Source organism: Mytilus edulis, chromosome 1 (genome assembly GCF_963676685.1).
Source record: "Mytilus edulis chromosome 1, xbMytEdul2.2, whole genome shotgun sequence".
NCBI lineage: Eukaryota > Metazoa > Mollusca > Bivalvia > Mytilida > Mytilidae > Mytilus > Mytilus edulis.
In genome coordinates this window covers 77,474,280-77,618,458 of record NC_092344.1, presented here as the reverse complement: position 1 = coordinate 77,618,458, position 144,179 = coordinate 77,474,280, and the positions used below count along the sequence as shown (strand labels likewise).

Below are 144,179 nucleotides of genomic sequence, written 5' to 3'. Positions count from 1 at the left end.
CTATGCATTCTAACCCTGAGTTTTGTTTTCTATCTGTTACATGCCAAGAAATCCTCGCTAAAAATTCCGGTCGACCTCCTACGTCACCCATTAGTAGTTAAAGATTTGATTTCATCCAACAAATTAATTTATGACCTTCATGTACGTGTCGCTTAGAACACAGCCATATACCAAATGGTCAATATGAATCATCCTTGTAATTTGCTCTATGGGGTGTTTGCAGAATTTCAACGGAGGCAATTTCTTGGCATGTACACAGTTCAGGACTATTATTACTGAATTCTTGGGTACTAGCTCTTTCGACGTGGTTTCATCCATATTAAAGTTTGAAATATTTCGTATGTTAAATCATTCCATTGTTAGTTTTTTCTGCTTATCTAAAGTAAATGGTACTTATTCAGTAATTAAAAGGGGGAAAACCATTTTAGATTAAACTTTATCGATATACTCGAAACTTAACCTAAGATAACCAAAGAAATATAAAAAAAGATCGGAAAAACATATATAAACATTGGTAATGTAAGATCACAAATGACGGGTGGTTCAAATAAGTTTTTAAACGGTTATACATCTGGGAGTATCAAAGTTTTTTCGATAATTTTTCATTGTCAGTGTCATAGCTCTTGCAATGGTTACTTGGCAAACAGTTCTATGGTATGCTAGAGAATAACCCTCCACAAGTGGTTTCGATTCATTGTCAGCGTTCGACATCGTGCTGCTAGATGTATCCACTCTCGTCTGTCCGCCATAATCTGTATCATCCCTACGGTCATAGTATCGAAACTTTTCTGTGCAGAAACCGTAACTGGTGGTGAATTTTAAGTCAGAAAATTATCCTGCAACGCTACAAACTCAATACATATTCCCTTTTCTCTGTAAAGAAGCGTAGCATTATGTCCCCACTGTTTAGGAGTTCGGCAACATTGGTGACTACTCATTGTCGTGTATCTATACAGAGCGCGTGACCGTCTCCGTGTTACCCTATGCGAATATAAAGAACAGATAATCAGTGTAATAAAATATGATCATAATAGAAACCGTGACTTGTGAATACCTATGCCTCGACTATACACGACAATTGTATTATTTTGACTTGTTACATATTTGATAAATAGTTAAATGATAACTTTTAAAGAAATTCTTTAATCAGTATTTATTTTAAATTGAGGTTTTGCCAGGAGACTAATGATTAGAATAACTATGTGTACATATAGTAAAGTAAAGAGGAGGAATAGAAGTTTGGGATTATCTTTATTAATGAATATGACATAATCTTATAACAGCTAAAATATGGCGAAATACTATCAAATTATAATTCATTGTATTTTGTATCTAGTTTTAATTATTGAGACTGATTTATCACTTGGAGTAAAATTAGATCCAGACGTTGTGAAAAATACTTGGATTCCCAATTTTTCAAAGACTCTGATGACATTCTCTAATGATGTTCTATCACCACAAATGATACAACGGGACATTTCAAATCATAGACGGACCAAGGTTAGCAAAACTCTGGCGAAAGACATACAAAATGAAGTTTTTCAGGACATGTGTCAAAAAATTGGAGAAAGATTTTTCCAAGTGAAAACAGCTGTATTTAAAATCAAAACTTCAGCTGAGACAAAAACAAAACTAAATCAAGGAATTAAAATTGCAAGGTGTTGTAAAAGCGGGCCTGTTCCTGGAATGTTATACGAAGGACGGCTCCGACAAGACGTTAACAAAAATTTATTATGTATTGGTTCCAGAAATTCAACTTCAATATCACAAATTGATAGTGAAAAGTTATTTCCAGTATTCAAGGTTAGTTTAAATTGATGTAATTTGTCAAATCTTAGTATTATTTGTCAAGTAGAATGAAAATGTTATGTAATGCGTTAATTTTTTTTCAAATAAGTAAACTGTTGATTGACAACAAATATAATTGTCAGCAATACGCAGTACTATTCCATGTATACAAACTACTCTACTCATTTGTTGAGTGTCTTATGTACATGTGATACCATCTAAACAGTAATATAGAACATGAACAAAATTTCATAGTTTTCTGTTTACTTTTTCTTATTGGTTGCAATCTGTCATTAAATTACGTTCTGTTTCCATCTCCCCTTCCCCTGGTTTTCCCTATATCACAAAACCAAGAAAACAGCTTGAGTCCCATTAATGAATAGTACAGCAGTCAACAAAAACACCAATTCCTAATACAGCAGTCAACATAAGTTTAAATGAATAGTTCAACAGTCAACATACATATTGATGTTTCGTACAGCACTTAAAACATCTTTGACTAACATTAACACCAATGATAATCAATGTTTATTGCAAAAGTCAAACATACACACAATTGTCTAGAAAAAAAGAACAGCAGGAACATAAATGTTTAGTACAACATTAACATCAATATTTTAAGTTAGTTCAACAGTCAACACACACAGAAATATCTAACAGAACAGTCAGCAAACACATCTATGTTCAAACCAAACACTTATGCCTAGAACAAGAGTCAGCATAGACATTGGTGTTTAGTTTAACAGCCAACAGAAACGTCGATGTTCAAAACAAATGTCAACAGTAACACTAAGGTCTAGACGAGGATTAATTAGTTCATCAGGATGTTTAGTTCAACAGCCAACATTAAAAATGATGCATAATACAACAGCCAACATTAACATTGATGCATAATACAACAATCAACATAAACATTGATATTTAGTATTTAGTGCAGCAGTTAACATTAACATTAATATTAAGTACAGCAGACTTCAACAGTCAAAATAAAAAAAAATAAATGTCAATAACAACAGTCAAGACAAATATCAATGTATAATATAAAAGTAAACATTAACGTTAATATCTAGCATAGACATTGATGTTTATTTTAACAGCCAACAGAAACATTGATGAATAGTACAACAATCAACTTAAACATTAATGTTAAGTACAACAGGCAATATAAACATGAATGTGAAAATTGCCAATGAGACATCTGTCCACCATAGTCAACATTTTGTGTATAAAGGCACATATATATTCCCGTACGAAATTCAACAATAAACAGACCCCATACTATATAGTCAGCAATAATAGGCCCGGCATGCCAAAATTGAAACATTTGCAAAGATCACAAAAACTAAGAAAGAATAGGAGGAAATCTAATCATGTTTGAACCGAATTGAAAATCGTCCATCCCAGAATATCTATCAAATAATACATGAGGGTATGTAATGGGCTTACAGGATAGAGTAAAATGAACAAAAAGAACAGAATAAAGGGCCAAACAAAATAAAAAGAAATAATGGAGTTCTCAAATATAAAGAATAGAGAATAGTGGGGTTCTAAATCATAAAGATAGAGAAAAATGGGGTTCTAAATCATAAAGAATAGGGAAAAATGGGGTCGTATAAAATAATGAAAAATGGTATAAGAAAATAAAGAATAGAGAAACGAAGGATCCCTCTTTTTCAATCCAGACACTTATATATACATCATGGACGGTAAAGATAGTAATAGTAAAGGAATTTCCTCATGACAATGGAATTTGGTTTCATTTGAAACACAGGTTTAATATCAATTCTTGTTTAATCAAGTCGATCAGCAGAATTAGTGTTAACAAAAGCTTGGCAATTCCAATGGTCAAAACTTTACGTAGGAAAAACATTTTAAAATCACGATGATCAATTAGTACATAAGATGTTGGACTTAAAGGCGACACATACACTTATCTTGATTCTTTCTGGTTGTATATCATGCTTAAAGCGTTGAAAGTCGAAGTTTTTATAGTATGTGTATTAACAGGGATCTATTTGCGATAACGGCTATTGTTCAGGGGCTTCTAAGGTTAAACTTCACATCACAGTAACATATTTAGGAGAAGACTGGTGTACAATGTTGATTTTTACATCAATAAACACGAACACAAATATTTTTAGCATGACTATATGATTCAGCTGACTACTTTACAAAATGTTTCTTGTATTAACGAAAGGCATATCTTCTTTCAACGCTATTTTTAAACGCTTTATAATTTTACTGTAATTCTGCGGTGAACAATTTTTTTTTCGCCATTCAGTTATTTTAATGAAGTAAGAAACAAAATTTCAATTGAAAGATATTTCATGATGTTGATCGTATACATGTATCCGATATCCACGTTTTTATAGGAAATTGCGGTTATTGCAACATATGCCGACATTACAAATATTTGAAACATTGAACACTTGTAATCATTTCAAAACTTTTATTACCATCCAGTATTGCCCATCACTGTAATCCAGTTTTAGACAAACTGCTATACAGATAATTTCTAAACAATATTGATATATACACTAGCTACTGTTATACATTGAGAATAATATTCAAATTTTAAAATATTCTTAAAGTATATGCATACTGAACCCCGTATGTTTTTTTTTTTTTAGTTAAGTGTTTACATTTTGTGCTAGGTTTATAAATATAGAACTGCTGACTGACAAACATGCATCTGCAGCATGTAATAAATGATGTATATGGCTCTCCGCTTGCTGATATAAATGACCTTGAATGTGATAATCACAAACGTATAAATACTGAGGAAATTTCGAGATTTTAAAAGTTGAAATTATGAGATTTTAAAGTTGAAATTTCGACTTTTCTTAAACTACAAATTTCGAGTTTTCTCAAACTCTGAATTTCAACATTAAGTCGAAATTTTAAGATTTTAGGAAGTAAAAATTTTGAGATTTGATCTTTTTTTAGTCTAAAGTCGAAATTTCGACTATTTATAAAAACGAAATTTCGAGTGTTTAAAAGTAAAAAGTTAGATTTTTTTAAAAGTCGAAATTTGAAGATTTTAGAAAATTAAAATTTTAAGATTTAAAAAAATTAAAATTTTTAGTTTAAGTAAAAATTTCGAGATTTGAAAAAGTTAGAATTTCGAGTTGAAGACGAAATTTTAAGATTTGAAATGTTAAATTTTCAACTTTGAAAACAAAGTTCACTGCCAATTTTATTTTACTATGTCCTCAATACGCTTCCGTATTAATCAGGTGCACTTGTTTAACAATATTGTATTTGTTTCGCAAGAAGGGTATTTTATCAAAATTTAGCCGATATTTTAATAGAATTCATGTATAATAACATATGTGTAAAACGAGGGTAAACTTTTGAAAACATTATCAATGTCACATTTCTTGGCATTAAATCAGTTTATAAATGCTTCTTAATGGCTAAAAACACCCTAGTTTTGATCTATTAGGTAATACATGACTGTTATTAATTTAAGTTCTACTTGTTTTCATTAAAGTTTTACGACCTTGTCTCTGTAAGAGAAATAAATAACATGGGAAGTGACCCTTTTTTAGATAAATATTCAAAATGCCTGCACATTTTGTGAAGTTTATTTGATAATGCTTTGAATGATTTATATTAAAATGTATTTAGATTTGCAGTATTTTCATTTACAATACCTACGTCCGGTTCAAATTAAATAAAAACAATGATTGCCAATGACACAACTTATCATAAAGACTAATGACAATAATGTGAACAATAACAGGAACCGTAAGGCCTTCAACAATGACCAAAACCCACATAGCAAACACTATGGATGATGAACTGTCACTAAATAGATTGATGTTATAGTTTATGCATGCATGTTGGCAAGAGGTTATTTCTTCTATTATCACCCTAGGTAGTCGAATTCATCGAATGGAAACCTTAGAATTGTCAACATCTTGTAATTTTATTTAAACCAAACAAACACATTCTTTAATAAACCTTTTATAACTACAGAACAAAATAATGTGCATCATGGCAAGGAATAGCGGCTGGTCGAAATCTCTGAAAATTTTGTTTTACTGATTTTTAGGATAACTACCAAACAGTACCCAGTGTACTATGGCAGTACTATGCTGATCTAGATGGAGATTTTGTTGAATATCCTGACAGTAACAGTCATCAATGTGACAAGAATGGAAATATTATCAGTCCATTAACAGAGTAAGTATAATCGCAGTATTTTTGTTCCAAATGTCTGTTGGTCGACTCAAGTTAAAACGGTTTTAATAGTGATTTGAACCAGGAGTACCATTTGGAAGGTCTGTTTTGATTATGATTAATACAAATCAAAATTTGTTCTTATTAGGTAATCAAAAACATAATAAAAGTGTCAATTTTGAAAACTGTTTTTTGATATTTTTATTACTTTTATTTAAAAGCAATCATTAGTTATATTATCCGAAAAATAATACGTTAGAAAACAGCCATTTTGTAAAATGTTTTAAAACTTAAAGCAGTGCAATTGCGGAAATGAATGTAAGAACACTGTGTCGTTCTTGGTATATATTTATAACTAAGACAAACTTTGCTATTTATTAATTGTGATACAATCATGGGAAATCTAGAAGTATTACACATCGCTTAAATACTTTGGTTAAAAATAAAACCAAGAAAGACAAGAATGAAATGTTGAATCAAACTACTGATGTTTATTTCAGAGACTGGTTTGCTGTAAAACATCTTAAAACAGAAAAAAACCTTGTTGTTGTATACGATGTAGGATCAAACACAGAAAGAACTGTCGATAGTCAGGGGAGAAAATTTAGTGAAATTGTTATAGAAGCTGTCAAAGAAACTTTACATACGCTAACACCTAATGATAAGGTACGTAAGATAAGAAAAATCACACAAAATATATTTTAAAACGTACTGTTTTTAATATATTAATATGCAAATACTAGTATTTTGAAACTATATAAGATTATTAGAATGCATTCATTCACGTTTAAGTTCATTCATTCGTCCATTTTATGTTATGTTTACGAAATGCAATGACTTAAAAGATGAAACCAAATTGTTGACTGGAGTGTACTTAAATTATGCTATTGTATCACATTATTAGCCTTTCAATGTATATAACTTCAGTCGACCTTACAGCATATATATACACAATTGTTACGAAAACATTGGGGTTGAGTTTTTTGATTGCTAGATGGTACATGGCACAAAAATTACCTTTATTCAACAATTAATAACTGTCCATACAGCTGATGATCAACTGATTTATTGGCTAAAAGACGAATTATTTGAATTTGTCATATGCTTTCAATTTCTATCTAAAACAAATAACCCAAGTCGTATGAAAGCATTACAAGATATTAGAATTATGAGGTCCACCAAACAAAGTAATCAACACTATTGGTGTCTCATTGTGTTCGTGTTCCTTATTCGTGCAAACTGTTATGCTCTTTATCTATATATCAATAACGTTAATTTTTATATAGTTATTGCTAAAATGTTTTTGACATTAACACTTTCAGTTTATCAGCCTTTCTTTTTTCTCATTTGCCAAACCATTTTGCAGGTTAACATTATTGCTTTCAATGAAACAGCTCAGATGACAAAAGTTTGTAATAATAAGTTATTCATCGCTAATCAAAGAAATAAAGATATCCTATCTGAATTTGTAACAACTATGGGAAAATCTGGAGGTAAATATTGATATGTATATAAATCTTTCTCAGAGAATGCACAATTTGTTTGTCGGATATTATAAAGACCGACTGAGATTACACAATACTCCTTTAGAATTTAAAGTATTTTTTTCTCATTTCAATATTCATGCTTTACTGTTGATAATTAACCGCAATACATAAAACGCAATGGAGCAAAAATTCCGAGCTCCAAGGGAAATTCAAAACGGAAAGTCTTTTACAAAATGCCAAAATCATAAGCCCAAACACATCTAACGAATGGAAATTGAAATAACTTTCATATTCCTTACTTGGTACATGCATTTCCTTATGTAGACAATGTGGATTTAACCTGGTTTTTATAGCTAGATAAACCTCTCGCTTGCGTGTATGTTGGAATTTACAATATTTTACGTTTGCGTAATGATTTTTGCGCGAATATGTAATGAATCTTGTAATTCATCTGTTTTTATAATACCGGCAATGTTTATCTTTTATATCATTTTTATAAATTTAAGTTGTAATTTTTATTCAGGAGTCTCAGATTACAGCGTTGGATTGGAAGCTGCATACAAATTATTAGAAAGAGAGAACTTGGACAAACAGGTAGTCAATGTAATGAGAATTTTTTGGTCAATAAGCATATGTGATTTTTTACTACATTTTCAATGTTCGTAAATAATTTTAAAATGCCTTTGACTTTTCTTCAACGATTTTTTGTTGTGACCTTGTCTCTCCTTTGTAAATATATTGTAAGGGGTTTTTCTTTCAAAACCAGTTCTAACAAAACAAAAATCAGCCAAAATTTCGACCAAAGTAGACAAAACCAATCGGTAGCTTATTCGTGATCTTAGTTAATTGACATTGTATCAACGTTAATACGAACAATTTATCCTGAATTAATATAAAGAAAATGATAATAAACAGAAATGACATGCATGGTTAGAGCTAATGTTAACAGTCGTTGACCCACCGCCTTATTTTAGTATTAATCTAGGTTATGCAATTTTCACATTTTTGTCAATTTCAGAATAATCCCACATCTGTATCAGACATAGTTATATTAATTACCGATGGCAAAACACCGACAGTTAACACAACAAAACTGTTTACAATGATAGAAAATCACCAGAAAGCTGTTGGTAGGAGCATTTCACATGTTGTGTTTTCACTTGAGCCCAGTACTGAACAAGTAAAACATATTCTCACGAACATTGCAGAACAGCATGTACCAAACTGGCCTGTAGTAAGTTTTTTTGCATTTTTATCAAGAAAGTGAGTTGATGAGCAAAATGCAGTTTTGAAATTCAACGTAGATAATGATTTACGTCACAAATTTATATCAAACGTATTGCTTTCATGTTTAGGTACTTTCTGGTCATATAGATCTTCAACTGATTTGGTAATTATACATCATTGACTTTCAAATATTTGATTGTGATCCTTCCTGATGACGTTTAATCTAGAGAAACACTTCTGACGCACGAAATTTACAATGTGTTGTACTTTTTTATTTGATTCATTTTTTTTTTCGTAAATGTTCTATATTATTTCTTATATCCATAACTCATTGTCAGTGGTTTTAAAATTACAAAAGCAAGTAGATATGGAAATAACCATAATTCATGGTAACGTGCTACCAGATATTTGAAAAAAATGTTAGCTAACGTTGATTTTAAAATGCTGTAGATTAGTATTCAATAAAATACAATATTTTTTAACTTGCAGGGCTTGAATATATCAATAAGACCAACAGGAGTCAGTAATCAAAATGGAATAGTTCATTTCTTTCCTGATTTAAAAGGTTTTCCTACAGGTGTTGCAAGAGAGTTCACATCGAGTTTACCAGTCACTACAAACACTGACAAAGAATATTCAGTCATAGCTCCTGTTATTGAAGACAACTTAGGTATAAACGTAAACACCATATCAAGTCCAAAATTAATGTAAAACGAACGTTTTAATGCAAAATTATTGTAGTTCATTATAAAATAATGTATAAAGGAAATAGCAAAAACACCGAACTCCAGGGAAAATTCAAAACGGAAAGTCCTTAAACAAATGACAAAATTAAAAGCTTATACACACCACACGAATTGTTTACCATAGTTACTTATTTACAGATCGATAACCCAAGTGAATGCATTTGATTTGGTTTGCAGAATCAAACACGATTAATCATGAAAAATTGAGGAATATTGGGTTCTTTTACAAAACTGACGTAAAACAACATTGCCTCTTTTGTTTAGACACATTTGTATTTAATGCTTTTTGTGAATTGTCCATTTGACGTCTTCAACTTTTAATCTATATTTTATATTATGAGGGTTACTTCAAAGACACATTTCAAATTTTGAAATCGAACTATTAGATGATATTTATATAAAGCATTATGATTGATCTACAACATCAATATTAAATTGGTATGAGTTATTTCCATGTTTGTACTGAATTACTGATGCGAATGCAACTTCTTTTGTAGGTCTGAAAATGACAATAAGTGTACCTGTGATTGATAAATCATCAAATAATTCAGTAACTGGAACTGCTGCCATAGATGTTTCCATGGAAACAATGTTTACAGAAATAGAAGATTTTGTGCTTGGTGTTCACAGCTATGCATTTTTATTGGAGAAAAGACATGGTCAGATTTGTTTGTGCCATCAATTCATATATCCCCCCCCCCCCAAAAAAAAAAAGCCAACCCGACATGATTATAGATCTATAAAGAACATTTTTTGTAGATCCAACAAGATTTTTTTTTTCATAAAGATAAAGATGAAAAAAAAAATAAAGATACCAAATTAGAATAGATAGATAAACCAATACATTCTGTTCTAGGGAATCTAATATAAAATAGACTTTGATAAGGTGATGAGATAAGGTCAGTTTCTCATAGACCAATTTCACACCAAAGCAACTATTGAAAGTTCTTTAATCTTCCCAATTCGATAGATTCATATGTGTACACTTGATTTTTAACATATTGCTATTTTCTGACTAGCTAGTTAGATTTGGAAAAACAAGGATTACTTATCCCAAAATTATTCATAAGAAGGACGTTATCAACCAAAGCTAAAATTCTAAAGTAATTTATTTTATATATTTTCTTTCACAATACACATTTATTCAATTCATTTAATGATGTTAATCGATGCAATTTCCCCTAAACATGCAATCCCTAGCAAAATTTTACACTACAGCACTATGTTGCACTGAAAAAAACATTGTAATCCTTTAAAACTATGTAAAATCTGTTATATAGGCTTTGTAATATTCGAATTCCAGTTGGTTTTAAAAACTTTATAACTTTGACCATATGTATTATTCATAGTGAGTTTGTGTTTATTTTTCACAGGGCATGTTTTACTTCACCCGAAACTGAAAGATCCAGCTAACACTAAACATGTTAAAGAAGATGATAACATCTTCCCATCAATTCAAACACTGGAACCAAATTTAAGTCAAGAACAAATTAAGAAGATTACAAATGAAGGACATATCGGATCTTTTCCTGCTAAGGTAGCTAATAAATTGTACTTTTATTTAAAGCTTGGTTAAGAGTGTTATATCGCTTTGAAAATAAACCAAGAAGAAAATTTATTTCAAACTGAATAGCACATCCAAATTGTTACGGGGATGCTGTTTATAGAGACAATCCGGGTAAACTTACCATTCCTTTGAATAAGCTTATTCTGAAAGGTTACCAATTCAATTCTGTAACTAGATCTTTGAATATTGTTTTTATTGGTATAAATAAAGATTGTGTTATAAGTAAATTAAAACCATACTATTTATTATTGTTATACACATATACATATGCACGTTTACGAGTTTGTTATATGTCGATACCTGTAATTTGGCATTGCACAATGTCATGTTTTCTCTGAATGGTAATGACATCTGTATTCCAAAATCCATCGACATCGAATGTTGTCTGTGTACTGATTGATATTTTAGTTTAAGATACAGTAACTTTTTTGGATGGCTCTGTACTTTAAGGTCTATACTTTGTGTCTTTTTTATTGTGAGTGATGTTTACCCTATTACATCCGGTCTATGTTGTGGTTTTGCATTGTGTCGATCGGATGACTTGAGCTCAGAAGATGTGGTCTGATTGACAATGACACAAATCTCCACAAGTTTGTTCTTATACTGTACTGTTACACCACTGTCTAAGGTTTGGAGGAGAATTTGCACCTTCAAAAATATTTTACCCTGCCACATACTAAAACCAAATCTATATCATAACCAAGGTCAATGATACCTTTTAACGATTTTTCAATTTCAAATTCGATTTTTGATTCAATTTTGAAAAGAAACTACAAAAAAAACCACAAAAAGCACGTATTATTATCTAGAGTCAAAGAATGTAGTGCTTTATTCTATTTAAAGTATACTCAAAGACTTTGTATTAAAAGATATACTAAAAATCAATGATGTACTGGATTACTACAGAAACAACAGTAAAACATATTTCGAATTTTGATCAAATATATTATTGCAGACAAAACCTGGAAGGAGTACGTTTATGAGTAATTTAGACATGCCACTCCAAGATTCAACTATTATGTATCAACATCTAGATGGTACACAGTTTGTTATGGTCATGGTTATGTTTCATTCAGATAGTGAAATTCCAAAACTGATGCCAATCCCACCGGTAATGATAATACACTGTTACCTATACACCATTCAGATAAATCTGGATTTTGACTTTTAAAGTGGTTGAGCTCTATTTAGGAATTCTTTAAAGTTTTTTTTGCTTAATTGAGATTTTTGGTAAACTATTTTTTTTATGTACATGTATATGCTTATGTCAGTTAATAATTATGATGTATTTACACTTAAGGTGTTATAACTTAAAATAGATAGAATCTTGTCAAATTAGGTTTCCCCAATTTTATAGTTTTATTGTTATAAATTTGTGAGTAAAATTCATACCAATTTTTATCTTCAAAAGTGTATCAATGGGGAAAGATGATGGATATGAACATGCGGTTGTTTTATACAGAAAGTGTATACGTTTAAACTGTTTACGAATAAAAAAAAACCAAACTTATACACAACATAAACAGATTTAGATCATCTTTTCTATGGTGCACAATGGTAGTACAGAATGCCGTTTATAAGTTCCAGAACTAGAACACTTTTGTATTCAATTGTCATTTCTATATTTACAAAGACGTTTACATGATCATTTTTCATTTTTCATTTAAGGGTATCGATATAAAAAACGCACCATACCATAGATTAGATATCAGTCACAGCTTTCCAGTATGTTCTATAGATGGTCACATTGTGACAACAGCTGCTACAACAGTTAAGGTAACAGTAATTATACTAACAGATTAACTAGGGTTGACGTCAGTGTATAACGTAGCCTTACTATTCAGAATATATGTGAAGTTAATATAAAACAGTATGGTTGTGTTTCTGCTTTTTAAATTACGATAGTTGATTTAGCCCCGATATTTATTTTCTGTTGTCTCTTTCAGTATAATAAAACACTTACTGACTGGATATTTGTGGAGAAATAAGTTTATTGTTCCCTCGGATATAACTATTTCCCTCGGCTACCCCTCAGGGCAATAGTTGCACCTCGGGAACAATAAGCTTACTATTCCACTCATACCCAGTCAGTAAGTATACAATAGTACCTAATGGGATGAAAGATGTAAAATGAAAGACGAGATAAGCCCGATGACGCTACACATTTGTAGACGGAACGCGCATCTGGCGTATATATAAAGTTTAGTCCTGGTATCTATGATGAGTTGATTTATTTACTGTTATCTTTGTTTTGTTTATTTTCATGCATACATGTGCATATTACCAACCATTACAGCTTGATGATATTGATGACTTTAATTTAATTTCAGCTTTCGCCATCTGTATTTGTTGATTCAGAAGTATATAAGTTTACAGAGGAAACCCAATCTAAAATCGGAACCATATCGAATTTTTTGTCTGGTAGAAATAATACAAGCATTATTAAAGAAGGTAATTTACTCTCACATTGAATTGGAAATTTATAGAAATCTATGAGAATTGTGTTATGATTTCAATTCTCATTCTTTAAGTCAGCAACAAGAAAACTATCACTAACGGTTCTAAATGGTAAGTTGAAGTCATTCCTGTGAGATTTACGAACGGAATTATCATTTAGTTGACTATATAAAACCTGTGTCACAGTTGACCATGGATATGTACTAATACCTCCGTATGCGGGATTTTCTCGCTGTGTTGAAGACTTATTGGTGGCCTTGGACTATTTTCTGCTCTAAGGTCGGTTACTTTTCTCTTTGACAAATTTCACGTTTCTATTCTTAATTTTACTTGAAGTGACCCCAACCCCGTCTTCCTTTTTGATTGAGACTTTACCAAGTGCGACTTATCACTTTTTTATTTTTAATTCCAATTAGTATGTTGACGGTGTAAATATTGGAACAGAACCTACTTCCCTTTCAGAATCACCTGAGTTTGTTTTTGACGTAGTTCATGTTGTCCAATCGTTAGTTTGTGTGAAGTAATCATATGTTTGATTATGTCATGGTTTTTTTTAATCTTTTATCTCTCTTTTAGACATTGTTTTTTTTTTCTATATAGAAGATACTCTTTTCAACATTGTTGTCATTCAAGTGACAGTGAATGTGAAGACAAAAACTTGTACATGTTATAAATAAACAATTGTCACAATGTTATCCAGAATCGCCAAGCTTAGTCAATGTTTATAAACATCGAAAACAATGAATTTGTCAACAAAAGTAGTTTATAGGTGTTTAAATCGCGTAAAACCAGTAAAAATATACAAATGAAGATAGAAGCCAAATTCTCAGGGAAACGATTCGAAAATGAATGTGACAAATAAGAAATGTTTCCTATCAACTGATGTACGTCATACGCGCGATTCTACGTCAGAATAAAAAAGCAATGAATGAGGTTGTTAAATTTGATATATGCCTTTTTGTGCTTCTTTGCTACATACTTGATGGTTTTAATAGGGATAAAGTTTATAACACAATTTTGACTGTTGTATCCCTATTTTTGACATTTTTACCTATTATGTCTCTGTTTTGTTCACGCATCGTTGTCAATATAATGGAATTTGATGCGACTGTCATACAAGTGAGAGGTTTAGCTAGCTATACAATCAGGTTCAACCCACCATTTTCTACATACATTCATTCGTTTGATATCTTTGAGCTTTTGATTTTGCCATTTGATAAGAGGTTTTCCGTTTTGTTTTTTCCTCGAAGTTCAGTATTTTTGTGATTTACCTTTTACCCACTATATGAATTCCCACGCTGTCAAATTAAAAAAAGAAATCTAAGAACGCGAAAAACGTCAATTGTGAGTTATGAAACAAAAACGCGTATAACGTTTTAATTGATACATGTGAACGCCATAAAATGGGACTAAACATCACCGCCTTCATTTGTTAGATTTCATTTTGTTCAACGTAATCTGTACGATGTTTTACGTTTGAAGTTAGATTCAAAACAAACTGGACATAGCTATATAATATAGTTAATTGCTACCTTAGTTTGCTATTAATAAGTATTGAAATGTGCATTGATATTAAATGTTATATCAGTATTTAGTTCACATATAATCTTAAATCAATCATAATTCTATCTTATTCATTCAAATGTGACGTCATTTTTAATTTTTTGATGATCTGTTTTACAAATTCAAATGTGATGTCATTTTTTTGGTCATTTTTTACAATTTCAAATATGACGTCACTTGGCGTTGAGGTTTTAACTTATTCGGATGTGTCTATTTTGTCGGGTTATGTAATGTATTTCGGTTGTTTCCTGTAATTAGTTAATACTTCAGTTTTATCAAATATCTTTTGTATAGTCATTTTATAAAATTTACTGTTCGCAAAAGTATAAATTCTTCTAAATAATAGGGATGTTCTGGTACCTAACAGAAAACTCTGGCCGTTTTTGGCACAACTTTTTTGAACTTTTGGTCTTCGATGCTGTTCAACTTTGTACTTGTTTCGGCTTTCAAACTTTTGTATCTGGGCGTCACTAGTAAGTCTTGTGTGGACAAAATGCACTTCTGGCGTATTAAAATTTTAAACTTGTTGCCTTTTGTTAGCTATTATTCGTGTGTTTCTTTGTCAATTGTGTTCTCCTATTTATTTATATTGTAGTCCTGTAATGTTGTGTTGTCATTTTAATTTTATATTTCACATGGCCATAAAAGAGGAAGGTTTGGCATGCCACAAAACCAGGTTCAACCCACCATTTTTTCCTTTAAAAATGTCCTGTACCAAGTCAGGAATAGGGCCATTGTTATATTATAGTTCGTTTCTGTGTGTGTTACATTTTACCGTTGTGTTTCCGTTGTGTCGTTTGTTTTCTCTTATTTTTGAGTGTGAATTCACATTACTATAAGACGTGTCAAGGTAAAATGTACTTATCTATCCCAAATTCATGTATTTGGTTTTGATGTTATATTTATTATTCTCATAGGATTTTGTCTAATGCTTAGTCCGTTTCTGTGTGTGCTACATTTTAATGTTGTGTCGTTGTTCTCCTCTTATATTTAATGCGTTTCCTTCAGTTTTAGTTTGTTACGTCGATTTTGTTTTTTATCCATGGATTTATAAGTTTTGAACAACGGTATACTACTGTTGCTTTTATTGATACTCAAAATGGGATAGCTAAAATCAACATGCATTTGTAGTCGTTATTCTGTGTTGATATAAAAAAAAAGATCCAAATAAAAATCATACTTTGTAGTTTCATAATTTCAAGTATATCTGGATATCCTAGATGCAAGTCTCCACTTAAAGATTGACTATTTGGTAACAGGATACCATTCCTATATCGAAAAAAGGAATTAGAAAATTCGCAAAGATGTCTTTTCTTTTTGTCATTGATACGATTGTGTATGAATAATTCTGTTTTATATGAGTTACTGAAGTGTGGTGCTCAAATAGTTGTATGTTGAAATATTAATCTGATACAATTTCAACAATTCAAGGATGTTTTATTATTATATCTCCGATGTATCAGACGTTTGAATTAGTGTAACTCTTCACAAAGTAAGATTTTTGCGATCTGAAACAAAAATAGGACTTCTGATTGCGAAAACCTTTTTACAATATTTAAAAACCCAATTAATTTTACCATTGAAAGACCGGTATTAAGAATTTAAAATGAAATGTTCTGTTGACAATTGAAAACGCTAGCTATATATAAATATGAACAATGGCTCCTCGCTAAACTATGATAGCAAGTATTGAGACAGCAAAGTGAGATAAACGATTATGAAAGGAGGCAGATGATACCTCAAAGGTATTCAGAACTTTGAGTCGTAGATGCCATTTAAAAGTACAAAATTCGACGAAAAGACAAACAAATCCAGAAATCACTAAATAGAAAACTATAGACGACCATTATCACTGTACTTATATTTTTTCACTAAACAAGGACCATATATCTAACACCAAATCACCACAAACTCTACAAAACTTTTTCCTTATTTATTTGATAGGGCTTAAAAAAGAGATATGGCATTCCTTGATTGAAACTCAAAGTTTGACAGACTACTGGAGAAATTCTAAAAATAAAGTTATAGAAAGGTAAATATCAGAAAAAAAACTATTGTATGTACATCAAAAGCAGCAGATTCTTAACGAATTACTTGAGTTTTCTGTCATTGGGTGTCGGTTTATTATTAGTGTCAGAGGACCTAATCACTTATATGATGATTTCAGCTGTCCAATTGTTAACTTTCGATTTCTAAGTAGCAACATTCCAGCAGCATCTGCATACGGTGTATATATCTCCCAATTGATACTCCCGTGCTTGCATTTCCTATTATGATTTTCTTGATAGAGGGTTGATTCCCACAAGGACGCTATTAAATCAAGATGGTGAAGTTGAAATCATCTCTTCGTAAATTTTACGGACGCCATCACGAGTTGGTTGACCGTTACGGAATAACCGTTTCACAAATGATATCGTATATGTTCCTTACGTCGTAACTACAATCTCCTTCCCTTTTATAAATGTGACCTACCGAATTAGACTATTTACCGGATTTTTAATCTCATAAGCAACACGACGGGTGTCACATGTAGAGCAGGATCTGCTTACTCTTCCGGAGCACCTAAGGTCACCCCTAGTTTTTGTTGGGGTTCGTGTTGTTTATTCTTTAGTTTTCTATGTTGTGTCATTTTTACTATTGTTTGTCTATTTGTCCTTATCATTTTTATCCATGGCGTTGTCAGTTTATTTTCGATTTATGAGTTTGACTGTCCCTCTGGTATCTTTCTTCCCTCTTTTATATGTCGCGGTTTTAAATCAACAATGTTGTATGACATATATTTTAAAACATTTTCAGCAATGAGTGTTCAAATAAGTTTGCAATTGTCCTTTGGATTTTCAGTAGAAAGATTTCACAATGGCCATCATACCACATTTCTTTAGAACAAAATGGTTATTTTCTCAGCAAAATCAACCTCTGACAGTAGGGTCTACCAATTCAAAGTCCCTATACTTTGAAAACAATATTTAATATGTGTTTAGTTCATGGTCGTTCTGATTCATTCGACAGCGAGCGTTCGCTTTGAAGTTTCGGTGATACAGATCTTCGACATAGACTATTTATAAGGTTGTTTTTTTACGTTAATTTATTGAATTTTGCAAATACCTATTGAATTGCTACTTTTTGTCACAATTTTTTTTCTTGAAATTTGAAATCCGACTTAGCTTTTTATCCCCTCACATTATATATTGTAACATTATACTTTTCAGATTTTTTGGCTCACCATCTGGAGTCTTCAGAATGTATCCAGGGGTAGCCTTAAGCAACACATTTGACCACATTCAGTACACATGGTAATCATTCATTCAGATATTGAAAATTTTATAAACGGCCATAAGGGATTTTTTAAATTTAATTTAACTGGTAAAGATTGCATTACCGCCTTTTGACTACGGAGAATATAATTTTTCGACATGTTGCCTACTCTGTGGTAGGACATTCTGGTACTCGGTCAAGTAAGAGCAGTTAAAAAAGTAGATTTAAGCTTACGATGGTTGCAATTTAAAGGAAAATACACTGCTTTCCGATGATTAAGTCGAGTATAAAAAAACTAAACCAGATTAAACAGTTATTTTCCCTCCAAATTGCACCGATTGTTAGCCTTATTTAACTTCTCTTAGTATGTCTTACTTGTCCGACTACCAGAATTTCCTACCACAAAAGGTAACCTGTCAAAAAATTATAAACTCGGGATTTTAATGTATGTAATATGAATATAGTCTATTGAACAATCATAGTCACTGGCTTATTAGTTGTATTTCTGTCATCTTTGATTTAATTTAAATATACATTTATTAACGAATTCAGAAATATCTTGAAAAAATAATATTTCACGGAACCGAAACGTTCATTTGTTTAAATCAACAGAAGATACATGGTAGAAGTATAGCAAATGATATATCAACCAAAACATAAACAAAATTCACAACTGAGTTTAAAACAAAATAATTATTTGATAAAAATGAAATTGTAGTGATTGTAGAACAAATATGATTCTATCTAGCTTACATTATAGAATTCAACGTATACTTTTCTTTCGTCAGATACATATATATAAAAAATTATATGCGAACGAAATATATTTTCAGGTACAAGAAAAGTGTAGCAAGATTTCAAGACATTGTGTTTACATCTGGAAAAATCAGTGAATTTACTACAAAAGATGTTATGATATTAAGCAGAGCTCTCTCTGAAAATATGTAAGACTATAAATGACAAGTGTTTGGGTATAGGCTTTCTTCTTCAAAGGTTCCTATGCAGATACAAATTACTATTGCTAAAAGGATGCACCAAGTATGTTTAAAGTATAGTGGCAAGTTAAATGCAAATTCAGGGTGATAATATAACGTTAATTAATATGGATATTCACCCTACAACAAGACACGACGATGAACTGGATTTTAGTTTGGCAATTTACAAAATAATAGTTCTTAGGTAAACATGTCAACCTAACCAGACACACTTTGCTAACTCGAGTCGATCAGTCCCTGGTCTCTGTTAATAATGCGGCGTGGTTTGCGGTGAAGAAGCAAACACCACTGTTCAAGTCTTTGGACTGACGAGGTCGGTGATAAAACATACGAATTCCCAAAATTGAGACAACTAAGCTACAACGATATTATCACGACTGTTAATATTGTTAGATAAACTTATCATTTTATTTTTCTATTCTGGCAAGTTGCAACAAGTGGAAATATAAATGATAGTGCTGTAGTTTTTGAATGAATAGTAATATGATTTGTCTGTGGTAGGAGGGGTGTTAAAGACTTTCGAATTTGAACTCAAATAACACGTTCCAATATTTTATCTCTAATTCTCATTCTCAAGTTGGTGTATTGTCAGTAAATGTTACATTTGTTTCAGTGATAGAAAAGACACAGGTGCTGCTTCATCATTACAGGGAGTTGTTGGAGCTACTTTAACACATAGTCAACTAACAGCTATGTTAATAAATAACGTATGTATGTATAGGGAAACGTATGGCATTTTATAGAGAAATTTATCGAATCTTTACCCATAGCAATATGATTTGTTATTAGGATATATATATATAGTTTCTTAACATTTCATTTTCTATGCCAATAAAGACAACATTGGTGACACATCAGTATTAGCAGTATAATCTATAACATACTTATATAAAAATATTATTAAAATGTCAGTAAAAAGTATCGATGTTTTTTGGACATTTGCCTTTAATATTTTTGTAGGTAGAAGATTGTACAATGAAAGGTTTAGAGTGTCATATTATGGATAACAATGGGTAAATAAACAATATCATTTTAGAAAAGTGAAGTATATTAATAAGTTTCCTTTATTCAAACCTACAATAAAAATCGTGGTTACCCTTCTATCGATAAGTGTCATGCCAAAAAATGACTTACGTGTCCCCGTCTTTCCACCAACAATACAGTAAGGTCCACATTTAATGGTCGCACATTTTCTCTAAATTTTGAAACTGATATTACTTGAAAAACAAACAGTATTATTTATTTACTCACATGAAACAAACCGGGATGCGGTATTCAGTACGTAGGTGAAACTGGGCGATATTTATCTAAACGCACGCAAGAACACCTGTATCGTTTTAAAAGACCCAATAAATTCAAAAGTATCATTTATCAACATCTTAAGAAGCACAGTCATCCTATTAAATATTTAACAGTTCAACCTTTAGAAGTAGTAAATAAGCAGCCTGGTGAATCTCATTCCAAGTTTGTACGATCACGAAAAATAAATGAATTAAATTGGATTAAAAAATTACAGACAGTCTACCCTCTCGGTCTTAATGATAATATCATGGGAATTGGCAATATATCAAGAACCGATTCTGTTAACATTTTGGATATAGTTTCTAAAACTGTTCGTAAAAATCGTTCTCATGGACGCAGAAAAAATCGCAATCAAAGAAAATTTCGGACCAACCATACAAATATTTCGGACCTAATTTCCATTTCAAAAAACAACGGCAGACATTATCTGTTAACCAAGCTTTGTTCTTTACCTATAAATAAATTAAATAAAATTTTAGAGGATTGCAACACAATTTCATATTACAGTCCTAAGTATGAAATTGTCCAAATTATAATGGCATATTGTTATTCTAAACTGTTTCCTAAAATTGATCGCCCTGAAGATCATAAAAAACATTTTATTAAAATAAAGTATGTCAATAAAGGTTTTGATTTTGTAAATATTGCCGGTATTTTTAACGACCATTCTGTTAAAGACCAAATTCCTGGATATTTTGATAATACTGAACTCCCTCTCATTTGTTATATTTACAAGAAATCTACCCGAAAATATGTGTTTAATTATAGCCAATTGTGTAAAGATGTAAATATCACTGAAAATACACCTATGTCGTGTAATTGCAGTAATTCAGAATACACCTATGGACCAATTTCCCATGTTATAACAGGAGACCTTAACATCGTTCGCGACCGAGAATTAAAATCATTCCTCAGTAAAGGACCTAAATATCGTCCCCCGTCAACTGTTAACTGGAATGAGTGTCGTAATATCATCAACGACTCACTCCGCGCCTACTGTTTGAAATGGGTAAAACGGGAAAAAGCTGACAAAAAATCTTTGGACTCTTTTTTTAATTCAGTAATGAAGATAGTTGATATTCGAATACAACATTTTAAAGAACATTTTACCCTCAACAAAAACTATAAAAACCCTATTTCGCGTATCAAAAATAAACTAACAGAACTAGCCAAGGAATTTGTTTTTGTCCCGGCTGATAAAGCTGCTAATAATATCATTATTGTTTGACGTAAATTTTATATAGAGGTTCTGCAAAAGGAAATCACGAATTCACCAACATTCCAACTGACTTCATTTTCAGAAAACGACATCTGTAACAAACATAAACTTTTAGCTACTTCTTTACAAGCAGAACCAAACACAATGAAAGTCCCAACTATGTACTGGCTTCCGAAGCTGCACAAAAAACCTTACAAATATAGATTTATTTCATCTTCCAGCCATTGTTCAACTACTAAATTGTCTGTTTTACTTACTAGTACACTTGGTACAATAAAAAACCTGATAATAAATTGTTCAAATAAGGCCTTTGAAAATAGTGGAATTAATTACTTTTGGAGTGTCAAAAACTCGTTGGAAGTACTTGATAAATTGCATGCATATATTGGTGATTTTGAATCTGTTCAAAGTTGATTTTTCTACCCTATATACCACTTTGCCTCATATTCTTATTAAGAAAAAATTCACATCCCTAATTAACTGGGCATTTAAAAAGTCGGAATGCGAGTACATATGTTCAAACTCTTTTAGATCATTTTTTAGTAGCAATAAACAAAAGAACTATGTCAATTGGACATGCTTTGATACTATTTATGCACTTGAATTTTTACTTGATAACATTTTTGTTCGCTTTGGAGATTCCGTATATCGTCAAGTTATTGGAATTCCAATGGGGACTAACTGTGCACCACTTATTGCGGACCTGTTTTTGTATTGTTATGAGTTACAATTTATGACTAAAATTAGCAAAGACCCATCAAAACAACATTTGATACAAAAATTTAACAATACTTTTAGATATTTGGATGATATATTGGCTCTAAATAATGACGACTTCAGTATGCATACTAAAGAAATTTATCCTGTAGAACTTACTTTAAATAAAGCTAATGATAACAATGACCACTGCCCTTTCCTCGATCTTGATATCTATATCATAAACGGGAAGCTTAATACAAAAATTTATGATAAAAGAGATGATTTTTCATTTCCTATTGTTAATTATCCATTTTTAGATGGTGACGTTCCCTTGTCACCATCTTATGGTGTTTATATATCTCAACTTGTACGATTCGCTCGTGTATGTAACAATGTATTAGATTTTAGCGAGAGAAATTTATGTATTACTGAAAAATTATTACACCAGGGTTTTCGATATCACAAACTGGTCAAAACATTTACTAAATTTTATCACCGGTATAAGGAAATAATTCGTAAATATAACTCAACATGCAGACATCTTATACGTTCAGGTATTTCACATCCAAAATTTTATGGAAATATTCTTTATAAAGCACAAAAATGTCAGTATTCTCCTCAGAAACTAACAAAACCTTTAAATAGACTTATTAAAAGGGGATATAGTTACGATACTGTTGTCAGGTCATTAAAGATTGCATATTTTGGCTTTAACATTGATTCACTGATAGGGTCTTTGCATCGGAACTAAACACATTTATTTCTTAAAAAAAACAGTTGTTGGCATGACACGGGTTATGTTCTTCTCATATATTTTATGATAGTATGATACTAAACCCCTAACGGGAGGGATTGTACCTGATATTCATATGATGAAGACATAATCTTTCAATCAGTTAATTGAGGTCTGGAGCTGGCATGTCAGTTAACTGCTAGTAGTCTGTTGTTATTTATGTATTATTGTCATTTTATTTATTTTCTTTTGTTACATCTTTTGACATCAGACTCGGACTTCTCTTGAACTGAATTTTAATGTGCGTATTGTTATTGTTTTACTTTTTCTACATTGGCTAGAGGTATAGGGAGAGGGTTGAGATCTCATAAACATGTTTGGGGAGGGTTGAGATCTCATAAACATGTTTAACCCCGCCGCAATTTTGCGCCTGTCCCAAGTCAGGAGCCTCTGGCCTTTGTTAGTCTTGTATGATTTTAAATTTTAGTTTCTTGTGTATAATTCGGAGTTTAGTATGACGTCCATTATCACTGTACTATTATGCATATTTTAGGGGCCAGCTGAAGGACACCTACGGGTGCGGGAATTCTCGCTACATTGAAGACCCATTGGTTGCCTTCGGCTGTTGTTTGGTCTATGGTCGGGTGGTTGTCGCTTTGACATATTCACCATTTCCTTTCTCAATTTTAATACTTGTATTTATTTGATGCGTTAAAATGTGCTCTATTTAAAATCTTTTAGAAAATACTTTGAATTTAAAAACAAAGGGAAATAAAGCTTTAATGCTACGAAAAAGCAAACCAATAACATGGATCACAAGACAATCAGCAACGGACTAAAGTTAAGTAACAAAAAAACAGAGCTCCGAAGAAAATTTAAAACGGAAAGTACGTTTAAAATTGTTACACGATGATGACTGCTGTACCCATATTTTGACTATTTATTTATTATGTCTGTTTAGTTCACGCATCATTGTAAATATTACGGAATTTGATGAGACTGTCGACAAAGTTAGAGGTTTAGCGCTATAAAACTAGGTTTAATCCACCATTTTCTGCATTTGAAGGTTCATGTCAGGAATATGACAGTTCTTGTCTATTCGTTATTGATGTGTTTTGTCATTTGATTTTGCCATGTGATTATGAACTTTCCGATTGGATTTTTATCTGAGTTCGGTATTTTTGTGATTTTACTTTTTCCCAAATCAAATAGAAAAAATCAAAAGCTTAAACACATCATACGAATGAGTATCAACTGTCATTTCCCAGTTTTTCCATATTTAATACTCTTAAAGTTGTGGCAAAACACGAACATCTATCAAAATGTAAAATCACAAAAATACCGAAAGCCGAGGAAAATCCAAAACGGAAAGTCCTTAGTCAAAAAGCTCAAACACATCAAACGAATGAATAACAACAGTCAAATTCTTGACTTAGTACAGACTTTTGTTTATAAGCTACAGAACGCTTAAACTTATAATAAGCCCTTGCTGGAATAATTTTAAAGTACTCTAATCATTTATTGCTTTTATTAACATTTAAAATTGTATGCATTTAAAAAATATTATAATGAATTGTAGATATTTTCTAACCTTTGGAACAGAGAGACAAAATGGAAAATATACCTCCCATCTGACACACAAATTTCCTTGGTTAGCTTCACAGCTTATTAGAAAAAAACTTCTTAAGGTATTATATTCAAGGAAATTTGAGAATGATGTTAACGCGTGATACTAGCATTATATGGTCAAATCGTATCATAAAAAAAAGATAGCGTCACAGTAAATGTTTTATGAAAATTTTATATTCGTAAAAAAATATCAGTGTAGATTTGTAAGTACATCGTCGTAAAGCATGATTTTTAATGATTAATGGGAAACATTACAAAATCTGTTTAATCATTGTTATATGTGCTAGATGAATTTTAGTCTGAAATAAAATTAGATCACAAAGGCCTTCTAGTTTGGAACATAGAACCATCAATTCTTGTTCAGGTTTCAATCTATGTACAACATGGCCATGGGTTTCAACAGTGCTTGGGTGAATAATCTCTTGAGTAAAACTAAATTTGAGTAAAAAGGTATAAAAAAAATTTGATTCATATATTGTTAATATTTGCAAATTTGCTAGTTTATTCGAATAAGTAAATTCAAATGTACGCAAATGAAAATATCACTTAACTATGATCAGATATATTGAGTATGATGTACCAGTATATCAAGATTGTATTACTATATTTGAAAATAATAGTAATATTTCGTGCATCGGAGGCGTATATTTTGATTTTCTTTAACCGGGAACACTTTAACCCAAACCAAAAACCTTTAAGAGCCAACGAACAACAAGACCTAAACACGCGATGAACTACTTAGTATATGACAATTAAAGGACCTAAAATAGCGAAATATCTATAGGTATCTTATTTTTGGTTGAGTAATTGTTTGATACACGTACATCGGTGTATATCACATTTCACCTTTTATTCGTATATTTTAGCAAGTTTGGTGTACAAGTATGTCAGAAGGTAACCATGAGTTATCTTACTCGTTACAAATACCAGTAATAGAACATGATGTGACAGCTGCCGATGTATGTAGACAATATGTGATTGGAGCGGTAAATGGGACAAACTTGTTTATATTAGTTGTCAATGGGCGTGGTGAAAATAAATGTACGGAATCAAAACATCAAACAGAGGTATTTAAACGTTTTACTATAATAAAAAATTAAAATGACGAAATACACAATATTAAATGTAAAAAAACTTGAAATAGTTAGAAATGTCAAGGAGACAATACAATTGTTAGTCGAGGAAGGACCGACAAGCGAAAACATCAAGAACTCTCAATCCCAATCATATGAAAGACACGCTGTATGAATACAGAGTCGCGAAGAGACCATAGGGGACGTAAGAGAATAAATAATCAGAGGACAACTGCGCCTGAAAGTAAGACCCTTAGTTTCTTTATAATTTATCAATGAAATAGAGTGGTACTGAAAAAATCCGTTTTGTTAATCATAGTTTACCTAAGCACTGACTGGTGCGCTTTATTGTGATACAACACATTAAATTCATTGAATGGTGGTTTATGAGATTGTTAATGTGGGATTTTAACTGTTTGGTATTAACATTAACTGTTTTTCCTTCAGGAACACTCGATTTCTTCTTACTGTTTGTGTACTTAATTTTTGCTTTTGTATATTAATTGAGTACTTAGTATTGTAGACTTTTGTTTGTCTGTTCGTTGTTTTCTGTAGGGCATGGTGTTTTGTAGACTGTTGTTTGTCTGTTCGTTGTTTTCTTTAGGGCATGGTGTTTTCAATCTTTCTTCAACATCTGAATTTTGATTTCCCCTCTGATATCTTCTTTAATTATTTGTATTAATAATATCATTATTTCACCATTTCATCTTTATTCTTATCGTCATAGATCTTTTAATTTATGAACACTTTATCAATTCAGTTGTACACTTTTTAGATAGATATAGGTATGTGGTGCCTATGAGACAATTCTCCATCAAACTCACAATCTATTAAGTAAACCATTATTGTTCAAGGTACGGTCTTCAACACGGAGCCTTGGTACACACATAACAGCAAGATATAAAGGCATTAAAATGTTACTAGTGTAAAACAATTCATACGGGAAAACTAACAGTCTAATCTATATTAAAAACGAGAACGAGAAACACTCATCAACCGCATCATCAAAGTGTTTTTCATCGTACTAAAATGTAGGATGCAACAGACATTCAGTATATCTCATATATCTTGGCTTGCGTAAGAAATTGGCAATAAATCGATTAAGAACTTAATTTTCATACAAAAGAAATAAGTTCAACTTCTTATTGTGAACTTTCAATTTCGCGTCTTAAATTTGTCTCTCTGCTACAAAACTGTTGCGTCTTTTTTAGACGTATTTGTATGTATATTTGCATTCATTAGTCTGTTGTGTGTCATGTCTGTGATGTATTTTTACACAGTTTTTGGTCCAAATTATAATCACATGAACCTATCTTTTTGACCTGTTTTTGTTATTATGTCTTTATAACAGAACTCATAACGACTGCCATAAAAATAAAGTTAAGATAGCTATAGAACCAGATGCAACCAACCGTTTTCCTCAGCGAATGCTTGTAAAAAGTCAGAAATAGGAGTCGTGTTTAACTCGTTCCGTTTTTTGATAACGTTTAAATATCTCAGTATTATGGACTTCTCCCTTTAAAATTTATTTTTTGAGTTTTGCTATATTGTGTTGGTATCTAGTGTTCGTTTAGCACACAATTGATTTTTGACCATTGTGCTGTTGACTTTTTTTAATTGTGATTTTTGTTGTCTCATTGGTGTTTTATGATCTTAAATTGGGCATTTGGCAATCAAAATAATATTGCATAACAATGGAAATAAAAGGAGAAAATACAAAAAAAAAAAAAAATCAGACGAACAGGAAACCCTTTAAGAATAACTATTATCTTCAGCTGCTTCTTTACAAATGACTATTTCGTTTTTTACACTTTAAATGTATGTTTAATTTTCTACAGGTATGTGATTCGTGTGGCATTACATATGCTAAATGTAGCCAGTGCATTAATGGGGACAAGCTTTCATGTCAATGTCCGTGTTACTGTGAAGTAGATTTTGATCAGTGCTCAAGTCAGTTTGATGATACCAACTCTACAAACTTCCCTCATTCAGCATGCTACTGTACGTGTTAATTTTATATATGTAGTAAACGTGGTGTGCCAAAATACATTCATTTAGCTTTATGCTAATTTTGATATGGAGTGATTACATTCACTGGTGTTTGGTTTTACTATCATATTTTCTTTTTTTTCTTACAAAACTTGAAAATCGGAAACCAAATTTTTAAAATACAGGCATCTACCGAATCACTAAATGCATACATCTAAATGCTTGAAAAATGGTGCTACTCAACAATGTTATGTCTGTATATCCAACTAATTAAGAGGGAGTGTTGTTTTCAGTTCGCTAGAAATTCAATGAGTTTTGTTCATACTATCACGAGGGAAGACTCTTGATCATCTGACCTTCCTGATATTTTCTATTTGCTCGAGCAGCTACTGATAAAGTAAGAAGTAAAATCACAAAAATACTGAACTCTGAGGAAAATTCAAAACGGAAAGTCCCTAATCAAATGGCGAAATCAAATGATAAAACCCATCAAGCGAATGAACAACAACTGTCACATAGATGTAGTGTCATTCAGATACACACAAAAGTGCAAACATAAGTGAATAAAATAGTATGTGATATTTTAGATTATTATTCATAATTATGATGTCAGAGAACGGTGCGAATGGGCCTTTAATAGGTGATACTGGATCTTAAAAAAACGACATATTGTTTTCAAATAATAAACTCAGATTAATTTTCTTACTTACTCAGGGCTACGAATACGATGACATCAATAAATTGCAAAAATATTTTCTCTTTAGATGAACCATTATTTAGAAAACTAACAGAAGTGAAACAATTAACACCTGTACTTCCCTGTAAAGTACCGTGCCAAGCAATGTGAGTCAAATATAATAAATCTGAAGTAACATTGTTAAACATAATAGGGTTAATTGTTACAATATTTAGCACACTTTGTGTCATTATTGTTTTTTGTTTGTTTGAATGTCTCCTTCTACTATTCAATATAATAGCATATAGTAAATAACAAAGACAAAAGAAGAGAAAACAATACACAAATATATCTCATATTTATGAATCTTAGTTAATAATATAAAACAGATATGATGTATAACGTTTTTGAGAAAACAATCTAACAATGAGGCAAATAATGTTGGTTCAAGCAATTATAGCACCTTCAACAATGAGCAAAAATCATTCCGCTATAAAATGCCCGACATGACAAAGTGGTAACAATTCAAACGAAAAAACAACGAAAATGCCTACATACCAGTAAATAATTGAAAAAGAATTTACTAGAAATTTAAACACAAAATTAAAAACACTTAAAAAATGTATATTGTCGAAGGAGATAGAAAAACAATAAAATGTAGGGTAAATCAGAGAAGGTTAGAAAATACGAAAATATTATATATGTTTTAAGTGATATTATGCTATGTATTTTTGTAGAGAGGAGGAGAACAAATGTAACACCTTGGTACATTGTAAATGGGATGCAACTATTCAATTCCCATTATGCGTATATGACGAAGTAACAACAACAGCTACGCAGAAAACACCTACCAAGAAGCTAATCTTACCAACCAAAAAACATAACTTGCCCTCCAAAAAACCAATTGGTCCCACAAAGAAGCCAAACTTACCATCGAAGATGCCAAACTTACCCACCAAAATGCCAAACATACCTTCCAAGAAAACTAACTTACCAGGCATTTCTACCAATTCAATACCTAGTCATACACATAAAGTACCACCAAAACCAATACATACACACAAGATACCACCAGGTCCAACCAAAAAGATTGGAACAACTAAATCGTCAACACCTTTAGAAACATCAATAGCTGGTTCTTCAACATTGGTCGTTGCACCCACCCTAAAAATAGTAAAAGACACCAAATCAGGGTATGTATATATGTGTATATGTGTTATAATTTATTATACCATGATTTGTAATGAAAATATTCATGTAAATCCAAATGTCTTATCTTTATATCGACTCTCCAATAAACCTTATTTGCAGCAAAAGTGACTGTCATTAGTTACATCTCCTGTCGTTTAACGATATATGTAAGATATAGCCGCCAATTTCTTCGAACATTGATCAAATGTGCATAACTTACTGTAAAAATATATACATGTAGCATATGTTATTAGAAGTGATTTTGCATTATCAAAAATCATTATTGTCGTTACGAGTTGATCAATATACAGAATAAAGCAACATCCTCCAGAAATAGTAAAGTAGTTAGGATCAGACTGTTGATGAACTCTGTTGAGGACTATGCCTCTAATTAGACAATACGGAATGTCTTTGACGCTAAAATTCGTAGAGTTAAAGGTATTATATGTACTAAACGTTTAAATATTTTCTTTCAGTTGTCCAGTTTATGTACATGTTTATATAAAACTCTCGGAAATAGATTGTTGTTGTAGCCATTAAAACAGTTAAGAACATTATTTTGATATGAAACATCCTTATTTGGAATACATCATTTAAGGGCATACGATACAGTTACATGGGAGGTAATGACGTTGCTAACGTAAAATGTTATTTTCGCGACGTCAAACCTATGAGTTATCGGGAAAAGATGCATTTTTCGACTGATTTTTATCATTCAAACTGATTAAATTTGAAAACGAGTGCATGAACTCCTATGTTTTAAAACGACATTTTGTTTCATTTTGCAGGGAGATTATGTGGACCAAATTTTAAAAACTGTAAATAGTGCTTTTTTTTTTAATTTTGATAAATATACAGCAAAAAAATGACGTTTTTTTCTCAATTCATGACCATTTGATAAATATGAGTTATTTCTGCATAAAAAATAGGCATAATTGTTTTTAGGATACTTGTAAAATACAGAAATTACAAATTATTTAACAAAAAACAATTTGTGTTTATCTTTTAAAACCAAAAAGTTATGTCTTTCTTTCGAAAGGGAAAATACGGCCACAAATCCGAATTTTCAGCAAATATACATAATTTCGACCTCATTTAACTAAAATAGTAACACATGGAGGTATCTTTTTTATTACACATTTGAATTAATCAGGCAAAAAATAGCCTACATGAAAATTGTCATCAAACTGTAAATACGGGATCAAAACTATATCGTATGCCCTTAACAGTGAAATGCATCCTGTATTCCTTAAAGACCCCTATATTTCTAACCTAGGAAAAAGAGATGTTCGTTTTCCTTTTGGTGTACATATACAAGAGGAGGATGGCGATCTATTGATACTCAAATAAAACTGAAATCTATATATAAAAAAGAAGTGTGAATATTTGATTATTTCCAAGTCCCAGCCCTAGCTTTGACACTGACATAGAGTACTAGATATCAAAAAGAAGATGTGGTACGATTGCCAACGAGAAAACTCTCCACAAGAGATCGAATGACACAGAAATCAACAGCTATTGGTCACCGCACGGTATTCAACTGGTTCATATTCAATCATTTTGCAATATTAACTGCTATTACATTGTTTTCAGTCAATAAACATAAACAACTTGAATTTTTCAGGAGAGATAATACAGGTCTTGTAGTTGGACTTGTTCTGGCTGTTATAATACTGACAGCTCTTATTGTGTTTATTGCTTGGAGATTTTATGGAAAGAATATTCAGAAAGCTCTTGGAAATAGTTAGTGAACATTTATATTTGTACAAATGAAGTTTTGTTAATAATTACACTTTCAAATTTTAAATGACTTTTTTATAAAGAAAAACAACTTGTACAAGTCCTAAAAAAAATCTAACAAGTTCTTATTTCAAGGACTTTTTTTCATTTTTCATTTATTAGCTAAATATTTTTCTGAATTACCACCTAATAAAACAGCATACATCTAACTGTATTACACAAGAGTAGTTTCTATGAACATAAAATATGTTGGAACTAGAAGACATTTCCACTATTGACTAAACACCTTCTGTAAACCCAGACATTTACATCTGTAAACATCTTATTAAATACGGTTGTATTGGAAGATCCTTTTCCACATCTTTAGATAACGTATGATACCAAATTTGCTTGAACAATTTTTATGATTCGAAAATTGCACACAAAAGAAAAAACAACTTTTATGTATATTAAAGAGCCTTTACATTCTGAAGTGTTGTGAATTGCACACTGAAATACCACAATAGTCATCGTACATAGTTTTTCCACCAGCATACTTCACTATATACCATCGCATTATTACTCAAATTTATACACTAATAAATGCGCCTTTATTGTGAGTTTTGTTAGTTATAGAAATCTACATTCATTCGTATGTATTTTTAAACATGAGATACTACTGACAAAATTTCTCCATTGTTTATTTCAGCTAAAGCAGGCAAATATGTCCGACGGAATAGTGTGGTGGATCGAGTCATGTTCAGCAAAGTCAATGAGGAAATAATAACATCAAAAGGTCCAGCAGCTACATCTGTTCCTTATGGACAAATTGATTAATCACGTGATAAACAGACACTCAAATTAACATAGAATTATCTTATGCTTCTCTGTATAATGAAGACATTTTTACTCTTAAACTGACCATTTTACATTTAATTAATTTTTAACTTCATTCATAATTTTTCGAATTCCTGTAGTAACAGAAAAGTAAAAGGTGCATAGATCCTTTCAGGCCCTTTATAGCTTGCTTTTTGGTGTAAGCCATTACTATTAACAAATTGTGACTTGGATGGAGAGTTGTCTTATTGACACTCATAGCGCATCTTTTTATATCTATATATGTACAATTCTGATTTTTTGAAAATATTTTTATAAGCATGTAAAACAAAGTTACAGAACTGGGTTGATAATATTTAATTCACTACAATGTCTTAAAAACTTCAGAGAACTGTTTAAAATTTTAAAAACATTAAAGGTAAAAACAAGTGCTAGTATGTTATTGATTGTTTAAAATTGTTCTAAATAGTCTTAAATTCATTTGAACAAAATTTTTTCATCATATGCGATCACAACAAACTAATGGATTGATTATTTTTTGCTCGCTTGCTTAACGCTCAGTAGCAAATGTTAAATGTATTTTGGAACAAACGCAAATTAACATTTAACAATACGTATAGGTTTAACTAGAACATCGACCAGGATGAAGAGGCGATGTTATTATGGACTGCAACTGGAAAGTGATTTTATGTTTAAAAGGGGAACATATTTTCCCTAGAGCATGCCACATACGACCCCTCAATGAGTTGTTTAAGTGTTAATAGAGCATCGTACGCACCAGAAATTCTGGAAACGCCCTCATTTAGATCGGCTGTAGCTAGGTGTTTATACACCCGAAATTCTAAACGAATGTGACATTATTAAAGCAAGGGTTTTAAAGGTTTACTGTCAGAAGGGGGAGTCAAAGTATGGACATATATCATGAATACAAATAAGACAATGTGGTATGAGTGCCAATGAGACAACCCTCCATCCAAGTCGCAATGTGTAAAAAATATAGCTCAAAGTATGGCCTTCAACACGGAGTTTTTGCTCACACCGAGCAGCAAGGTATAAAGGGCCCCAACGTGACTAGTGTAAAGCAATTCTAACAGGAAAACCAAAGGTCTCATCTATATAAAAAACAAAACGAGAAACTCATATGAACCACATCAACAAACAACAACAACTGAACAACAGGTTTCCGACCTAGGACAGGTACAAACAAACTACCCAGCGGGTTTAAACGTTTTAACCGGCACCAACCTGCACCATTACCTTAAGTAGTAGTGTCACATTACAACATAGAAAGACACACTATGAAATATCAATTGAAATGGCTTAAGCGGTATGGGCTTTGTTCATTATTAAAGTCCGTACGTTGACCTATAGTTGTTAATTACTGTGTCATGTTCGGCTCTTGTGGAAAGTTGACTCATTGGCAATTATAACACATTTTCTTTTTTTTATAACTCAATCAAATAAACATATTAAGAAACTAAAAAAAAAACAACACTGAACGAATAAATTTGCTTTATGACACAATATAAATGCAATATTAATAAAAATGGGAGATATCAGAAAGAAAACTATAACGTTAGACGAAATGGCGTTAAATAAAATAACATACACGGGTCAATACAATAATTTTGTAGTAAAAAGCACATAGGTTACGGAAATACATTTTGTTGTTCATAGTACGAGAACTTAATTGAAAATATATCGTCATAGTAAATACTTGTCAAAGGTGGTACATATTAAAAATAGAATGATTGTCAATAGCACACTCATCATCAATTCAAAATGACAATGATGTGAACAACGATAGGCCACGATACGGATATCAACAATTGAACAAAACACATACAGTATGATAAGCTATAAAAAGGTTAACTCAACATATTAAAATGACAAAATAAAATTGAGAATGGAAACGGGGGTTATGTCTCAATCTGGTAAAGTGTGTCCCTGTGAAATTTTCTCTATATAAAATTGAGGAAGGAAATGGGGAATGTGTCTAAGCGACAACAACCCGACCATAGAGCAAACAACAGCCGAAGGCCACCAATGGGTCTTCAATGTAGTGAGAAACTTCCGTACCCGGAGGCGTCCTTCAGCTGGCCCCTTAAAAAATATGTATACTATTTCAGTGATAATGGACGTCATACTAAACTCCGAATTATACACAAGAAACTAAAATTAAAAATCATACAAGACTAACAAAGGCCAGATATATATATATAGCGGTTTTCAATATTATTGACAAAACTTGCATTTTACTATGTTTGTTTTGAGTCATTTTGGTCATGTTTGTTGTAATGCTCTTATTGATGGAACGTAATTGTTTCAGTTTGCGAAAGTACACTAAATTATAATTACCAATCAAAATATCTTCACCTTGAAATTGTCTATACTGACCTTTAGAAAAAGTCCTAGTTATACACTTCTTGCTAAAGGTTCATCAACAATTTGTTAAGTTTCGAACAAACCGCGTTTACAATCAATTAAAAATAAATCAAATTACCAGTGTGCCATCTGTTCAAAGTTATCTTGCTTTGATTTACATATCCATTATTTGTGAGGAAATCCATACGTAAACACTATCATATGAGGTTCATATCTTCATAAATAAGATATTCAAAACTTATTGAAAACAAAACTTAATTTATTGCGCACTTTGACCTTTCCTAATTGTGAAGAATCGTATATTAACAACTTAGGTACCTTGTGTTTTATTTTTGTATTCATTAATATGTGTATTTCATGGTGCCTCATATTACACAGTTTTGTCTGAGATTTGTTCAATAAAACTAGAAACTTGAAACATGTCATAAATCTGCAAAATTAGTAGAGCTCAACCGTAGAATGAAATTATGTTGTAAAATGTTTAACCAATAAAACTACCGTATATGAAAAATACGTAAAAACACAGCATTGAAGGTGGGAGCACGAAATCTCACCTTTGATAAAACTTATAAACATTTGATAGAATGATTGTAATTTGTTTAACGTCTAGTGCGGACGATATATTGTTACAGGGTAATTTTTCATTGTTTCATTTTCATATCTTATTTCATGTTACAAACTGATTGTAGTACCCCTTATTAAATGATATCATTTAATTTCTAAAACATAAGCAGAAAAGTTGGCGCCAGGAGAGAAGCAACATTGCTCTACTTTTCAGACTAACTTGTTCATTTCGATTTTTTTGAATGAGGTTTATACATCCCAATCATTGATAATTTTGTATGTATGTACAACCCTATTATTCAACTTCATATTTTAACCCTTAACTAATGACGTGCAGGATTACCTATCGAATAATGTTTACAAATATTCTAGTTGTCAGCTGTCAAACTCAAATCTTATTTGTATAAAAGTATCTTAATTAAAACAACACAAACTTAATAAATCATATGTGAAACCATTAGATAAATAGACGTCAGAAGACTTTTATCAATGAACTAATTATGAAAATGAACTGCATTATGGGAGAATGCTCCAAACATATATTAGTCTTCTGGAAGGTATCAGTTTCACATTCAAGTACTGATACTAAAAAAAACAAAATAACAATGAAATTACACATAAGTTTTGGTAGGATTATTAACATGAACTTGATTTTACTTAAGATGCAATATTTATTAACTAATTCATTAGACATGCATTCAAATTATTACAATTCAATTGCTACTGTTAAGTATGACCAGTCTGTAGATGCTGAGGGACCTTTTGAAGGAACGAGAATAAAATGTGCATGTTTATGTCATTCTGACAATACTTGTGCATCGATTAGCTATAACAAAGTATTACAAATGTGCTGGAAACATAACCTTGATCCTACTAGAAATCTTGACAAGATACAAAAAGACAACAACTGGGATATTTTATACACTGGTACAGGTAAGGCAAGTCTAAGATTATTGGGGATGGGATTCTATCATTCAATATTAAAAAAAAAGAGATACCTTTTTTAATGAATGAGATTCTCGAGAAACTGTACAGTCAGCGATTAATTCAATGTTAACTCTACATAAACACTGTGTCGAGGCTTGAATTGATTGAAGTTTGACATATCACGATATTTTTTATACTTATTAGTAAAAAGCTGTTTTATGGTAGTATGGGAGCATTTTTTTTTCTAAACCCTTGAACATGTAATATACTATATAACAGTATGGTATTTAATTTTACTAAAAGAAATTGTAAATATATGGTCTTGTATAACATCTACTAACATATCATACCCATTCCACCATTTGGTTGGTTTCTACAGGTGAAAGGATATTTGAGACCCTACATAGAACGATAAAATCTATAAAATAAAATGAAAAGATAGATTTTAGCAGTGCTATTTAATACATTGTATTATATGTCTCTGATTTTAGTAAATTCTTTCTAAAAGTAAAAATGAGAAATGAGATACCATATTTTTTTCATCCCTTATTGGTCTTTTTTTCGATATTTGTGTATTGCCTTTTTAACTTTGCTTCTTATCAAAATACATATTTATCTACCAGATAATTATCAAAGGTATTTTATTTTTAAATAATCAGCATAAACAAGTGTTTCTGTATTTGTGATTTTTTTTTCTTTCTGTATGATAAATAATGTCTTCTTTCAAATAAGAAAAAGTGTAGCAAATAACATGGATATTTCCATCACAATTGTATCGAATATCAGAAAATAATAAGACAAAAGATTCAATTGCAATCCTTTACTGAAAACGGAAGCTTGTCATGCTAATAGTACTATCACGTTTTGATTTTTATTTCAGTTGAATTTGCACCCAAAGTTTTGAATTATACTGCACCAGAAATAATTACTTACAATCAGAGAGTTAATGTTACCTGTACAGTTATAGGAAATCCATATCCAAGAATTAGTATATTGACTACGGTAGGAATAAAATATACTATAGCTTTTATAAAAAAAATCATGTTGAACCTTAAATTAAGTCAAAATGTATCATTAAAAGTTTTGCAACTGAACTTTTATCATATTCGTAAAGGGAGTTGTGGAATGTACATGAGACAGCAATCCAACACAAAAACACAAAAGAAATATAGAGGTCAACAATACACAATTGATGAAACAACTGTTTAAGCCCTGCATGAAAAGACCAAATTCTTATAGTATAGATCTTTTACAATATATGTCAAACTTTGAAATCTTTAATTGACACACACGTTAATGAAAAACACCTGACGAGAATCCAGAAATGGGACATACACAGTCATGTTCTTTGTATTCTTTGTAATATATTTACATGCCTAAATTATTTCGTAAAATACTTTTAATTTTGTCAGACCACATACCACAATGTTGAACCAACGAAAACTGGATTAACTGTGATAAGCTTTGAAAGAGAACACAATGGGCACTACAAATGTATAGCCACAAACAAACATGGTACAGACGAGATAGTATTTGTATTAAAAGGCCAGCCTTAATGAACCAACTTGAATCAGAATAGAACCTGCTCTCTTAAGTTAAATATATTATGTCAATAAAGTAACAGTATTGAAAGAACTTGACCTCAGAATTGTTCTACATGATGTTGTTTGACTCCCTGAAGAAGGAACCAATCAATCGAAAAATATTGTCATTTACCTGTGTAATTAACATAATTATAATAATGTAAGGTTTGTCATTGTTTAAATATAAAGTTTCATTTTTGTAACACTGGTATTAAAGGGGCACTAGCTGTCAATTTCATGTTCACTGATTTGACTCAAATTTTCACATTTGATTGATATCAATGTAAAACATTTATCAAAATTATCAAAAGTCTAAAATAAATAATTTACAGAGCATGTGATCGATAATTTGTAGCTTCGTTTCCTGTGTATTTTAGTCTAGACGCCATCTAGTTAACTATCGAGTTGACCTCGTAAAACCTCCAATGACCATATAAGGTATATAAACAAATATAGATATAAATAGATTAAGCGAAATCGTGCAATTGGATTTTATTAGGTCTATTTAATTTGATATCATAGATTAAAAATATATGTTAATCATATTTTTTACCTGTATAAGAATATTTTTTGTCGATCGAATTAGTCAATCAAATGATTTACCTTTGTTTCATTTTCAATGTTGACATTCTGTTCCTTTAAAAGACTGATCACGCACGATTTATGCGTAATCCATCTCTAGCTAAGGGATTAAATTGAAGTTCACATGAATAGGATTCTATGAGGATTCACTTGCAAGTTAATAATTAATCTTCAATATTTCTTAGCTTATTTTGTCAAAATTGAGCCATACTTCAGTTGCTGCTAAAAGCGAATTAGCATTTTACTATTTCACTTTCATAAATGATTTAACAAAAAAAATCCTAATTTAGTTTTTTGTATATCTCGTAGCTAGTGCCCCTTTAATCACCAAAATTACATGTGATTTTATTTCTTATATATTTGTTAAAGTACTAGTATATCTTCAACATTGTCATATGCAATGACACGGAATCATCTTTTTAAACGTTATGTTAAAAAAAAAAATGTTATTTTTAACCAAATTTGAACAAATTGACCATTAAGAGTCCTATTTGGCAATCTACTATACATCCGTTCCATTTTTGCATTAATCTTTCTATGCGTTACCCATCTTTCCTCCTATCTCTATTGATAGAAGGTTTCGTTACCTCATTTACAGAGCGTAAGTATGAAAAACGTAGATCTAAAGTAAGTTCCTTGTAGAAAGATCTGACTCTGTAAAGAACAAAACAGATACCTAAATCAAATACACACCAAATACATCATTGATATGCTGAATTTCTGATTGGCAACATATTTCTTGATTTGAGTGAGTTTATATTTCAGTAGTCGCTCGATATTCTAATGGTTACTACTTTTCCACAGCTACTAGCCGACTTGTTTTTTTTAATACACATAACCATCTAAAAGACAAAAATAAAGACCATCTTGCAAAGTATTATAGTTTTATTTTCATATATATTGATGATGTTCTGTCACTCAACAATCCACAATGCAATGAGTGCTAAAAAAAATTTACTTATCACAATGAAGCTGAGATTGAAGTTACCTCCGACAGTAGGAGGTATGCTTCATATATTTATCAATTGCCCAAGTTTGACTGTCAAGAAATAAAAGTTCCTTCATAATATAAGTTCCAATGGAAAAATTATTCTGGAATATTATTTCCACTGGAATTAATACTACAGTATTAAGGGAAAAAATGGTACAGAATGTTTGTTCCAATAAGATTATGACATTGTTTGTAACAAAGTTTCTAGTGGAACATCTGTTAGGTGGTACACATTAACGTTGACAGGACGACTTTAAGGGCATATGATACAGTTACAGGGAAGGTAATGACGTTGCTAACGTAAAATGTTATTTTCGCGACGTCAAACTATGACATATCGGGTAAAAATGCATTTTCGACTATTTTTTATCATTCAAACTGATTTAATTTGAAAACGAGTGCATGGACCCCTATTTTTTTAAAACGACAGTTTGTTTCATTTTGCAGGGAGATCATGTGGACCAAATTTTATAAAACTGTAAATAGAGGAATTTTTTTAATTTTGATAAATATACAGCAAATACATACGATTTTTTCTTAATTCATGACCATTTGATAAATAAGAGTTATTTCTGAATAAAAAATGCATAATTTTTTATGATACTTATAAAATACAAAAATTACAAATTATCTAACAAAAAACAATTTGTGTTTATCTTTTAGAACAAAAAAGTTATGGGCTTTCTTTCGAAAGGGAAAATACGGTCACAAATCCGAATTTTGAGCAAATATACAAAATTTCGACCTCATTTAACTCAAAAAGTAACACATGAAGGTATATTTTTTATTACATATTTGATTTAAGCTGGCAAAAACTAGCCGATATGGAAATTTTCATCAAACTATAAATACAGGATCAAAACTGTATCGTATGCCCTTAAAACTACAATCTATGACTAACGTGACAACTTGTCATCTTTCATTTTAAATGCGTAGCTCCATCATATTGCGTTTACATAACTTATTTAATACGTTGTGTTAGTACAAATTCACACTAAACGGACTTCATAAACCCCTAGGACATGCTCCTTAAATAAAATATTCTCCAACAAAGTTAAAAAAAAAAAAGAACAATTTACCACTAATCGACACTTCACATGTTTTATAGTCACCATCTTGAGTTATTGTTTGAGCGATCAGGTGTGTTCGTATAACAACTCACTAGCAATGTATGTTTTGGGTTTTTGGTCATTAGATATCAATACATTCGTCTAATTTGTAATGTTATCGATTGTGTCTTACTCTTTATTATAAAGACATTTTGATCGTGTGTGAATTCGGATTGGTAATGTTTGCATAGCAGGAGACGCTTGTTATACTATTCTTTTATTCGTCTTTTTAATATTACTTCTTCTCTTTCATTTTTGCTAATGTGCTTTGTCTATATGCCTTTTGGTGTTTCCTTGAAACATATAACGTGGCTCTGTACTATTTTGCTATTTTAAAACATATATGTCCCGTCATTGTGTTATTATACTATGGTACATTTGTCTATTCTTTATTAATTTTTTGCTAATATGCTTGGTCTAAATTCCACCTTGTTCTTCTTTGTTACAAATTTACCCAATATGTTTGTTTTGTTTACATATCGTTGTCAATATAATGGAATTTAATGTGACTGTCATACAAGTGTGAGGTTTAGCTAGCTTAAAAACCAGATTTAATTCACCATTTTCTACATAAGCAAATGCCAGTACCAAATCAGGAATATGACAGTTGTTGTCCATATGTTTGATGTGTGTGAGCTTTTGATTTTGTCATTAGATTTGGGACTTTCCTTTTTGAATTTTCTCGAAGTTCGGTATTTTTGTGATTTTACTTTTCAACGTTTCAACTCACTTGTTGTCCCTGTTTTTTTTTAATTCTTGCAGTTCTAATCAATTTACGAGATATGAATAGCGGTAATCTACGGTTGCCTTCGTTTACAACTGTCAGCGAATTGGTATAGGAAGATGTGGTGTGAGTGACAATGAGACAACTCTCCATCCAAATAACAATTTAAAGTAAACCATTATAGGTCGATTGCCTATTTCAGGATTAATTCACCGACTGGTACACAAAGACACATTACAATTATAGGTGAAATTGTGTTGAAAAAAAACCCGACTTAGATACAAATATACAAATATCAGTTTAGGGACAAAGACTACTTTGTTGAACAAAAACATATATAAGAAGAAACAATATAACACTATGAAAAAAAATGTCTGGCTCTGACAGCAATTGGTTTTTTTTATCGACACCATGATGCTAATAAAGACAAAATGTACAATTTTAAGATGATTTTTGACGCGCTCAATGTCTTCATTAAAATATTTTGCAATATATTCATATAAAGGAAGGTCTAATGTTGCCCCATCATTTTATCCTAGGACTAAGTAACAATATGTTTTTGCTAAGATTACGTGTAAGCGATGAAAGTACGGCTTAAACTGAGATAGTTGGCCATTAATTCATTACGTTGGGCACTACCACCAAAAAATGTGAAAATTTTCGCAAATAAGGGATATTTTACGTGTATCAAAATATTAAACATTTTTTTATTCCAATCAGTTTGTTTTTTTGGCCTTTTGATAAAAATGGAATAGTTTTTCAAAACGTACAATACTTTAACTTTTACTCATCTGGCGTATCAAATGATAAGCCTTATATCTTTGATTGAGAGTATCAAGATATAAACCTGGTACCTTTTGATAACTATTCAAACCACTGGGTCGATGCCACTGCTGGTAGACGTTTCGTCCCCGAGGGTATCACCAGCCCAGTAGTCAACACTTCTTTGTTGACACAAATATCAATTATATGGTTATTTCTATAAATTTACGGTTTGCAAAAGTATAGATTTTTCGAAAAAAAAATCATTTTGTTATCTCAGGCATAGATTACTTTATCCGTATTTGGCCCAACTTTTTTGAATTTTGGTCCTAAATACTCTTCAACTTTGTACTTGTTTTTAGCTTTCTAGCTTTTGTTTTATTTGAGCGTCACTGATTGGTCTTATGCAGACGAAACCCGCGTATCAAATTATAAACATAGTATATTTGATAACTATTTACACATTGAAACTATCAAATTTATACCTGGTACCTTTGATAACTACTAAATAAAGGCAACAGTAATATACCGTTGTTCAAAATTCATAAATCGATAGAGAAAAAAACAAATCCGGGTTACAAACTAAAACTGAGTGAAACGTATCAAATATAAGAGAACTACGACACAACAGAGACACAACACCGAAATGTAACACACACAGAAACGAACTATACTGTAACAATGACTCTTTTCCTGACTTGGTACGGGGCATTTTATGAAAAAAAAATGGTGGGTTGAACCTTTGTGGCATGCCAAACCTCCCGCTTTAAATGCAGTGTTTATTATAACATTAAAATGACAACACTACACGACAGGATTACAATAAATAAACAGATAAATGGGAAAAGATATAGGACATTTTATCACATAAGAACACGACAGGTGCCACATGTGGAGCAGGATCTGCTTACCCTTCCGGAGCACCTGAGATCACCCCTAGTTTTTGATGGGGTTCGTGTTGTTTATTCTTTAGTTTTCTATGTTGTGTCATGTGTACTATTGTTTGTCTGTTTGTCTTTTTCATTTTTAACCATGGCGTTGTCAGTTTATTTTAGGTTTATGAGTTTGACTGTCCCTTTGGTATCTTTCGTCCCTCTTTTAAGTCAGATTTGTCATTTTACACCATTGGATTTGTTTTTCATGGTCGGTAAAATTTTCACAGGATCAAAGACAAACTGATTTCACCATTATTCTGATGATAAGGTATTTAAAAAAATGAATAAAACGAGGAAACGTAATTGTTTTCCTATGTTGAGAAATGTTTACTCTCTGGTTTGTGCATACGATCAGAACTACTTCATGAATTTAAATGGTGTGAGCAGAGATTCAAGATTATATTCGGAAATATTTTGCAATTTACCCGACAATATTTTTCATAGACTACAGCTGTATACGAAAAATACAGAACAACTTTTGTATAGTTGACATTTGATTTGCTGCTGAAAGGTTACTGAACATGACTCTTACTTAGATGTGTTCAGATATCAACGTAGCTTCTGTGTTTAACATAAAAACCGACGGAACAGAGTTAAAGATCCGATTTCAGTCAGTTTTTACAAGTCTGAAGTAAATTAGAAAGGACTGTTTATTGTATGCAAAAAACTCCATATTTTTAGAGAGTCATTTTTGAGGATGTTAAAACGCGTTAAATTACTAGTATTTGTTCTTTGTCTCTCTGTTATACTGCTTTCTGATAACTATATTTACCGTAGCCTTTTCAATCTAATAAAAAGACATTTTTCAGTTAATGAGAGCGTTAAAATATTTACAGCAGCAGCGGTTGTTGAAAATGTTTCTATGAAAAATTGGTTCCATAAAACAGGGAAATTACTAGTCAATTCTGAAAAATGTAAAATTCTTAGTGTGGATCCGTTTCATATAGACACGAAGTTAAACAAAGAAGCTGATATGTGTGACGATAGGAAAGAAATAACATATATCTGAGAAAACACATTGTTATTGAATCAGACTAGAAAGCCTAAAAGTTTATCCTATTGTCGATTAAAACCAATTGACAGAAAGAAAGATAGTTGTTCGGGAAACGAAGCAAACCATTTTATTGCTTTATTGATACAAAGGACGAGTTTATAAAAGTTAAATGCTACAACTTTTCTGGAGATGTTATTTCTGAAAATTTTCATATGCATTTCACCATTAAGGTGAAAAACGACATTAAGACAAATACCAGCCGCAAACAATCAGAATATAGCAACACAACTAGAAATGTAAATAGAAAAACTAATGCACAGTCAATTCAATCAAAATAGTCTGTTTGAAACAAAACATCGTTTGAATGTTTTACTAATTATAGTTCCCGATATAATTAGTTGTGACATTTACCAAAGACAAGGAGCTATCGAAATGCTTGGCTACAACAAAAGTGCCAAACATGGTGCCGTTACTTACATGTGATTACTATGAAAATTAATCATGCTTAGGCAGTAAACAAGGTGTGGACAATTGTTCCTTCATTTCGGAAAATTATTCAAAAGCTGGATATTGGACTCACCTTGCAGAAGATTGGCCTGATATAGAACTTTTCCATTATTCTTTAAAGGCTTTTAACGACATCCAAAGGATTACTACGACAGACCATTCCATAAAGCCAACAGTATGATATATTTTAAAATTAACGATAAAAAAAACCCAGCAAAACATAACGAACACTGTTTGGAAATTTCAAAACTTGTAAAGTAACTTCCTAATTATGCTGAAAACTTTTGAAAAATACATTTATTGTATCATTTTGCCTCGAAAGGTGGAGAGAACTGGAGATGGCAAGGGCTTGAATTATTCGAGTAAGCATTTTTTTTTTGAAAATGCAAGTTCGGTACCTTGTGGTATATTAATGGTAATAGGATTTGTTTCTATGACAAGTGCCTCTTGTATATTTTGAGGAATTGTAACGTGCTAAGAACTATGTGGAATACTCATAAAATTAGTTCCTTGAAAGTTCTTGAGATTTTGTATGTACATGCTTTTACCATTTTTTTTTTTATCAATTTGTAACTTATGTCCAAACTTAGAAATTGATATGTAGAAATAACAGCACTTCTTCCTTCGACGTTCGTCAAACAACATTCGAACGGTTAAAAAACATTTGACATTGAGGTTCAATGCTGCATACGCTTGTACTGTAACTTATTTTAGATACGTTAAATGTAGCTCCCCGTATTTCAGTGGTAAATTTAAGGGCATTGGGTTGAGATCTACGAAAACAAATTTAAGCCACAACATTTCCACGTGCCTGTCCTAAGTCAGAAACCTCGTTAGAAGTTGTCATATGTCCTATCTAGATGCGTTTTGCTATGACGTCGCGTACGGTGTTGGTGATAATACGGGTTTTGCTCTCCAGTTCGCCTTTATTGCATTTGTTAGAAGTTTCGGAATTGATAACTATATAAATGTATATATCAAAATGTGCGTAATTAAAAGTAGAAATGGAATATGCCTTAAAATCAATACTTTTATTCATTTTGTTACTCGAATGATCCCTAATAACACTGATTTTGAGCGTGTAGACAAGTAACACCGCGACATATGATCAGCGTTGCTTTGAAGTTATTCTTGTCATTTTTTAAACTTTGTTTTGCGGTCAAGCCGAAAATTGAAAAAAAATATGGATAGGGGTGAAGTTAAGAGTGATTTTTAAAGGTAATTTAAATAGATTATTCCGAAATTGATATATCTTTTTATTCCGTATATAATAAGGGAAAAAAATTAAAAGTTTTGTTACAATATTTCAAAAGATCGTAATGATTTTTTGAAATTTGTATTTCTGTCACAAAACCTAAATCTCGCATATTTTTTGGAGCTCTACAAAATTCGAACGAATGCTGCAGATCCAAACCACAATTTTCATATCCACCCTTCCTGTGTTAAAATTAAACAATAAATATACAACTTTCTATGTCTTCAATTAGTAAGTATTGTTTAAATTATGTCCTAAATTGTTCATTTTATTAAATCCGTTGAAATGTCACACTCACCGTTTTCTGACGTTATGGCGTATTTGTTAAGTGTCTTATGAAAAGTAATAGGCAGTTGCAGTCTTTTCTACGATATGAAATTTTATTCAAACGTGAAAACTTTTTTTTAAGTATATGAAAAAAAATTGTGTCGAAGTTTTAAGAGAAAATATTGAGAAAAAAAAATAAACGGGATCTTTTTGTTTTTGTCTAGTCAAAATGTCACAAAAAGCCGTTTTTTACATTTTGTTACAAGTATGATAAGTCATATTATACAGTTCTGGAGGGGGGAAATTTGAAATTATAATAGCACAAAAAATACTATATAACATTAAAATCTATTGTTCAGGAATTTTGTTGAACCCATTTTCGATCACATGTCGGAAGTATTAACGACACAGTCAGCGACTACTTTTGTTTAGTCATAATGTCACACCATGCTTTTTTACTTGTTTTGACGTTACGTTCTGTAAAACTTGACATGTAGTGCCTAACGTCGCAAATTACGGAAGCCTTTATGTGCCATGCTAATCAACAATTTGATATAACGAATTATGAATTTGATATAACAGATTATGAATTTGATATAACAAATTATGAATTTGATATAACAAATCATCAATTTGAAATAACAAATTGTCAATTCGATATCACAAATTGTGAATTTCTCTACCAATAGTATGATTTAATTATAATAATGAGATTGGTTGAAACATTGTGTAACCCAAATTGGCGCATTTTTTTGTGTATTGATTCATTGTTTATCTGACTTCCAGCGACAAATATGTCATTGAATGCTTATTCAAAACTTTCTTAACAGGTTTAATGTTTCTGAAACCCTCTCTCTCCCCTTTTATCTATTATTTGAGGCAGTTTGTGGGGACTAGTTTGAATGTTCTCTATTCAGTACATGTGACCTGGTGTCTTAGAACGAACGATTATAATAGAAAAAGGATCTATTTATATTGCACATTTTCAAATCAGAAAGAATGGATAGTGTGTTTCTAGGGACATATGAACATGCAAGGATAAAAAATGCTGACATGCTTCTTTATCAATTTCGATGGGCACATACAAGGATTAATGAAACATCCTTAAGTTCATCCTTGCCTTTGTCTTTATATATTTGTTTCAATATTTATTTTGTTTGCACACTTTTTATTAAAAAAAAAAAGACCCATGCGCGAGATCTAGAAGAGAAAACCCATGCGCAATCAGTAAAATACTGTTGATAAAGTTGCAGTAGGAACAATTTTTTCTCTTTATCTTGTCTAGATTGTGGTGCACATTTGCCTATACATTGTATTTTTATATATGTTGTTGTTTGCAATTTGATGATAGTATCAAGAAAAACGTAAATAGCTGAGTGTGACAACTATAGAATTACTTTTATTTCCATGATGAACCAAAGCGAACATATATATACATACAACTTTAATATTAAACTAGCATAAATTAATGCTCGTGGTTTTAGTATTATTCAACTAGGAAAGTTTTCGCTAAAATGGGCTATCGAAAATACAGCTGAACGAAATAATCCTGCGCTAAAATGGGCTCTAATGTCTGCGCTAAAATGTCCCCAAGTAGTTTTTCGCTAAAATTATCTGCGCCCATCTGTTTTCTTGTTCAAAGTTCAGATTTAATTTTTTTTTGTTTATGAAATTGACAAATTTGATTAAATTAATTTTATTGTGGTTAATTTTGAATTTGCTTTCAACTGTTGATTCTTTTAACATTTAATACAGGCGATGAAACAAATTAAAGATTCAACTAATAAAATTTTTATTCGGAAATTATCAAAAGCGGATAAAAGAATAAGCCCTTGACACCATTTGCGAGTATGATGGTCTTGTGAAACAATGATAGTCCGTCGGAAGGGGGCGATAAGTGTCTGACCCGTGTTAAGAGAGAGCGATATCTCTTGCACATAAAAGTCACCCTTTTAGATTTCGAAAAGAGCAGGCTAAGGCTACAAGGAAGCACTCGCACCCTCAAAGTGGAAACGGATTAATATAAGTTGTAATAACTTGTTTCCCAATCCACTATAAATAAATATGTTTAAACTAAAAGAAAAAGCAGCAGAAAAGACAGTGGTTTAAACTTTTTTTTTAAATATCCTGTTTCAATCAAAAGAAAGAAAAAATATCTTTGCTCCAAGGGGATACTAATTTAAATGAATATTATGTTTCCGTTTTAATTTAACTGTACTTAAAAAAATATGTGCCGCATTTGCATTTCGGTTCTATACGTAGCAAGTCAAGCAAACCGCTTATATAAATTATGCTCCAAGACCCCGTTCACACTAGCATTTTTTTTTAATCGATCTAATTTGAATCGATCTAAATAAAACCAGTTAGCGTTCACATTATCTTCACGGCCGACACTCGGCTAACCGAGAGATAGGTCGGTTAATCTATATTGAGTATGCGGCTATATCGGCGGTGAGTCTGTTAATTGGGTTGGCTAAAGTCTGTTAATCAGGTGTTATCGTGAAAATCAGTGCAAGTTCAGCATGTTTCATTGTATTACTTTTTAATTATATTTATATCATAAAAACTATTCATGTCTGACAAAATGATTTGGAGTACTGAATACAGTGGTGTAATTATTTTTTTTCTAGCTTCAATAAACGATCTATAAAATGAAAAGGCGAGTTACTCATCAATAAATTTATACACATTTTACACACACAAAATGTACACAAAAATGACAAGTTGGTTGAGTTTACTTGCATGCAATCGTTTGTTTACCATATTAACATCAATATGTGAAAAATCTACACGAAAAACTGTATTTTGGTGACATAAATCAATTTTTGATAAAAATATGGTCTGTTAATGGGTCGGATGTATAAAACTCGGTCTGTTAATTGGTCTGTTAAGAGTTATGAATGACATTACAAGTATAATTTAATTGCTATATGGAATGTTATCTGAATAAAGAGATAGGCCAAAGATTAGTGGCTAGAATAAATGGAAACAACACATGAACAATGAAACATAAGTTTAGACAATGGAATCTGAAAATTGATAGAAATGATTTTAAAAAGTGTAAAATCAAAGTAAAATTAATTTCATCAAAGAATGGTCGCATATATCATGTGGATTCTGTTTCATTGATATAAATGGCACCAATTTGTCATTTACATAGTTAACAAGTACATACATCAGAGATAAACTTCGTAATGTTTTGATTTTTTTTATCAAATGAACTGAAATATGTTTATAATGCAAACAAATATAGACAAACCTTTCAACATCAACCTTTCTCTACACCACCTTGAAGGTCACTCGATAGAAAAACAAGCACGTTTGCGGACTGCGAGTCGGCTAAATGACTTACGATATCATAGGAATACATCATTACTCAAAAAATAAAATTAATATTATGCATTTATTGTGATTTACAGGAATATAAAATTGTCTTGTTGTTACACATTAAATCAGCACCCAACACTAATATAAAAAAAAAAGCTTACTAATGTCTATTTCTTGTTTAGAACCACGTCTTAGAACTTGATACAGACATTTCCTTAGGCGGCAGAAAATGAGAATGATGACTCGGTACAAAGGAAAAAACATACCGGAAATAAACTTCTCATATAGATACCAGGATTGAAATTTGATATTCGCGCCTTATATTTACGCCAGACACGCGTTTCGTCTACGAAAAACTCATCAGTGACGCTCGAAAAAGATGTTTAAAAGGCCAAAAACAAAGTTGAAAAGCATTCAGGAAATACAACTAATACCGGCGTCACACATCAGCGTATAGCTCCGTCGGGGTTAAAAATCATTTACGCTGCCAATATGCTTTAAGCGTGTATTGGGCGTACTAAGGCTAAGCGTTTATCCGGCGTTCAAGAAACGTATGTTGGCGTATGTTGTATGTTTTTTATGCTGCATACACATTTCCTCGGGTTGTAGCGTTCATCAAGCGTATTTACTTTCCTTCAGTGGCTAGAGGTATAGGGGGAGGGTTGATATCTCATAAATATGTTTATCCCCTCCGCAATTTTGCGCCTGTCCCAAGTCAGGAGCCTCTGGCCTTTGTTAGTCTTATATGATTTTTAATTTTAGTTTCTTGTGTATAATTCGGAGTTTATTATCACTGTACTAGTATGCATATTTTTTAAGGGGCCAGCTGAAGGACGCCTACGGGTGCGGGAGTTTATCTCTACATTGAAGACCCATTGGTGGCCTTTGTCTGTTGCCTGTTCTATGGTCGGGTTGTTGTCGCTTTGACACGTTCCCCATTTCCTTTCTCAATTTTACATGTTTTTCGACGTACTTCAAACTTATGAAACGCGCTTTGAACGATTGCTAAACGTTCCTATGGCGTGCAACTAACGTATACCGACTTTGTCAGTTTTCTCTGTACGTTTGATGCACGCTGGTCTATCCGCCAATGTGTGACGCCGGCATAAGGTAATCTATTCCTAAGGTAGAAAAGCCTTAGTATTCCAAAGAAAACGCATGGAATTTAACCAGCTGAATTGCAACACATGACAGATTCATAGATGTTACAGACTTTGAAAAGACAAAAAAATAAGGCTGATTGATAACTTGGCGTAAATAATAAATTCATGCGAATTCGAGCGGCCAATCAGTCCATATAACGCTAATTTGAAATGACAAACCCTTTTAATGAAATGCAGAGAAATTGTTTTTAAATAAAAGTGCTCTTTCTATAATGATACTTTTGCACCGTATTGTAATTTTTCGTTATAAGTACATCTCATTTTTTTCAATGTGAAAATATAAACTCAAGGTAGTAAGAATATTGTCGTGGCTAAATAACTCTTAACTGACACGATTTAAATTGTCCAACCCATTAACAGACTGTATTCCCCTAATATTCATTAAAATGTGGTACAATTCAACTTATATAACAATTATGAAATATTTATCAATGACAATTGATTTTTTAGAACCAAAGTACTACTTTGTGTCCTTTAAATCATATCTAAAAATGGTTTTTGGCCTTTTATCTAAAATATTGCTATGCGTACAAGCATAAAAACCACATACTTGCGCGACGCCTTTTCGTTTTACTTAAAATTGCGCAGACTATGCATTTTTTTTAATGGTGGAAAATGTTCAATGATAGATATCATTTTGTCAGACACTTTTCTTTTTTTTATGTGATTCTCATAATGTGCCAAAAAATCTGTATATTTAACAGAGTTTAACATTAAATTGTGAGTTTTACTCTTAACAGACGTATAACCAACCCGATTAACAGACCCACCGCCGATATAGCCGCATACTCAATATAGATTAACCGACCTATCTCTCGGTTAGCCGAGTGTCGGCCGTGATCTTTAATCATAACGATCTCTATCGGTCTACACCGATCCACTGCGTTCACACTACATTTAAAAACGCAATCGATCTAACCTTTTTACCCGTAAAACTGTAAACATTGTGTATAAATAGAACTGATTTATTAAATTCATCTAAAATACACTGACACACACACTTGAACAAAAAATGGATAAAGTTATTGTTTCTCCTGAATCAGAAGTTAACATTTTGGTACAGATGTTATTGCCGTTTTCTTTAATTTTGAAAAAAATATCTGTAGTAACTTCGTTACAACAAGACGAAATATTGAGGTTCCTGAAAAGAAAAGAAAATAATCATCATAAGAAAAAAAGACACAGAATTCGCAAATCTATGCGATGGCGAAGACAAAATGTTTTCAGTTTGTTTTAAATGTCTGTAAACAGAGAAATATGGGTTAAACAACGAACCTCTGAGATAGTTTTGGCACAGTACATGCGCATACGTTATTTTCGATTCAATTGTACTAGTTTAAACCGATCTCTGCGTTCACATTTAAAGTAAGATCGGTTTACTTTAGATCGATTCAAACTAAACTACCTCTTTTGGTGTTTTAGTTTAGACCGATTGAAGATCGATTCAAAGCGTTCACATTGGCCCTTAAATCGATCTAAAATGAACCGGTCTAGTTTAAATCGATAAAAATGTCCTAGTGTGAACGGGGTCTATGATTGAGCTGCACGAAATAAAAAACAAGTATGACGTTATTTATACAATGCATGAAAAATAACGTCAAAATAACGTTACCAAAACTAACACCTGAACACCGTAAAAGAGGTCTATTTTATAAAACGCCGGAACTGTCTTATAGTGTAAATAATTAATATGTTTTGTCGATTTGCCTTTACGTCCTGTCATTTCTTCTTTATGTTATGTGCAGATGCCTTTATTTCCTGACACGGCATCTCTTTGTTATGTAAAATTAGTCATTTGTTCGGTCAAACAATTGTATGATATGTCATTGCTAAACTTTGTTGTGTAAAATATGCATTACATTATGCTGTAACTACTATATATTCTGTGAATACTTCGAAACTCTATGATCAACCACCTTTACATTCTCTCATATTTTATCTATGCTGTTTCTATTCTTCTTTTACGTAAGTCAGTTAATAATTGCGTCATGTCTCAAGTGTTATTGTTACGTCAAATGTTCTAAAGGTTTTGTTTTGATACACCTTTGTTCTATGTAAATCTCATGATATTATGGTCTTTTGGCGTTATGTTGTGTTTATACAGATGTATCTCCAGTGAAAAACACAATGCATCATGGTATAATTCATATGCGTTTTGCGAAACAATTGATACTCTCTGTGAGCATTAATTACGTCATGTGCAAATGCCTTTTACCTTATGTGCAAACAACTATTACGTTTTGTGCAAACCTCGTTTACCTTATGTGCAAACATCGTTCACCCTGTGTGAAAACATCGTTTGCCTAATGTGCAAACACCTATTATGTTATGTGCAAATACCTATTAAGTTATGTATAAAAACTACATCATTATGTGCAAACACTATTACGTTATGTGCAAATACCGCTTACATTATGTGCAAACACCATGCAAGTTATGTGCAAATGCCTATTACATTATGTCCAAACATCTATTACGTTATGTGCAAACACCTATTACGTTATGTCCAAACACCTATTACGTTATGTGCAAACACCTATTACGTTCTGGTAAACGCTTTTTTGACACAGATTGAAACAAAACGCATCAATGATATGCATTTTGAAAATGAAGAAAATTAAAAGTTTGACCTTTATAACAAACTGTGGATTTTTATATTAATTATATTGATTGGTGTAAAAATGCTATATACATACAATGTATCTAGTTTTATGGGAAATTATTTTGCTCTACTTTAAGAGTGTGCTTTATGCATCCATGCTTTGAAAATGTGTTCACTTTACTTGTTGAAAATTGTCACAAATATACAGACATGACTTTAGTTTTCAAGAGGTGCAACGGAAACGAACAAAACGATATAAAAAAGAAGATGTGGTACAAATGCCAATGTAACAACTCTTCACAAGAGAGCAGGATGATTTGTTATTACCCTCTCAGTAGGGTTTTCATCTAGCGAGAAACGTGTACTAGATTAATGCTACAGATGTAATGACGTCTACCACGTTCGTGTAGCAGCTAAGGAATCCTACAAAATGTTTAAGATTTTATTTTCGTTCATTTCCTTTAACAGTTGTGAATATTATTCTGAATAACCTTCTTAAGACTTATTATTTCCTCCGTCCGTGACAAGGCGTGTTGAGACGGGTAGGTGTCATGAAAAGGGGTGGTCAGGTGACCCGCCCCTTTTATCTGACATTTTCTTTTATAAAACTTACACGGATGTTTGAAAAATTTGATCCGATTTTGGATCAGACAGGTAGAAGGGTGTAACAAAAAGCTGCAATTTCTCAAAAAAAAAACCTATTCTTTTCATATTAAAAACTGCATCATCCTGTAATCCACAAAAATGACGCCTACGCATATATTTTTCTGAATAAGAGGGTTATCAGCCTTGTTTCACCTTCACTAGCCATACTCGAAATTAAATCCCGCAACTTGAAACTCCAGATAATGACTTTCATTTATCCGTATTTGGTCCGGTAACTTTTCGAAACGTGTCATCAAGAACGATACATAAAAAATATATTCTAGTAAATTTTAATTGTTTTCTTCTATTATTTTTTTTGATAAGTGATATGCATATTGTTTATTTTGTTGTCTATAAGAATAAATAAATAATTTCGTTGCTAAAATGGTCATCATAACATAATTTTCCCTTTGAATTTCAGAAAAAAAACTGACTATCTCTAAAAAAAAGATGTGGTATGAATGCCAATGAAACAATTCTCCACGACAGATCAAATGACAAAGAAACGAATAACAATAGATATTCTTATGGCCTTTAACAAAAACTCATACCGCATAGTCATCTAATGTATTTATATTTTTCTACCCCATTTAATTTTTCACCAGTTTTAAAAAATGGTTACATTTTTAGTAATTCGCTTTTATCCTGCAATTAGCTAGTTATTGTATATGTTACAGGCATTTTCTAAATTTAGGCATTTTGTAAAATGACTGAAAACTTTAGGCATTTTCTAAAATGCCTGCAAGATTCAGTCATTATACATAATGACTAAATTTTCTAGGCATTTTACAAAATGCCTGGAAAAATTGAAAGGCATTTTACAAAATGCCTGAAATCATTTTACAGAATAAAATGTTAAGAAAAACAATTGAAAGATTTGAACACCAGAGCTGTTTTATTTATGACAATTACTTAATTAAAAAAGAAGAGCTTAAATAATCAAGAATACATTTTACTGAATCAATGCAATTAATTCACAGAAGCACAGAACTAGAATTTATTTTAATATCTGACAAAGCACTGTTATGTTTTTTCTTTGTCGATTTTTAGCTCTCCTAGTCAAATGAGTCAAGTAAGCTTTGCTCACCACTTGGCTGCTGTCTTTCGTCTTCGTCTGTTTACTTTCACAGACATGTTCTCCTATAGAGCTACTAGGTAAAATTTATCCAAACTTGGCCAAAATTGTCATTAGAGTATTTTGTTTTAAGAAACTGTCCCACTGATTGCCAAACAACATGGCCAACATGGCTATAAATGGAACATATGGGTAAATACAGTTTTTTTTTTGCTTAATATATCTCTAAACTGCATTTAGATCAAATCTGACATGGGGGTTAAAAAGTTCATCAGGTTAAGATCTACCAGCCCTGACATTTTCAGACGATCGGACAACACGTTTACAACTCTATGGCTGTTCTGCAGGGGGATTTTCTGATCCAGTCTAAAATACCTTCATTTCAATTGCAATCTGCAGTCTAAATTTCTGTCCTTAATCTTGGTCAATCCTCTGTAGAAATAACCCATACGAATTATAACCAAATTGTGCACGTCTTAAAAATGCATGACATATTTGCGACAGAAAGCAAAAAAAAACAGCAATCGGTCAAATGAAAACAAACTTTTCTCTATTTCATGTTTCACTTTAGTGTATTGAATCTAGATTTTCTAAAAATTTGATTGTAAATTTTGTTCTATTGACAGAACAATTTGTCTTTATGTCATTTTGACAAAATAATCATTGATTCAATGTTGGTATCTGAAATACAGAGTGAGTAAGTACTTAACGTAGTTTCACTAAAAGAACCTATCATAAGGCCCCCCCCCCCAAAAAAAACCTTCCGATATGGTTTTTGGAGAATAAATTAGTTATTTTCTTTGGAAGATATTGTGTTTTTGTCAACTTTTGCCATTTGCATCTCATATTCTACAAATTGCCTGATACTCAACAGGCAATTTGTGGAATTTTGCTTCAAAATTTCAGTCATTTTACAAAATGACTAGGTATTTTTAGTCATTTTGTATAATGCCTGTCAAGGTTAGGCATTTTCTAAATTGCCTGAAAATTCAGTCATTTTACAAAATGCCTAAATTTAGAAAATGCCTGTAACATATACAAATAACGGGTAAACAACATTTATTTTTTGCTTTGTTTGTACATGTACAAATAAATTTTCCTGCTACCCGCTTCCATGTTGATCAATCGGTAATATGGATATTTCTTTCTGGGTAATAATTCATTTTTGGGTTTTCTCCGAGTCCGCGTTTCAATAATTGTAAAAATCAGAGACAATAGTTAAGATTTAAACAACTTATTCTCAAATACCAGGTGTAAATTGTAAACAATACTAGAACACACCCGTGATATCGCGGGTCCGTGACTGAATTATAAAGTATATAACTATGCGAAAGCCTTATTTTAGTATTGGTATTGTCATCTGATAAAGTCGTGCCGATTATAAGATACACAGTTTTCTCTGCTTTCAAATCTTTCTGTTTGAACCCGTCGACCTGGAATTTTCAATTATTGGTAATATTCAGGTCCTGGAATTGAGTATTTTTTAATCAACAGCATTGACCTATAAAGTTCATATCTTTGATTCGCTGTTTTACGTCATGCCCGCTAACAAATTGAAAACTGTACCTATACGCCTTAGTTCAGATTTTCAGTATTCGTATTGTTATCTTAGAAAGTCTTACTAATTAAAAAACTACAATAGGGAACAATTTGACAATGATTGAATTTAGTTGTGTCGACTTTGTGATTATGACCCGTGTATATAGTAAAATCAAATATTAGTACATCATTTGGTGGTGCGCCTGTTAGATGCGGAACGTACAGATAAGGTAATAGGTAACAGGTGAATATACTATTGGTATCGGTACCGGATTCGACCCGGAACTTGTTAATTATTGGCAATATTAATTATGTGGAAAACAAAAGCGTCTGGAGTGGTGTTATTTTTAATCTACACAATTGTCCTATATTAGCTATATATAAAGTTGAATTCTTTGATATGTCGTTTTTACCTGATGCCGGCTGATAAATTGGACCTCGTAATTTTAGTATTATAGATATGTACATTGTCAGAAATATAAAATGTATTAGTTCTCGCTGAGAAACAGGAGCAAATTCGGTAAACCTCGCTTTTCGTCCTATTCCTAAAGCTCGTACAAATAAATTTCATGTTTACCGACAAAGTACATTTATAATCAATACATTATTCCACAGTTGTTGATATGAATTTATCTTTTTGTTCAATATTTCAACGATTATCGTCGTATAAAGTAGAAACATCAACCTATTTTCCGAACGGAGAGTCATAAATTCAATGAATATTTTTGCAGGATATACGGTATAAACGGTAAGATTCGATGCGTTAAGTTATGAACGCGAATGGTTCGATAAATATAGCTAATGCACAATTAAGCCAAATGTTCATAAAAGGGATTTCCTGCACATCATTATTTTGAGAAATCTTATTTTAAAAAATATAAAATTTCGTACAAATATATATCCTTTGAATCTAAATGTTATCATTCTAAAATATATTTTGACAGTTTCCGTTAAATATTGCCATTTTTAGATATATCGGTCCCCCTTTTCTCGGCTATTGTTACAGCGAGACGGTTTTTTTTTTATTAATAGCTAGTGAAGCATGAAGTTCATATGATTCAATCCAAATTATCCTCAAAGTGCGGAAACAATCTTGAATTGATGCAATCTTGTTCGCCTTGAAATCGACGTAACATATTTAGTCAAAATTCTTTAAAAAAAAACCCACCTATATAACGAAAAGAAAACTGTGACAGACTTTAACACGAAAGGGAAGGCTTAAATTCTTCTGTAATTTTCCTGCTACTGATTATAAATTAAGAAAGTTCACTTGTCATGTTTTGTATTGTTGGAATTTCGGAACCCTCTTGTTCATCCGTTTAAAGCACCATGAAACAATTGCCAGCTAACTCCCAATTTTCAAAAATCTTTAAATGTGCAGTATGTCATTGATACGATTTGAGTTCTCAAAATGAATCAAGATAAAATAAGGATAATAAAACATTTTTAAAAAATATGAATCCCTTGTTATGTTTTATTAATTTTTTAGAACATCTTTATGTTAAAGATACTAATCAAAGTACTGAAGTACTGAACATCGGATGACCGCAAGTTCTTGTGGATGGTCACAAGCACTTGTCCTAGAAAACCAAATCACATATCTTTACCTGAAAGTGACGTTAAAGTACAGATATATATATATTCTGTGGGTGGAAGATAAATTCAACCTTTTTTTGTTATACATTATTTTAATATTTGTAACTTACAATTATATGTATATATAATTTTTATCCATTTGTATATCATTCTATTGCACTATATTAATTATAGTACTGTGCAAGTGCATGGTGGACACTCTTCTGTAATAATTCGATTTTTCTGATAGATTGAATTTCAGTGGGCATTCATATATTCCAGCAAAACATTCAATGTCCTACGCAGAGAGAGGAAGCAAAGACAGATAACTCTGCATGGGAAATTGCATGCAAACGTTCTTTTGATATTCTTCCCCATGCGGTCACACACTTTTTCTGTACGTGTGTATAAAAATTAAAGATTTTTTACTTTATTTATGTTTCTAATGAGTTTAACGACATTTTCATTAATTTATGTTCAAAAAAATATATTTTTAGGAGTATCCATTTGAAATGAATTAAGAACAAGTGATAATGAATGTAATTTTGCACTCGATAATGTCCGCGTATTTATTATTATCATGTTTATAGATCGGTTACAATCTCAAAACGAAGGTTATGTAATGGAAATTTAGGCGACAGCAATACACATGAATGCCCTCACGGTCATCCGATGTAAAATTAATAGAGAAGTTGTTCATTAAGATATCATTAGATAAACAAACACACGGACCTAATTTTTTTTCTCTTTTTGTTTTCTCATTTAATGACCAGTGGCGGAACCAAAATTTTTGAAAATGATGGAGCTGCGTTTGTTGGTTCTATAAGCAGTTTGATTGAGAGGGGTCTCTGGACTCAGTTTTGCCAAAACTCCCTGCTAATTCAAAAAAACAAATACAAGATAAGAGGTGGCGGGAAATTATCTTCGTCCCCGGTCAATATAATCTGAATAGACGCATATATATTGTGTTGACCTTGTCAAAAGTCTATCGTTCATAAATGTAATTCGGCGCCTTCCAAAATCATATGTTATGATTATGTATGCAAAATGGCGACCTATGAAATGACCCGCTTAGTGCAGATGAAAGAGAACATTACATAAATAAGGCCGTTAGTGCTCTCGTTTGAATTGTTTTACATAATCTTTTCGGGGCCTTTTATTGTTGACTAGGCAGCATGGGCTTTGCTCATTGTTGAAGGCCGTACGGTGACCTAAAGTTGTTAATTTCTGTGTCATTTTGATCTCTTGTGGAGAGTTGTCTCATTGGCAATAATACCACGTCTTTTTTTATATCAACTTATTTACCGTTCACATTTTCCGTAAAAAAATGAGGTTGCATTTTGTTTTTACATGTAGCTTTTTTTTTGCTTCGAATAACAGAGCTTTTAGTTTCAGTCGATATACACGCCATCTTGAAATAATTACTTGTCACATATAAATTCTGTTTGTTTGCTTAATGATGTGGCTGATATTTAGCAACAACTATTGGCTTAAATGAAATAATTAATTACAGACTGTTCTCTTCTGAGGATATTAAGCCATCAAATGCCGGAAAATTAACTGTTTATCATATACTTAGACTAAATAACATATGATTTTTACCGTATGATAATAGCATTAAATTAAAGTATTTTCCATATTTTTCGAATTGGTGCTTAGCGGGCTGATATGAAAAGTTTATCACATGCTTCGATTGTTATCACATGCCTTTCCGTAACGTTATCACATGGCATTCCGGTGATACTCGGCAAATTCCGGAATTTACACCTCAATGCTACGTTTTCACTGAAAAACATTACAAAGTAGTGTACAAAACAATTATTTGAATACTGAAAAGTGTATTGTATAAAATATTAAACTAAATTAAAAAAAAATCATTAAATAAATGCATTTTTTAAGTTTGTCTGAAACATAATTTAGAAAGTTACTTTTAAAAAGTTGACTTTTCCAAACAACGTTCATTATGTATATTGTTGAATTATTTCTTTTTTTGTCGATTCGTCCATATTAAAATGTGTTTTTTTTCTCTGTTGAGACATATGATAGACAGATTTCATATTTGGGGTCCGACGTCCGTGAACTTTTACTCTTTCAACTTCTTTTCGGGAACCACGTCAAAGGATCAATATATGAATCTATTAGTTTTCTCTACTGATGAAGCATATGGTGGCACATGCGGCTCTTGGGCTGATATTGAACCTAGGGCTGATAATACATGCGATATGAAAAATACCATGTAATAATCTGATAGTATTACATTTCAGATCAAATGTTATTAATTCATGGTCGTTTTATTATGCATATATTACACACTGAAATTGAAAATTGAAATATCAATCATTAATACGTCTTTATTTGCATTGCTTATCTGCAATATGCACGCTTTGTTTGCTAAAAATTGTTCCTGTACAATGTTTTCAAAAATGCATTAAATGTTTTTTATGACTTTTGTAAATCTAGGCACACCTCCAGAGAGACACACCTCGAGAATCGTGTCTATATATTTGTAAATATTTTGATTTTCAACAAGTAAAGTGAACAAAATATAAAAAGAATGGATGTATAACGCACACTCTTTAAGTAAAACTAAGAACTTAATATTTCTATAACATTTTTATATCAATTAATATATAAAAATACTACATTTCCAATACTAAATCAAAAACCCGATGCACATATATAACCTTCAGTTCACATTCAGCATCTAATGGATATTACCTTGAAAAAGAATACAGCGAAGTAGTTCAGAGCTTTTTAGAAAGCTAAATCTTTCAAAGCGTATGTCACTAATGCGTTTTGTTTTAATCTGTGTCAAAAAAGCGTTTACCAGAACGTAATAGGTTTGCACATAACGTAATTGGTGTCTAGACATAACGTAATAGGCGTTTGCACCTAACGTAATAGATGTTTGGACATAATGTAATAGTCATTTGCACAAAGCGTTATCGGTGTTTGCACATAATGTAAGCAGTATTTGCACATAAAGTAATAGTGTTTGCACATAATGATGTAGTTGTTATACATAACTTAATAGGTATTTGCACATAACTTAATATTAGGTATTTGCACATAACGCAATAGGTGTTTTCACATAAGGTAAACTATGTTTGCACAAAGGGTAAACGATGTTTGCAAATAGGGTAAACGATGTTTGCACATAGGGTACGATGTCTGCACATAAGGTAAACGAGGTTTGCACAAAACGTATAAGTTGTTTGCACATAATGTAAAAGGCATTTGCACATGACGTAATGAATGCTCACAGAGAGTATCAATTGTTCGGCAAAACGCATAGGAACTATACCATGATGTGTTGTGTTTTTCACTGGAGATACATATGTATTAACACAACATAACGCCAAAAGACTATAATATCATGTTGTTTACATAGAACAAAGGTGTATCAAAACAAAACCTTTAGAACATTCGGCATAACAATCACATTTAAGACAGGACGCAATTTTTAATTGGCTTCCGTAAAAGAATAAACGACAAAACATAGATAAAATATGAGAGAATGTAAAGGTGGTTGATCACAAAGTTTCGAAGTATTCACAGAATATATAGTAGTAAAAGCATGATGTAATGCCTATTGTACACAACACACATTAGCAATGACAAATCATAGTACTGTTTGACCAAACAAATAACTAATTTTACATAACACAGAGATGCCGTGTCATGAAATACAGACATTTGCTCATAACATAAAGAAGAAACGACAGGACGTTAAGACAAAGCGACAGAACACATTAAATATTTACACTATAAGACAGTTCCGGCGTTCCATACTATTTGAATAATTGTGTGTTTAATGGCAGATCGTTGATTGTGATCCTGCAATAATTCAAAACTTTTAAAGACTGGATGTTTTAGATATTTTTGTTGTTGGGTTGGTGACGGCTTATCATATTAGTGTAGGTTACTGAACCCATGATGTTATTAGGGTTAAAGAAGATCAGCCACAATCATAAAATTGACAGGATTTATCTTATAAAACAAAATCCAGAAATTATGTTCTTTGCATACATATATATTAAACAAGAAATTAATACGTATAATAATTTATTTATCATATATACATGTGCATTCTATTTTACAAATATGAAATACGGCATGCTTTGGCACTATATTGCTTTAGGTAGTTCTATTCAACATCCTCCGTAATAAAATGGCGGACACATTCCATATGGATAAGACAACGGCATGTATTGCTTCAAGTGTAGCATATTGGGTTGCATATGTGATACTTGTCTTGTTGTTTCGGGACTTTGGCTGTCAGACGAATTTGGCGATGACGACGTCGACGACCTTGGCGATGGTGTTGATGAAGTTGGTGAACTTGAAAACTGATCATGTAGTTGAATACCTGGCAGCTGTTGTTGATTTATAGATGAAGTGATGGTCGAAGCAGGAATGTGATGATGCATTGGCATGGGAAGTCCTGGATAGAAAAACGGACGTGGCATCATATTAGCCGGTGATCCGTGTAACATGGAGTGATGAGGTGGCAACATTCCATACGGTCCCATTTGTGGTATGATTGGAGACATGTGAGGCAGTGCATGCTGTTGTGGCTTCTCTTGAGCGCGTTTACGGCACCTAGCTCTTTTATTCTGAAACCAAATCTGGAAAAAAAAAGAAGACATGAAAAGCATGTGAATAAAATGTTCATTTATCTGCTTTGATCATGTATAACTAAATCTTTATTGGTTTTAAGTGACTTTAAAATCGACGATTACTCCACGTCTCATTTACTATTATTGGTAATTCCCTTTGTTGACTAAAGTACCACGTTTATTTCAAGTTTCTCGTTTGAATTGTTTTACATTTTCATTTCGGGGTCTTTTATAGCTGACTATGCGGTATGGGCTTTGCTCATTGTTTAAGGCCGTACGGTTACCTATAGTTGTTAATTTCTCTGTCATTTTGGTCTCTTGTAGAGAGTTATCTTATTGGCATTCATACCACATCTTCTTTTTTTTATATATATTATATAACTGCAAGGTTTAAGACACAAATACGAAATATGCAATTTTTAAATTAAACATTAAAATAAAAAAAAAACCAGATACATAAATAAGTGAATTCTTACTTTGACATTTGGTTCGGCTACTTTGAGATCTATTGCCATAGTTTCAATCTTAACAGAGTCTGGGTACGGATTTTCGTAGAAGGACCTCTCTAACATTTGTACTTGGCTTGGTGTGTAAGTTGTTCTATTTTTCTTTTGTTTTTTACTGTCTGTAGACTTGGAAATCGGACTATTTGTTGATGAACTGTTGATTGAATTAGTGTCTCCAGTATTTAAACATTCAGATGCTGGGGACAGCTCAAGTTCACTTCCGCTTCCTCGTGGAATCTGGTGGTTCATATCATTGTCTACTGAAAATAATAAAATATTAAATATATGCATTTTTTCATTAATAATAAATCTCTAAATTATTCAAACATTAAAGGTTTTTTACTGTCATACTATTCAATTAGAAATATATGCAATCTTATTTTAAAAAAATGTTAAAAATAAGCTTGTTTGAATGTGACGAAATGGAATAAGGCAAATTCATACATTATAAATTATTTTATTATAAACACAAAAGGTTTAATTAAGGAATTGACATTTGCTTAAACTTCTTCCCTATACATGAGGGTGTGGATTTAGATTTACAGAATAGAGAATGATGAACAAAATATTGAAGAAATTGAGAAAATGGACAAAGAATACAAGGAAGGAATAGAAAAAAATGGACAAAAAATAAAAATAGAGAATAATGAGTTGCTAAATTTCGAGGGTCTGGGTAGAGGTCCTTTATTTCTGTATTAATACTTTGTTATGCCATTTTCTATATTCTTTACACTTATTGTCCATTTTTCTCTACTATAAATCATATTTATATTTTAGAATCTGCATTAGGGGGGAAAAACTAGACCTGGATTGATATCCTCAGAGCAATAGGCAGATTTTACAAATAAAATATAGTCTTACCATACGATCTGTCAGAGTCTTCCTCCGATGAACTAGTGTTTCCTTCTATTTTTTGTACATTGCACATCTGCTGTGTTGACGAAATATTTTGCGCACATTCATCGGTTGTTGTCTGTACCATTGGGTATAACAGGTTTTGGCTTATCATATGTCTTGTGAACTGATTTGTTGAAAATGAAGGCACGGTCTGGTGTAAGGACAGGAAGTTGTCCTGTAATGCGTCTCTAGGTATATCTATAGTAAGTTGTGACGATTTGTTGTTAAGAAAAGGCAGCACTGTCGTTTCTTCCGACACTTCACTCTGGAAATTAACTTGAAGAACCTATGGAAATATTAAAATTTCGTTTATGTATCGTTTAAATAAAGACGATTTTTTTAAGGATGAAACCCAATAAACAAACACCAAGTGCATTAACTAAATTATCTAAACAATAAGTACAATCATTGTTACATACAAGATTCATAAATATTCTTCAAAAAAGTAACTTTTAGTTTGTTTTTATTTCTTTTCACAGAAATGCATTGCTATTTATTAAAATAATACACTGTATAAAGTGTGCACGGTGAACTCCGCAGAACAATACGTTAGATTAGCTTAAAATCATATAATAAAACTCACCTTTTCTTGCATCTTGTATTTCTTTGTCAATGCTGAATTATATTCCTTAATATTTATATTTTTTTTATAAGATTATCTTAAATTCAGAATTTAGGAATTGATAACTAACCACTAAAATGCAGGTTTATATATTTACATTTAGTTCTGAGGTATGGCTTTGAGTTAATCAAATGATCAGTTGAGATGAACACTTCTGCTCAGTTGATTAATTAATTTAAAAATGTCTACTGATTACAGTTCAAATGAACATTCGACTTTTTAATTAAAGAGCTTTTGTTTTATAATTCATTAATCACTTTTATTTACCTGAAAGACGATGCTAATTGTTGAATATTTTCTGATTAAATAATTAATGTTATACGCAGAGTAAATAGTTGAACACATCCCTTGATACAAAATTTGCAAAAAGATATTGGAAGATGTGGTATGAATGCCAATGACTCGGACAACTCTCCATTTAACTAATAACTAAGATACTTGTTACATGTAGACTTCGACGCGTTACGTTTGCGTGGATTGGTCCTACATTTGCGCGAAAAAAAATCCACATTTTTTGCGACAATACGCATTACGTTTGCGCGTAATTTACCTGTTGAAAAGTTACTACATTTGCGCGTATTTATACAAAAACGTATGAAAATTTAATCTTTATATTTTTATAAAAAAAAATTATAATTAATTTGAACTATTTTATCGATCATCTTACATACACATGTTAATGATTGAGCTAGCTGTACTCACCAATTGTCCACCCATTTACAAGTTTGAAAGTTTACTGACAAGATGGACTTTACTATCTATAGAAATTAAAAACCAATTCTTCAGAGAACAATTGAAGGTCTTTCCACCTAAATTATAAGAATGAAATTTAAAAAAAACGATGTTAGAAAATGTCACTCCTTGTTGATGTAGTTTGGTACTTCAAAGTGATATAAAAAAAATAAGATTAATAAGTATATGCAGAAGACTTAATTGTCTTATAATGAACAAGAAAGGATTTTTAGCAAAGGTCAAAATTAAGAACGTCAAATTGACCTTTGACCTTAACCTCGATTTCAAGGTCATAGGTCAGTGATCTCAAATCAAAAGACCCCAGATCAATTACTTGTATGGTTGTGGAGAAATACCGATTTCAAATACAAAAGGGGAGAAAACACTTCGACTTAAATGGGTTGAAGTTGCGCCTTATTGAAAACAGTTATTTGGCAAACACATCATATCATTAACTGTTTCATTTTCTTTTGAATAACGATAACAAGCAAAATTCAAAAATTAGAAAGTCACTGAATTTTCATTTACATTTAAATATAGTGAAGTATTTTTAAGATGTTTGGGTAGCAATTTGAATGGAGATAACATAATTTTATTAATAAAACATCTTCATTCTATACATTCATTGCCAAAGGGAAGCGTGTATGAATCTAACCAACATTACACAGTTCTCAAACGAGAGCTTACTTTGGAAGTATATTTATATTCGGTTATAGCTATATTATCAGGGTTGATAATTTTCTTCGGTATAACCTCCGTTTCCTCAATTTTCTTTGTAATATATATACTAGTAGCAACATGGATATATTTTTCGGGGGCCTTTATAGTTTGCTGTTCGGTGTGAGCCAATGCTTCGTGTTGCAGACCGTACTTTGGCCTGTGATGATTTACTTTTACGAATAGTGACTTAGATGGAGAGTTTTCTTATTGGCACTCATACCACATCTTCTTATATTGTTCTGCTCATTATTAGTCAATGATATGTTCTAATTATTCAAGCATTTTACTTTACAATGACTACAAAGGTGATCAATTTTAATATATACAGCCTCCTCCATTAATAACGGCTGTTTCCTTTGAATCTTAAATTAGAAATTAGATAAAAAAAATGTTTGCGTTATAACGCAAAGATCGGAAGAAAAATAAAAATAATTGAAATGTCAATTGTTCTTGAACAATTGAGAGGTCTTTCCTTTTGTAATGTAAAATACATGTTCCAATAGACGTAGAATGTATTGAAAAGTTCTCACACAGGTTATGCCCCTTACAGAAAGGTCAAATCTCTTCGGTCAAATGAAAAAAAAAGTTGCGCCTCATCCACCTCAACGTTTTTCACTATTTACTATTTCTGTAAGTACAATCGTTTTTGAGATATCGGCTAAAAAGTTGTAAGGTCAAAGGTCAAGGTCAACCTTAAAAAGCTTTAAAACACACTGAAATTCTTTAAATAAGGTCAAAAACACACAATTCACTATATGGGACATGACCTTCGTCCCCAATGTCATTGCTGAAGACCCCATGGGTCTAGGACCTTTGGTTATATAGTAAAAGCTGATTTTCTATTTTCAGAAACCTAAAACAGGGGTTCCTAACAGAAAGGTCAAATCTCTTTGGTCAAAATGTAACAAAGTAGCGCATTAATGACCCAAACATTTTCCACTATACAACACTTCTGAAAGTATTAAGGTTGCTGAGATTATCCCATAACAAGGTGTTAGGTCAAAGATCAAGGTCAACATACACATTTGACCTTGAGGTATTTCTCAAAGTCACATGAATTGATGATGAATGGTGAAGATCCTAGGTGTCTACGACTTACGGTTTCTGAGTTTTGGTGGTCAACCGACACCGGTTAATTTTAATAGGGGCATAACCCTACCAATGAGTCGTTGAATCTTTTCGATCCAAATGTAACGAAGAACCAGGGTCTGGTCCTGAACAAATTTCACCCTTCGTTTTTTTTCCTACCTATTATGGTTACGGTGTTGGAACGATAACAAGGTTTTTGGGTTTCGGAGGGATGAGGGATTACTCCGAACCGACAAAATATTTCGACTCACAGGGTGAGTTCCGGATAGGTATTCATGACACCGATACAAAGTGTGAACATGAAAGCGACACATTTTACGGTTAAGGCTGCTTACTTCGTCAAAGTTTGGCGGAAGAATAATAATAATAAACAGAAGAAATACAGTAAGGTCTTTCCCTTTTGAAAAAGGAAAGACCTTAAAAATAAAAAATGTGTGGCGCTAATACGCTTCCGTAGCATATTGCTGTTGTGCTCGCACATATTTATTATTCTATGAATTTACAAACTTGCGGAAATGAAACTTTTGGTGAAAGAGAAATATATTTAGACCTTTTTGGGCCAAATTTAAATTATCTATAAGTTTGCATTAAAAAGTGAGGATGAATGCGCTTCATAGTATGCTAAGAAAACCAGGGTATTTTTAGTATACATTAGTTACACCTTATGTAAGAATCCTGAATTTTGATTGGTTGATAGCCAGTGTATTTTTCACCAATTTACTCTTATCAAATGAATTTTTTAACGCCGCCGGGGTATATGCAAAAACGAAATGCCTTTTTTACCCTCTCTGCCGTGGTATTTGCCAAAAAAATACTCTTTCGACTGAACGCTTGTAACGTCACAATCATCAATGCGTTTTTGAACGTTAACATTCGGTGTAATTTTAAAACAGACTAGACCACACCCGCGAAAACGCGGGCATATACAGCTTGTAAATGGGTAAATATTATAGGATGAAATTTTGTAAAAGATATTATGACTGGAGAATTTCATATAAGGTATCAAAAGCCTTTTTTCTTTTTTCCAAAGTCTGTTATATGTTTCTTTCTGTTAAATTCAATTAATTTTCGTGTTTCTGGCCTTATACCACAATTATTCTTCCCCTTTGCTACAATGCATTTTTTGGTAAAATTCAAATTGAATTCAACATTTGCACCGCTTCAAACATGAAATAAATGAAACTGCTTATAGACCATTACTATTCTTATAAAATGTACTTCTATTTATCAGTGTATTTCCTTTTAAGAGCCCTATTTACATGCCAATGGTAGGATTTGAATCTCGTATAAATGACTAAGACTCATTTGAGGGGTGGTCTGAGGGGCCCTGATCCCGAAATCCTAGGCTTAAAAACATGAAATCCTGACTCGGGTGTATGGCAAGCCGTTCTCGTCAAAACTATGTTTAAACCATTTTTCGAAAAATTTACACACTGAGAATTACAACAAAGCACACTGAGATTTAAAAACTTCAAAACGCACATTGAGAATTGAGAATTACACACTGAGAATTGAGAATTACACACTGAGAATTGAAAATTACACACTGAGAATTAAAAATTACGCACTGAGATTTCATAAAGACGCACTGAGATTACAAAAATGAAAAACGCACACTGAGAATTGAAAATTACACACTGAGAATTGAAAATTACACACTGAGATTTCAAAAAGACACACTGAGAATAAATAAACTGAAAACACACAATGAGAATTTGAAATTACACACTGAGAATTTAAAATTACACACTGAGAATTTAAAATTGCACACTGAGATTTGTGCGCACTTTTTATGCGCACATATTTAATTAGCATACTTAATCTGAATCTATTACAAGCTTAAAACAACAAGGGGACAAAACTCGTTAGTCCTTCGATTTGGTTCCAAATTATCAATAAAAAAAACACTTTAGAAATACAAGAACAAGAAAAATACCCACTTACTCTTATTACAAAATATAACCAAATGGTGAAAAACTTAAAATTATAAGAAAACATTGGAACAATCTGCAAAAGAATGCAGTGAAATTTTTACTCAAGTGTCTATTATAGCATATAAACGTAACAAAAATATAAAAGATTAACTAGCGAAATCAGGGAAACAGTTGGAAGACTTTGAAAAGGGACACATGTTTAATTACTGGTAGTAATGATCTGAATTATAGGCAACAAACTTATGAATATGAGCGATGTTAAGTCTTGAAATTTACTACGAATGTTGGTTGAAGGAATCGCGTTTCATTATAATGATAAGAGTTCTTGAGATCAAGATATAAATCTGTTGAATTATTCATCTCATGAATATTCATTAGTAATTTGCATATTAATCTCAGTGCGTATTTTTGAAATCTCAGTGTGTAATTAACAATTCTCAGTGTGTGTTTTTCAATTTATTTCATCTCAGTGTGTCTTTTTAAAATCTCAGTGTGTAATTTTGAATTTTCAGTGTGTGTTTTTTATTTTTTTAAATCTCAGTGTGTAATTTCGATTTCTCAGTGTGTTATTTTAGGTTTTTAATTCTCAGTGTGTTTTTTTTTTCGAAAAAAGGGTTTAAACATAGTTTTGACGAGAACGGCTTGCCATACGGGTGCGTATTTAACGAAATTCATATCCCGGCATCCCGAAATTAAAAAAACAATATTCCCGCATCTCGTAAAGATCAATTCCGAAATCCCGAGCTTAAAACAGCCGATCCCGACGTCCCTAATAAGTCCTGCCTCCCTCTAATATCTACTTTCATTTTGGCCAAATCACTACTTTCACTTTCAACAATAAATTTGTATGCCCCATTTATGGGAATTATGTTTTCTAGTCTGTTCGTCCGTTCGTTCGTTGTACCGTTCGTCTGTCCCGCTTCAGGTTAAAAGTTTTTGTCGAGGTAGTTTTTGATGAAGTTGAAGTCCAACCAACTAAAAACTTAGTAAATATGTTCCCTATGAGAGATTATACCCCATTTCACGGTCCACTAAACATAGTAAATGATAGTGCCAATGTGAAATCCGTATACTATGGAAACATTCTTGTTTCCACATGTTTTACTTATTTCAATATATATGCAACTGGTATGACCCCTTAGATAGTAAATATTTCAGAAAAAAGTAGACAGGATACAGAGAGTCTCTGTATATTATAGTAGTATAATCGTAGTTTACAGGTAGATAGACGCGATCTAAAAGCCATGATATGGAGAACGCTCTGATTGGCTTATTTGTTTTTCATTGTAATCCAACATACGATTGGTTGTTCTTGTGCATGTGTAAAACCGGAAGTCTTATTTATGATTAAAAGTCAGTCTGATAACGGAAACAATATCCGGACACCTATTTTGTTGTTTTTCTCCCAAAATAACTCAATCTCAATGGTCATAAGAATGGATGACAAATGCGACTATGCATGTTACCTTAAGAACACAGAGGCATGCTGAGTAATTTATTGTGGAAGGAAGAGAAGCGACACACAAAATGAGGTCTTCTCGTTTAATAGTATAGATTGTGGAAGGAAGAGAAGCGACACACAAAATGAGGTCTTCTCGTTTAATAGTATAGATTTAATAGTATAGATATAGCATTTTCTTGAGTGTACTTGTCTTCAGCCAACCGTGCAAGGGCTGTATAGCCAGTCAAGATCGTTAAAAACTTCAATTTGTCTGGTCTTCAGAAAGGCAGTTATGTCTTAGAAGATTTTAAACATGGGTTTTCAATTGGCATGTAGAAAGGTGATACATTACATGCACAATTCAGGATAAACTAATTTCTATGATGTTAAACTTTATAAGGTCTACTTTTAAGAAAGCTGTGAAAATTGCAAACTTTGGTTGAATTTATATAAATTTCGAATTGGTGGTCTGACAGCACGTGTAGTAAATTAGAGGAGAAAAAACAGACACAGATCTATCTACTACGTAAGATACGGATTAACAATAACATAAAAAGGTCGGGCTCTGATAACGGTCTACCTGGGAATATTTTCGAAAAAAAAACCGAAACATTAAATATCAAATTTTAAAGAATTACGCATTTAAAAGTACGTAGTTTCAGATCAAAAATATTGATGCCATACCATGAATTAATTGGTTTATGGTCATTTTATATCAATAAAATGTTTTTTTCATCATTTTTGAAGAGCTGAACTGCTGTTGTACATTGCAGATTAAAAATCAATGGTTCTGAGCTTCAAGGCCAACTCATGAATAAAATAAATTTTATTATTTTGATTTATCAAGAAGAACAATCAAAGGCTTGAATATATGTCATTATGTCGGTATGTCCTTCAACAATCAGATAAAACTGCACAGCAAGTTAAATCGTCTAAAACTTGCGCATTTTTCATCTTATTTGAAGTTGTAAGCTGCTGTTGTACATTGTACTTTAAAGATAAATGCAAACATACCTTTTTTTAAATGTTTGAAATAATTCATCATATTAACAATTTAATAAACGAAATCATTTCTTTGATAGAAGCATATTCAATAGGATAAATGGTTCGGAACTAACATGGCTTACCACTATATGCGAGTTTGTCTACTTAGGCGAAAGCATTTATTCTTTGATGCTTGTGCCATTGCTACTTTTTTCAGATATTTTTTTTTTATCTGAAAAGTATTATCAGTCTTGAATAACAGTTCAAATTGCAAATCTACTCATTGGCAATCATGCCACATCTTCTTGTTTCCTTAATTCAACTAAAATTAGCACATAAAACCATAAATTATATTCGTTTTTTTTTGTATGATTAATCTGCAGGCGTAATCATACTGTGAGTTATGGGTTTTGCTCATTGTCGAAGGTCGTAAGCTGAACCGTATTTGATTTATTCTACTTCTGTATGTCTCTGGTGGAGAATTGCAGTCTCATTGGAAGTAATACCACATCCTGCTATCTTTATAGAGTCCTACTATTTCAAAAGCACAATTAGCCTATGGCGCAAAGACTTTATAATGACAGTAATGGACGAATCATTTATTATAAAGTAGAAATTATACAGTTTTTATAAAAAGACAGGAAATACGAAATAAAATTATACAGGCAACATTCAATAATACTGATCGTAAAAAGAAATACGAACAACAACCATTCTAAATGAATTAAATGCATTCTGACAATATAAAAGTTATTATTAACTTAACAAAATAACAAATAAATGATATCTATAAACGTTTACATATATACAAATACATAAAATGATACTAATTTTACAATAGACTATTTGAAATAAAGTAGAAGTTTTAGACACATTCATGTGCAGAGTTGTCGTTTTAAAGTAATGTAAGAGTCGAACTTTGATCTAAGATTGCAGATAATATCTTAGACAGTAATGACTGCAAATAATTTTAACTCTTCTGACTTGGTCCATAAAATTGATGTTTTTTCGAGTTTTGGTCCCAAATGATTAATGTTTATCTAGTTTTCTTCACCATTTTTTGGACTTATGTTATGGAGTTCAGTTACAATTGTCGAACTGTCGTATTAGTACATTATTACTTCATCTAACTTGATATTAACATGCAAATGTCAAAACGAACCCTGGTGTCGATGAAAGCAAGTTATATTTGTTACAAATCATACGGAAGTTTTGCGCAGATGATATTCATTAATTATAGATGGTTATTAAAAGTGGAAAAGTAGTCCTCTATACACATATCATTTAGATTTTTGCTTAAAAACTGGCTCGACTCTTCATTACTTTTAAACGACAAGTATGTAAAAATTAAGTTTGATTAACTATATCGATATAAGTAGCGTATAGTACAAGAAACTTTCATTAAAAATTTAAATCACAGAACATTATACTAGTACTAATTCATCCCACACTATCAAAGCAAATTTATGATTTGAAAGGAAACGAATGTGTTCGAACGCTCATAGAAAAGAAATCTAACCAAAGTTCCAAGAATTTACAAACATATCAAATCTATATGCATCTTATAAAGGGTTACTAAATGGCTTCAAAGATAAAATGATTATTAATCAGCTCAATATTTTACAATCCAATGTCAATACTTTTTGAAGTGTTTTTGATATTTACCCATCTGGATTTCATGTATGTGACATCATTTCTACAAAGTGTTTTTTTATCAATACAATTTCCATTTTAGATGAAGAAATGACCATTTCGTTCACCGATTCGGCAAAAAGATGACTTTGATACATTTGTTTGTTGTCTAAGACATGAAATACAACATATCTATTCTAGAAACATCGTCATTAGACGATCATTGCTTGTGTCTGTCTTTTATCATTTCTATTAATGTTTTATTTATGTCTTTGGAGGTGATATCAATGGTTATCATAGCATTGTTTATTGTTTCTTTTCAGGACATTTTATAATTTGATTAAACGTTTTAGTATGTAATAAATGAAATATAAAATTTGAACACGAATTTGACAGCTACTGTCCCTAACGAAACTTTCACTAATTTAACATGACTAACATGTGTAACCAAAGAGCATGATTAATTATACAAAATCACTTTGACACCTCCGGGACTAAACCCGGAGAACCCTGTAATACAAGGCAACACTCTAACCGACTGAGCTAAAGAAGTACATATACTTCGATTGCATTGCTCGATCACTTACGGATGGCATATGTATCTACTACATGTTATAAGGGAAGCAACCCCGTTACACATCATGGCATAATATTCAAGTCGGACTCAAACATCAAAAATTTTTATAATTTATTTCATACAAACACAAACAAATAAATAAATAGATAGTCAGAAAGATTAAAATTGAACAGTATTTGAATTATACCCAATAAATTACGTAGCATATGATTTCTATATACAATTGTGTAAACAGATAAGCTCACAAGAGTAACATAACAAAGATGATAAAATAACAAAAACAAAAAAATCTACTGTAAAATTAGAATAGAAAATTAGAAGTTCTGAGTATTATAGAGCAAATATAAATACTGCAAACATGTGGCTATAATTTTAAAAGATGCAAAAAGTATAAGCATGCAAAAGACTTTGAAAAGAAATTTTTAGAAGAATTCCATTCCTTGTTTCTTGCTTTTTCAAACATTTGATTTTTGTCAATTTGTTTCCTCTCGATTTGAAATTTTTCAAAATGAGGATAAGTATATTGATATTTTTTTTCGGAAAACTACATCACGGTAGGCTTAAAGTTAATTTCAAAATCATACAAATAAGAAGATGTGGTATGATTGCCAATGAGACAACTCATCCACCAGAGACGAAAGGACGAAGTTGGCAACTAAAGGTTACCGCACGGTCTTTGACAATGAGTACCACAAAGCAAGCTATTAAATGACCCGAAATGACAAATGTCAAACTATTCAAACGATAAAACTAACGGTCATGTTTATTTTCCCCACCTTTAAGCCAATTCAATTTTCTTCAAGCATTGGAACATTAAAAAAGAAATAACCAATTAAAAGTTAAATGATTGATCTCATAAAATCACTGTGAACATTTCAACCGTTTATGGGTTTCGTCGTAATAATACAAATATTATATATTTATATATAGATATTGTTTTACGTCGTTGGCTACACGTATTTGAAGCATAATCCAAATTGTCAATTAAATATTTTAAGCATCTTGTATTACAATGTCAAGCAGTACAGCACCCGTCTTGTCATTTTAATCTCATCAGCGCCGAGGAAGTCTTAGAGCCGTTATTTTGTGCTTGTATTTATCCCTCTGACATCGTGTGAATGGGGCATCCATGCTTTTAAAACCTTTGCTTTCTTCTTGTAATTTTTCTCCGATGTCATGCTTTCATTCTGCTCACGAGGCGTTTGTGAATTCGTTGTTGGCGATTTATATACTCTTGGAGAAGATTTTGTATTAACTGGAGCATTCTGGGTAGAATCAACATGATTTGAAATGATATATACGTCATTCATCTGTAAATAAAGTTTAATAAAAGACTGAAAGAATTACAAGGAAGAATGTTATGTTGCAGTGTACACAGGATAATTTCACTCACATGAATGTCACGTTAAGAAAAGTTTAATGTAAATCTCAAGTGAAATTCACGTTTATTTCACCTCCAACGAGCTTAACCGTGAAACTAACATTAACTCAGTTCATGTAAGTTTCACGTGAATCCCATGTGAAACTAACATGAATTTCACTTGAAAATCACATGCATTTTTACGTGAATTGTTTTAAAATAAAGTTGTTCAAATAGCATCTAAATTTTCAAGTCTAATTAAAAAAAATGAAAAATTTGTAAAGTTCACGTGAAATTCAAGTTAACAAAATTTGCCTGTGTATGTTATGGCTGAAATATACCAAAAGACCAAGAAAGAGCGATGCATGTAGAAGTTCAGTTAAAGTAGGAAATAAGAGTGTTATATCTATGTAAAGAATCACCATAACCAAAGAGTGCTCGGCAAGACAACAAAGAGCGAAAAACAAATGAATGAAAATGCTTCTTTGTCATTATATAATGCTTTTGGTACATTAAACTTAGAAAAATCTATATTCGATAATATATATGTCTTCTTTTTTAAATAATTTACATTCATTCTCATGATAGGATTAATTGATTAATAAGAAATCATTACGGTTACTTCTCTTAAAGTTAAAATTTACCAATTAACTTAATATACTTTACATTAGGTCTTGTTTTTAAAAGTGAAAAAGGTCTATTTCGTAATTATTTTGTACTGGTGTTTATGGTCCGAACATTATGAGAATGAGGCATCCAAGCGTTAAGGACCTTAGCTATCTTTTTCTTTTCTTCTATAATGGCCGTCGTATCTGTTGGTGTTGGTGACGTTTGTGTTTGTCTAACAGATACTTTTTTCTTCACACGTTTCATTGAATGATTATTGGAATTTCTGTTGTGTCTGCCAGAGTCACCGTCACCGTCGCCCGGAAACTCTCTGCAGCATCGGCACGCTCCACAGAATCCCCCACAGCATCCGTAAAATCCACAACATCCGCTCAGAGAACAATATCCTTTATAGTCCACCAATCCACAACACGGACCACAACTATCTCCGTATCGATCCTGGCTTTCTGAGAACTCAGACACCCGACTTTTTCTTTTGTGACTATAAGATATAATATTAATATTATTAATTTGATTTGATTGCTGAGAACTCAGACATGCCTTTTTTGTGACTATAAGATATAATAATATTATTATCAAATTGAATTGATTGATTGGCGTTTAATGCCACTTTCAGCATTATTGTGCAAGTTTGTGCCGGTCAGATTTCATTGGTGGAGAAAACCGGAATGTCTTAGTCAATTAGGATTGAACTACTAAGACAACTGAACCATCGAGGTCGCTCAATATTTTTAAAAGAGGGACGAAAGATACAAGAGGGACAGTCAAACTCATAGATCGAAAATAAACTGACTACGTCATTTCTAAAAAAGAAAAAGACAGACAGAAAAATAATAATAGAACAAAAGACACAACATTGAAAATTAAAGACTAAGCAACACAAACCCCACCAAAAAGGGTTAGGGTGATCTCGGGTGCTGTCATTTTCGAATGTTTCCTTCTTGAGAAACCATACTGATCGATACTCCAAATAAGTTACTGGTTTTGAAAACAGACGATTTTAAATGTAAACACATATTTATTGTGAATATCAATAACCCGTTAACTTCGTTGGTAAACTTCGTGTAGGTAAAGCATATTTGATTTGAATCACTTTTGTACAAAAAATGACATCATTATATAATAAATGGAAAACGTTTGTTTATTCATTTTGATATTATGTAATAAAGATAATGAATCAAGACATGTTTTAATAACTATAAATCAAGAATTCGAGTAATTTGCATAGGCTGGACATAAGTAGTATAGACACAAAACTATGTTGAAATAGATTAACGGTTTTAGTAGAATTTATGAACTGTTTCAGTAGAATTTATTAAATGTGTCAGTATAATTTATTAACTGTTTCAGTATGTATTATGCATGCATTTTTCGATCATTTCATCGCTGAAACGAACTTTAATAAAGCGCATGTATGTTTGTTTACTTCATCTATAAGCTGGTCATATTTCTTCATGTCTTCATAGAAATTAGTTACTAGTATTTGCTGTGCCTAATAATTCACAATCACAACTTATATAAAGATTTAAAATATAGTTGGACACTTGACTATACCGCTAATGGCCTGACATATTGTTTGGGGTAATGATATATAACGTTAGAGAAGATATTGTCTGGTTTTTTTTATATAGTAAACTGTTTTTTTAATTGATGTTTCATAATTTTTAACACGCACAAGTTAAATTAATTCATAACCAAGAAAACTAGTTTAAATGTTTCTTAAACGTTCTCTTCATCGGGAAAGCGAATTGTATTTAGATATCGAGGTGTAGTCCTATTGCTATTCTATAATGGGATGCCTGTCTCTCTCTTATTTTCGGCCCACTTCTGTCTCATGTGAATCAGTTTAATCAACATGCATTGTTGTCTTTTTACTAAATGTGCTGCATTTTATAGTATGTTTTGATTTCAACAATCGAAGACGGCAAAAGGTGTAGTATAAATGACGTTGAAAATTAAACAATTATTCGAAAGCTTTTTTTTCTGAAAAATATGTGCGACTGAGTCGTCTTAGATTTTGTCGTGCATTCTACTGTTGAAGGACTTGCTTCTAACTTTTCTTAAAAAATATTCCAAGTTTACTAGCATATTGTATACGTACCAGCAGCAATACCGTATGATTATTATCAATAACAAGAGTAGTAGTACAAGTGCTAACAACGAGGCTAGACCAACTGTCATCCAAAACCATACTGAAAAATATATAAATATTGATCTTATAACTATCATCATAAGTAGCAGATGAAACGAATAACTAACTGAAAAGCAAGAGTAAAACACTGTACTCCTAATTATATGATAAGCTTCAGTGAAAAGATTGATTGATTGTTCGTTGCTTAACGTGCATTGCATGGAAAATATGCATGCATGTTCAGGACGATCATTGAAAAAGAAGCATACGAAATAACATTTAACACTGAAATATATAATGTATAGCAGTATTGAAAACCAAAAACATTTGAGAGTACAATAAACCGCAACGACCACTAACACCCGAGTTCTAAGTAACAAATAGACATGATACTCTGACATAACATCTGGTAGTTTCAAACCAGTTATACATGTACACAATTTAGACCACGTGTTTTATAAATCAAACACGCAAAACCTGCAGTTTTAGCAAAACATAAGTTGACCATTACCTTTAACAAGAAAACAAAGGCTTACGCAATATAGGCTCGCTATAACAGAAAGGTAGATACAAAAGCCACAACTGTTGGTTGAAAACTAGACCTCAAGAAAAAGAACATTACTATTAAAGATAGTTATTTCTTACAGGGTTATAGAAATCCTATATTGAAATGTCTTTGAAATAAGTAATCTTTGTGAGAGGTCTGTATTTGAAACCGTCAGAGCTTCGGGTGACGCGTTATTAATTTCAAATCTTTTTACACAAAATTTCGCAAAAGAAAAATATATAACTGCAGGCTTGTAGAAGCGTTTATCACTAACCTGAGTCACTTGTGGAGAGTTGTCTCATTGACAATCATACCACATATTCTTTTTTTTTTCTTTTTAAAATTGATGTTTTTTTGGAAAATATTTTCATAGATACATATACTAACTTCAGTTTTACAGATATAATGTTGTATCAACAGAGATTGATTGCAGTTTGCCCATTATTATTTCAGAAACTTGACAGCAACATTCGATGGCGTTTTGACACCAAATGAAGAGGGTTAAAGTATCTATTCCATCAGAATTCTAAAAGCACCTTGACCATATTGCACTTACAGCAAAATTGGATACCGGAATTCTGTTGGAGTTGTATGGTTATAAATTCTAATAAGACCTTACATTTATTTCGACAAAGTTCATGTACAATTCATTCATAGAAAATTTTGTCCAGATGATTAAAAAAACAAATAACTAGAAATTTGTTTCTAAAAACGATTTGAATTTTGAGTGTGATATTTAGTTTTACTAATATTTGAACGTATCACATTTTAATCTTACTTTTCATAAACAACTATTTACCTAAAACCAGTTATATGAATAAATGTATAGCCCATGATATTTTAATTTGCTTATTTATGAATAACATAAAAGGATTTGTTTAAATTATTGGTAATATTCAATTTAGCAAGGATCATTTAGTTTGACTGAAACTTATCAACCAATTCTTTAGACATACGACTATGAATACTATATCAATTGATCTGATGGAATATGAAATAAGACGTGGTGCGATTACCAATGAGACAACTATCCATCCAAGACGAAAGGATAAAACTGTGTGTGGGTTTTCCGTTAGAAAACTCAGTTAATGATTTCAGGTAGCACGGTGGGTTGGCGGGACATGTGACTGAAGCTGTTTTCATGATTACCTTGTTGTTGTCTCTTTGACACATTCCCCATTCTCAATTTTACTTCAGAGTCTTCAGAACTATTCTACCATTGACCACATTTTAATATATATGCTTCTACTGACGGAGGATTATTCGATACTTATGATATTCACTTTTGCGTTCTGGACTCTTGGTCCTTGACTGATTGTAATATTGCATTTTATGCATTTTCCGTGAAATTATCATATCTTGAGAACCTTCAAACCAATTTTTTACATGTTCTAATGAGTTGTTACTGGTGACTAAATGAAGGTTATGAATAAGTTCGATATTTACAATTTTTCATTTATTCATTTATGCACTATGGTCCTCGATTATGAGGAAATGCACTCAATATATAATCGATGCAACACCTTGAGAGCGCTTGATCGTTTTCAAATTTTGATTTTGTTGTTTCAAATGACCAAATGGAGTCAAGGTTTGTTTTGACGGTTTTAATTGTCGAGGGTCGACACAAGTTTTAAAACATCGACTGACACTATCATCATGTACATCAACACGCAGATCAACATTTGACAAACACAAAACAGATAAAACAAACATATTAACATAAGACAACCAATGAACAGATATAGTAAAAAAAACTTGAAGAATATGTGGTTGGATAAACTACAAGACATCAATATTTTCCCTTTTAGTTGTCGTCCAATGAAAGACAAAAAGTACATGAAATAACAAATACAGAAAAAAACATTTAATCAATAAAAACGGAATAAAATATAACAAATATATAGGTACAAGAAGAAAAATAAACAGTACAATATCAATTATTATACTATGTAAAAATGTTGGGCAAAATTCAAATAAAAAAATTACTGATGATTAACAGTCTAAAGTCCAAATGCTAATTTGTCATAAAAATAAGTTTTTTCGAATTCGGGACTGGAAGGTTAAAAAAGGGGCCTGGTCATACTTTAAAGTTTGCAAGCAAGAAATCTTTTGCTTATACGTATGTAAATAAAAAAAGGGAAAATATATAATCATATTCATAGAGCGTTTAAACTCAATTACTATTCCATTCGCCTTTAATGATGCCTAATGATGCCATAAACTATATTTAAGAATTTTATTATCAATTTTTTAACAAGTTGCTTACGTTTTAAGTTCAATTTAAAAAGGAACATTGAGTAGACTTTATTCATAAATTGTAAAAAAAATCATTGCGGCACCATAAAACTTAGATAAAAAAATGACCAAAGGAAATCTGTATTGAATATATAATATATATTTATATATTTTTGGTAAATCCTTTAAACCAAGGTCTTCTCATATAGAAACACAAGTTGTCTCCTTAATTACCATGACAATATTAAAGGGATCATGCAAATACTGTGATAGAAATATAACTGACCGAATTGTACTCCCGCAATTCAAGTATTTTATTATGTGGAAGGATCTTGCTATTAGTTCAGTGGCTAAGTCCAATATTTTGGCACAATTGAGCACTTTATGGTAAAAGCATGAAACTTTGCACATTGTTAGTTCTGATGTTGATAAACATTTTTGGATATGGAGCCTTCTGAAAAAAAATCCATTATGACCGCCAAAATTCAAAATGGCTGCCAATTGTCAAGAGGCTAAATCCTATATGTTGGTTTGATTGATCCCTGTATACTAAAAGCATACAACTTTGTACAGTGATAGCCATGATGCTAAAACACAGTTTTGGTTAAGAAGCCATTAAAAAAAAATCCGTAATAGCCGCCAACACACAAAACGGCCGCCCATAGTCAAGAGACTTATCCAATATATTCAGATGCGGTTGAATTAAGAATTGAGAAAAGTATTGTATGATCTTAGTAATTAACTTTGAAGAATGGCCTTATATTTTAACTCATTTGCAAGAGAGGGATAATTTGTTTCTTCCATGTTTTTTAAATTCTAATTAGTGAAATCCCATGAGGACAACCGAACGGTTATCAACGAAACTACCATTAATGCTACCAAATAGTTATCAAAGGTACCAGGATTTTAATTTAGTACGCCAGACGCGCGTTTCGTCTACATAAGACTCATCAGTGACGCTCATATCAAAATATTTATAAAGCCAAACAAGTAAAAAGTTGAAGAGCATTGAGGATCCAAAATTTCTAAAAGTTGTGCCAAATACGGCTAAGGTAATCTATGCCTGGGATAAGAAAATCCTTAGTTTTTCGAAAAATTCAAAGTTTTGTAAAGAACAGGAAATTTATAAAAATGATCACATTATGGATATTCATGTCAACACCGAAGTGTTGACTACTGGGCTGGTGATACCCTCGGGGACGAAACGTCCACCAGCAGTGGCATCGAAAATGTGACGTCATATACGTGATACAATCAAATCAATTTTTTGAAGCACCTAGCTTTGCGTTATAAAACACATGGGTAAACATATTTTCTACTGTTGAAACAGTGTTATTTTACGTCTGTAGATTTTCAAATTTGAAAATGATGCGCGACATTCTCTTAGAAATGTGGAAACTACTGCTGCTAATGGCAGATCAATTCAACTCGGACTAAAGAGGAATACAGTTTCTCATAACCCGCCGATATTTTGATCAAAGTTCAATACGCAGTTTTATAATAGTCGATACATTTTTTATGTTTATTTGGCAATTTTGTCATATGATGAAAAGGAAATATTAAAACCCTTTTGTGCAGTCAATTATCATACATAATTATAATCATGCAAATGCTTCTTTTAAATGCAATTTTATCAAATAAATCTTAAGACAGAATTAATTTATATATTTTATATGACGTAAGTCCATTATACGGTTTGAAAGGATCAATTAGGCTTCAATATGTCTTTTATGACAGAAATTATTTGCTGAACTCGAATCGAATGTATCCTTGAATTTCATAACACCGAGGAGTACTAAAACATTGTGAAACAAACGCATGTTTAAAAATTTAAAATCATCGATCATGATTGAAGGAGTGGTACTTCCTTAAAACATTATGATATACATTTGTAACTTATCATATACGATGCGAAGGCGTTACACCCAAGCTTTTGATCTATTATACCATTTATTCGTTATAAAATATTGTGACTAAACCATCAGAAATACTTTTAAATAACTGAGAACTGCAATATGGAATACACTTGAACAGTGACCAATTGAACGATTTGAACGTTATAATTTTTTTCCCAAAAATGTTATAGATTTTTACGGTGTGAATAAAGAGGTTAAGTGCATAAAGGTAAAGCGGAAAGCCGATTTTGACAAGACAAAAGTGTCGTGATGTAATTTTAAATTACATAATGCCTCCTTCAGAACACTGATCATCTGTTCTATTTGCATACGTTCGTTTTTTGAAGTACTTGTCCCTATAATCAAACTGTTTTGAAGAGTTAATCGACTGAAATTGTTCTGCAAACAATGTTTTTATCAATAGGCTTACTTTTTTTGACAGATGTACAGTTTTGACGGTGCATTTTGTGAAATTTTATTTAAACTACTGTCAAAGAGTTGAATTTCATTTTAATTAAGATGAGGTTATAATTCAGTTACGTTTCGGGGCTTTGTACATATAGATTTCATTTGTCGGGATATCACACTCGGAAAAAGCTGTTCATTTTTAACCATATCAAATTGTTGAGGTTTTGAAAACAATTATAAAAAATTATATACTGAGCGCTAACAAATACGCAATACATCCCATTCCAAGCCTCATTTGTTCTTGTTTTGAATGACAGTACAACATTGTTCTTTTAACTAATTAACTATTCGAACATTTTGGCAAATTGTTACTTGCTACAAGCAAATAATGGTAAATAAAGCATTTTCGTATATATTTGAAATTAACAATGCAAATTGCGAATGTGTCTAAGGGACAACAACCTGACCAAAGATAAAAAAAAACCAAAAAAAAAACCCAGCCGTATGCCAACAATGGGTCTTCAACACAGCCAGAAAATCCAGCACTCGGAGGGGGCTCCATCTGGCCAATAACCACACATATGTACTATTTTAGTGTAGTTAAGCTATACAACAGAATCAATATTATGTATTTCTTTATAGTATACGCCTACTATTATATTTTTTTATTTTTAGTTATCTTGCTTAATATCTCCATAAAAAACTTATATTGAAGCGTTTACATTTTAGAATGAAATGATCCACGAAAAGCATAAAAAAGTCATTAGCCATATACAATTATCCGATGAAAAGAATTGCTCGGTTGAGACTGATAAAATTAATGAAAGTCTAATTTAGAAACCATAATAATGTGTTTGGTTGCTAAAAACAAGACTACAAACCCTCTGGCTTGCGTTACCCAATTTTTTTGTTGTTGCAAGAATAGTTAAGTAAAGTCGAGAACACTTTACTAACATCTGAAATAAAAGTGCCAAATTTGAACGCTAAATTACATAAAACGAATCTCTTAAAGCCAGGGACTAAAGGTGCAAAAAGGGGGTACCTGGTTCAAGCAAAACTATATGAACCAAAGTAGACCAGAGGTCCCAATGACATGAAATGGAAATCGATATTTTTCATACTATTAGAAATTTTAGAATGTTAAACTTTAGTTTTCCCGCGAAAATTTCCGCTATAACTAAGATCCAAATTAATTAAATGGATATCAGCACTGTATGCCAAATCCAAAATGGGCCGTTCGTTGAGGTATACTCAATCAGATTTTAATGTTTCGCGTTTTTTCCCTTCTTTTTCTGGTATAATCGTACCTTGTTCTTTTCAAAATTAGATATTATCCTATACATGTATTATACGCCTATAGTATACTTTTTGCGAAACTTTTATAAATTAGCTTATTTCGTGTATTTCAAATACAAGGCTTGTTTTCAAGATACATTTTTTGCTAATTTTCAGATTTTGTAATTATTTAAACGGAAAAAGTACTATTACGTTAATAGAAAGGAGAATAAAAAATAGAAATGTAAAATTGATTATGTGAAGATAGCTCATGCGAAGATAGCTCATATTGAATGTTTTCGTCGCCATACTCGTTTTCTTTTCACATGAAAAGTGATGAATTTTCTTCGAATTTTGTTAAAGCTGTATCATTTATATGAGCTCCTCTCATATAGACATTCTTTTCATAATTAAAAAAGATTTCATAATTCCAAAAACATATCGCCACAAAAAGTTCATGAGCTTTTTTTTATTCAATGAAATATTTAAAAAAAGATCATATTTGCGTTAAACATAAGAGATTTTAGCAAATTCTGGACTAACAATTTTTATTCATATTCGTTTAAAGATGACGGAATATTTCCTAATTATCCCTTGAAATATTTCCTTTACATTAAAACTATACACAAGAACATATTGATAAAAACATAAAACATATCTTTGCAAATCTACAGATATAACAAGCTTTTTTAAAACCAACGTAACACATTACCATTATCTTTGGCGGCAAATTTACACGATGGTATAGTTGACCATGTGCCACTCGTATCTAAGCATGTAGCCACAGCATTTCCGGACAATGTATAGAATGAATTACATACATAAGTAACTGTATCATTCACATTGTATAAATTTTGTGATGCCACTATATATCCATTAGAAACAGTCTGCGTTGTACAACTCATTTTCACTAATTTGAATTTATAATCATAGGAAATTAAATAACATCAATGTTTTGGGAAAGCTTCTAACGGTTTCAATTCCTCCTCACATTAAAAGTTCAAGTGAAAGTCATCCGTAATCAGTTTGTCGGAGTTTGTTTTGGCGATTCACTATCCTTATGAAAATATTATGTCTGTGACCAAATCGCGTTGATTATATAGAAAGCAAACTTTCTAATTTGGGTATTAATTTAAATTGACGTGAAGCGCATTAAAATGATATTCGAATGGTATAACTATTAAATGTATATCTAATTTAAATGTGACTCCAAAATTATCGTAAAGAAACGGTTTGAACCTTTAAAGTTTGTTTGCTTTCTTCATGTGTGAAAATATGTAATAAAGTTTTTAATGCATATATAGTGGCAGTTTTACGGATCATTCGGTTCTCTATGGGTTAAGTTTATGCAACAGTTTTTAAGCTTCAATGTTGCACTAAGATTTATGGTTTATTATAAATCACACCCATATTTATTTTTCACCATGGAGAGATACTGAAACAACAATTTACATGATTGAAATAACTAAGCAATTTAAAAATACTGGAACTACAGTTCGAAAACATCTACGAATGATAGACATTTAATAGCAATTTCCTTAGGGCGGAACTGGGATGTTTATTGGGAAGCTTCACACAAAAATCAAACCCTTTTAACAAACATAGAAAGAAAAAAGGTCTTATTATCAAACTCTAACTTTTAGGTCTGTTACTACCAATAGACCATAACAGAGGCAAGCGAACTATCAACCCCGAAGCTGCATGTATTAAATACTAAGTAGCATGTGATTCAATATACACATGCTTAATAATTTTGAGTGTTTTGTGAAATATAAGTTTGCAGTTAATCTGAAAAAGTTCATCTGAGACAGTTAAGACTGTTCTGTTTAGATAAGGTTTATTTCTGTCCTCTTGTCCGTTCATATTTTCGTTTGTAACGTACAAAATGAATTCAAAATATGGAACTATGATTTACTATTGGCAATGAGACGATTATTCGTAAGACTCCGAATGATGTGGATGTAAACAGCTATAGGGTCAACTACAGCCTTCAGTAATGAGCAAAACCAATATCGTATATTCAGAAACGCGACGATTAAACAAATTTGACTGACAGCAATCAAGACAACTGCGGAATTCCGGGTTTGTGAGCATTCAGTCCTCCCTCTAACCTATTATCGATAGTGATGTAACAGTACGAAATAAAGTTAAAATTGAGAATAGAAATGGGGAATATGTCATAGAGACAACAGCAGAAGTTCACCAACAAGTCTTCAATACAGCGAGAAATTCCCGCACTCGGAGGCATCCTTCAGCTGGTCCCTAAACAAATATATATACTATAGTGGAGTTACAAATCGGAAAAAGTCACTTATTTAAAGAGTTTAATGGACCGAAATACCTTTTGGCTAAAAATTCGCATGAAGATAGAGTAAACATTATACTTGTCGTAGAGTTTTCCCACGGTGTAGTTTTTTGTAAAATCGCGTTAAAGTGTGATTTTCGGATTTTTTTCTTTTTATTTTCCAACACGGGAACGCTTATAATGAATTCCGGAATGAAGATATCATAAAAAAATTGGTAACAGATGAAAGAGCGATGTATCAGCTTTTATTTGATACCAAACTTTAATATCATATGAACATATATATTGATTGAATTGTGCGATTTTCAAATGTATGTGACATTTTTTCAATCTTACCATCTGTCAAAGTATATTACATTTCTTATATATATCAACAATAGTATTTTTTTACACAAAAAAGTGGAACAACCAATACTTATAAGTTTTGATATATAAAAATTTGATAGAACATACAAATCCCCCCTTTTGACCTTTGACCGCCGTTTTCAAAAATCTGAACCACTTTGACACTCTACGACATGCCTTAATCAAAGGATATTATATTTATCTACAAAATAAGACCAAAATTAGCCGTGAGGTATTTCGGTCCATTCAATTTTCAAATTTACCTGATTTGTCACCGTACTAGTTCAGTGATTATGAACGCCATACTAAACTCCAAATTGTAGACTGTTAAAACCAATTGTTGATTATATTGGCTTGATTCACCAGAAAAATGTTTGTAGGTACGAAGCACAAAAACAAGTAACATAAAGACAAAAGACACAAACTACCAATACTTAGGTTATATTAGGTACTAGTACACAAATGTAGCATACGTTATTTTATTTTCACTGAGTGATACCACTGCATGGTTGATAATCACAGAGGATATTATGTGCCACGAAATAAGTAGTGTTTCAACATTGGCATGTTGTAAATGCTTAATCTTATATAAACAAGTTCATAAAATCATGTAATTGTTCAACACTTTTAGAAAGAAAAAAAACTTTTAACTCTTATCGTTGTCATGTGTTGTCCTTTTAGTGTTTTTTCTTCTTGTGACATTAACATTTACTAACGATTCGTATTAATTTATTTTTGACTTTCCCAACGTTAACGAATGAGTTTTCTTGATTTAAAAGATCATTTAAGAAACATATGTAATGGACACGGAACGCGGAAATTTCTCTAAATAAACCCTTATTCATGTACATTTTAAAAACTCAAATTGATTTTTTTTTATCAATTAACCTGGTGATGTGTCTATCTAAAGCATACAATTATTCTTGTCTTTTTCTGGGACTGTTATACTTATATGGGTAAGTATCATAGTCCAAGTCTTTTTTTTCAATTGTATAACTGATATGATAGACACATAAGTTCATATACAACCATGTATCGCTACTTAGCATTACCACGGCCGACACTCGGCTAACCGAGAGATTGGTCGGTTAATCTATATTGAGTATGCGGCTATATGGGAGATTGGTCTGTTAATCGGGTTGGCTATACGTCTGTTAAGAGTAAAACGCACAATTTAATGTTAAACTCTATCAAATATACAGATTTTTGGCATATTATAAGAATCAAATAAAAAAAAGAAAAGTGTCTGACAAAATGATATCTATCATAGAACATTTTCCACCTTTAAAGACATTTCATAGTCTGCACAGTTTTCAGTAAAAGTAAAAGGCGTCGCGCAAGTATGTAGTATTTATGACTACACGCATAGCAAATTTTTTAGTTAAAGGCGAAACAAACAATTTTAGATATCATTTAAAAGGCACAAAATACTACTTTGGTTCTTGCATATAAATTGACATTAGTAAATATTTCATAATTGTAATATAACGTGAGTAATACCACGTTTTAGTGAAAATTATGGGTTATAAAGTCTGTTAATGGGTTGGACAATTGAAATTGTGTCAGTTAAGAGTTATTTAGCCACGAAAATAGTTTTGCTACCTTTATATTTTCCCATTGAAAAAGTTAAGAATGAGAGATTCTTGAGTCAAAAAAATGATAACACGGTGCAGCACTATCCTTCCAGTAAACGCATTTTTATTTTGACTTTCTTTGCATTTTATTGAAGAGTGTGTCACTTCAATATAGCGTGATCTGGGTTGGCCGCTGGAATGCATGAATTTATTATTAACGATTTCAATCAGCCTTAATTTTTGTGTCTGCAAAAAGTAGCATGTTCTCAATTCCGACTGAACGTGTCTTTCTAATACATCACAGGGTACATATAACGTGTTGTCGTTCTCATATGCACATGATATTTGTCACTGGACGTTTAACCCTAATTCGTCAGCATCATCCAATTGGTTCTTGTCTTCTATTACTTAATCATCTGTTGTTTATAAATCATTCTAAAGAAGTAAATGGAAAGGAGCGAATGTTGTATTAAGTTTAAATTCATGTTATTCCGTTTAGTTCCTTTTCTACATATGTGCAGTGGAGAACTGCAGCTGTCCACATGTAAACTTCAAGCATTTGTTACCAATATGAGTACATCGCAATCCGTTACTGTCAACACCCAGGGTGATTTCATGTCTTTATTCTTAAACAATTATTGTTTTTTTTTCTCTCTTTTTTAGCAATGCATCACTCTCTACTGTCCTTTTCTTTTATTTATATTCTGTATCTCCATCCAGATTCTCGTGTATACCATGAGGGTCGGATTGGGGTGTTGATTATTTCTGTATTCTTTAAATTGTTATGTTACTTTTCTATACATTTTATTTATCTTACTCATTATTCTTTATATTTAGGCATCCCAATATATTTTTACTTACTGATGTTTAGTTACATTTCGACGTTAATCTCTGATTTATATACTGGTTACCAATGTAGATGACAAATTGGTGTCATTCATGACAATAAAACAGAATCCACAGAATATATGCGACCATTCTCGGATAAAATTAATTTTACTTTAATTTAACACTTTTTGAAACCACTTTTATCAATTTTCAATATCCATTGCCTAAATTGTTAATCGTTCATGTGTTTTGTTTCCGTATATTTTATATTCCATTGCTCATGTTTTGTTTCCGTGTATATTTTATGTTCCATTGCTCAAGTGTTGTTTCCGTATATTTTAGCCGCTCGTCTTGAGCCTACCAAATTAACACACTATATAGTAATAAAATTATACTTTTATTGTCATTCATTACTCTTAACAGACCAATTAACAGACCGGGTTTTATACATCCGACCCATTAACAGACCAGGTTTTAAAAAAAGATTGATTTATGTCACCAAAATACGGATTTTCGTGTAGATTTTTCACACAATGATATCAATTTGGTTAACACACATAATGCCTGTCTTTTTTCGATGTTCAAAATATTGCATGCAAGTAAATTCAACACAAGTGTCATTTTGTGTACATTTTATGTGTGTAAAATGTGTATAAATTTATTGATGAGTAACTTGCCTTTTCATTTTATAGATCGTACATAGAAGCTAGAAAAATAATAATTACACCACTGGATTCAGTACATTGAATAGTTTTGTTAGACATAAATATTTTTTATGATAAACATATATTTAAAAGGTTATGCAATGAAACATGCTGAGTTTTCAATGATTTTCTCGATAACACCTGATTAACAGACTTTAGCCAACCCGATTAACAGACCAACCGCCGATATAGCCGCATACTCAATATAGATTAACCGACCAATCTCTCGGTTAGCCGAGTGTCGGCCGTGATTACTGTATAATACAACTATCTCCAATCATGCAATTTGTCGACTTTTTATCTAAAACTGTTTGTATAAGTTTGTTTCATCTTTATTTTATGTAGTTTTGGTCTCTCAAAAAACAATCGGCTTTCACAAATAGCAACAGGTAATGATTTTTTAAAGATCGAAAGATATATTGATTTCACGAATAGATTCTGACAGACAGTTCCTTTAATGTCACAATTCAAACAGTAAACAGAAGCATATGCGGCTTAAAATTTACTGTCTACGAAGTATGTACCTTGACTGAATGTTTAAATATACCAACTACTTCAATTTATCTAACTCACAAAGTACTGTCGTGAAGTGTCTTTTATTTACAAACGTCATTTAAAAGTCATTTAAAACTCATATTATACAACGGTACACCTCAATTAAATTATTCAGTAAAAACGTAACCAATTTGATTTTTTTCTTCGACTGCAGACATTGAAATTATCATATGTTGGTTTTTTTTTGGTCAAAATTATTGCCTTATGTAACATGGCAATTATTTCAAGAATATTACGAAACGTAAATAAATTAATCGTTGCAAACCTTCAACTTGTGCAAATTCCTGCATTTTGTTGGCAGTTTTCCAAGTGACAAGGCTTGTTAATCACAATAATGTTATATATATAAGTTGCCATCTTCGAAATATAGAATATTGCATGCCTGCATGCTTCTTTCTGCTTTTTTAACTATTCACTGGATTCGACTGGTTATTCGACTGGTTATAAGTCGAATCCAGTGAATAGTTAAAAAAGCAGAAAGAAGCATGCAGGCATGTAATATTCTACAACGAGAACATATCTATAGGATCCCATATTTCGAAGATGGCAACTTATAAATATAAAGTTTATGTATTATTCAGTTATCAATGAATATAAATTTCGGAATTTTTTGTTCATTTACAATCGTATATCTTTTACAATTCGTTCGAATAAAACTCAAATAACACTGGTTTCGTACTTATATAATAGAAAAGTTGATTTAAAATGATTTAAAATGATTTAAAACAAATTTTGATAATATGATATAATAGATTTTCCTACTCGATATGCATTTTAATTTAATAACTTCTTATTCAGCTTGACCGCGTCGGTGGCTGTCATGGTTAGTTATCAAAGGTACCAGGATTATAATTTAGTACGCCAGACGCGCGTTTCATCTACCTTATGTAGACGAAACGCGCGTCTGGCGTACTAAATTGTGTGACATCAGTGACGCTCATGTCAAAAATATTTATAAAGCCAAACAAGTACGAAGTTGAAGATCATTGAGGATCCAAAATTCCACAAGTTGTACCAAATACGGCTAAGATAATCTATTCCTGGGATAAGAAAATCCTTAGTTTTTTGGAAAAAATCAAAGTTTTGTAAACAGGAAACTTATAAAGATAACCACATAATTGATATTCATGTCAACACCGAAGTGCTGACTACTGGGCTGGTGATACCTTCGGAGACGAAACAGTGTTTGCTTCAAGCACGGGAGGTCATGGGTTCGAACCTCGAGTTAGACAAAAAATGTTGCGTCAATGCTTTTAAGCAAGCGGCATTAAGGTAAAAGAAATGACTGGTCGGCACGGAGTCGGAATAATGTGTCCAGGTAGAATACTTAGTCTAGATTGCCGTAATGTGGACTGTTTCCATGTGAATTATCATGTTGAAATTTCGGCTCTGCGTGTCGGTCTAGTACAAAGCAGGGCTAAATCAGCATAAACTTTTTATGCAAAAAATATTTTTTTAGTATTCTAAACTGAAAGGAGACATAAACAAATAATTATGCAGTTCGCACATAACTACAAAATGGATGGCATTGCCCTAGCAACTAAAAGTTCGGGAGTAATTGCTACAGCTTTTATTTACATTCTTTTACGATTTTTATGTTTGTGACATGGGAATCTAATTAAGAAAAGTGTATGAAATGGGTATGTTACTATATACAATTGGTACCTTTTATGTTATTCCTTCCAATGGGTCGATGCCTCTGCTGATGGACTGATAGTCCCCGAGGGTATCACCAGCCCAGTAGCCAGTACTTTGGTACTGACATGGAAATAAAGATTTTGTGTCATTAAAATTTGTTGTTACAACATTTTCGAAATTGTTTAACATTTAGAAATGTATCACCCTCATGCAATGCTCTGATTCATTGCACGGCTTTGGCTAATCTTTTTTTGTTGTTGACCTCTTTGGTTTATAGCTTTTTATCCTTTTAATAAGCATTGGATTTTAAAATAATTTGTCGATCGTCGAAATGCCAACTGGTGCAGAAAAATTGGTACCATTTATGTTATAAGTAAAATATTCATGAGTAGGCATATTATGAATCATTATACTTATAACATAATTATAATAAAACTGTATGAACTCAGGACAAATGACGATGCACTTTTTAAAGTGTCTCAGACACCTTGAGAAGACGTAATAACAATTCTTCAGATTATAAAAAAATAGAGTAGGAATTTTTAAAGAAATTATATTCGGCTATGCGAATGTACACTTTTTATGAATATTTAAAGAGAAACGTGTGATGAGAGTCCATAAGATATCAGGACAACAACATTAAAAATAATTATCGTATTTTTTTATATTCATTTTCTTTATTAAAAAAACTATAGTGCAATTTGAAAAACTTTGACTCGCATTGTTAAAGGGTTCAACAGCTAAAATAGTTGACTTCTCAATATATATAGTATAATAGTTTACAGTGTTTAAAAAATACTGTTCTACCAATTTTATATGTATGGCCAATTCTAATATTTCTGTTGTGTCTAATAAATCATATTACCAAGGTTCAACTACAAAAGTTGTGATAATAGTTATAACCTTGTATTGCTTGCATTGTAATTGTAATATACTCGAAACACGAACACTTCATTATAGGTATATAATAACAGTTATTAGACAATCTTTTAATTATTTTGTTGACCTCTAAAATTGATTTTACAAATGTGAAATACTTGACTCATGTAATTTGTTTTTAAAGGAATAAACAATAGATGTATTGGATTGGGTTTCGGTGATGATATATTATAATGAATCGCTTCTTGCTCTCACATCGGGATATTTTTCGACCCATTTGGGCTCAACAACAAACAATATTTCTGCATGTAGTATAGGTAATACTATATGGTGCGATTTAAAAACTTTGACACCTATTGTTACAGGCTTCAACAGCTGATATGAAAATATATGACAGTAATTCTGTAACAATTTTGGAAAATATTTCTCATTCTTTTACACTGATCTTGTAAAAATTATAACTCTTACTCATTTATATAATCAATAAACATTATTATGAAAAAATATATTTTGAGGACCCCGAATTATAGTTCGATTATTAATAAAATATAGTTCATTGCAATTTAGTTTTTTTACTTTCAATTTGAAAAAAAACCGTCTGATATGATAAAAACTGTCTTACCAACAAGTTCAAAAAAAATAGTTTTAGACAAAATGGTATCAACTTTTTTAAAACTCGATGTCAAGGATTTGACAGAAGTCTTTCAGTTAAATGTCGTAATACCTAATAGAAATCTGAACTTTTTCATGGCTGATAACAGTTATGTTAATTATAACGCACAAAACTTTTTAAATTTACTTTTATTCGTTTAATCTGATACTAGTAATCTTTAATTGAAAATCATTAGAACTTGTCAAATTCATGAAAAGCAATAAGATCAAGTCGAAATAGAGCTTCAATTAAATTTTTTACGAAACATTTTTAAATACTTGTTACTTAAGTTTTTATTCATCATGTTAAATTACTCTTAAATCATAGTTATTGGTTTTAAAAATATAGTATTTCAAAGTATCGTTGGATTTTTAAGATTGTATATATATTTTGTGCAATGTGTCTCATAAGACATATGCTATGACTGATTATTGATTGTTCTATGTATGTTTTAATGTTATTGCATAATATGTTTGTCAATCAATATGTGACACAATAATAAAATAGATTATTTCTTATGCAGTAAAAATACTGCAATCTGATTGGCTGACTACCTCGGTGTATATAACACCCCACCCTTGTTCACCCGGGGATAATAAAATTTTGCCAAAATAAAAAAAAAAAAAATGAAATTTTGCCAAAAAAAATTTAAAGAATAAAATTAACAAAAAAAATAATAATAAGAAAATGTTTTGTTTTTTTGTAAACTCAAAGGAACACAACAATTTTCTGAATTTTTCCAAAAATAAAGTAAAAAAGTATTTGACAATGTACAGCAACATGTACATTGAAAAAATATTACGCTGGAAATTTTTCATTACCATTTTTACAATTTTATATCCTGGTTTCAAAATGAGTAAAGGAAAAAGTAAAAACACAAAAATACTGGACTCCGAGGAAAATTCAAAAAGGAAAATCCAAAATCAAAAGTCCAAACACATCAAACGAATGGATAACAACTGTCATATTCCTGACTTGGTACAGGCATTCTCTAATGTAGAAAATGGTGGATTGAACCTGGTTTTATAGCTAGCTAAACCTCTCACTTGTATGACAGTCGTATCAAATTCCATTACATTGTCAATATGCATGAACAAAACAAACATACTCAAAGAGTAAAAAATGTCAAAAATAGGGGTACAGCAGTCAATATTGTGTTATACTCTTAATATCACTATAAAAAGGAATTGTTCATAAGAAATAAATTCGTTATCTTGGTGTAATCAGGGGTGAACGGAATTTTACACCGTTGTGGAAAATTCATACACCCATTCGGCTGCGCCTCGGGGTGTATGAATTTTCAACAACGGTGTAAAATTCTGTACACCCCTGATTACACCAAGATAACTATTATTATTATTATTAGTTATATTAGACCTTAATCCAGTAGGAATCTTTAAAATTCCTCCCAACGTCTTTTAACTTCATGATTTTTATAGTTAAATTTCATATGCTCGGTACGGTTATATAGCTAGATGCTTGTAATATTAAAAAATTAATGATTGTTTGTAAATATAAGGATAAACTACAGGTAGCTTGATCTTTATCAAATGTGTTTGTCGATAAATAACACATATGTTTATTTAGGTCGATGCCACTGCTGGTGGACGTTCCAGCCCAGTAGTCAGCACTTCGATGTTGACATGAATATCAATTATATGGTCATTTTTATGAATTTCATGTTAACAAAAAAATAAATTTTTCGAAAAACTAAGGATTTTCTTATCCCAGGAATATACTACCTTAGCCTTATTTGGCAAAACTTTATGGAATTTTAGGTCTTATGTAAAAAGCTGAGCGTTTTAGAATTCAAATGTATCTAGTGACACTTATCGTATCTATCGTGGTCATTTCCTTGACATGTTATCCAAAATATATATATTGTGATCATTTACGAGAAACTTACTAATGCTATGAGTACCACATTTTGTCCTTTGTGTAGTTTTTGAAATTGGTTTTATAATTATTCATATAATGTTATAGATTTTTATGGATGTATATCGTTTTTATGAACATGTTTATCATTTACCTTTCAAAGGTTATCGTTTGTCATTTACCTTTCAAAGGTTATTTCATTTACCTTTCAAAGGTTATTTCATTTATCTTCTAAGGTTATCGTTTATCATTTACATTTGAAATGTTATCGATTATCATTTACCTTTCACAGGTTATGGTTTATCATTTATCTTTCAAAGTTTATCGTTTATCATTTACTTTCCAAAGGTTATCGTTTATCATTTACCTGTCAAAGGTTATCGTTTATCATTTACCTTTCAACGGTTATCTCATTTAGCTTTCAAATTTTATCTCATATATCTTTCAAAGGTTATCTCAATTACCTTTCAAAGGTTATCTCATTTATCTTTCAAAAGTTATCGTTTATTATTTACCTTTCAAATGTTATCGTTTATCAATTACCTTTCAAATGTTATCGATTATCATTTACCTTTCAAAGGTTATCTCATTTTCCTTTTAAAAGTTATCTCATTTACCTTTCAAATGTTATCTCATTTATCTTTCAAAGGTTATCGTTTATCATTTACCTGTCAAAGGTTATTATTTATCGAACCTGTCATAAGGTATCGTTTATCATTATTATTCAAATGTTATCGTTTATCATTTACCCTTTAAAGGTTATCGTTGATCATTTACCTTTCAAAGTTTATCGTTTGCTCACATTTATATGTGTATTCTTTTTTTCATGATATAATGATTATTCAATTGCTTTTGTTTTGCCTTTTGCGTGTTAACTACAGCAGACTCTCATTTCGACAGTTAATGTCCTTCATTGATGCAGTTTCGAGCTTCAATTGTTATTTTGTCCTTAGGTTAATAAATTGTGTACTAATATATTCGCGCCCTGGCAGTCTTTATCAGCAAACATAAAAGTCCAAACAGCACAAACCCTAATAAAGTGTTCACTTTGATCTAATATGAAATTAATACATATTAATATGTCTTTATTTACATTTGTATTTGATGATTATTATGCTGGTATTTATGTTAGTTTAATTTAGAATTAATTTAGAATTAATTTAAATTTCACATGCGAGATTGTATCGAACAGATGTTTAATTTATGTTCAGTTTCATTTAATAAACCTAAAAACCTTTATTCCGAAATAAATTAAATAAACAAGGGAAGTTAGGTGTTTAATAATAAAATTTAACAATGTAGTGATATTAATCTTTCAACATAATAGTTTTATTTACAAAATACTTAGTATTATAAAAAGTATATATACTTAAATGAAAATCCTCTATACATTTGAAAATTGCAGAAAAAATCAACCTGGTCAATTTCCTTAAGTATGGAGCTATAGGTACTTTTGTATGTACATGCTATCGTAATTATAGGATAAGAGCTTTATATACATGAAACTCGGTACTGCAGCACTTTTAAAAAGAGATTTTACAGCTTCCATATGGAATAGATTTGTTAATAAGAAATTCGATGTAACCAGAAAATCTTACACTTAATTTTGTTATTTTCTTTAGCAACCTTTGTTTGAAACACTCTTCTAAAAATCTTATCAAATATTGTGACGAAACATAAAAAAGAAAATCAAAACGTAAAAAATCAATATGAGATTATCAAGCAAAAAGTAAACAAAACACTTCTTTTATCAATAAGTGTTACCTACTTTACAAAACGTCGAATAAGAGTTTTAAACATCGAAAATGAGAAACGTAGTAAATCAATTTGTAAAAAACTAATATTATCCACGTGTTTAAATTTTCGATTTCATTTTCTATTTCTAGTTACGTTTTAGGAAATAATTATCCAAAACGAAATAAATATTGTTTCCCTTCCAATTGCTAGTTCATTAACTAATTCTACACTTGTCTTGATATTCACATGACTTCGTACATAAACCAGAAAACACATTTCCACAAACCGTCTTTTTTATATTATGAAATAATTTATTCATACTGCCAAAAGGAGGTTACATTTCTAAATCTACTTTTACACATTTTCGGAAAAGATTAATAAACACAATTGTTTACTCTTTATGTATTTAAAAATATTTGAAATAGATTGATTTAAACTCATATATAAAGGTCTAACGCATCAAATCAAGGTTTAAACAACCATTAAAGGTTTTGTAATTTATTTATTGATCTACACTTAGTTGATTGAAATAGGCTTTGATACGATCCTATTCAGCATTATACCAGTGAATACATTTAGTAATACAAAAAAGTAAACAACCTTAAAACCATCTATAACTTAAAGTCATATGAAACGAGTGAGTGGTAAAAATTAATGTGTATCCAATTTTTGAACCAATGCATGTATATATCATAAACTTAGTCCTCTGTGCACGATGTTTTTCATTTTTTACGTAAATATATCGTATAATCGTCAATTTTTTTTCTCTGTCTGTTATTATTTAACAAATATGGCTGCTCATTAAATGCCGTGTTTTGAAGCCGAAGTTTACCGATTGTCACCTTATAGTAAACAAATAACAAAAAGCATGGATATTGAGCACGTGTTTAACATGTTCAATCAGATACTTGTTTATTTTAATGACACATCCATGCGTTTTGCGATCACCGAATTTTTACGAGGAGGGTTACGCTCAGGTCACTATGCATACGGAAAATATGTCGGCGAATTGCTTCCTGGAAGGAAGCAATTAAAAATAGGTAAACTTCTTCTAAATGTGGACAAATTAAAGAATTTTTTCAGAAAAAAGTATATGTACACAAGTTGTATAATGAAAACTATCCATTTAGTTATAAAAAACATATGCAATTTTTTTTTAATTTGAGGATTCTTATGACTTTAAATTGTATCTAGTTATATTAATCTTCAATGAATCAAATCAAATTGATTATCTATTTTGTACATTTCATTATTCAGTTGATGTATTCAATAATTATGAGAGAGCAGTATTAAAATTCGTAAATCTAATACCGATAAAATGCAAAAGGTAAGTTAAAATGAATTATTTCAGTGAATTTTATATCGAATACATTGCAGATTTATTTAACTGCAATAGTTATATGAGAAAAAATATTACTTCAAAGATTAAGTTGGATCGAACTGAGAATCATTTTTTTCTAAGCATCTATTGGAAAATTTTTATTTGTATGTATTACACTGCTGTTTTGCATTTAATTTTTCATCACGAAATTTTCATCCTTTTTTGAAGATAAAACAGCTTCATCACCCTTTTCCAATTTGTTAGATACATTCTAAAAAATACAATTAATCATAGGCTCATAAAATATTCAAGCATATATAATTGACCAGGGAAGATACGCTTTCAATAAATATATTCCTTATTAGATAAATATAAGAAATGTATTAGCAAAACTACCAACTACCTGGAGATTTCAAAGAAAAAAAAGATACGAAGTAGAAAAAAAAAACAATACATATATTTCACTGTGTGACACATCATAAAAACATGTACATTCAAACTAATGTATCTGTTTATTTGAAATAAGTCCTGATTAAGGCTCACCCCCCAAAACAAAAAAGAAAGGAATATTTTTTAACAGATAGTGTCGGCAATATTCATCAGTACAAGACGTGTCCTTGTACATCCAAAACAAAATAATAAAATTGAGATTCATCTATTTATTGATATGTTACTTATTAACTTCTTAATTATATATTTTTTTTATGTTAAACCTTCAACATTTTTACTCATCTTCAGCTATTTTAATTAGTTTTGAACAAATATATGTAAGTTAAATGAGGATTTTATCCCCCCCCCCCCCCATATTTAAGAGTATAATCCATTGATACTACAGCATTACTGCTTGTCATTAGCAGCACTAGAAATATTTTGTAACATCTCAGTGGATTTTAAAAATATGTTTTACAGACCATAGACAATCTTGTTAAAAAAAAAGAGACGAAAGATACCAAAGGGACAGTCAAACTCATAAATCGAAAATAAACTGACAACTCCATGGCTAAAAATGAAAAAAAAAACCCAGACAAACAATAGTACACATAACACAACATATAAAACTAAACAATAAACAACACGAACCCCATCAAAAACTAGGGATGATCTCAGGTGCTCTGGAAGGGTAAGCAGATCCTGCTCCACATGTGGCACCCGTCGTGTTGCTTATGTGATAACAAATCCGGTAAATAGTCTAATTCGGTAGGTCACATTCATGAAAGGGAAGGGGATTGTAGTTACGACGTGAGGAACATATCCGATATCATTTGTGTAACGGTTATTCCATAACGGAATTCGGTAAGGGATTCTTTAGGGTTCATTTTGTTCAAAACTTTGGTGTATACGCTTAACTAATGTTGAATATATGTATATATTTACCAAAAATAAAAAGCCGAAATACATAATCAAATTTAAGATTGTGACATTATCCCTGTATCATATATGGTATGTAATTTTCAAAGAATCTACGTTAATATGTATAAAAAAAGAATGTTGGTTACTTATCAATGAAAGAGACAAAATAAGAATAAAATATATATCATTGAGTTTCTAATTTTGGACAAATATACGAACATGTATTGTAAATGCATTTAATTAACGCAACATTAGTTAACTGTGTTCGAAATTAAAAAAATTTAAGAGTTTTTACGACTTAACCTCCCCTTTACCATATTCTATTGATATCTTTACCATTAAAATCAGTTCTGAAACTGACGGATTGGTCAAAATATAAAAGCAGTACCGTGTTAAAGAAAGTTTGCAATTTCTAAAATCAAACTGATAGTATGAACTTTGCTGGTATAGTAATCATTAAGCCCTGCAACAGTTATGGTCACATTTATTTCTTGCATATTTGTCGTTTTTGTAGTTAGATACATAATATAAGGGACTGTTGGATAATTCTATCTTTTGGTCTTGGATTTTTTTTAACCATTTTTTTTTAAAGAAAACCAACTAGATAAAAAATGATACTCCAAGTAACCATGGGAAAATGCTAATGCAAAACCCCTTCATAATGTAGGAAAATGATATGTTATTCGATTGAATAATGAAAAAATAAATATATGTATAAACTATCAGTCGAGCCAGAAATGAATAATTTTACTATATCAAAATTATATACAGAAAGATATACCTAAAATGAGAAAAAAAAATTAAGAACTCAAATTACACTTTAAAACTTTGCAAATGTACTGATAACTTTTGTTTAAATCATTTTTAGAGAAGAAAAAAAACAAATTGTCGATAAAATATTTCTGCTACATATTGGTTACAGTAATCACAAAAACAATTCAAAGTTGAAACCACGCTTCTTGAAAACAAAACTCGCACATAAACTAACAAAAATAAACTTCTTTAACTTACCATTATCATAAAAGACAAGTTTACATGAAGGCGTACTTGACCAAGTGCCATTAACATCTTTACACGTAGCTACAGCGTTTCCAGAGAGTGTATAAAACGTATTACATGCGTACGTTACTGTTTCATTTACGTTGAATAAGTTCAATGCTGACTGAATGTATCCATTAGATATTGAAACTGATGTGCAACTCATTTCTTATTTTGAATATATTTACTTCCTATACTATGCAAGTCAGTAAAACAGATTAAAATAAATTTTCAGCATTTATGACTTTTAAATTTCAGATATTATATTTAAACTTAAGTACCGAATACCTGAAACAAAAATGAAAACCGTTGTGGTTTAAATATCTTTTTCACCTGATTTTATAAACCAATAGAAATAAGACGATCAATGAAAGATTAAAAAACCATTCCATAACCGTTATTTTTGCGTGTTGCAAATTAAACTATACTAACTACATATCATTTCAAACAGTATTATACAATTTGTAAATAAAAATAGAATTAACAACGTAGTCATAGAAAATTATCATTTAGGATTCTAATTGAAAAACAACTTAGATGACGTCAAATCCTAAAGATGCCGCTTGTCCATTGATGTGTAGTGATTGCCAAGTTTTCTGATATTGATATAAAAAGATATATGATATTCAGTATGGGTGTTTGCTTATATAACTAGCCAAGCGAAGATTAATTTCCTGAATCTTTAAGTAAAGAAACTTTATTTTAAAGAATATTTTTTCTCGCAAATATTCTACCTGAACTAGATGTATCTATTTAATGACACTGAACAGCAATGACCATGATTATACTAATCATCCCAAATATGATTTCAGCAGTTATTCGCTGTTTAGACGTAATGGCAACTGTTTAATAAATTGCACAAATGACCCATCGTCTCCATGAACACTGCAAAATGTATATCCTTGAATATATGGAACGGCGATTGCGAAATATGGGCAACACTCAACCGATAAAGGTACGCAAAAAAAACCACCAGTTAATGATCATGGTGCATTTAGCAATCAAGTTCATAGAAAAAGATATGCGAAAGATACCAAATTAACATTCAAACCCAAAAGTCGATTATAAACTGACACCGTCATAGCAATAAGAGAAAACACAAAAAGACAAACAACGCTATACAAATCAAAGAAAAGAAAACTAAAGATTGAGCAACACAAAACCCGCCAGAAACAAGTGGTGATATAAGGTGCTTCGTAAGGATAATCAGATCCTACTTTACATATGGCACCCATCGAGTTTCTTTTTCACTTGTTTCAGATTCAATGTTTTCACGTGTACAAAAACACTAGAGTACGATGAAAACAACAAAAGAGTATCAAAATTTCTATTTTTCAATTGTGCTTTTTTTGTAATATATAAAATCATCTTAAAATAAACAAAAACATACCACAATTTTTGCCCTTGACGTTGAACACATATCATTGATGTATCTAATATTGTCTTTAAATACTGTATAATGTCATTTTGTAGCATATATAAATAAATAACGCTAGTAAATATAGGTGAGCCCGCGTTCATTTTCATAAATCTAAATCACATAGTTGTACAGGTGACATAACGGTGGGACCTTTTTGTGTGGGTACAATACGAAAACGTTTTCAATTAGAAAAAAAGAGATATGCGTTGAGCACTGATGTAAACTGTTATAAAACACTGTTCTTGATGCGATTTGTAGAAGTTTGGAAAACTGCAAGTATAACTGTTTTCTACTGCACTTATGACAGAGGTAGATATGCCCAACATGTAATTTTCAAGTATGTCCATCCTTTTTATTGATGGTTTCAAACGTATATGTTGAATTTCTAATCGTTCGTCAACATTATTTATTCAGTGTCCAATATAATCTTAGCAGATTAATTTCTGACGACTTTTTTCTGGTATATATTTATGCAATGAACTATTTTGTTTTGACGCGAATAAAATATGGTTTGTGACGCAATTGATAAGATTTGTTTTGTGTACACAACTGGAAAGTGCACACTTTTCACCCCCACCCGCACAAGCAATAATTCAAAAACATACAAAAAGTAAACATTTTCTATTTGTATATAACCAAATATCTACACACAGACAACATCAAGCAATTGGATCTCCTGGACTTTCATTTCCTTAGGATATTATAATTTATCATCTTATGTTCAGAAGTGTTTAAACCCTTTTTATTTGTCATTTCGAAATATATTCTGCTAGATATAAGTGTATGTGCATTCAAAAAGGTGTGATGTTTTATAAATAATAAGTCACAAAGACTCATTTGACTAGTCTTACTTTGAAGTCGCCTCCGTCTATCAGTTTTTTTTTCTTTAGCTTGTTTTGTTCTCTCTTAAATCTATATACATGAACCTAATATTTAATTTAAGAACTCTCCTCTCTGACACAACAATAGGCTATACTTTATTCTTCGTTTATGTACTTCTCCTTGTATTAATTGGTACTGTATTCCCATGTAATGTTGTCATTTAAACGGTATGTCTAGCATAGCCATACAAGACAGAGATAAGATACGGCTTTGAGTAATTTTTGAAATTATCCCAATTCTGATCTCTTGAAAAAAATATTTGCTTATTATTAGGTGGTAAACAACAATTTAATTCTAAAACAAAGTACGTTTTGTTTAAGTTATTAAATGTACATAAATAGGTAGATATGCTTTTTTTCTTCAAAATGATGATAATTTTGAAGATTTTTTTGATTGGCTACAACAACTTAATTTTCTCTAAACATTTATTCAAGATCCATTTGCTAGACTTAAAAAAAAAGATATTTGCTGATCATAGAACGTTATACAATTCGTGCGTTTAAACACTTTTCTGTCAATAACGTCCAAAGCTAATATGCAGAAGGCAAAAAGAAAGACGAACGAAAATTATAAACGGAAATTCCCTAAGCAAATGACAAAAGCAAAAGCTGAAACACGTCAAACGAATGGATAATAACTGTCTTATTCTTTACTTAGTCTTATATCGAAAATGGTGTAAAAAATGGTTTTATAACAAGCTTAACCTCTAACTTGTATAACAGTCGCATAAAGTTCTATTATATTGACAACGACTTGTGAACATAACAAACAGACATAATATGTAAAAATGTAAGAAAAATAGGGGTACAGAAGTCAACATTCTGTTATAATCTTTATCACTATAAAAACAAGCAAATATGAAATCAAAGATAAACAAAAAGGTATATAGACAAAGCACATTAGCAAAAAAGGAAAGACAAGTACAGAGCCACGTCAAATGGATATTGCAAAAACTAGACTAAACAGTAAAAGTAATAATTCACAGAGACCAATAAAAGAATACTATAACACGTTATCAAGATGATAGGCAACATACATATATTTAAAAAAATATATTTTACAAGGCTTGGCAGGATTATAATGTATACTCTGATTTATCCTTTTGATGAGGACTGAACAAATTTCACAGTTGATTAAGCTTGGTCTTTCGTAAGTTATGTAAGTTGGTATACTACATTAAGGTATATTTTGTATAATACAGGGTATATATATACAATTGCAAATTATCCTTTATGACGCAAAGAGTAGTTTTCAAACATCGTAACAAAACTATAAAATGTGATTTATTAACATATTTAAATATATATAAATACGTAATCGGATTCATTTTGGTAAGATGTGGGATATTGGTCGAGTCTGCAAGTCGAAACATGCTTTTAAAGTCCTCTTTTCGATAATAATTAACAATTAAACAGTCACCAACATTCATGTTATAGAAACGTAAATGGTATGTTTGCTTTTGTGAATGTAGGACAATAAAGAAGTGTATAGTTGCATTATATAACAAATTAAAAACTGATTTAAAATCAGACCATTTTATGAATCTTGAAACATTTAAAGCTCATAAAAGCATGCGAAACAACGTCTATGTAAATTATATGATTATAAACTACATTAATAAGAAATTGTTTAGACATACATAAGCATTCGAAATTCGGCACTAGTATATATCTTGATTGCCTCTACTGAGTTATGGTAAAAGCAACTCATAATAGAAAAGAGACGTATAATTTGGTGGCAGCTTAAATACATTACCTATATCTTAGGTGAAATGTGTTTTAGAAACGAAAATGTCATTTCTAGCAAACACCACAAACAAACTACATGGAAAAAAACCAAACAAATGAAATCATTATTTCATTCGTATAATGATGTTTTGTAACGTGAGTCGAAATAGTATGACTATAATTACATGTATGTCTATTTTCTGCTTTTTAAAATGGTATCATTGTTAACACAGGACAGATGCATCATTTTTTTTTGTATGCATGGATACAAAACCTATATATGTTTTAGTTAACTTCGTTTCGCTGGGCTCTTTGTTATCAATTATGGTGCGTTCCTTTTATTTACACAACTAGCCTAAATTTATCAAATTCGAATTGTTAAAAACCAAATTGGTGAATAATCAACAACTTTTGAAAGTTTCTTGTTCTTTTTCTGTTTGTCGTATGGCTGAATTGTTGCAGTACTATGATAACATATGAATCCGCGTTACATATAAATCTTTATAGAAAAATATATGTCCACAATTAGAATACACCACCATCCGGTTTTTTGGCAAAATTTAGACTTAAACTGTCAATTTTGTAAATTGATATTTTATTTGGTCCTCATTTAGTTAATACAAAAATCTCCTATCATTGGATATTGTGTTTGTAAGAAAAAAAGAACATGTGAATTTTCAAATACTAAGTGCGTCAACGAATTGACGTTAACTACTATATGGACTATTATATGGAATAGTTTCAAAAATCCATTTAAAATTTTATACAATAAAAAGGTTATCTAATTAAATATACTTATTTATAATAACTCACTCTTCATAAATCATCTATTTATGTATACCGACGTTTTATCTATTCATAAAGTGTTGTTTTTAGCATAATATTTTGCACTTCTAGTTTACAATCCCTTGTAATGTCAATTAAAACGTAATTGATCTTTGACTTTAAATAATAGAAAAAAGTCCAAAATGTTAAATAGCTGTGTTATTATTGAATATCCCAAAGATTTAAATAACATCTCCATTGTCATACACAAATAACCAAATACTTTTTTTCCGCAATTCATATTGATATCTGCGTAATAAAATAAATTATTTAAATACTATTTTCAAATTGTAAAAAAATCATCAACTAATCATTCATTTAAAAGTCATCAAACACAATCCAATTATTGTAAGTTATTTATATAAAGGTATAGCATCAAAGAGAAAATCAGTTTAGTTCTAAATGTGTGAAGCAATTCCAGTCAACATGTAGTTCAATCGATGCCTAAATAAGATTTTTTTTTTCAAAATGCTGTCATTGGACGACGGAGTTTTGTTTGAGACAACTGAGTATACTATTGTAATGATTGAAACTAATTTCAAAAGTTTAAGCTATCTTTAACCGATGACATACGTATTAATTCACCATCATCAAGAGAAGGACCAGTTCAATTCAATGAGACTTCTGGTGAATTTTTAAAACAGGGAAACGATACACATGAAGCAATAACAAATAAAAAAAAAACCTTAAACTTTCGCATTACACAAGGCCATCTTTTTTAGTATACAAACTTGACTTACCTTGCTCCTTTGTGTCGTTTCTGATGTTAAGAGTCTATAATTCAATGGTAGACGTTTGTTGTTGTCTGCCTTTTTTAAACATAAATAAGGCTGTAGGTTTTCTATTGGATTGTTTCAAATTTTGTAAACCGGTTTCTATACTTCCTATACATGATGGGTCTTTTATTTGTGAAGGCGATACAGTGTTCTATAATTGTGTAAACAAACGTCCTTCGGTCTCTGGGGGATAGTATGGAAATCATACAAGATCACCTTATTTTGTAAAAGGTAGGGCTTTTCTTCACTTTTATTTGAGTAAGTCATAAATATATATACAAGAACAAATTATGATTTCTATTTTTCAAAAAAAAAACGCAAAAGGACTGCGTTAGTGGTCCCTTTTCTTTAACCAACAGCCGGTTGAACGAGGTTGAACCATATATTTAATTAATTATCAAAAGTAGCAAATGTGCCATTTCTATGTATAATATTAAGAGACTATTCGTTTACAAATTATGAAACAATACAATGCAAATATTTCATTAGAAAAGAAGAAATACCAGGAAAGCATTCACGCACATGAAGTGTTTGTTTGTTAATTTAGTATTGTTTTTGTAAGAAAATATATAGAATAAGACATTAAACAAGATAGAATGCCGAAAAAGATAACAGGTTCGAAATTAAATTTCACTCCGTGAAGGAAAAACTTCAAAAACGTAAAATAAAAGTACATTACTAAAACACTGTGATAGATTTCAAAAGGGTATTTTTACATACGCTTGAATTATACTTTTATGAGGTAAATCAACACATAAATTAACAATTGGTTAGTACATGAAAGGAGTGTTATCGTATTACGGTTTACTATTACGTGATAAAACCCAATTAAATAATTACTACCACAGCCGAATTAATGTTAAGTTGAAACACTCGTAATAGAGTCAATACTACGTGAATTAATGACTTCATGTGATTCATTGTAAAAAAAAATAAGAAAAGAAGTTATATATTTTGTCCAGACAATATTTGCACAAACTGAAAATAGACGAAAATAAATGAAGTTCAATAGATAAAAAAATGAAGTTAAGGACATTATACATCCTTTGAATATGCTTTGGATTTTCAAACATTTTGGCCTCGAGCCCTACAGAAGATACATTGATTATCGGCATGCGCATCTGGTGTAGAAAAAATGGTACTGTTAGTGAAATTTCTCCACTAGTACAGGGTTGATGATACTTACATGCCTGCTCCAGACCTTAATTAAACTGATTGGAAGATAATGTCTTCATCATGAAAAAATCAAGCACAATCCCTTTCGTTAGGGTTTTGTATGATATCATCTTAAAGTATATGAGAACACCGTAAACCGTTAAAGGCCAACAATTTGTTTTAGAATAAATGTTTAGTTGTGTAAATGACGGAGAAGTCAATTTCTCATAGATATTACACTAACTTTAGATTCCACACTAGTTTCAAATTCGTTTATTGCGCAAACACGATGGAAATATTGTGCATTCCAAACTAATCATTTCAGACGGTTGTTTAAGTGCCACTGATACACATTTGGGTACAATGAAGCGAAGTCGAAAATCTAGAAATAGCTTGAGGGTATGTAAGAAGTAGGACACGAACAGTCCCACGCAGCTGTCAGATTTTTTTTCACTACTGAGCTTTAAAAAGCGAAAACAATAGATAGTGCAGAAGTCTAAATAAAACTTTATTTAATTAATTACTGTTGTAGAAGCTTTTATTCACATAAGTTAAAGACATTGTTACTTTAAATGTTTCAGGCGATACCTTACCGGTTAGATGTTTAGAATGTATTAAGTTCGTAATAAATCTTTTAACCATTATATAAACACAAAAAATAAAGAAAATTTAAAGTATATCGTTCAGATATTATATGTTATATAATGAAGTGCATTCACTGTTTCATTTTACTTAAATTCGATTTAATTTCATGAATGCTATTTTTCTATATTTCTATCTTTAATATATGAGGACACAAAAACCAAAAACCACCAAGCAAATCCCATTTTGTAGATGGAAAACTATTGACGGTAAAATTGTAACACGTATAATTAAAAGGTTAACTACTTTTAAAAGAATTAAAATAATGAGAGTGAAATAACAAGTGTTCTACCATAAGTATCGCCATGCAAAAAGAGGATCACACCATTGAATAGTCATTCAACACTAACAATATATTTTGGCAGTTATAAATTAGTAAAAGGGGAAAATATATCTTGATGTGTGGGTTCAACAAATTTGGTTTACTCTAAGGCAAGGGAAATGTATGATTTATTTCAGTTCATTATTTTTTCTGACTTCCCATAAAAGTCAGTTACAGTCACTTCATTCTAGAACAATGACCAAACGATGGAACAGTAGGTTGCATATCACTTTGATTTTACAGTTATGAGGAATACATTAAATGACCAAACGATGGAACAGTGGGTTGCATATCACTTTGATTTTACAGTTACGAGGAATACATTAAATGACCAAAAGATGGAACAGTGGGTTGCATATCACTTTGATTTTACAATTACGAGGAATACATTAAATGACCAAAAGATGGAACAGTGGGTTGCATATCACTTTGATTTTACAATTACGAGGAATACATTATATGACCAAAAGATGGAACAGTGGGTTGCATATCACTTTGATTTTACAATTACGAGGAATACATTAAATGACCAAAAGATGGAACAGTGAGTTGCATATCACTTTGATTTTACAGTTACGAGGAATACATTAAATGACCAAAAGATGGAACAGTGGGTTGCATATCACTTTGATTTTACAATTACGAGGAATACATTAAATGACCAAAAGATGGAACAGTGGGTTGCATATCACTTTGATTTTACAATTACGAGGAATACATTAAATGACCAAAAGATGGAACAGTGGGTTGCATATCACTTTGATTTTACAATTACGAGGAATACATTAAATGACCAAACGATGGAACAGTGGGTTGCATATCACTTTGATTTTACAATTACGAGGAATACATTAAATGACCAAAAGATGGAACAGTGGGTTGCATATCACTTTGATTTTACAGTTATGAGGAATACATTAAATGACCAAAAGATGGAACAGTGGGTTGCATATCACTTTGATTTTACAGTTACGAGGAATACATTAGATTGCATCAATAAATAATTTTCTATCATCAACCTCTGGATTATAAAACAAAAATACCTGAAATATGCGGAGAAAATAGTGGTAACGCTAACGCTGTGTACAAATGCAATGTTACACAAGCCGCGTGTATTGTCATGCTATGTAGACACAATGTTGACTATCGCACCACGAGTAAGTTTTAATGTTGTGATTGGTTTAAAATGCTGTTTAACTTTCGGCTCTCATCAGATATAAGAAGATATGATATGACAAGCAATGGGACAAATTTCCATCCAAGTCACAATTCGTAAAAGTAAGACATCACAGGTTAAAGTACGGTCTTCAACAAAGCGTCTTTGCTCACACCGAACAGTAAGGTATAAAGGGCCTTTATTAGTGTAAACCTATCATTCGAGAAAATCATGTCATCGTTTCCTTGTACATTATAACAACTAACTTTACTAAACGTTTTCCTATACTTTTATATTTTAACATGTCGTGTGTGTCATTACTTCTTAGCTTCGTTAGATTAACAGTAAATTATCTTCATGATGTTAATGATGGTTGTGTTTTCAAACTTTTGTTAACCATACTTTGCGTTATGCTGAGTAGGATATCACATCCGTTATAATTCAAGTGGCATTGGACGATTTCTTGATCTTTTATCAACGTAGACACATCGATATGGATTCGTTGTGTCGAATCCATATTGTCCTTTGATTTATAAAATGTATATCATATTTCATTTTGCTGCAATATTTGTATAAGCAACAATAAAGTTCAAAACTATGAAAACCCAAATAAAGTCTTCCCTTTTATCTCAAAGGAAATTCATACTTATAAATGTGTCCATACGTACATTTGTATTTGTCGAATATTATGCTTTATTTATTTTAGTTTAATTTAGAATTAATTTTAAATTTCTCATGCGGGATTTTAAGAAAAACATATTTAATTTATATTCAGTTTCTTTTAATATACTCAAAAACCTTCATTTCAAAATAAATAGAATAAACAAGGGCAGTAAGTTGTGAAAAAGAAAAGTTTACATTGCAGTGATACTAATCTTTAAGGGTAATATTTTTATTAACAAAATAAATAGAAGAATAAAAAAGGATATAAAGTATACCTCCATTATTTTAATAGCAAAATTTTTTCTTCTTAAAGCGATAGTATGTCTTAAATATTTATTACTGAAATCTAAATAATTTGTGCATGCACAGGATATTGCGATATTAGGGTTAGTGATCTACACAGGGATAGCTCGATTCTTAACCACTTTAAAGATTAAAAGATTTACAGACTTATAGAATTGATAATATGAATCTAAAATAAAATTTTATACCTACTTTACATTTTTCTTTAACAAGTGTTATTTAAAGTTCCCTTTTATAAATCATATGACATATTGATCATGAGGTTATATGTGAAAAATAGTAAAAACCAAACGGTCCAAATCAATATTGGGTAACAAAACAAAAATAAATGAAACATTTCTTTTATTAATATTCATATGACATCATTGAACATAAACGTTTGACAAAAAAATGTTTTCCTTTATCCGAGTTCATTACATATTTCATTTCAAACGGACAATATAAAAATAAAGCAATTGATGAAAATGCATATTATTCTTTTATCTAATTTCTGTTTAATTTTCCTTTCATTTATGATTTCTGAAGAATAATCAAAATAAAATTTAAACTAGATGCAGAATTAAGTTAGACCACTGTTTTCAAATATCAACTTTCATGTTTATTATAGAAAAGTAAGATCAGTATTTCAGAGATTCGTGTAACTTTTGTATTCGGTGATGTGTTATGTTCAATGTTTCTTTTGTTTTATTTTTCTGGCAACGATATTGTAGATTTTTCTGAAAACTTTTTTTTTCGAAATTCCTCTTTGATATAACTGATAAAGGTATTGCAACTAAACTGCAATGTAAACAAACGTGTGATATGAATGCTTTGAATAAGCAATACAATAATAAGAGTTACATTTAGCTAAACATAAAAGATGCTTATTTTGAAGCTAGACCAGGAATTAAGAGATAGTTTTTTCTTTGAAATTCTGTACAGGTTAACGATGAGAATTTATTATTATGGTATCATGTACTCTTCATGGCATTGCGGTATAAAATCTCCTCAACGATGCAACGTCAGGACGGTATAAAATCATAACAGCATTTTTCGGACTTTTTAAAAAAAAACTACTGTTACTGTATGATGTGTATTGCATATTGTACAATTATATTAATCAGTGTTTGTTTTTGTCTATTAGTAAGATATTTTAGATAAAAATAATCCTACCAGATCTTCTTTTCGTTTTAGAATCACCACAGTGACTCTTTTTAAGAAGCATCTGAAAATCAACTGAAATAAGTAAACGACGTACGTTGGGACGAAATTTAACTTGAAAGTAAGATGGCCAAAAAGGGGAAAGCTTAAATTTTCACGATTGTCAAAGATCCAGGTTTGTGGTCGTCGTCCATCAAGGTTTATATCTAGGAAAAGACCTATATATTAATCAGAACTTTTAGTGCGAATATTTGTTTTCAATGTGAACTTCACTATGTTTTTGTTATATGTATTTCTACTTGTACCCCTCTGATGTTAAGCCTTTTTCGACTTATTAGTATAGTTCGTTCTTATATTGTACTGTTACACCATTGTCCCAAGTTAGATGAGGGCTGGGATCCCGCTAACATGTTTTACACCGCTACATTCTTGTACGTGCCTGTCCCATATCAGGAGTATGTAATTTAGTGGTTGTCGTTTGTTGGTGTGTTAAATTTTTGTTTTTCGGCTAATTTTTGTACATAAATAAGAACGTTTTTTTTTTCGTTTGAATTGTTTTACTTTAGTCATTTCGGGGCCTTTTAAAGCTGACTATGCGGTATGGGTTTGCTCATTGTTGTAGGTAATACGGTGACCTATAGTTGTTAAATTATGTGCAATTTGGTCTCTTGTGAAAGTTTGTCTCATTGGCAATCATAAAACATCTTCTTTTTTTATATTCACTTAGATATGTGACATGCTTTGAAATGAGAGTTTATTGAGGGATAATTATGATAGCATACACATTAAAGAAATGAACATAGAAGGATAATGTGTTTTGTGTGTGAGAATGTTTGTGTTGGTTTACAGTATAAAGAATGGATATTTCATCGCCCTTTCATGTGTTAGTTCCTACACCTATACAGTCGGGTTTGTGATTTAAAAACGCCCACTCCTCAGTCCTTTTTATGAATGAGTCATTTGTTTAAGTGAGATTCCAAAATTGTTTAGGATTTCCAGTTTCTTTTGTTTGCCCATCCAACTACCGGTAACTAATTGTGTAAATAAAAACAAATATTGTGTAGGCTTTGTCTGTTAAAACAACACACATTTTTTTCTATAAGAGAAAATGCTAATTTTCATATCTCAGTTTTTTTGGGGAAACGTTAATGGCATATTGAAGTTATAGAAATACTCTTCCGATAAGAAGGATAATAAGTTTTTATTCTCTCAGATAAAGAGTTTAAGTTTAGTTCATCCATCAAACGCTTAAACTACTTTTGGTATTTTCCTCGATTGCATCCATCAAAAACCTGAAGTTCTATCAATTTTAGGGGTACGGAATTCGAAATTATGGAAATTTCGCTAACAAATTTCTTATTTGCCTCTTGTTTACGATAGTAAAGTCCAGAGATATAACATGGATAACAGGACTATGGCGACAAGACAAAAGGACAATATTAGTCATTACTTATATCGGAACAAGTTGTTTTGGCGCAGTTTTCATGTTATAATTAATGAAAAATGCTCGACACATTATATCAGATTCATTCACATTATGTTCTTGACTGAGAGCAACTTATATTTTGATATCGGATATGTTCCTTACGTCGTAACTACAATCCCCTTCCCTTTTATGAATATGACCTACCGAATTAGACTATTTACCGGATTTGTAATCACTTAAGCAACACGACGGGTGCCACATGTGGAGCAGGATCTGCTTACCCTTCCGGAGCACCTGAGATCACCCCTAGTTTTTGGTGGGGTTCGTGTTGTTTATTCTTTAGTTTTCTATGTTGTGTCGTGTGTACTACTGTTTTTCTGTTTGTCTTTTTTATTTTTAGCCATGGCGTTGTCAGTTTGTTTTAGATTTATGAGTTTGACTGTCCCTTTGGTATCTTTCGTCCCTCTTTGAAATACATTGTAATGTATATTAATGATATCTACTTTTTTATATATAATTGTAGTGTTCAGTGAATCGCTGTTTCATTTATGTAGTTATATTCAGTTTTGAATTCGTTAAGATTGGGTCGAAACAATCGACGTCGCATAACATTCATGTTACTAGTATATGGCGTGATATCGAATGACCGAAGATATTGTAATGTACTGATACACTGATAAATTCACACAAAATGTTCGTTCAATATTTTCAACTTTCCTATTTCTGTACAAAGGAATATTTACATTTAGATTTAAAACTTTAGTTACCTATAAATGGTGTATCTTAATTTAAAGTCAAATGAACGATCCGTTCTTCCGATTGTTTAGATGTCTTTAAATGCGTCAACAAAACATAAACACATTTTCAATATTGAAATAACTACATAGCCTTAAGACTAAACTACCGGATACAACTCGTTTTGATAAGTACTTTTATATTACATTGAAATGCTATATCGGAAACATCAACAGTTGTATCGCCCTTGTTACAAAAAGGACTTAATTGGCGACAAGGATAACAAATGAGAGAAAATTGGTTTAATTCAGAAGATAGATATGATTGTAAATAGTAGTCATTTCTGAAAACTGCGTTGGAATAACGAGTTTAAGAATTATATCATCGTACAAGATTCTCTAACACAACTGTACAAACATTGGTACAAAAATAAAGATTTTAACACACTTTACTTACTAAGTTACAGACATGCCATGAATATAATGTTGAAGTCGACATTTAAATATAAAAAATAAGATGTGGTATGATTGCCAATGAGACAACTATCCACAAAAGACCAAAATGACACAGACATTATCAACTATAGGTCACCGTACGGCCTTCAACAATGAGCAAAGCCCATACCGCATAGTCAGCTATAAAAGGCCCCGATAAGACAATGTAAAACAATTCAAACGAGAAAACTAACGGCATAATTTATGTAAAAAAATGAACGAAAAACAAATATGTAACACATAAACAAACGACAACCACTGAATATACAGGCTCCTGACTTGGGACAGGCACATACATAAATAATGTGGCGGGGTTAAACATATTAGCGGGATCCCAACCCTCCCCTAACCTGTTACAGTGGTATAACAGTACAACATAGGAACGAGCTATAAAAATCAAGATCATTACAGAAAACCAGAAAAGGAAAGGCTAAACTAGATAATCTGCAAGTTAATTTATATTAGATCTTATTTCTTCTGTCAAAGCCTTATATCAATTTGGCTGTTTTTAAATATCCTGTTGGAAATATAACTCCTTGAGTTTCTAAATTTATAAATATCTTTAGGTTTGAGCGTTTTGGATGCAGGTAGTTCAAGAAAAGCGTAGTGGACCCATGCAATTTCAAAGGGTTATTTCCCATGACCTTGTAGCACTGGCTCGATACAACTTTTGGTTGACTGTTTATTGCCAAGGATATCATATGACTTGAAGATAGTACTTAGGTAATTACATGACTGATAACCTACTATCCATCTAATTTACATGAGGTTTTACAGATGAGTTTTTATCCTGAAAATAACCTAAATTTTATGATTGTTTTTGGTTAATACCATTAATAAAATTGATAGATATTATATTAAAAGATAGAAAACTTTCCTCGTTTATACCAACATTAAAAATATACTGCATGTAAGTCGATTGGCAAAGGTTGAATAATAGCATTTCCTTTTTTTCCTTTTTTATTTAATACATATTTCGCGCTGATCGCAGTCTATTGTTAACAGCCGCACTTGATCAGGGAAAATCGAATAAGTTTAAATTCCCATATTTTCACATGTCTTCAGATAACCAGTACACTTGTTTTCTCCTGATAAGCATCAAACGGACTACCGTGTGTTGATTTCATAAGATCTAATAATTGACATTCAATCATCTACAAACTGTTTTCAGTTTTTTCCGTTAACAATATTGACATCTAGCTGTGTTTAAGCACGTTTTTTTTTTAATTTTAGTTTTACGAATTGTTAATTTATATTTGATAAGAAAATTTAAATTTGTCGGGCAAGCGTAGATTTTTTTCGCGCAAACGTCAAGCGCCGAAACCATATTATATGCTGAAACGTAAATTAGTACGCATTTAGTCATGGTTAAACATCCATGGGATATTACGAATATATTGATCATTGTCCAGTTAATCATATATAATATCGATTACATTTTGAAATTAAAATGGTCAATGACCATAAACTCATCTTTAATTTGAATTGTCTATTGATTTAAATCAAATTTAACATTAAGATATTTACTTTATAAATTCTATAATTCAAATGATATGTTCAATAATTATTACAGAGCTGTATACGTGATCAACTATTTTAGAGAGTTATTAAATTTGTAGATCAAAACCGATAGGACGTAAATGGTTGATTTAAGCAATACAGTTTGTATTGATATAGTGCAAAGACTGGATTATATTAACAGAACATCTAACCTTGCATTGCACTGCGATCAATGAGATGCTACCTATCTTTAAATTTTGGTCCCCTTTACTATAAAGATAATCTATAACTGTATAATGTTTTTAGAAAGAACTTCATTATTCTTCCCGTTTTTTAAGCATACATTCAAATATTAAATAATCTATGACTGACAAGAGGAGATAATTACGCCAAATCAATAATGTTTTTTTTTTTTTTAAAACGCCATCAAGTAACTGTCACATCAAAAACATATTGCATATAACCAATATTTCTATTTACTTCATGAAAAATGAAAATACAGCCCTCAAAATATATATGTTCCGAATAGTTTGTTTGAATGTCATCCAAAACAAATTATATGTTCTCCGATACAATTTGAATAAGATAAAGATATTCAATATTTCTTAAACGGAGGCGATTGTTGAGCATTGACAATTCTTTTTTGCAATTGGTCAGGAACAGATGGAAGGCGCCATTTTGGTAGGCGGTCATATTGGTTTACAGGAATTGTTTTGGTTTTCTTCTATATTGATGTTTCTTTGACTCCACAACAGTTGCTTTCAGAGCGAGTATGATCAGCTGGACAACCAGCTTATCATATCGATGTGTTCATGATAGATATATCATTGGATTCGTAGTAGATGACTGCAAATTTCACTTAAACTATGATACAGCATCCCTCGGACGTTTTTACAACAAATGATACGCACCAATCCATCTGGGTTTCGGAGTGTCGCTGACGCGGGTTTACTGAACGGGAGCCTCATAAACTATTTGAATCATCTAGGTCAATATCGTTAATGTTTTTCCATAAGCGGTACGGTAATGGTAACGTGTTTTCCTGTAGCTCAGTCCATATAGTAAACTTGGATATGTATAAAAGCTCGTTTCGAAGCTGTGTGACATATGTGGTTAAATTTTTGGGGTACGAATTGAAATTTACTTTTTCTGTAGTAAAAAATCCTTTTTTTCACACAATAAGTTCTTATAAAGTTTAATTCTTTGAACACAATTAACAGCTCCATAGTTTTTACACATTTATATGTTTCCCTACTTTCCTAATCACTTCAATTCGTTGAGCTCAGTCATTTGCAAAAAATAGAAAGATGTCCAATATCACTAAACATAGATATTTTGTTTACACACAACTTTTGTGTTCCGGATTTCGAGACGCATCAGGGATATTGACCCATCTGAGCAGCGTAACGTGTTATTGCTAACGGATAGTCCGTTCGTTTAAAGTTTTTTTGTTGCTATCTCATTGACGTAGATCCCGCTGAATCCGCCATTTTCTACATAAGATAATTCCTATGCAATGTCAGGAATATGACAGTTGTTATCCATTTGTCTGATGTGTTTGATCTTTTGTTATTGCCATTTTATTAGGGACTTTCCGTTTTAAATTTTCCTCAGAGTTCAATATTTTTTTTATTATTTTTTTTTATTAGAAAATTAAGAAGGTATGGAGTATAAAATAGTCAGAAATGTTTGTAAATATCCAACGTCCTAATTTGAAAATTGGTTTGGATATTTACAAACATTTCTGACTAACTTATACTCCATACCTTCTTAATTTTAAGGTTATCTTAAATGATTTCTAGTTCCTCTGTTAAATACTCATATTATAGCAAAAACATATGCTTGAAAGTAAACAAATTTTATAGACAGTTGAAATTCGGGAGAAAAAATTATAACCATTACGCTTGTTGTTGATCATTGTAAATAGATAATTCCTGCATTTTCTTTTTACTCAAAATGAATTTAATTCCGTTCTAGTTTTTATACATATGATAGAGCAGAAAATTTATCTGAGAATGTTAAAACAAAATATAGGGTCAACTAATGGACGTCTACTATGGACTAGTTAAAGGAATTAGAAAATTCATTTAAAGAACTGCCCAATAAGCAATAGAGAGACTTATTACATTCAATTATTTTTAATGAACTAACACTTCATAAATCATCTATTTTCTAGTACTTATGGCAAACTTTCAAATATTTAAACGTGGTATCTATTCATTTTGCTCTTCTTGTCTATAATGCACTGGAATCTTTATCAAGATATAATTGATAATTGAATTTATTACAAAATAAGCTCAATTTTAAACAGTTTTTGTCACTCTGATATTATAAAGAATTATAAAAAACTGTTCTTTGTTACTGAAAAACTAACAAAAAGTTAAATTACAAAAATACTGAAAATGCGTGTTAGTTATTCAGATAAAACCTATAAAATAAAATGAATATATAGGTTTCAATTATAAAAGAAATAAAAAGGATAAAAAAGTATAATCAAAAAGCACTAATAGAAAAAAGGACTAATAACTCAACAGATCACATAAATATACATGTACAATTAGAAAACTGATTAACATAGGGATGACAAAAAAAAAGGCATAACGATACCATACAGTAAATTAGATTACCCCAAACACTCCTCCGAATAAAATGTTCGATATTAAGATTTTGTGAAAAACTATGCCTAGTGAAGTTCTCAATAAAAAAAATAGAATAAAATGAAAATTTGTAGTTTATGTGTTCCCCTCGGTTTTGGTTTGAGATCCATATTAGTTTTCGCTTAATCGATTTAAGAATACTGAACAGCGGTATACTTCTGTTGATTTTGCCTGATTTCAAGTTTCAAAAATATGTTATAATATATTCATAAAATATTTGAGTATCAAAGTTATGAATACGACCATAGAATTTAATCGGGAAATATGACAGAAATAAGCTGCGACAAAGACATGGTGCTATTTATACAATTATTTAAAAATTTATCCAAATATTTACCTCCTGAAAAAAAATGTGCATATCATCATGTGAAAACATCACTTGTATTCTAAAACAAAGTACGTTTGGTTTAAGTTACTGAAGGAACATAAATAAATGCATATGCGGTGTTTTTCAAAATGATGATTATTTTGAAGTAGCCAATTGCTTCTTTTTTTATTTGCGACTACAACAACTAAATTTTCTTTAAACATTTATTCTATATTCATTTTCTTGTTGTTTTCATAAGAGACAATGATATTTGATGATCATAGCACGTTATACAATTCGTGCGTCCGAAGCACTTTTCTGAGTGTTTCTTCGTCAATAACGCCCAAAGCTAAACATGCATAAAGTAAAAAAACAACAAAAATAACCCCAATTCTAAACGGAAAGTCCCTAAGTAAATGATAAAAATCAAAAGCTCTAACACATCAAACGAATGGATAATTAAAGGCAACAGTAGTATACCGCTGTTCAAAACTCATAAATCCATGGACAAAAAACAAAATCGGGGTAACAAACTAAAACCGAGGGAAACGCATTAAATATAAGAGAACAACGACATAACACCGAAACGTAACACACACAGAAACGGACCAAGCATCAGACAAAACACCACGAGAATAACAAATATAACATGAAAACCAAATACATGAATTTGGGATAGACAAGTACCGTGCCACGTCTTATCTCAATTTCTCAAAAATAAGAGAAAACACAAACGACTCAACGTTAAAATGCAACACACACAGAAACGAACAATAATATAACAATGGCCATCGTCCTGACTTGGTACAGGACACTTTTAAAGGGGGAATAAAAGTGGTGGGTTGAACCTGGTTTTGTGGCATGACAAACCTCGCACTTTAATGGCAAAGTTAAATATAACATTGAAATGACAACATAATATTACAGGACTACAATACAAATTAATAGAACATATTAGACAAAGAAAAACATGATTAATAGATAACAAAAAGCATCAGGTTTAAAATTCAATACGCCAAAAACGCGTCTTGTCCACACAAGACTTACAAGTGACGCCCAGATATAAAGGTCGAAAGTGAAAAAAGTACAAAGTTGTACAACACTGAAGATCAAAAGTTGAAAAGGTTTCGCCAAATACGGCATTGTTTTCATGCCCGGGATAAGAACATTCTTATTATATAGAACAATTCATGCTATTGCAAACAGTAAATTTTATCAAATGAATATGAAAGAGATATACACAAAGAAACTGAAGTATTAACTAATTACAGAAAACTAAACCCGAATACATAACGCCCAGATATAAAAGATCTGTCATATCCCTGATTTGGAATATACATTTTCCAATGTCGAAAATTGTTGAATAAACCTGTTTTGTAGCTAGCTTAACCTCTCACTTGTAGGACAGTCGCATAAATTTCTATTTATAAAAAGATGTGTGAACATAACAAACAAATATAATGGGTTAAAAGTCAAAAGATAGGGGTACAGCAGTCAACATTTGTTATAATCTTAATCACTATATAACCAAGCAAATGTGTCAACAAAGATAAACAAAAAACTATATAGACAAATCGCATTTGCAAAAACGAAAGACAAGAATACAAAAAAATTACCATAGCACAATAACACAATAGCACAATTACGGGATGTACAGAGCCACGTCAAATGGATATTGCAAAAAAAAAAAATCCAACAACAACTAAACTGTAAAAGTAATTATTTACGTAGACAAATAAAAGAATACTACAAAACGTTTTTACAAGGCTTACCAGGCTTCAAATGTACACACTGATTTACTCATTTTGAGGAGGACTAATTAAATGTTACAGTTGATTCAGCTTTATTCAATGTGTTTTTCGTAAGTAAGTAATGCTAGTTGTCACACTACATAAACGTATATTTGGTATATCAAACGGTGTAGATGTATAATTGCAAGTTATCCTTTAGGATGCAAAAAAGTAGTTTTCAAACATCGTAAAAAATCTATAAAATGTGATTTATTGAGATACTTAAATGTGCATATACATGCGTAATCAGATATAGTTTGGTGAGATGTGTGGTTGTAGTCGAATCTGCCAGTCGAAACATGTTTAACAAGTCCTAAATTTGATAATAATGACAATTTTACAGGCGCAAACATTCATGTAATAGAAATGTAAATGATATGTTTGATTTTGTGAACGTAGGACAGTAAAGAAGTGTATAGTTATATTACATAACTAATTTAAAACTGATTTAAAATCAGACCATTTCACGATTTTGGAAACATTCAAAGATCATTAAAACATGCACCACAACGTTTATGTTAAAAATATCATTAAAAACCACATTAAAAAGAAAGTATTCAGACATAAGCATTTGAAATTCGGCACTAGTATATGTCTTGATTGCTTTTACTAAGTTATGGTAACAGAAATGCATAATAGAAGCGAGATGCATAATTAGGTGACAGCTTATGTCCCTCTGGTTTATTTCGCACCACTTCAATATCTATACCTTAGGAAAAATATGTTTCAGAAACGAAAATATGATTCCAAGCAAACACCACAAACAAACTACATGAAATAAACAAACAAACGAATTCATTATTTCATTTGTATAACAATATATTGTTCGAAATAGTATAATAACTATAACTACATGTATGTCTATTTCTGTTTTTTTTTTTAAATGATATCATTGTTATCACTAGACAGATAAATCAATTGTTTTTGTATGCATAGATACAATACTTATATTTGTTTAAGTTTGCGTCATTTCATTTGGCTGGTTCCTTGTTAACAATTATCGTGCGTCTCTTCTTATTCTCACGAGCCTTATACATTAATATTTATTAAAGTCAAATTGATAGCAGATACTTGTGAATAACCAACACCTTTTGAAAGATATTTTTTCTGCCTGTCGTATAACTTAGTTGTTGCAATACTATGATAACACCCCAAATCGAGTTACAAATTAGGATTTTATAGACAAATATGTGTTCATAATTTCAATAGACAAACATCCAGTTTGTTTGAGAATTTAGACGTTAATGTTCAATATTTTGAGAAAAATTGTTGCAAAAACTATATTTTTGTCCTCAAATTCTTATAAGTAGTAAGCAAATATTTCTCATATCATTTGATATTATGTTTTTGAGAGAAAATTAAAATGTGAATTTTATAAAAATAAAACAAAATACCAATTGCGTCAAGGAATTGACGTTAACTATTATATGAACTTTTTATATATAATAATTTAAAAAATATGAAAATTCATTTAAGTTTTATACAATAAAAAGATAATGTAATTAAATATACTTATTTATAATAAACTCACACTTCATAAATCATCTATTTATTTACACCGACGTTTTATCTCTTCATAAAGTGTCGTTTTTAGCATAATATTTTGCACTTCTAGTTTACAATCCCTTGTAATGTCAATTAAAACGTAATTGATCTTTGACTTTAAATAATAGAAAAAAGTCCAAAGTGTTAAACAGCTGTGTTATTTTTTAATAACCCAAAGATTTAAATAACATCTCCATTGTCATACACAAATTACCAATTTTTTTTTTTCGCAATTCATATTGAAATCTGCGTCATAAAATAAATACTATTTGCAAATTGTAAAAAAATAATCAACTAATCATTTATTCAAAAGTCATCAAGTTAAAATCCAATTATTGTAAGTTATTTATATAAAGGTATAGCCTCAAAGAGAAAAACAGCTTAGTTCTATATGTGTGTAGCAATCCCAGTCAACATGTAGTTTAATCGGTGCCTAAATAAGATTAAAAGTTTTTGCAAAAATGCTGTTAATGGAAGATGGAGTTTTGTGGAAGATAACTAAGTATACTATTTTTGACATGCACACTAGAAATAATGATGCGAATTCAATTGTAATGATTGAACTAATTTCAAAAGTTTAAGCTATCTTTAACCGATGACATACGTATTAATTCACCATCACCAAGAGAAGGACCAGTTCAATTCAATGAGACTTCTGGTGAATTTTAAAACAAGGAAACGCTACACATGAAGCAATAACAAATAAAAAAACCCTTATACTTTCGCATTACACAAGGCCATCTTTTTTAGTATACAAACTTGACTTGCCTTGCTCCTTTGTGTCGTTTCTGATGTGAAGAGTCTTATAATTCAGTGGTAAACGTTTGTTGTTATCTGCCTTTTTAAAACATCAATAAGGTTTTTATCTATTGAATTGTTTCATATTTTGTAAACCAGTTTCTATACTTACTATACATGATGGGTCTTCTAATTGTGAAGGTGATACAGTGTTCTATAATTGTGTAAACAAACGTCCTTTGGTCTCTGGGAGATAGTAAGGAAATCATACAAGTTCACCATATTTTGTAAAAGGTAGGGGCTTTTCTTCACTTTTATTTGAGTAAGTCATAAATATATATACAAGAACAAATTATGATTTCTATTTTTAAACAAAAATTAAAAGAACTGCGTTAGTGGTCCCTTTTCCTCATATCGACAGCCGGTTGAACCATATATTTAATTTATCATAAAAAAAAGTAAATGTGCCATTTCTATGTATCATATAAAGAGACTATTCGTTTACAAATTATGAAACATTACAATGCAAATATTGCATTAGAAAAGAAGAAATACCAGGAAAACTTTTACGCACTTGAAGTGTTTGTTTGTTAATTGAGTTTTTTCTTTGTAATGAAATATATAGAATAAGACACGAAACAAGATAGAATGCCGAAAAAGATAACAGGTTCAAAATTAAATTTTACTCCGCGAACGAAAACTTCAAAAACGTAAAATAAATTAAAAGTACATTTCTTAAACACATACAAACGCTTGAATTATACTTTTATGAGGTAAATCAACACATAAATTAACAATTGGTTAGTACATGAAAGAAGTGTTATCGTATTACGGTAAACTATTACGTGATAAAACCTAATCAAATAATTACTGCCACAGCCGAATTAATGTTAAGTTGAAACACTCGTAATAAAGTCAATACTATCGTGAATTAATGACTTTATGTGATTCATTTTAAGGAAAATAAGAAAAGAAGTTATTTATTTTGTCCAGACAATATTTACACAAACTTACAAAAAATAATGTTCAGTAGACGAAAATAAATGAAGTTCAATAGACCAAAAAATATTGAGATATTACACTAACTTTAGATTCCACACTAGTTTCAAATTCGTTTATTGCGCAAACACGATGGAAATATTGTGCATTCCAAACTAATCATTTCAGACGGTTGTTTAAGTGCCTCTGATACACATTTGGGTACAATGAAACAAAGTCGAAAATCTAGAAATAACATGAGGGTATGTAAGAAGTAGGACACGAACAGTCCCACGTAGCTGTCAGAAATGTTTTCACTACTGAGCTTTGAAAAGCGAAAACAATAGATAGTGCAGAAGTCTAAATAAAACTTTATTTAATTAATTACTGTTGTAGAAGCTTTTTTTCTATTAGGTTAAAGACATTGTTACTTTAAATATTTTAGGCGACACCTTACCGGTTAGATGTTTAGAATGTATTAAGTTCGTAATAAATCTTTTAACCATTAGATAAACACAAAAAATAAAGAAAATTTGAAGTATATCGTTCAGATATTATATGTTATATGATAAAGTGCATACACTGTTTCATTTTATTTAAATTCGATTTCATTTCATGAATGCTGTTTTTCTATGTTTCTATCTTTAAAATATAAGGACACAAAAACCAAAAACCACAAAGCAAATACCATTTTGTAGTTGGAAAACTATTGACGGTAAAATTGTAACACGTATAATTAAAAGGTTAACTACTTTTATAATGAGAGTGAAATAACAAGTGTTCTACCATAAGTATCGCCATGCAAAAAGAGGATAACACCATTGAATAGTCATTCAACCCTAACAATATATTTTGGCAGTTATAAATTAGTAAAAGGGGAAAATATATCTTGATGTGTGGGTTCAACAAATTTGGTTTACTCTAAGGCAAGGGAAATGTATGATTTATTTCAGTGCATTTTTTTTCCGACTTCCCATAAAAGTTACAGTCACTTCATTCTAGAACAATGACCAAACGATGGAACAGTGGGTTGCATATCACTTTGATTTTACAGTTACGAGGAATACATTAAATGACCAAACGATGGAACAGTGGGTTGCATATCACTTTGATTTTACAGTTACGAGGAATACATTAAATGACCAAAAGATGGAACAGTGGGTTGCATATCACTTTGATTTTACAGTTACGAGGAATACATTAAATGACCAAAAGATGGAACAGTGGGTTGCATATCACTTTGATTTTACAGTTACGAGGAATACATTAAATGACCAAACGATGGAACAGTGGGTTGCATATCACTTTGATTTTACAATTACGAGTAATACATTAGAGTGCATCAATGAATAATTTTCTATCATAAACCTCTGGATTATAAAAAAAAAAATAACCTGAAATATGCGGAGAAAATAGTGGTAACGCTATCGCTGTGTACAAATGCAACGTTACACAACCCGCGTGTAAAGTCATGTTATGTAGACACAATGTTGACTATCGCACCACGAGTAAGTTTTAATGTTGTGATTGGTTTCAAATGCTGTTTAACTTTCGGCTCTTATATATATATAAGAAGATATGATATGACAAGCAATGAGACAAATCTCCATCCAAGTCACAATTCGTAAAAGTAAACCATCACAGGTTAAAGTACGGTCTTCGACAAGGAGCCTTTGCTCACACCGAACAGTAAGGTATAAAGGGCCTTCAAAATGACAAGTGTAAACCATTCATTCGAGAAAATCATGTCATTGTTTCCTTGTATATTGTAACAACTTACTTTACAAAACGTTGTCCTATTCTTTTATATTTTAATATTTTAACATGTCGTGTGTGTCTTTACTTCTTAGCTTCGTTAGATTAACAGTAAATTATCTTCATGATGTTAATGATGGTTTGTTTTCAAACTTTTGTTAACCATACTTTCCGTTATGCTGAGTAGGATATCACATTCGTTATAATTCAAGTTGCATTGGACGATTTCTTGATCTCTTATCAACGTAGACACATCGATATGGATTCGTTGTGTCGAATCCATATTTTCGTCGAGTGTTATATAATATATTGTCCTTTGATTTATAAAATGTATATCATATTTCGTTTTGCCGCAATATTTGTATAAGCAACATTAAAATTAAAAACTATAAAAACCCAAATAAAGTCCTTTTATCTCAATGGAAATTCATACATATAAATGTGTCCATATGTACATTTGTATTTGTCGAATATTATGCTTTATTTATTTTAGTTTAATTTAGAATTACTTTTAAATTTCTCATGCGAGATTGTAACAATAACATGTTTAATTTATATTCAGTTTCTTTTAATATACTCAAAAACCTTCATTTCAAAATAAATAGAATAAACAAGGACAGTAAGTGTGTAAAAGAAAAGTTTACATTGAAGTGATACTAATCTTTTAGGGTAATTTTTCTATTAACAAAATGAATACAAGAATAAAAAAGGATATAAAGTGTACCTCCATTATTTAATAGCAAAATTTGTTCTTCTTAAAACGATATTATGTCTTAAATCTTTATTACTGAAATGTAAATATTTTGTGCATGCACAGGATATTGCGATATTAGGGTTAGTGATCTACACAGGGATAGCTGGATTCTTAAGCACTTTAAAGATTAAAAGGTTGGTTTACAGACTTATAGAATTGATAATATGAATCTAAAATCAAATTTTATACCTACTTTGCTTTTTTCTTTAACAGGTGTTATTTAAAGTTCCCTTTTATAAATCATATGACATATTGATCATGAGGTTATATGTGAAAAAAAGTAAAAACCAAACGGTCCAAATCAGTATTGGGTAACAAAACAAAAATAAATGAAACATTTCTTTTATAAATATTCATATGACATCATTGAACATAAACGTTTGACAAAAAAATGTTTTCCTTTATCAGAGTTCATTACATATTTCATTTCAAATGGACAATTTGAAAAATAAAGCAATTGATGAAAATGCATATTATTCTTTTATCTAATTTCTGTTTAATTTTCCTTTCATTTATGATTTCTGAAGAACAATCAAATTAAAATTTAAACTAGATGCAGAAGTACGTTAGACCACTGTTTTCAAATATCAACTTTCATGTTTATTATAGAAAAGTAAGATCATTATTTTACGAAATTCGTGTACCTTTTGTATTCGGTGATGTGTTATGTTCAATATTTCTTCTGTTTTATTCTTCTGGCAACGATATTGTAGATTTTTCTTAAAACTTTTTTTTTTCGAAATTCCTCTTTGATATAACTGATAAAGGTATTGCCACTAAACTGCAATGTAAACAAACGTATGATATGAATGCTTTGAATAAGCAATACAATAATAAGAGTTACATTTAGCTAAACATAAAAGATGCTTATTTTGAAGCTAGACCAGGAATTAAGAGATAGTTTTTTTCTTTAAATTCTGTACAGGTTAACGATGAGAATTTATTATTATGGTATCATGTACTCTTCATGGCATTGCGGTATAAAATCTCCTCAACGATGCAACATCAGGACGGCATAAAATCATAACAGCATATTTCGGACTTTTTTTAGAAACTACTGTTACTATATGATGTGTATTGCATATTGTACAATTATATTAATCAGTGTTTGTTTTTGTCTATTAGTAAGATATTTTAGATAAAAATAACCATACCAGATCTGCTTTTCGTTTTAGAATCATCACAGTGACTCTTTTTAAGAAGCATCGGAAAATCAACTGATATAAGTAAACGACGTACGTTGGGACGAAATTTAACTTGAAAGTAAGATGGCCAAAAAGGGAAAGCTTAAATTTTCACGATTGTCAAAGATCCCGGTTTGTGGTCGTCGTCTATCAAGGTTTATATCTTGGAAAAGACCTATATATGAATCAGAACTTCTAGTGCAAATATTTGTTTTTTAATGTGAACTCCACTATGTATTTCTACTTGTACCCATCTGATTAGTTAAGCCTTTTTCGACTTATTAGTATAGTTCGTTCTTATATTGTACTGTTACACCATTGTCCCAGGTCAGATGAGGGCTGGGATCCCGCTAACATGTTTAATCCCGCTACATTCTTGTACGTGCCAGTCCCATATCAGGAGTATGTAATTTAGTGGTTGTCGTTTGTTGGTGTGTTAAATTTTTGTTTTTCGGCTAATTTTTGTACATAAATAAGGACGTTATTTTTTCCGTTTGAATTGTTTTACTTTAGTCATTTCGGGGCCTTTTAAAGCAGGCTATGCGGTATGAGGTTTGCGCATTGTTGTAGGCAATACGGTGACCTATAGTTGTTAAATTATGTGCCATTTGGTCTCTTGTTGAAGGTTGTCTTATTGACAATCATAACACATCTTCATTTTGATATTCACTTAGATATGTGACATGCTTTGAAATGAGAGTTATTGAGGGATAATTATGATCTCATACACATTAGAGAAATGAACATAGAAGGATGATTTGTTTTGTGTGTGAGAATGTTTGTGTTGTTTCCAATATAAAGAATGGATATTTCATTGCCCTTTCATATGTTAGTTCCTACACATATACAGTCGAGTTTGTGATTTAAAAAACCCACTCATTAGTCATTTGTTTAAGTGAGATTCCAAAATTGTTTAGGATTTCCAGGTTCTTTTGTTTGCCCATCCAACTACCGGTAATTAATTGTGTAGATAAAAACAAATATTGTGTAGGCTTTGTCCGTTAAACAACACACATTTTTTTCTATAAGAGAAAATGCTAATTTTCATATCTCAGTTTTTTTGACAAACGTTAATGGTATATTGAAGTTATAGAAATACTCTTCAGATAAGAAGGATAATAAGTTTGTATTCTCTCAGATAAATAGTTTACGTTTAGTTCATCCAGCAAACGCTTAAACTACTTTTGGCATTTGCATCCATCAAAAACCTGAAGTTCTATCAGTTTTAGGGGTACGGAATTCGAAATTATGGAAATTTCGCTAACAAATCTCTTATTTGCCTCTTGTTTACGATAATAAAGTCCAGAGATATAACGTGGATAGCAGGACTATGGCGACAAGACAAAGGACAATATTAGTCATTACTTATATCGGAACAAGTTGTTTTGGCGCAATTTTCATGTTATAATTAATGAAAAATGCTCGACACATTATATCAAATTCATTCACATTATGTTCTTGACTGAGAGAAACTTATATTTTGAAATACATTGTCATGTATATTAATGATATCTACTTGTTTATATATATTTGTGGTGTTCAGTGAATCGTTGTTTCATTTATGTAGTTTTATCATATACTTAGCATTAATATGATAGCTTTTGCATATGTGTAATGGGCGGAAGTGCACAAGCCATATCTTCCCACCCGGGCTGATAACCCATATTAAGTGCCTCTCGTGCAAAAAACCCATATCAGTGCCTCTCGTGCAAGTTACTTCCGGTGTTTCCGGTATCGGTTGTTTACTTTTCCATTGTAACGTCAGATGTTTTTGATGACGACGTCAAAATTTACGGGAACTTTTGTGGGGATAGTTTTTAAATACTTGCTAACAAATGCCATTGACAATTATGAATCATTGTATAGTACAACAAACATGGAGTAGTAATGATCGTAAAACTCTTCCAAATTTTCAATGTTTCAAAATGCCTCTATAGGAAATGTTACCATAAATATATAAGGAGTTAATGATGCTGTTGTTGGACAACTATAGTATATTTGATTCATAATTTTAATTTTCTTTATAAAATGTTTGACTGTTTTCGTTATTGCATTAGTTTATTTGCCTTACATAAAACTATTGTCGGAAGTATATGATGAAGCGATTAATACTTGGCCTTTTCCATATCAGCCTGGGTATCATCCCTCGACCCATATCAGCCGGAGACGGAGTCGAGGTGCTGATATGGGTCTCGGGATGATACCCAGGCTGATATGGAAAAGGCCATGTATTAATCTCTATATATTCAGATTTGAATTCGTTAAGATTGGGTCGAAACAATCGACGTCGCATAAAATTCATATTACTAGTATATGGCGTGATATCGAATGACCAACGATATTGTAATGTACTGATACACTGATACATTCACACAAAATGTTCGTTCAATATTTTCAACTTTCCTATTTCTGTACAAAGGAATATTTACATTTAGATTTACAACTTTAGTTACCTATAAATGGTTTAACGTGTATCTTAATTTAAAGTCAAATGAAAGATCCGTTCTTCCGATTGTTTAGATGTCTTTAAATGTGTCAACAAAACACAAACACATTTTCAATATTGAAATAACTACATAGCCTCAAGACTAAACTACCGGATACAACTCGTTTTGATAAGTACTTTTATATTTCATTGAAATGCTATTTCGGAAACATCATACGTTGTATCGCCCTTGTTACAAAAAGGACTTAATTGGCGACAAGGATAACAAATGATAGAAAATTGGTTTAATTCAGAAGATAGATATGATTGTAAATAGTAATCATTTCTGAAAACTGCGTTGGAATAACGAGTTCAAAAAATTATATCATCGTACACGACGGCAATTTTGATTCTATAACACAACTGTACAATCATTGGTACAAAATAAAGATTTTAACACACTTTACTTACTAGGTTACAGACATGCCATGAAGATAATGTGGAAGTTGACATTTCAAGATCCTTACAGAAAACCAGACAAGGAAAGGCTAAACTAGATAATCTGCAAGTAAATTTATATTATTTAGATCTTATTTCTTCAGTCGAAGCCTTATATCAATTCGGCTGTTTTTTAATATCCTGTTGGTCATATAACTCCTTGAGTTCCTAAATTTATATCCATCCTTAGGTTTGAGCGTTTTGGATGCAGGTAGATAAAGAAAAGCGTAGTGGACCCATACAATTTCAAATGGTTATTTCCTATACTTTGTAGTACTGGCTCGATACAACTTTCGGTTGACCTTTTATCGCCAAGGATATCATATGACTTGAAGATAGTACTCAGGTAATTACATGACTGATAACCTACTATCCATCTAATTTACATGAGGTTTTACAGATGAGTTTTTATCCTGAAAATAACCTTAATTTCATGATTGTTTTTGGTTAATAATATAAATAAAATTGATAGATATTATATTAAAAGATAGAACACTTTCCTCGTCTATACCAACATTAAAAATATACTGCATGTAAGTCTATTGACAAAGTTTGAAAAATAGCATTTCCTTTTCTTCCTTTTTTTTTACGAAATAAATATGTTTATTTAATACATATTTAGCCCGGATCGCAGTCTTCGGGACCCTTGTATTTTTAACAGCCGCACTTGACCAGGGAAAATCTAAAAGGTTTAAATTCTTATATGTTTACATGTCTTTAGATAACCAGTACACTTGTTTTTCCTGATAAGCATCATCTACAAACTGTCTTCAGTTTTTTTCCGTTGACAATATTGACATCTAGCTGTGTTTAAGCAGGTTTTTTTTTAAATATTTTAGTTTACGAATTGTTAATTTATATTTGATAAGAAAATTTAAATTAGTCGGGCAAGCGTAGATTTTTTTCGCGCAAACGTCAAGCGCCGAAACCACAGTAATGCTGAAACGTAAATTAGTACGCATTAAGTCATGGTTAAACATCCATGGGATATTACGAATATATTGATCAGTGTTAAATTAAACAAAATAAGATATGGTATGATTATTTATATTTTATGATATAGATTACATTTTGAAATTAAATAGGTCAACGACCATAAACTCATCTTTAACTTTAATTGTCTAATGATTTGAATCAAATTTAACGATAACATTTTTACTTTATAAATTCTATAACTCAATTGATATGTTCAATAATTATTACAGAGGTGTATGCGCGATCAACTATTTTAGAGAGTCATTTAAATTTGTAGATCAAAACCGATAGGACGCAAATGGTTGATTTAAGTTTATCAAACGTTCAATATATTTTGTACTGATAATGTGCAAATAGTTGACTGGATTATATTAACAGAACTTCTTATCTTGCATTGGACTGCGAGCTATGAGATGTTACTTATCTTAAAGCTCAGTCGGTTTCATTTTGTCGCATCTACTAGAAAGCTAGTTTATAACTGTATAATATTTTAGATACAACTTCTTTATTCCCCCATTTTGTTTTAAAACATACATTAGGACCTGAGATCACCCCTAGTTTTTGGTGGGGTTCGTGTTGCTTATTCTTTAGTTTTCTATGTTGTGTCATGTGTACTATTATTTGTCTGTATTTCTTATTCATTTTTAGCCATGGCGTTGTCAGTTTATTTTTGATTTATGAGTTTGACTGCCCCTTTGATATCTTTCGTCCCTCCTTTAGTAAATGCTCTTCAAATATTAAATAATCTACGACTGACAAGAGGAGGTAATAACGCTAATTTGTGTTTTTTTGTAGGAGAAAATGGCATCAGTGAAGCAAACGTCAAGTAACTGACACATAAAAAAAACACGGGTGCATATAACCAATATTTCTATTTACTAAACAGAAGATGAAGATTACTTTCATTTCTTTATAACATGTTCTTTTTTTAAAAACTTTTTGGATAAAGTGGAACATCTTCTTGCACAACTCAATTTTGAAAATAAGATATCAGTTAAACAATTAGTTTTTGGATACAAAATATCAGATAAGGGTTATTATGGTTTTAACTATTTTTTGACAGTTTTAGGTTTTTGCCTTTTCAAGTCATACTATGTTTCAGAGCAAAAATTGAAATATATAGATGTATATGAATTGTTTATAAAGGAATTAAGAAGGGTTATGCATGAAAGCAAACTAATTTCTCAAAGTGTATTTTTCATAAATTTGAAGAAACTAATTTAATAGAATAATTTGCATATATTGTAATAGTTTATGTTATATTGTTTATTATATTCGAGTATGTTCCTGGCAACTCAGAAGGGTTTTTTTTCTCACAGGAATACTCCTCTGGCGCTTGGACAGTGAAGTATAATTGTAAAAAGATATCTTTAGAATAAAGTATTTATTTGTTGTTAAAAAAAATTAAATATTTCTATTTACTTCATGAAAGATGAAAATACTGCCCTCAAAAACTATATGTTCCGAAAAGATTGTTTGAATGTCACAAATAACAATTCATGAGTTTTCCAATACATTTCAAATATTCAATATTTCTTTAACTATTTTTGTCATATTTTCATTGAATGCACTCTTTTTAGGTTACGTTGGAGCTGGATTTTACTACTGTTTTTTTTAAAGCTCTCTTGTATGTTACGTCGATGATGCGAGTTTTTTAACGACTTTGACCGGCTATACAGTCCTTGTACGGTCGGTTTGTGCCGGATGGCGATTGTTGATCATTGACAAATATCTGTTGCAATTGGTCAGGAACAAGTGCAAGGTGCCATTTTGGTAGGCGGCCATATTGGTTTACATCAATTGTTTTTTTAATTTTCTGCTATCTTGAGGTTTTTTTTACTCCACAACGCCTGCTTTCCTGGTCAGTGAGATCAGCTGGGCAGTCAGCTAACCACGTCGATATGTTGCTGGTAGATTTATCATTGAATCCGTAGTAGATGACTGCAAATTGCACTTAGACAACGATACAGCTAGCCCACCGATGTTTGTACAAGATTTGGTACGCATCCATCCAACTGGTTTTCGGAGTGTCGCTGATGCGGGTTTACTGAACGTGAGCCTCATAAACTAGTTTGTCGTTGAATCATCTGAGCAGGGTAACGTGTTGTAGCTAACGGTTTACCAGGAACTGATCCGGCCTTTACTTTCAGCTGTGAGGATTGAGATGTGACTGAAGACAACGTTAGTAACAAGAGTAAAAAGAAAAAATATCGAACTCAAAGGAAAAATTCATAACGGAAAGTTCCTTAAAAAATGGAAAAATCATGCAAGTTATTTATCTATAGTAAGTAAAACAAAGGTTTAATTTCTTATAAATACATATAGGTCTATGGTTCGAAAAATGACAATCAGTTGACGACAAATTGGCATATTACTGCTTATCCTCTTATGTTAATCAATCGGCATAGATAGAGAAAAGAATCAACAATTTTACCGAAATCCAAGGTAAAAGAAAAACAGGAGTTATTCCATAAACCAAAACATCTAAAAATGTTAGTATATATATATATAAAAAAAATCGGATGAATGTAAAAGACTTCATATTCCTGACTTGGTACATGCATATTCGATAGATATGTATTTTTGTGCTTATCGTCACAATACTTATAACTTGAGTGTTCGTTTAGTGTTTTTTAGATTTCTATCTTATTGATGGGGATGACACTTCTCTTTTTTTAAAATTTTAGATTGTATGGAATATCTAAACCATTTTGATGTCATATTTTAAAAATTATAGTGTCTGTTGTTTCTCTGTTAAATATGCATATTATATCAAAAATTACGCTTGACCGAAACCAACTATAATGCACAATTTCATACACTGTCAAAATTTATAAGAACAAATTATAACCATTAAGTTTGTTCTTGATTCATGGTTTGAAATATGCAATTTATTTAAAATAAGTAACGAAAACATCAAAGTAGATAGATACTTGCTGCATTTTTTTTTTTTCAACTTAAAATGAAATTAATCATGTTCTAGTTTTCATTCATATAGCGGAAAATTGACCTGAAAATGTTCCAAAAAAAAGATTTCGGGTCATCGAATGGACGTTCACTATGGACTAGTTTACGGAATTAGAAAATACATTTAAATAAGTGTCCAAAAGCAATAAAAGAGACTTATTACATTCAATTATTTTTAATGAACTCACACTTCATAAATCATCCATTTTCTAGTACTTATGACAAACTGTCAAATATTTAAACGTGTTATCTATTCATTGAGTAAGCGTTTTATATTTTGCTATTCTTGTCTATAATTCACTGGAATCTTAATCATTTAATTAAGTATGTTCGATAAGGTCCTAAAATGGCCCACTTTTTTAGCGTAAATTTCAAATTCGGATTTATTGACCAATATCACGATAAATTATAGCTAATACATTGACTAGATAGGATATAAGCCATTTTGTTTAAAATTTTACGTTTCTGCGTTTCATTATGACGTCACAAGTTGTGCTCATATTGTTTTTTTCACGAAAAAATCAATGAAAATGGGTAAATTTCCAAAGATTATTTGACAGGAAACATAGAGCGCATACCTCGACAACAAAGATCTTTTAAAATAATGTTTGTGAAGACATTTAACATGTCTTATTTGAATATTAAGCTTGTCGACGCCTGCGCTCTATGTTTCCTGGTCCTTTATTTGGTTGAAATCCCGCTGATTGTGTCAAATTTCACCAAAATCCCTTATCTTGACCATTTTGGAATGTAAAAATCGATGTGTTAGAATTAAACTTTGACAAAAACAGCTCTGTTTAACTTTTTTACATGTCTTTAAGGCAACTTAAAACAATTATTGTCTTGTAACCATGAACTTTATAATTGGGGCCAAATATGGCACTTACCGAACTTACTCCAAAGGAAAAACCTCAATTTAAACCAGTTTTTGTCACTATGATATTATACAGAATTAAAAAAAAAAATTCTTTAAGATGATGAAAACGTACCAAAATACGTGTTAGTAATTCACATTAAAGTCTGTACCAAAAATTAATACATAGGTTTTGAATTTCTTCAATAATAATTAATAAAAAGGATAAGAAAAATAGCGCACTTAAAGAAAAGTGGACTAATAGCACAGCAGATGACATACATGTAGATATACATGTACAATAAGAAAACATATTAATAAAGGGATAACAGAAAAAGCGTAAAGATACCATAAAAACAATAGATCAATCTTAACTCCTCCCCTGAAAATTAAATGTTGACTTCCAAAAGGAAACCAGTTACTGCAACATTTTTTTTCAATATCAAGATTTTACGAAGTATTAAAGTTAAACAAACAGACGAACTGTGTCAATGTTTTACGTATTTATTCATCCTCTACGCAAGAGAAAGGTCAGTTAACATTAAAGATTTTGCTAAAGAATTAGGTGGCGGCATTACCCCAACTTTGAACAAGAAGACACATTCTGTAAAAGAAATTAAAAGCGTAAGACAATAAAATTGATAAGACTGTTGCAAAAACCCAACAATTGCTAACTTTAAGATAAAATACTCAAAAGTAACATATTGATACGTATTAACCAACATAATTGATAGTTACATTTGCTTGCTACGCAACGATACGTCTTTATTCTTTCCCTTAAATTATATACATAAATACACAGAAATACAAAGAAAAAGTACATGGAACATAATAAATAAAAAAGCAAACACTTATACATTAACACGTCAGAGGAGTGTTATCAAATTACCACCAACAATTTAAAATAGGTGATTAAACCAAATTAAATAATCACTGTCATGTTTAAATCAATCTTAAATTGAAGCTCTTGTATTAAAGTCAATACTTATGTTATGAACTCATGACTGCTTCAAGTGAGGTATTGTAAGGAATATTAATTGAAGAATAGTTTCAAGTCGATGAGTCTACAGGTAAATAGGTTTGTACTGTAAAATCATATCATGAACAAAATGTGCGAAGGAAAAATTGAAGAAAACAAAAACATATTGCGTAACATGTGCTAATGGAATAACAAACATCTACTCCAATCAATACCAAAGTTAGGATAGACAAAGTTAAAAAGTGTGTAACAACATCAACATCAACCTAAATGTCATTTTAAAAGAAGCATAACCATTTTGTAGTTGATTCACATTCAATCATTTTCCGTTGTTAACCATTATACTTAAATACTTAATCCATTTAATTCGTTTTCGTATCATCTCAAATAAACGTTGTTCAATGATCATACTAAATGAAACTATTTGTCGCCATTTTATATTTTATCAAATTAGCAAGTGATGGATTTCAAATAGATTTAATATTATCGAGATTTTGTTTATATATTTATTTCAACATGCTCGATATTTTATAGGATTTAATTGCGACCTATATTTGTTTTTAAACAAGGACACGTTTTTCCCTATATTTATCATTATTTGCATATAAGGAAATCTTTTTTGTAATTATATGAATTCTAAAAGCAAAATAACTGCAATAAATTGACGAATAGATTAACTTGCACTGAGATAAAAACTTATCGGAAGTAATTAAAAGTTGTTATCCATATTTTTTGGTACTCACAATTATCCCAAAGGAAAACCTACATGGTCATGTTATCTTATTTTTAGATAAAAACTTCCGGATCGTATTTAGAATTCATTGGGTCATCTGTACTGTTGTAACTAAATCATTTAAAACGACTCTACATGCAAACCAAGATAATTGATCCGTTAAAAAAAAATGCTGAATAATTAATATACAGTATGATTAGAAAACGTTAAAACGGTCGAAAGACATTTATCTAAAATACATCTCAAACAGGTGATTGTATTTGCTCAGATAAAAGGAATGTTACTGCATGCATTTAACACAATATAATTGCAAAAAGGGTGTAGAAAAACTAGCCATTTTAAACATAACTCGAAGAAAATAAGACTTCGAATGGTGAAAAAAAAACCAAAAAGACAAACAACAGCCCACAAAACTCTACCCAATGTATGACTAAGAGACAAAAGAAAACACATATATATATAGCATACAATGCAGATACTATTTTAATTTGTCTCATTGTTTTTAGGGGCGTTTTTTTTCAGTTTTCTTTTTAAACACTTATATATATCGTATAGTCAACTCAATCAAAATACGTTTTTACTGTGTTTTCTTTGCCACCTATTTTTCGAGTCTTTTGGTTAACTCTCTTTTTATGTCTTGAAACCTGGTAGCTTTATTTCATTAGTTTCCAAAATTCAAGCTGGAAGAGAAACATAATTCGGAATACTTTGGGGTTCAAGTTATGATTTGAACAAATTCTTTTAATGTGATGACATAAAGAAAAGATTCAAACATAACACGGCAATCTGAATATTGAGCAACACATGTCAATCATAATTAGGTTTTGTTTGTTACTTTGATTTGTTTCTTTTCAATCGATTGTCGAGATTTGAACATCGAGAAACTGCTTGTCAACTTCAGCGCTTATTAGTAATTAAATTTCTCATAGTTATATCAAGTTATTAAGCAACATAAGACATCTACTGATAACTGTCTCTTGATTTTCAACACGTACGAATAAAAATGTCTAGATTGAACATAAGTGTAAGCTCTCAACCCTGCCATAACCAGTTAAGTCATCAAACCGTTTTTTTTAAATTTCAAATATTTAATTCACAGGCAAGTGTTCATGCCCCAAAATGATTATTTACGTTATATAAATAATTTAGAAAAAAATGATACCACAAAACAGATACTTGGAGACAATATATGTTTGCATAGCATAACATATCCCGTCGTTATATGTAAAATGAGACGAATAAACATCCAAATAAACATACCAAAATTGAATGAAACTAAGCAATGAAGACATAAAAATTCGAGTACACCGGGTGGAAATACTCTTGTAACGTGTCAACAACTTCAAACATTTGCCTAATCTAAATAGTTTACAAGTGCACTATATATCAAATAAATGTTAATGATATATACAAAATCGTCACGTATGTTATATAATCCCTACTTCATTCACGTCATATTAAGAATTTAAAACCAAAGGCCAGATTGGTGAACTTTTTCATAATTCTATTAGATTTTGAATATTTGTTTAAAAAACCATCTGATAGGTAAATACTTGTACACGTATTAAGTTATTAACGATTCATAAATAAATTGTTATGTAAAAGTGGATAAATGAAACCATTAAAAACCGATAGGAAATAAATGACGTAGAGCGAACAGTCGAGACAGTTTTCTTTTGGCCACACACCATATTAGATGTTTTTTTCACGATTTAGAAGCAACCCTTATCTGATAATTCTTATTTATTAAACCTACTTTTTGCTAACGGTTGGTTTTTGAAATTGTTATACGGGTTCAACTATTAAATATATAGTATTTTTTTTCATTTATAGTCAAACATAGTGTATCTTCGTAAAATTTAGTCCAAAAAATATAGTCACGGCAATATTTGCCCAATTCCCTCAAACCTTACTGCATCAATAACACCCATGCCTCAACATTCCGTTTTCAAACTACCCTAAATAACTAAGTGAGAAACCATTGGTGTGTGAAATAAGAATTTATAAATTTCGTACATTCTAAGCACCTTTAAGTGTGTTCCTATAGCAGGAACATTCAATCCAAAACATTTGAATCCCAGTGATATCGAAAGAAAAATGAAAGTTAAGTGACAAACATGGACATCAATAATATAGCCAAATGTATTCAAAGTCAACTTTGAATGACGGAATTGGACCATATAATCTTAATACTTTTTTTGAAATTTATCAAAGAGGACTTTTAGATAGAAATGTCGTAATTTTTGTCAATACCGAAGTGCAGACTTCTGATTTGATGATATTCTCGGGGATTAACATTCCACCAGCAGTTGTATCGATAAATATCTAGTACATGTTAACAAACTTCATTAATTTTGCGATTTCAAAGCCCTTACTTTATTTGCCTTCATCAGGAAAACTCAAACCAAAATATTCGATGTTAGTTATTTATGAATAGATATCAACTATTGAAGCTAAATGAAAAAGACGGACTTTTAAAAAAGAGGTTTATCGACGGTCAATATTTTCCTAATACGTTGGTACCTTGTATATAATTTCAGTACCAAGGCGCCGTTTACTGATATGATGATACAATCGAGGATTAAAAATAGTAGTTAAACAGCAGTGGAATCTACACAATGCTTGTTAACCTTCTAAATATCGTGATTCTATGGCGCTTTTCTCGATTTTCCTATACCGCTCAGACAAAAAGAAATGAAAATATGTCAAGTTGCAGATAGGACAAGGTGTAACTTAATTGACAAGGCTAATAAGAAACCGACATAAAATTGTGCAAACAGCATTAGTAAATATGACCAAGACTTATTACAGATACATTGTATTACTAGTTTAACACTTTTTATGTACATTTTTAAAGATAGGAATTTGTCATCTTTAGAATCCTTCGATATAGGTATTTGATGTTAATGTAAAATCTTTCATTATCTCCGTTGAATTCATTGTCATAATTGATAGCAAGAACGGCTCTGTTGAGGGTGCATGTGATTTCCGTATTATTTGGGTGTTTTTGTTTGTATATATGTATTTGCATACGGACAATGATTTACAAAACTTATACAATGTGATTAACTTATATATACATAAGAAGTTTACTTTAGACGCTTACTCATTATTAGTTCAAGTTGAAATATATATCAGATACATCTCAAATTGAGACATAATTTAGAAAAGATGTTTTTCTTCTTCTTAGTCAGCACGTTTTTTGACGATATGAAATATCATTTACGTGTTCATTTTTCTCCAAATTAAGTTTTAATAAAATATTGATATGATGGGTTTATCATGTTTTTTGCATTCCAATTCAAGTGACCAAAACAAGTCCTAAACAAAATTCTCAGCTGATTTTTACCAAGGATATATATTAGTTGAAACAATCAGAAATTATGACCTAGAACGTGAATAAATAGGAAAACCTTTGGAAGGTTGGGTGCTGCGTTTGTGTACATCAGACAATTAAACCCTACGATAAAATAACAGTGTATCCATGTTACTGCTTTCTTCTCTTGAATGTAAGTATATAGACCTCGGCCTTGACAATTACTAAATTTATTTGAACGGTAAATTTAAGTGCATAAATTCACCATTACTTTGAATGAAACTACTTTGACAATGCTACCTTACTTAAAAATGTTTTTCACGTAAATGTTGTCTTGTAAATAATCTAAATATTAACTATAAATAGGGGGAAAATCAAATATAGCGGAGAGTGATTTGGATAACAGAATGGATTTCATAGCTTATTATCTTAAAATCGTTTTTAAGGCATTCAACCCGTATTTTAGTAAGTTTTAAAAATATGAATTCCTTTTTACGCACAATATAATAGTAACGAAATTGAATTAGTTCTGAATTTTAAAATGATCTCACTATAGTTTACTTTTCGTTCACTTAAGTTGATACTACAATCGATAACTATCATTTGTCTACAACAATGTCAAAAACGTGGAACTATCATAGTAATGCAAATTAAACAAGTCTAACTCACAATATATCAATTTGCAATTGTGAATATCATTTATCTAATATATTCAACATCGATGAACAAATTATTATATAATACTGAGTACAAGAAAAGACATGAAACAAATGAAGAGACAGTTCTTTTCATCTTAAATATCATGGGTATGCTAAACGTACTATACATAAATACAAATTACATTTATGTTCTGATCAAAATAATGTGTGAAATTGGAACTATTATAATTCAATTGGTTAAAATGTTAATTAAATACTAATGTGACGTACTTGGCAAATATAATCATACAACTTAATGTAAATCAAAATCAATCCTTGTAACAACGATATAAAGTTCATGTTTACAATTTCAATCACACTAACAATCTATGTGATCTGCAGTAATCAAATTCCACTTGGAATTCTCAGATCTGACAGAAGGGCAGTTGATAAGTGCGTATTTGTTCGGCTGTGTAGCATTTATGAATATATAAAATAATATTCTGAACTCTGGGTTCAATTCATTGCCAGAGCCCTCCCTTGATACGATTTTACCTTATTATATCATGGGATGATTTGTAGGTGACCTTTGGTAATGCTTTTCTTACACAACCAAATTCCATCTGTATGCGGTATAGTTTAGCATTCCCTTATCTAGGTACACAGTGAGCTTTTTTTTTAATTATAAATACGCGTATACTTTCGCAATTTTCACACAAGCAACATTTTAACATATATGTTGTTCGAAGCGTGAAATAAATAAGGCCGTTATTTTTCTCGTTTGAATTATGTTGCATTGCCATTTTCGGGCCCTTTTATAGTTGACTATACGGTATTGGCTTTGGTCTTTGTTGAAGGCCGTACGGTGACCTATAGTTGTTAATTTTTGTGTCATTTTGGTCTATTGTTGAGAGTTGTCTCATTGGCAATCATACCTAATCTTCTTTTATCGTATAGAATTCCAACAAAAATTGTATATTTCAAATACCAAAAAAAATGTTCACAGAGAAAGGAGTAGGTCCAGTAAAACGCCTGTTTGGCCCCAAAAATATAGCAGTTTTCAAAATTAATAAAATGTTAACTTTTAGTTATTTATTGGAAAGTAGAATGCTTCTGTTACTTTAATGTGAGCTGGGTTTTTTTTTTACAATACAATGCACATATATCGGGTACTAGCATCACTAAGTCATGCTAAATAACTGAAATCTTCACAATTGTAGCATTTTAGTTAAATTTTAGACGTTTTCCGTCTTAAATGAAAGTGGCCGCATTTGTGTTCATTCTTAATATTGAAATGTATGTTGTATTTGATGATAATACATAACATATATAAAGGTTGAGGATGAACATGGATGTGGCCACTTTCATTTTTGACAAAAACTATCTGAAAAGTGACATTTTTTTGCATATTTAATAGATTTTTCATATTTTAATGACTAAATCAGTTAAAATCTTTCACAAAAACTAATTGAATCAACTGAAATAGACACTTTTAACTGTTAAAAAAGTGTCCAAAATCTTTCGTCAGATGAACCTGAAATTTGAGGCCAAAATCGGCCCTTACGGACCTACTGTCAACTAGTTCTTATAACTATATCGTGTTTGAAGTTAAAAGTTATAATAAAATATACGATATTTATCCATAGCAGTACTCAAAGATTGCACTATGAACAAATATTCGATACAAAGAAACTAATTTCACTTTATGAGAACTTACCATTTTTTGTAGCTGCAAACTCACACGAAGGAATAGCTGTCCAGTTACCGTAGGTATCTAGACAAGTCACTAGTGGGTTACCAGAGAGGTAGTAAAACGTATTACAATAATAAGTCACAGTTTCATTTATGTTGTACAAGTTAGAAGATGCTAAAATATATCCATTAGAAATTGAGACTGTCGTACAAGACATTTCAAAAGTCTAACACGTTATTTAATGAAATACAACTTGTCTACTGTAACCAGACCAAGTTTATCCGTTATAAAAACATAGTATAAGCGTCCTTAATAAATTGAACCTTATGGTTTGAATATTGAGTCTTAAGAAAGTAATATATCTTTCTGTATGTAATTTAGTTGAAAGGCTTTTTTTATACAATGCGTTGTAAAAAGTTAAATGTAGGTCTATGACAAATACCAGCAGTGTTAGTAAGCATTCAATTGTACCCAGTTTCCATTTTAACTCCAATAAATCAAATGATTATATCATTTGAGTTAATACATTTCATGAGTCGGTTGTCATGTATAACAGGCAATTGAAAGTTGATAAATTAATTTTCTGAAAGAATGAAGTTAATAGATGATATATCGATATACCGTCAAAGTTAGCGTCCCATGAAAGCACATTATGAATGCGTATTTAGTTTCTGGTTTCATGTTATACACTTATAAAAATTAATTAATGGACTTTAACGTTCCTAAACATTAATAAAGTAAACGAATGCATAATAAAGATATAAACCGATTGAAAGAAAAGTTGACAGAAACTCACCTTTTTAATTATTTTGTTGTCGCATAAAAAAAAGGTTTTGAAATTTGTCTCTTTTTAATCATACTTTGCAATGGAAACGATCAGTTATTCTTTTATATTTTGAACGTCAACCTCATCAATATAAAAAGCAAAACTAAAAAGGATTGTCAGAAAAGCAATCCTATGAAGGTATACACAGCATTATCAAACGATCGTCATGAAATCTCATGGTTAGACAACACGTCATACTAATAAATCTTATTTCTTTGAGATGTGTTACATTTCTAAGATCGAAATATAAAAATTAGATGAACATGCGTTTGAATTATAGCATTGTATGATTTCGACAGTCAATAAATTAACAATGTTAGATTTTTCCATCTACAACTTATAATAATATGAGTATGCTCGATAAATATTCAAAAGACACCAACATTTTTCAAAGGGTACTAAAAACGTTCTCCTGAAAACAGACTTTTACAGAAAAGTGTAGAAAAATCAAACTGTATGTAAAGGATAAACGAACCATGCCAGAAACACAAAGTTCAATATTTGTCATTTGTTGCTACATGT

At 31.0% G+C, this 144,179-nt stretch overlaps 3 protein-coding genes across 5 annotated transcripts; 1 reads left to right on the top strand and 2 right to left on the bottom strand.

The window, feature by feature from the left end:
* The first annotated feature begins 3,211 nt into the window (after positions 1 to 3,211).
* On the top strand, positions 3,212 to 32,417 carry LOC139484126 (VWFA and cache domain-containing protein 1-like). The gene is made up of 24 exons (XM_071267883.1): positions 3,212 to 3,217; positions 5,846 to 5,976; positions 6,474 to 6,639; positions 7,340 to 7,466; positions 7,984 to 8,054; positions 8,479 to 8,694; positions 9,177 to 9,357; positions 9,931 to 10,092; positions 10,807 to 10,970; positions 11,956 to 12,111; positions 12,669 to 12,776; positions 13,331 to 13,451; positions 16,965 to 17,052; positions 18,230 to 18,313; positions 19,109 to 19,219; positions 19,884 to 19,977; positions 20,231 to 20,283; positions 24,803 to 24,911; positions 25,719 to 25,919; positions 27,764 to 27,926; positions 28,679 to 28,757; positions 29,328 to 29,783; positions 31,406 to 31,524; positions 32,210 to 32,417. Exons 1-24 carry the CDS (start codon positions 3,212 to 3,214, stop codon positions 32,335 to 32,337), a joined length of 3,294 nt encoding a protein of 1,097 aa, XP_071123984.1. The 3' UTR covers positions 32,338 to 32,417.
* Positions 32,418 to 61,999: 29,582 nt separating this feature from the next.
* LOC139484038 (homeobox protein vent1-like) lies at positions 62,000 to 64,465 on the bottom strand. Its single transcript, XM_071267791.1, has 4 exons — positions 64,454 to 64,465; positions 63,835 to 64,156; positions 62,944 to 63,233; positions 62,000 to 62,476 (listed from the first exon to the last, which is right to left on the bottom strand). Exons 1-4 carry the CDS (start codon positions 64,463 to 64,465, stop codon positions 62,000 to 62,002), a joined length of 1,101 nt encoding a protein of 366 aa, XP_071123892.1.
* A 7,511-nt stretch (positions 64,466 to 71,976) lies between these two features.
* LOC139490680 (uncharacterized) lies at positions 71,977 to 143,489 on the bottom strand. Of its 3 annotated transcripts, none has more exons than XM_071277617.1 (4): positions 142,856 to 143,489; positions 77,690 to 77,780; positions 75,733 to 76,069; positions 71,977 to 74,911 (listed from the first exon to the last, which is right to left on the bottom strand). In XM_071277617.1, exons 1-4 carry the CDS (start codon positions 143,046 to 143,048, stop codon positions 74,681 to 74,683), a joined length of 852 nt encoding a protein of 283 aa, XP_071133718.1. In that variant the 5' UTR covers positions 143,049 to 143,489; the 3' UTR covers positions 71,977 to 74,680. The 3 variants fall into 3 exon arrangements, with proteins under 3 accessions (XP_071133718.1, XP_071133702.1, XP_071133710.1); XM_071277601.1 differs by lacking the exon at positions 142,856 to 143,489 and adding an exon at positions 100,854 to 101,193; XM_071277609.1 differs by lacking the exon at positions 142,856 to 143,489 and adding an exon at positions 84,792 to 85,354.
* Between the last annotated feature and the right edge of the window lie 690 nt (positions 143,490 to 144,179).

Excerpts from the sequence above, each read along its gene's own strand:
- LOC139490680 (XM_071277617.1), bottom strand. The coding sequence starts at position 143,048 with ATGTCTTGTACGACAGTCTCAATTTCTAATGGATATATTTTAGCATCT. Across the intron at positions 77,781-142,855 it reads GTTTGCAGCTACAAAAAATG|TATGGTTTTGGATGACAGTT; the intron begins GTAAGTTCTCAT and ends TATATTTTTCAG. Across the intron at positions 74,912-75,732 it reads AAAAGAAAAAGATAGCTAAG|ATGAATGACGTATATATCAT; the intron begins GTCCTTAACGCT and ends CTTTATTTACAG.
- LOC139484126 (XM_071267883.1), top strand. Across the intron at positions 19,220-19,883 it reads AGAGCTCTCTCTGAAAATAT|TGATAGAAAAGACACAGGTG; the intron begins GTAAGACTATAA and ends CATTTGTTTCAG. Across the intron at positions 24,912-25,718 it reads TTAGAAAAAAACTTCTTAAG|CAAGTTTGGTGTACAAGTAT; the intron begins GTATTATATTCA and ends CGTATATTTTAG.
- LOC139484038 (XM_071267791.1), bottom strand. Across the intron at positions 63,234-63,834 it reads AGACTCTGACAGATCGTATG|TAGACAATGATATGAACCAC; the intron begins GTAAGACTATAT and ends TATTATTTTCAG. Across the intron at positions 62,477-62,943 it reads TAGCCGAACCAAATGTCAAA|ATTTGGTTTCAGAATAAAAG; the intron begins GTAAGAATTCAC and ends TTTTTTTTCCAG.